Genomic DNA, 138,764 nt, shown 5'->3' on the forward strand with positions numbered 1-138,764 from the left:
TGAATTCGGGAGGTTTGGATTAAGTGCCATCAACGTAGCCATATAGATCCTGACCACGAAGATAAGCAGAGGTCTGGACTTTTCAGAGTAGGTAGTTTTCTGTGGTGAGCTTAGTGGTGACAATGTGAGAGAAAGAGGAGTTGATAGAGGGTGAGGTGAGGGAGGAAGAAGAGGCCATGGATTCAGTGAGACTGTTGAGTCATGAGGCTCTGATACCATGTTATGAGAACAGAATAACAGAATTGCAAAGGGAACTTTCCTCCGTGCTTTTCATTATGCCAACAGTGGTCTATATATAGATTCTTACAAAGGAGAGAAAGAAGAATAAGTTTGTTATGCAACAGTAGAGAAATAACAGAAATTAATACAATTCGTAAAGTGCTATTCTAAGTCTAAGTGCTGTGGTTGCTCTGCTGTTGATGCAGTGTCTCTTTTATTTTTAACTTGATGATCAGTAGAGGCACATAGGTTAATAAACCCCACAACTATAACCAGTTTAACGATCATGTTAACCATTGGTGGAGATGGCCTTTGAAATTTAGATATTGAAACAGAAATTAGGAAAAAAAAAAAATCATTCGATGTCACTGATTTGAATAAGCATTCTCCGATCACACATTGTGATTCCGGTGGCAAAGGAAATACATCTCATTAAATCACAGGTCACAGTGACAATGAGAGAAATTCATCTGCCTTCAACTGGCAATTTCTCAATAAGACTCTACAGTAGCACAGGCTAGGTTACTTACACAGTGAATGGTTAATGGAAGATGAGGTTGTTTTTTTATGCACATGCACGTTTCTGAGATGTCTTCACTATACCCAGTAATCAGTCATGACAGCCATGATCGGGATTGCTTTGTGTATCACTTCGAGAGACAAACCATGCAAAAGCCGATTTTTACTCAATCATGATTGGATCGGCAGCTCCTCTGTACCATCTGGTTTCTGGTTATTTTCGTGTTGTTTACTCCTAACGGGGAGAAAATGACAACACAATGGATGCACCTCAGAGTCTGTTTATGCAGCTCGTATGTGAATAAAAATTAAATGAAGCTGCCAGCAAGAGTATTTTCTCAAAGCCTAAAACAGTTAGTTTTATCTACCTGAGGAGGATCCATGGATAGAGAACTGGAGCTGGCTTCTTCTGGTGCATCAGAGATTCTTGCTTCTGACTTCTCATTTGAATAACTAGCAAAGAGGAAACAAATCAATCAAAAAGATAGAACATAGCAAAACATGACAAAGTCCACGCAAAGAGCTGGTTTAGACAAACAAAATCTAGCCATAGGAAAATATTTGCCAAGTTCAGGCGAGTGGTTGGCACAGGTTTTCTAAATGAACCCGAAACCAGGAAAAATCTGATGGTAGAATTTTTCTTGGGGGAGAAGACAACACAGAATGAGGACTAAATACGGTTTAGATCTGACCAAAGAAAATATCAGAATCAGTCAAATTCTATCCGCATATACTTGCATCGCATACACCTAATATAAGCTAGAAATTTTAAATTCTTGGAAAGTGTTTTTCAGCAGTTTAATTGAATGCTCATTCGATAACTGAGGACATATTTTTTTATAACTGAGGAGATTTTAAGATAGGTTTCGCAAGTGTGATGAGACACAAAATTCTCATCTCATCATTACAACTTTTTCAAATTATCACACAAAAACAATATTTTAAAAAAATGCAAACAACATTATTGAATGCAGTCAAACAACATTTTTTGTTGAATCAAACTCAACTCATCTCAAACCAATCATTGATGGGACCTACTACTTTTTTAACTTCTCATAAAAAAGTTAAACTCGTCTCAACCTACTTCATACATTTCAACTTAAAAAGTTAAATTCATTTCAACCTAAAAAAGTTAAACCCATCTCAATAGGACCCACAAAATATTATTATTCACAACTCAAGTCAACTCAACTCAACTCATCTCAACATCCAAACATAGGAGTTTCTAAAACCTATCTTTTACACATGCATCACATAAAATTCAATTAGTAGAAAGAATGGGCATGTCTAAATTATTCTTAATCAGTCTAATGGTAGATTGAATCACTGTAAGTGATTTGTTGTCTTTGTATCCATTTAGCTTGTTTGCCACTGACCATATATTTTTCAGGATAAGCATAGAGTCAAGAACAAAGCTCTTAACCTTTAGTCCTCGGCACACGAGAATTCAAATTAGTCCACATTAAATACTCACGTTGAGAGTATTGTCACCCAAATAAGCTCTACACAGTCCACCCAAAGAAGCCTTTGTTCTACTGGGATCGCACCATAGGTAACAAGATGAGCAAATGGCCAAAGCTTCCAACCTGCCTGGATAATACAACCAACGGCCAGGTAAGATGAAAGAGAAATCACACACACAAACTTGAGCTGATTTAAACAACAGGAAAATAATTACCAAAGCTCAATAAACTCCTACTAAATAAACCAACCCATAATATATGGGCTTTCAATTATTCTCCAGGCCTTTCCTACTGTATCCTTCAAGAATAAATCAACTCCTATGATAACTACATAATTTATTTTTTTTCAGTTCTGGATTGGAAGATCAACGGGCTAAAAGTTTTTTTGATAAGTAAAGATCGACAGGCTACAAATTAAGGTGAATTGTTGTACACTTAAGCTCAGAATAAATAGAAAAGCACTGCATTTCTTTAATGCTCAACCATGTTTTAGTACAGCTACAGACAGTATTCATTATCTGTCAATTTTTTGTAAGAGAAAACTGAGGTTTCTCCAGAACTGTAAGAACTAGATCAAAAGCTTGCTGGCAATGCATATTTGTGTTGGACTTGGACAAGAAATCTGCACACTAAGTTTGAAATCCTATCTGAAAGTTGGAAACATTGGTGAAGAACAGTATTAAAGTTTAGAAATATAATAATGAAGGACAAAGAATGGTTCACATAGAGCACATATGCCAATGCATACAAAACCCATTTAAGATCAATCTATCACTAATTAAAGAGTTTAAATAAATGGTCCTGACTGCTCCAACCACCATTGGCCGCAAAGAGGACACAAACAGAGAAGAAAGTCATGCCTCAAAGTTTGGCAAAAATAACTTGAGAAGAATGCAAGGATACAGCAGCGGTAGCAGAAGGTTAGCTTACAGTAAGCATGGGCCAGAAAGTTGCCTTCAATTCTTTAAAAATACTAACTGGGGATTCAAGACGTAAAAATCCCAAGACAGTAAAATAAATACTGTTCCAAACTGCCGCCCATGCAGTTTGGTCGAAGATTACTTTGGCAGGAACCACCCACCAATCCTGGAAGGGAAAAAGCTCCTGGAAATAAGAGGAAGCTGTTTCAGACTGAAATGGGAATCCAACTAACAAGAAAATATATAACCATAATAATCACCTCGCAGAACTGGTAATAATAATGAGAAAGGGAACCGTGTAGAGTAAAGCCAACAAGGCCAGATCTGAACATTCGTGCTCGATCAAACTCAAAGAGAGGTTTTCCCTCATAACACTACAGAAAAGGACAAATGTTTAAAAAAAAAAATTATGTAAAAGCAATTTTTTCACAGCAAAAACAAGATTTAGAAGGACTTATTTCACAACATGCACTGACCTGTGCAATCCAATCCCCTAGAGAGTACACCACTCCACTAATAACCATTTTTGCTAAAACTGGATTTCTCTTAAGAGCTTCCTCATAAGCACTCCAGTTGTGTTGAGGTGCATATCTTATTATCTCGAAAAGCGTCCACCCCTATGAAAAACAAGAGATTAAATGATGATGATGGTGATGATGACGACAATGGCAACAAAGTAATAATAAAAATCAAGTCCTGGAAGATAGAGTTGACTTAAACCATGTTTGCAACAAAATCCACAAATAAATCGAAAGTTAACAAAATTCAAGCTCCATTTTGAATCTGAAGTGAGTACCAAAAAGGTTTTGATACGAGTGATTTAAAATTCCGACATAAGCAATCACAACTAATAAAGGAACTTCGCAAGAGAAAGTATTTGGTTAAAGAAACACAATCCAAACTACTATTTTCCCCCAATTAATCATTTTATTACGAGAACGGTTCGAGTTTACTTTCTATCTGCATAGTAAACTCGGCACAACTAGCTAGATTCTCCACGAAAGCCTTGTCTATTACCATTACTCCCGATTGATCATAGAAACAAAAAGTTAAAAATCGATTTGAAGCAGAAGAATAGTTTAAACTTGAACCGCTCCACACTGTAAATAAAAATTTCCGAAAACATAAACAGATTAAGAGCATTCTAAAAAGCTTTTCAAAAAAAAGAAAAGAAGAACTTTTCTTCTGTCGATGGACCTCCGGAGAAAATAGAAACAAATCAGTACTGATAAACAAAACCCACAAACCCGAAACCCGCTTCAAATCATCGACTTACCAGAGATACCAAATCACAAAATTCACCCCAGAAAACCACAGCCGTTCCTCAAATATTCCCAGGAACATATCACAAACTGAACAAAGAAATAAAAGAAACGATCAGATGCAATTGAAGGGTGACTCACATGCCAGTAATCCTGGTCAATGGTGACCAACTTGGTGATGGCAAAAGTACCCGCAGCCAAAACTATCGTTGCGTTGATAGTCCTATCTAGGAGTCTCTCCATATCCTCATTTTCTCTATTCCCAACTCCATCACGAACCGAACTCGAAGAAGAAGAGGAAGAAAAGCCTTGCAACTCACCGGCCCCTTCGAACGATAGCCTTCCCTCATTCGCTCCTAACCCGCTCACCAACTCCGCGTCCAACCCGCCTTCTCTCTCCACCCGGCCCACCACCACGCCCTCTTGATGGTCCGTACTATCCGTACTATGTACAGGGATCACGTCCAGCTCTTCCACCGCGGAGCGTAGTACCCACGACTTCGTTCTCTGTTTTTGCTCTCTCGAGAAAACTGGGGTCTGGGAAGACTTCGAGACGGGTCTGCATTTTGGTTTCATTTTGGAAGGGGGGAGAACGCTCTGGGTGGATATGGAATGTAAGGACGCCATGGCTATGAGACTATGACTGCACTCTGTAGCAGCAGAATGAGTTGGGGAAGCACAGAGCTTAGTCTGACGGATTATTCTTCGAGTTGCGACGATGGAAGGGAGTGGTTTATGTAGGAAGAGGGAAAACTTCGGTGCATCGCGCTGTATAATATCAGGCCACACTAGATTTGACTTCTTTTCTGCTTCCAGATGGGCTGGTTGGCGCGGTAGAAGGTAGACAATTACGGTGCACCGTGACGCAGTTGACTTCTTTAGATGATGAACGTTGTCCACATGAGAAATGGTGGCTACAAAAATTGCTATATATCCTTCGCTCTACTAAAATTGAAAATCCGACAAGACAGAAAACAAAAGTATGAACAAAAAATAAATAAATAATCGAAGTTGACTATGTAAGAAGATGATGTTTCCTTGTAAAAGAATCGATAAGTTCAAGAGAATCACACAAATTAATTTGTAACTGAATATGATAGGCTAGTTGTAAAGATTTCTTTGATAAACAAATCATACCGGATCATTTATTATAATTCTTTTTGTGTGTCCAAAATTTTTCTATATTTCAATTTTTATGTCACTTATACTTCTAAGCTCATATGCGTGAAGATAAATGATGCTTAAGAAAAAAATGAAAAATCTGTAACTTATATAAAAAAATTATTTTTTAATAATAGATTTTATTTTTATTTTTTAAATATACGAGATTTACACATCTTACGATTATATTTAACATTATTCTTAAAAGAATGTATTTATTACAAACTCTAGAAATATGTAAGGTATATGATTTTTCTGCACCCTGTGGTCCAGTTTAAAGGCAAGTGAAGCTTCATATATCTAGTTGGGCATTTGCACGGTTGCACTATTCGTTATGTTTAAAATGCTCAGGTTTTTGTTGGCTTTATTGAAAATGTGGACGAAAAAGAGACTTGTTAATAAAAAATAATAATTTTTACAATCATAAAACGTGTACATTTAAAACTGTATACTCAGCAAATAATTAAAAGGGCCCAACTTATCATGCACCTTAGACCATATAATATCCAGAAATGCAACACGTACGGTTTGTCATAGGCATTTCAAGATACATTGCTCGACAGAACTATGTGATCAATACAAAAAAGAACAACATATTTTTCCCTCGAACTACATATTTTTTGACACAGTTGAAATGCTAGTCATTCGATCACAACATAAAAAGTACCACAACGGTGAAATCCATGCGAATATTATTACTCGAGAATAATACAAAATGGGGCAAAATAAAAACCAAACTGATATGAAAGAATTTTGTTGGACAAGAAAGGAGTTCATGTGGGGCGGCCCAGCCTATCTTTGCTTAAGCATTAGACTGGAGAAAATGGCGAAATGGCCCGAATGCTTGGGGAGAGAAATTCGCTTTGGAAATCTATAGATTTTGGAGCAGACGCTCTACCCGCAACATTTTCTCTTGATTTTGGAACCGACAACAGTACCAGATTATCTACCCTTACCAATTTATAATCTCTGAATTTCATTTTTCTGCTTGGTAAAATGATGAATTGTTTTTGCTTCATTAATCTTTGCCAATTTTTTTTTTTTTTTAATGGAAACTGATTCATTTAATTAATGAACCGAAGTTACAATTGTGATTTATCAATACATGAAGAATTCAGATTATAAGTCAAACTACGCATCAGCTCTGGAACTTCCTCACACAAAAATTCTTTTGTAACAGACATTGTCTTAACTTCTCGAAAAACTTTCTCCTAACAGAGAAATCGCTCATTAAAACAAAACTTAAAGGACCTTTTATGTCCTCCCAATGAAGAAGAGTACGGGATACTGTTATGGACACCAAATTCAATAGCTTATTTATATTTTATTAATAACTAAAATAACAAATAAATTACAAATAAAACACATTAACAACTACAGAGCTACAAGCACCGACGTGAACCCGAACGTCATGCCCACCGCAAGTATCAACATCTCGAGCCACGACGGCACAAGCACCTAGCTCACGCACAGACAAACAGCCTCCACTGTGCAGGTGGCACCTACGCACAAGCACTGGTCGTACGATCACCAACCGTAGCATCACCCGCCTCTCTCAAATAGCCTTTGCCCCAGATTGCGTTCGATCCAAAGGCTCAACACCTCACTCAGGTCAAAATGAAGAAACAGAACAACAAAAAATAGAAAAACAAAAACACTGAAACGAAAAAAAAATTTGAAACGAATAAATAGTGCACAAAGCGTCGGCAGTGGCGCATGCAGGACACTGGTCACTTTGGGAGGGAAATCGACGGTAAATCTTTGAAGTCCCGAAGTCAGGGATTCTGGAGAAGCCAATTGTGGCGTTAGTAGAAAGCTCCTCAATGGCGCAGACAAGATCTGGAACTTCCTCCCACGCGTGCAGGCTATGCTCCACTCCGATGGACACCGAATTCGATGGTCTTGAAGATCGGTAGCTAGGCATCATCCCGATAGGGTGCGTGTTGAAGGGTAAAGGCTATAAAGACCCAAACGACAATCCTCTCTTATTTGACCTGAAAAACACAAAAACAAATGTCTAAAAACGGATTCACAAAACTATGTTGAATTTTCAAGCGAATTTCCTCTTACTAAGAGAAACATTAGAGATGGTACAAATGCATGCAATGTGTCTTGTACTCTATCGTAAAATGCCCACATCGCATGCATCAAATAAATTATTGATTTTTTACCTCTTAAATGCTCATCCTCCAATTGGTTCATCGCACACCACACATCCTGATGTGGCGAATCCGGTTTGGTCGCCACATCACGATTCTCCCTCACCCCAACGAGATCCCCTCACCCGAGATCCCCCTAACCCCAGCCCCTTCAGTCTCTCACCCTTGAAATTCTAGAAGATTTCTCCCTCACCCCTCACCCTAGCCCCTTCAGTCTCTCACCCTAGAAATGAACTAACAAATTTTGCCCCCAACGAAAACCCCAACCCCTTCAGTCTCTCACTCCAGAAACCCTCAAAGATTTCTCCCTCAATGAAGACCCTAGCCTCATTTCCCTCACCCCCTTCAATGAAAATGCCGGTGATGATCCTGGTAACGCTAATGAGATGGAGTTTGCAGTTGGTACGAGCATCCCAACACAGCCCAACACTAGAAGGAATAAAGAGCAAAGGCAAGATTATATTTCCACTGTAATGTGCAGTCATAGTTTCATTATTTCAAGAAAAGATGGTTTATCAAAACATTCTGATAAGGCCTTGCACTTGTAAAAAATTATTTCAAATTTCCCTTTGGTCTTCTTTTCCTTTAAGGTGTGATGGAGCTTAAATATTCCAATTTGAAGTTTTTCAAATGCTATGCAGAAAAGGTTTTGAATGAGTTCATTTACATCTATTGTCCAATGCTCCCTGCTTGCCATGAATTATGTAGATTGCTTTTTTTGGGTAGTCTATTTGTGTTTACGGTTCTTGACTGTTCTTATGTTGCTATAGACAAAAGCCGAGACGTCTAGATGTAGCCTTGATAGAATATCGTGAATCCCTTGAAGAGTGGGGAATCAAAAGTTTGGATGAAATCGAGAAGAAGGTTGCAATCTGTCGACAATAGCTACAATCTGAGTATGGGTTATTAGATTCTAAATACGATTCTTCAGGGAACAATAAGTGCTCTCATTTTGTAAGCAGGCAAGATTTAACATGGTTGAATTTGTGTATCTCTGTCCACTCATATTGTTTTGTTTACCATTCTCTGCTATATATAGGTTTATCTATTGCTTTCCATGCCTTTTAATTCTATGATGATGTAAGAATTGGGATGTTAGAATTGGGACGAGAACTATTTTGACAAGTTGCTAAGAAAAACAAATTGGATTTCGATGAGAACTATTTCATAGTAATTTGACAAGTTGTTAGAATTGTAATTTGCTTTTTTTAAATATTGCACAGCACATATTCGGGCTAAAACTCCTAATGTTTCATTCTTAGGGCTATTTTAATAAGATATTCTTCATTGTACTTTGAAGCTGCAGCAAGAACATCCTTTGAGAGGAGGGACATACATAATTATGTCTGAGACGCTACAAGAAAGTGGCATCGCAGCCAAAGCCAAAGTGAGAGCCCACCATGGAAATCCTTAAACCGAGACAAGGAAAGGGAACATGCAAGACAGGGACAGGGAAAGGGAAAGAATGAAAGAGGGAGGGAGCGGGACCGTGAGAAGAGTAGAAGCAAAGAAAGGGACGACCATGAAAGGGATAGAGGCAGAGAAAGGGACAGAGATAGGGATAGAGGCTTCGCGTCGGTGGACTGAGGGCGGCTTCGCGTCGAAGGGACTGAGGGCGGCTTCGCGTCGAAGGGACTGAGGGCTTCACGTCGAATGACTTTAAGGACCAAGGGGCTTGGGGACTGATCTCCTCGTGAGGGCTGAGGTCTTGGTGGGGAGGGCTCTGATCGGTGGTTGTGCTTGGCTTGATTATGCTGAGATCGAAGAAGACAAAGGAGGTTCGGGCGAAAAATTGGAGGAGGCGATCGAAGAAGGCTGAGAGCCTGAGAGACGTTCAGTGAACCCGGTCCAGTTCGTTTAGTGAATCCAGTCCACGTGTGTTGGCTGCTCCCAACAGTTGGCTGATGGGAAGATTTTTCCTCTTACAAACCCCAAGCCGACAACATCTCTGCCACTATTGGAATTAGAGGTTCAAGACCTTACGAAATATCTACGATGGCAAATGGCTAATGGAATTGAGCGTAGTTTCTAACAGTTTCACGATGGTAGCATAATTTTTGTTCCTACAAGAAAAAAGAGGCACGATGATCTTAGGTAGTGGTAATAGTTAATTATTTTTATAACAACCAGAAATATTTTCGAAACTGTAGGAAAACAATTAATTTTCAACTAAAAATATTTTCATATTTTTCTCATTTGAACCTAATTTAAACTCGACTAAACAGTAAACATCCTACGTGTCTTAAATTTTTAGAATAAAGAGTGACTTAAGATCTCAAATGCTATGATTATATAAACTAAATCTTTCATGTTTTTTTCACTTCCTACGGATAACATTTTTTTAAAATTATTGAGAAAACTCCAAAATAAACGGAATGTAAAGAACCTCAACATGTAAGAGTTTATCTACAAACGTGATGATGTGTTAACTGGGTTTCACACCCTTTATTGACAGGACGACACGTTACCAATTTAAGAAATTTAGAATGCAACTGACCTCATCTAATCCAATTCCCCAGGTAGCTGGAAGTCTGCTTGCTTTTTTATGATTCACGCTGCTATCTTTTAGTCAGATATGTTTGTTTTCTCTGATCTGCCTAAGTTGACTGCTTATTGCTTTTTTTTTTTTTTTTTTTAATATATTTAAATATTTTTAAAAAATAAAGAAAATTTCAATACACTTAAAATTACTTTCTTAATCACTAATTTAAAAAAAAAATTCAAGCTGTCAAATTGGAAGGGAAAATAATTTTTTCCTTATAATAGAGCTGTTGTTTAAAGTTTTAGATTAGCGAAATTCATTGTTTAAGATTTTTTTGTAAGATTTTTTGTTTTTGTTAATATCATGTCCTTTGGTTTTGGAGATATTGTATGTGATCACTTAAAAGCATCCTTATTGGCTTAATCAAATGCATCTTTAAAATTTAGTCAATATCACATTTTTTTATATGTGTCTATTTCATTTAAATTCAATCTCCATGTTGGATTAGCCATTCACTCTCTATGTAATAATAAAATATTATTAAATTAATAATTTTTTATTTAATTTATTTGTATAACATTTTATAATTCTACTAATTTAATATTATTAATAATTATATTCTAATTAAATTAATATTAAAAAAATCATATTTTCAAAAGTCATTTAATGCTAATAACAAAAAATATTTGATTAAACTCATTCAAAATTCTATCTAAATTTCTTAATTACAAACCAAATAATATTTTTGTTTGTTGCGAGAAACTAATATTTTAATGTTTGCTTGAAGTGAGAAATTAGTATTTTAATGTTTGATAAATCATTTGTAGTTCTCCATCTTTGATCAACCACTATAGCAGAAGTTCATCTTATTTTAGATTTGGCTAGTCCAATATAGAGTGTGTCAAATTTTAGCTAACTTTTCTATTTGGTCAAACCAATGTAGATGCTCTAAGAAATAGAGTAGACATTTGAGAGAAAGAGAGAGAGCGACGGGATGGGCTAGGGACTGGATTAGATGAGGCTGGTTACATTCTAAGCTACCTAGATTGTGAAAATTTCTATTTATAAACATCATACACCATATACTATTTTTTTGTATTTTTTTAATTTTTTTAATTTTTTTCTTACCAAATGTATAGTATATGGATAATGAGTAAAATAATTTAATTGTTTTAAGAATAATAAAACCAAAAAACAAATTTTTAAAAAAAAATTATGATATGTAGTGTATGGATCTTATAAATATCAATGCTCTTCTACCATTGGTGGGTGTAAATCATTTCTTAGCATTATAAGCCTCTCTCTTATCAGAAAACATATTAAATAACCCATAAAGCTCACACTTTTAATTATGTAAACTTCTCTTTCTATCCCTCTAATTTATTATTTCAATCCACGCTGAAAATATCAGGGGTAACTTCCATGGTGATTGAGATTCTTTAATTTATGCTAAGAGTAATGCTATGTATAATTGTGGAATGCATAAATATTGTGTAGTCATTTTAAAAAATAGTGAGATATATTATTAAAAAATTAGTTTATTTTTATATAAGTCAAGTATTTATTAATTTTTTTCAAAATAATTATATAGTATTTACGCACTTACGATTTCAAATATTATTTCTCCTAATGGCTGAACCGTGCGGTAGGAGTGGGCAGCAAGGCCTCACCCCCTTTGCCCCACTCCGCTTCCGCCCCGCCCTAATGCGGGGGGCGAATCACCTCGTCCGGCAGAACCGGGGGGCGGGGCCACCCGCCCACATCTGGGCCAACCTCCGAGGGCAGGGGCGGGATGGGGGTGACCCCCGCTCTGCCCCGTCCCGCATGTATTTATATATATATATATATATATATATATTAAACAAAAAAAAAAACCAGGCATGAAACGACGCCTGGGCTTAAAAATATAAAAAACCCTCCCCCTGCCCCTTCTCCTGATTCCCGAACCTTCTTCGTTCTCACTTCTCCCTCGCTGTCGGTCTCTCTCACTCTCTCTCTCTGAGTTCTTGCACCCGGTCACTCTCTCTTCATCTCTGTCACCGAAAGTAAGAAATCCTAAATTCAAATTTTAATTTTTTTGTGATTTATATATTTAATGGAGATTGAAGGAATGATGATGTTTATTGGAGATGGAGGATGAGATTTTGTGAATTGTGTGCTGTGGAGCTTAGATTGTGCATGTGGTTTGAACTTTGAATGACTCACGTCCATTTGTTTTTGTTTTTGTTTTTGTTTGCATTATGTAATGCGTGTGAATCACTAAATCATGATATTATTTATGTCTAATTAATTCGGATTGGAACCCTAAATTAATTTAGGGCTCCAATCCGAAACCCTAAATTAATTTAGGGATTTCAAAGAAAAACTCTAAATTAATTTAGGGTTTCGAAATACCCTAAATTTACAATCTCTTGTAAATATTTACAATATTTTCAATATTCAGTAATGAAATTTACAATATTTACAATATTTCATGCAATACCTTTACATGAACAAAAAGCCAATAAACATAAATTAATGAAAGTCCAACTTATTAGTTATAAATATTGTAACAAAATCATCATCCATTAATTAATCTTTACAAGAGATTAGGTTATAATTAATTAAAATGAAATATATATATACACGAATGTCAAATGATATTTTTTTTTATTCTACTTTTTTTTATGTTCATTATATAGTTGCTATGCTTATATTCTTCAAGTCTAATAAACTATATTGTTAATATACTTTACTATAGGGCTGTGCTCCGACTCCGACTCCGACTAGAGTCGGAGCCAAATTGTCCCTCCGACTCCGACAATTCCGACCTCCGATCGGAACTCCAATTTCCGAGCGAAACTCCGAACGGCGCTCGAGTGGAACCCATACAGATAGGTTTACTCGAAGTGCGCTCGACGTGGCACTCGAGTGGAATCCATACAGAGAGGTTCACTTGTATTGCGCTCAACTCAGCGCTCGAGCGGAACCCATACAGAAAGGTTCGCTCGATGTGCGCTTGACTCAGCGCTCGAGCAAAACCCATGTAGAGAAGTTCGTTCGAAGTGTACTCGACGTGGCGCTCGAGCAGAACTATTCCAGAGAGGTTCGCTCGACTTACGCTCGACATCTCGCTAGAGCTAATGTTCAAAACAACGTCGTTTTACAGCTGGGTTTTTATTTTTTTAAAAAATTGGAGTCGGAGCTCCAACTCTGACTCCGACTCCAATTATCTATTTGGAGTTACTTCGAATTTCGATAACTGGAGTCAGAGTCGGAATCAGAGCGAATGTCAGGCAGAGTCGAAAATTTCAGAATTTTGCACAGCCCTACTTTACAATATATATATAACAAATATTCAAACACTGCCACCAACATATATATACACACACACACACACACACACACTTGAAGGCTGAAGTATTGTAATCGATGAGTAGCTAGAAATCTAGAAATCATGCATAAAATCCATTTTTGTTTTTAAAAAAAAAAAAAACCAAAACAAAATTAAAAAATGTATATAATATATCCATGAAGGAAAAATAAAAATAAACAAAGTACTCAATATTTTTATCGTGTTTTCGTAGTAGTTCTGATACATTCAATCATGATATTTTTTTTTATCATGTCCAAAATTAAAGATCATCAGGATGTTAATTGTTGGTATGTTGCTATATTTTCTATAATTTCAGATTTTTTGTTTGCTTAAGTTCATGGATATACCAGCAGATTCTAGTGCGAACTCTCATTTCCAGGCCGAGGGCACCCCTACCCCTATACCTACACCTACCTCTCCTACTCATACCCCTACCCTTAGCCCCCCGCCCCAAGCTCCACAAGAAACCTGTTTCAATAGTTTGGAGTCATTTTACTAAACTAGAGGGTGGTGACCCAAGTAACCCCCAAGCCAAGTGTAACTATTGTGGAAAAATTTATAAATGTCACTATAGGAAACATGGCACCTCACAATTAAAGGTGCACTTAGAAGAGCAATGCAAAAAAAATCCAATATTAAGATCATTACAAGAAAAAAGCCAATATAGGCTAAAAATTATACTTCAAAAAATGGCGGATGAGACTAGTGGGGGTGCAACTTTGAGAGGGTATACTAGGTATGATCCCGATGAATGTAGAAGACACCTAACTCATATGATCATCATGGACGAGCTACATTTTTAACTTGTTGATGGGAAATGGTTCCAAGTGTATTCTCGCTACTTAGAACCAAGGTTTAATATTCCTTCTCACCACACAGTAGCAAAGGATGTACAAAAATATTTTTACATTGAAAATGAGAAGTTGAGGGGTCAATTAGCAGATCAATTTGTTTGTCTCACCACTGACACTTGGACATTAGTTCAAAATTTTAATTATATGTGTTTGATTGTGCATTTTATTGATTGTCATTAGAAATTACAAAAGAAAATTATAAAATTTTGTAAAATCACCAATCATAAGGGTGAGACAATTGGGAAGGCTTTGGAGGTTGCAATAAAGGAGTGAGGGTTGACCCAAATTGTTACAGTCACAGTCGATAATGTCTTGTCTAATGATGTTGCATTGAAATATCTGAAGACATATCTTAGAGAGACAAATAAGACACTCATGGGTGGTGAGTGTCTGCATGTGAGATGTGCAGCACATATTCTGAATCTAATTGGCAATGATGGTTTGAAGGGTCTTCATGACGCGATTGCTTGGGTTAGGACTGCTTTGAGATAGGTGAGATCTTCTCATTCGAGGTTGGTGAAATTCAAAGTTGCTGTAAGATCTGCGGGCCTAACATCTAATAAGCGCTTTCGTACTGATATGCTTACACGATGAAACTCAACATTTTTTATGTTGGAGGCGGCCCAAGAATAGAAGCTGGCATTTGCATTATTGGATGACGAAGACATCCAATATGTTAAATATTTTGATGACATGTGAGATTGGAAAAATCCGTAAATGATGATTGAGAAATTGTAGCTATTTTTGTAGAGTTTTTGAGATTTTTTTACAATGTCACCACGAGACTATCTGAAACTTTGTACCCTACATCCAATGTTGTATGTCAGCAAATATGTAAGGTAAAAGAAGAATTAGATGACATGGTCGCGGATGGTCACATTAGACTGCAGGAGATGTCATTGATCATGAAAACAAAATACGATAAGTATTGGGAAGATTTAACTAGGGCTAATATTTTGTTATATGTAGCTGTCGTCTTTGACCCGAGTTATAAGTTGGATGGCATGATATTTGGATTGAGCATTGCGTACGGGCAAGTATGGGCGGAGCTTATTGCAGCAAGGGTTTGGGAAAACCTTCGGTAGATTATTTGATGAGTTTTCCACCCTGTGGGGTGGTATTATTGCGGCACCTACACCTACCCCCTCAGCCTCAGGCTCACTGGTTCCTAAAGTCGAGGTTGAGAAAAAACGTAGATTGGAGTGGGGTGAGATGTATGGGTAGACTCCATTCCTTCGGAATTCTGTAGAGACTCAGTCAGAGATAGACAGATACTTAGCAGCAGAAATTCTACCATTTTCACTAGATTTCGATATATTAAGTTAGTGGAAGGTGAATGCCGTGAAGTATCCTATCCTTGGAGATATAACCCGCACACTTTTGGCCATCCATATTAGCACCGTAGCCTCAGAGTCGGCTTTTAGCACCAGAGGGCGTGTATTAGATTCATTTAAGAGTTCATTAGTTCCTACCACTGTGGAGGTTTTGATTTGTACGCAGAACGCAGAATTGGATCAAAGGAACTCCAATTCATGTTCCGGATGTTCTTGAGTATGAAGAGGCCGACGTCGAGGAGGAGGGTGATGATCAGTCTGGATTTAGTATTTATTTTAACTTCATTTTCTAATTTCTTATTTTAATTTATTTATTTTCATTTAATTGATATTCATTAATTTGATTTCAAATTTAATACTTATAGTGATACATGAGACGGCGGCTAAGGCTACCTCCAATACAGTATGACTTTGTATTGGACCCACCATTGTCATAGTTTGCACAATTTTTCCCTTAATTATTTTTTGCATTTAAAATTTTGTTTCATCGTATAACTTTTTAATTCTAATTTGTTTTATTTTTAACTTATTAATATTCTAGGTTTTATAACTTATTAATTTTTATGATCTTGATTTTCAGTCTCATAGCAGTCGACAACTCACCACCACAGCTCCACCCCAAAATCAAATTGATCAAATTGAAAAATTATGATTTTGTTAATTTACAATTAATTGTAATGTTGCTACAATAGTTAATTGTACAATTTGTAATATTTATTTTTTTTAGAGGAGTTTATAATAGTGTAATAGTTTATTAGTTCTCTTAATTTGTATAATTGTAAACTATTTATTTTAACTTAGTGCCTTAGTGATGATTATTACGTAATTAGTTAATAGTTGAAACTTAGTATTTACTTAATAGTTCAATATATATATATATATTAATTTTTAAATCTATATATTTTTTAAGTTAAATTATGGGTTCAAAGTGGTCAAAAAATAAATTATGGACTCAAAGTAACTCAAAAACCGATTCAGGGCCCAAAAAACTATACTAGGCCACGGGGGTGCGGACGGAAAGAGGTCCACCCCCGCACCCCGCCCACTGGACGGGGTAGTAGACGGGGGCAGGGTACAAGGAAAAATTTCCCACCCCCGCGGGGGGCGGATATCACCTCTACCGTGTGGTCATGCCGGAGTGCCCAAAATCTTGATTTCAGCGTGGGATAACTTATCTCGGCAACCAAACACCACCAACTGGAGGGCTTAGTTACAAAAACAGGCGCAGTCAGAACATGTGATCCAACGGTCAGCGGAGATATTCCAACATCAAGCGTGATACCACGCGAAGCACTACATCCCCGGGAGACTGCCCAAGCCCCAATCTTCAGAGTCCAAACTATCCCCTCCCTCCCTACACACTAAAGACAGTGAAGCTCTCTCTCTCTCTCTCTCTCTCTCTCGCGTATGAATATACAAGGATCTATGATTTGCATTCTCTTCGTATAGATCGGGGATGGCGAACTTTCTAGCTCAGTTCCAGACGATCAAGAATTCCTGTGATCACCTCGTTATTGCAGGTTTCAAGAGCCTCTGAGTTTCTTTTTACTTTTCCCCTTCGTACTTTTTAAATTTTCTCTCAGATAATGAATTGAAGCTGAGATTCGTGGTCGAATTCAAATTTTGGCTTAATTTGTAACCTTCTGATCTCGATCGCAAAATAGTCTCTCAAGATTCGTAGTTTTTCCGTTGCATACACTTTTAGATTTGGATTGAAATTATAGATGGAATCGGCTTAACTCCAGAGATGGAAATACTGGGTTTATACCTCTAAGTGATATATATTTGCGAAACCAGATATGCTGTTCTTACAAATTAATCTTACAAACCTTTTGTTGTAAATTATGGGCCGATGTACATTATCATAACATTACTCGCGGAGTCTATTCCACATCACTTTGTCTGAATTTTTGTACTACTTGTTAGTATGCGTAGCGTTGCTCTGTGAAGTCTCTGTTATGAATGATCGTTGCGGGTCATATGAATCAATATTCGATGGGAAAATGCATCCGGTGCTCTGTTTTCAAAGGTGTTCAGCCGATTGAATACTTTTGTAAATGTGCTGTTTCAGGAATTGAGAGTGGGAATTTATGGGAATGGTCGGTTTCTGATGGTTTTTATTTAAACCACCAAATGCAATTGAGAAGAGTTACTGGTGAAGATTCTATAACAAAACATGCAGTTCTGTGTGGGGAGCGCCTGTGGACATGTATTTGTGTGTCCGTGTATGCCTTGGACTATATAATATGCTTTAGTTGGAAGAAGTATCGTGGCAAGAGGCATACTTCATCTGTGTGCCCTTATATATTCACAAGATGAGAATCACTTGTGGTCCTTCTATTATCATAATAACTTTCATTGTGAGTTCTCACTTTTTCTAATATTAATTACTGTATCGCTGTACAAGTTGTTTTTTAAGTTAAATGTGGACATATGATATAGGTGTTATTGCACCCTTCAACTCACCAACATCTCCTTGAGTAAGGAATATATTACTCGTACCTACAATGCTATCAATGTGCTGGAATAGTCCTTGTGTCACACTCTAGACATCATATACATTATTATATATTTATCCAATAGCTGAATAGCATAACGTTTTAGTGTTCTACTTGCTATATGACCATATACTAATTTCTGCTATGCTGCTTTTCAGTGGAAGACGTGAGTGATTTGTGGCCCATTGTCAAGGATGGGTTTGAGGAGCGGTTGCCATTCAAAAGAGCAAGTTTAAACAACAAGACCCGTAATCCCGTGTTTGTGGAGAAATTGGCTGCGGAGTTCATATTAACAACAGATTCAAGACTTCGTAGCCGTTTCCCACAGGAGCAATTGTTATTTTGGTTTCGGGAGCCATATGCAACTGTTGTTCTTGTTACCTGTGAGGTAACTTGCTGTCTAGATAACCTCACCCACTTTTTCTAATATTAATTACTGTATCGCTGTACAAGTTGTTTTTTAAGTTAAATGTGGACATATGATATAGGTGTTATTGCACCCTTCAACTCACCAACATCTCCTTGAGTAAGGAATATATTACTCGTACCTACAATGCTATCAATGTGCTGGAATAGTCCTTGTGTCACACTTTAGACATCATATACATTATTTTAAGGGAGGTACCATTCATGTGAGTCTATGTATGGGGTGACAGTTTATGACCTTTTGCTAGCGTGCTTGGTCATGAACTTGTTTATCACATTTGCATTAGTTGATGATGCTTTCAAGTCAATCCGAACCACAAAATTCCCTACTTTTGTCAATAAATCTTACCTGACATGATTATGACCCAGTTTGGACCTTTTATTGGCACATTGACTGATTGCTATTATTCCATACATGGTACCAGAATTTTTCTTGGGATTGTGTGAGTTGTTCCAAAGGAGATGGGCAAAGCTTATTTTTGCCCTGACCTAGGTTTTGACATGCAGATTTACTCTGCACGTGGAATGTAGTAGATCAACAAAAAAAGAGAAAACACTCTAAATCTTAATTTTGTGGTTTCCACTGGTGTGCTTAAATTTCTATATCATGTGGTGATTTATTTCATTTTTCTTTTTGAACCTCTTATTGCTAACATAATTCTGTTGGTGTAATTCCATTTTTTCCCATAGGATCTTGATGAGTTCAGAACAATTCTTAAACCACGCCTGAAGTTGATTGTCCAGAATGATGAGCGGGAGTGGTTTATTGTATTTGTGTCTAAAGCTCACCCAAATAATGAGAACGCCACCAAATCGGCGAAAAAAGTATATGCCAGACTTGAAGTTGAATTTAGTTCAAAAAAGAGAGAAAGGTATGCTCACATCTCTCTATAATGTGTTTTTTTTTTTTTGATAAATAAAAAGATATATTACTCAAAGAATAGGCCTAGCCCAGTATTTACAATAGCGGACCCTGATTAAGAGGACTCTCTATAATGTGTTTGGAGTATAATAGTTAACCAAAGGTACATTTTGGACTCCTCTTCTGTTTGTTGCAAGAGAGTTACTTCTACATATTTCCACACAAGCTGAATATATGTTTTATGTACCATTACATCAAATTATTATACATTCGCAAGTTAATAGCACGGCATCAGGATATTGGGAGTAGAAAACTGATTTTTTTTTCATTATCATTAACATTTTCTTCTTGAATCATAGGTCCCGCCTTTTTTTCTTTCTCGTAGAAGACAAGGTGGTGAATATATTGCATCAAGTCATTGGTGACATATGACTGATAGAATTTTAATGTAAAAAAAAAAAAATCATATATTAGCTACCTCACCAACATTCTTGCATTTTGTTTTGGGGGAGGGGGCATTTAGAGATCTAGATGCGAATAAAAAATGTGTATGACACGATGCAAAGGGTTGATATTATCAAAGCTCTTCCCTTGTTTTCTATTGTTTCTAAAATATGCTTTGCTCAGGTGCTGCAAATTAGATATACACTGCCCTGAAGCAAGTTTTTGGGAAGACCTGGAGTCCAAGATTATGGAATCCATCAGAAATACTTTGGATAGGCGTGTACAGTTTTATGAGGATGAGATACGTAAACTCAGTGAACAAAGATTCATGCCAGTCTGGAACTTCTGTAATTTTTTTATCTTGAAGGTTGTTCCTTTCTCTGAATCTTTGAATTTAGTAATTGTGATGGAGGTTGCTATGTATGCAAGGAGGAATGTTTTGATTGTAAATTGGGATTGTTGACTTTCGTATTTTTCCTTCTATTAATCTTGTACATTTCATTGTACAAAAGAGCATAACTTCAAGTTTCTTCTTCTACTTTTGTATCGAAGTACATGATAGAAGCCACATCCTTGCCACTAAAAAAAGATGTGGAGACACTAGTCTCAAAAGTTCTGTGTCCTTGGGACCATGCAATCTGCTTACACTAAAGTGTCTGAGGATAGCTTTCTTCCTTCCTCTTTTTTTATTTTAATTTTTTTTAACAGGAAAGCCTGGCTTTTATGTTTGAGATGGCTCATCTTTTTGAAGATGCATTACGAGAGTATGATGAACTAGAACTCTGCTATATGGAAACAGGTAAGGATTCTTACTTCTGCTGTCAAGATACTGACCCTCATCATGTTTTTCAATATATGTAGTAGTTTGATATACACACACACACTCTACGCATCACCTTTATCTGGCTTATAAGGATGTGGGCCCTCATGCACAGGTTTATTCTGCTTATGTTGCTTAATTGATTTATATATTCTAGAATAAGGGTCTGTGCTGACCCTGACACTCAGGTGCATCTACTCAGGTGCTTAATTCGTTTTGTTTTAGTGTTTGTTTCACTTCAAATTTGTCATGTCCTCAATCATACATATCACTTATCCTGTCAATATATTATATTATACAAACTTAATTTGGTGCTAGATGGAGTTCAAGTGGTTTATATAAGGCATAATTATTTATTTATATTGATAATGCTGCTCTGTCCATCAGTCTGTCTCTCTCCCTCTCTCTAACCTTTAATTTGCCATAGGAACTCTATTATATCCTTTACATGATTAGGTAGTCTCTTGTTTCACCCCTACAAAACTATTCTTTTCAATCACATTAGAGTAATAATTCAAGGGGATGTCCTTGGCTACGCCTGTTGGCATTAATAAATTTTTACTTATCAAAATAATAATTCAAGGGGATCATTCTCCTTGGGTGAAGCCAGTCCTATTTAGTAACAATCCTGTTTCATTTATTCTATCAGGTTCTCATAAAATGAGTTATAAGATAGATTTTTATGGGTGATTGTGGACTTGGTAATGTCCTTTTTGTTCTAATTCAGGATTTTGAGGTACCACATCTATACATTTAATGGATATATATTTGGTATTTGTGTTTTATCCTAATTATATATATATCCTAATTTTAATTTTGTGTTTTAATTATAAAAAAAATATATATATAAAAAATTGTTTATCATTCCTGATCAAAAGAAATATGCTTATTAATCTGATCATACTCTTTTATGCTTCTATTTACTGGTGAGTTTTTTCTTTTCTTATTACTTCTCAAAAATAGAGGATCAAAACTTAAATCAATTTTATGCAGTCAATATGATTGGAAAACAGAGAGACTTTGGAGGAGTAGACCGTGGTGATGATCAGGCAGTATTGCTTAATCCTGGAAACAAACCGTTGACACAAATTGTTCAAGATGACTCGTTTCGGGAGTTTGAATTTAGACAGTATCTCTTTGCCTGTCAATCAAAGGTTTGCAAAACTGAGAATCCCTTATGTGATGCTTAAATGGTTGTACATAGAGCAAACTTTTTTTTTATAGGTAAAGTACATAGAGCAAACTTAATTAGATAGTAGTTGTATTTAAGGCTATCACTTTGTTTTGTTTTTCAACAATGCACATATCATTTTGTATAAAGTTGCTTTTGAGCCTTTGTTTTCTCAAAACTTGGTCTACGTAGTAGATTTTGTTTCTTGAAATTACACATTGGTGCTGCATCTCAGTGATATATCAAATTGCAGCTTCTATTTAAGCTGAATCGTGCCTTTGAGGTTGCGTCAAGGGGTTATTCCTTCATAATAAGCTTCTCAAAGGCCCTGGCACTGCATGAGGTATCTGATAATCATTTAGTTATGTGTTTGTTAATATATGTTACTCCTTTTGAGCTTCAATTGAAGAATATTGGTTCTTAGTGCTTCCCTGTCCTGTTTCTTTTCTTCTTATCAGAATATACTACCCTTTTGTATGCGTGAAGTTTGGGTAATAACTGCTTGCTTGGATGTAGTCAATGCAACTGCTTCTCATTATATTGATGGACTTGTGGCACCTGATATAGAAAAGGAGTTCTACCGACTTCAGGGTGACCTTTATTCACTGTGCCGGATTAAGGTTGGTTTTGTGTTAATAAATTTACTGCATATTCTGTTTAATTCGGTATTCTTTTTGGTGATTTACCAGTTTCTCTAAAGTTACTACAAAAATTTTCACTGAATTGGGAATGTGGTTTTTTAATATTCTGAAATTTTTCTGAATGCATTGATTCAGTGTTTGACAACCTTTTTGGTGGTTGTTTACATTTACTACAAAATGTTTTCACTTCTTCTATTTCTAGCCCGACTCAGAGTATTTATGATTTTGGCAGTTCATGAGGCTTTCATATTTAATTGGTTATGGAACAGAGATAGAAAGAAGTCCTGTCAACAGGTACATATTTTAGTTTACATACCCCAGTTTAGCATTCTCTAAATTTGGTTGCCTACAAGATTTTTCTAAGAGCAAAAGTCTATCATATGACTAGACTCTTCTTCCCTTCTGGTATAAGTAATTTCTGGAATCTTAATTTTTCTTTAAGCTTTATCTTTTCTTTGGAGCAGTGCTTCACTCAGCATGCTTCCTTGGCCTAAGCCAGCAATTTGGCCTTCAGTCCCACCTGATGCTTTATCTGAGGTTTTTACTAAGGAAAAGGTAAGTTATCAATATGCCGTATGCTAGGATGTGCAAGCAAACATACAATTGAAATGTTCACTTTCTTCGAAAACCACATGATATTTGTGTTTTCTTTTTGTACTGGTTAATCATAGAGCTTTTGTTCACAAGAAAGATTGTCATTACAGGTGACAGCTCAAGGTAATCAATAGGCGTACATGGTGTCCTCAATTAGGCTAAATTCATATTATATGGTGAAACTTTTGGATCCCAAACAAATGGTAGTTTTTGGTATCATAGTTGGAATTGTTACTTAGAATTATGTTGGTTTGGTTGTCCCTCTAACATATTTTTATCATCATAATCTACTCTTTCGTTAGAAAATTGATTTATCTTGATTATTTCAAACTTAAACTTGGATGACACCGCGGAAAATTTACAATCATAACTTTGAGTAAGCAAATCTTTTTTCATGACTGGTCAATTTCAGGTAAGTTTAAGTCATCTCAATGAGCTTATAGCAGTCCTTGTAGACCTTCTTGTTCTTACTTATCAATAAAAGCAGTCCTTATAACAATATTTTTTTTTCCATGATACTTGATAGGCCAGGTACAGACTGTGTTAATGTGCTAAAAGTGTTGTTATTTTTGCTCAACAGTCCCTTGTTGACTTTCCTCAAAAGAAAAAAAAAAAAAAAACCACCGATCATGTTTTCCTTTGTGTAGATGATTCTCCAAGAAACTCGTAGAGTCAAGCACTTCGGTATTCAAAGGAAACCATTGCCTCTTGAACCTTCTGTTCTTTTGCGTGAGGCTAATAGACGAAGGGCTTCTCTTTCTGCTGGAAATATGTTCGAAATGTTTGAAGGTCGCCCAGTTTTTAATGAAGGGTACTGGAAATGATTCATTAATCTTTTAAATCCATTATCTTTCATGTTTTGGTTCAAGTTCTAATCTTGTTGGTATGTACGTTGGCAGATCAGGTTCAGAAGCATCCACAAAGATGTCCCCATCACAAAAAGTCCGTTCAAGTGCTATGTCGCGCACTAACTCTTCACCAGGGAATTTTGAGAGCTCAATTGACCGACCTATGAGACTTGCTGAGATTTATATTGCTGCCGAGCATGCTCTGCAGCATACAATTTCTAATCCCAGTCTAAGGAAATCTTTATCATCTTTAGAGGAGTTTGAGGTATAAATATCAGGCCAAACAAGTGCATAACTGCACACGTACACACACATGCACCTCTGGTATAGTTTCTTTCCCCCAAGGAGTTTTTCTTCACAAGTTCTTCTATGTAACTTTTTAGCGGTACTACAACCTCTGCTTCATCAATTGATAATCCCTTCCTTTAAATATGATAGATACTTTTAAATGATATTTGATTTACGTTTGATTCTTTTAAATAGGTCTCACTCTGAAAAGCTGGAATCTAAAATAGGCTTTTACGTCAAATTTTCAATTAAATGTTCTAGTTCTCTGGATTAGCTCTCTCTCTCTCTACTCAATTTAAAACTCTGGTACTGGCAGCAAAAATATCTCGAGCTAACTAAAGGTGCTGCTGATAATTACCATCGCTCCTGGTGGAAAAGACATGGAGTTGTCCTTGATGGTGAAATAGCGGCTGTCTGCTTCAAACACAGAAATATTGATCTGGCAGCAAAATCATATGAGAAGGTTTGTGCCCTGTATGCTGGTGAAGGATGGCAGGATTTATTGGCTGAAGTCCTGCCCAATTTAGCAGAGTGTCAGAAGATACTTAATGATGAAGCTGGTTACCTATCATCTTGTGTGAGATTGCTTTCACTAGACAAAGGGTTATTTTCGTCCAAGGAACGCCAAGCTTTTCAGTTGGAAGTTGTTAATCTTGCACACAGCGAAATGAAGAACCCAGTACCCTTGGATGTATCTTCTTTAATTACGTTTTCTGGCAATCCTGGGCCCCCATTGGAGTTGTGTGATGGGGATCCTGGTACCTTATCTGTGACTGTTTGGAGTGGCTTTCCTGATGATATAACTCTTGATTCACTCAGTCTCACGTTGATGGCTACATCTAATGGCGATGAGGGTGTTAAGGTATGATTTTCATGGCATAATGTTATTCATTTTTATTACAGTTGGAGCAATTTATATATTGGACTACAATCATTTCATCTAATATGTCAGGCATTAAGGAGCACTTCTGCTACTGTTCTAGAGCCTGGTCGGAATAATATTACCCTGGATCTACCCCCTCAAAAACCAGGTTCCTATGTCTTGGGAGTTCTCACTGGGCAGATTGGGCACTTGCGGTTTAGATCTCATAGTTTTTCCAAGGGTGCCCCTGTAGACAGCGACGATTTTATGATTTATGAAAAGCCTACTAGACCTATCTTGAAGGTACTGTGTCTTGAAGCTTGAAGATAAAACATGTAGTTAAAGAGTTGATTATAAGTTTGAATGATAATGTATGATGATGAGACAAGGAGAACTGTGTCTACAGCTATGATTTTCTTCTTATATTGTACACCTACCATTGATTCAGATACTGAAGCGGAATGGGACTGTTTTAATCATCTAACAAAACCTTTTCTTCCATAGGTTTTCAAGCCAAGAGCTCTGGTTGATCTTGCGTCAGCTATTTCATCTGCTTTGCTAATAAATGAACCTCAGTGGGTTGGAATCATAGTACGGCCAATGGACTACTCCCTCAAAGATGCGGTATTGCAGATAGATACCGGTCCAGGTCTAGCGATTGAAAAGTCCCATGTCATTGAGATGGAGAGTTATGCTGATGTGTCACAGAGTGCTGCTGACGTGGGAAAGTCTGATGCTGCTCACAAAAATGGTTCTTTGGCCATTGATAAACATTTTGAGCAGTTGAGACTCCATGATGGTAGGATAGTGTTTCCGGGTTGGGCAAACAATGTTACTTCTGTTTTGTGGATTCCAATACGTGCCATTAGTGACAGACTTGCAAGAGGATCGTCTTCAGGTTAGGATTAGGATGTGTAGTTCTGGTGGTTTCCACATTTTTCATGTGTTGCATGTATATTTTTTGTTGCATCCAACTGCTTCCATGTATATGACATTGTTTTCTATGGGCAGTTTCCCCTCAGAGGCAGAGTATTGTGGATGGAATGAGAACAATAGCTCTAAAGCTTGAATTTGGAGTATCTCACAACCAGATATTTGAGAGGCATTGTCATGTTCCATCACTCTTCCAGTTTCAGTGCAAATGCTGCTTTTTTTTTTTAATTTATTCTTTTTTCAACTTTATGATATTTTTATTTGTTATGCATTTGTCTAAATAATCACCTGGCCAATGTGCAGGACCCTAGCTGTCCATTTTACTGACCCTTTCCATGTGAACACACGCATTGCAGATAAATGCAATGATGGAACTTTGCTTCTGCAGGTAATTTGTGCTCAATTTTTTAAAAGCATTCTTTTTGTGTTTGCTTTGATTTTGAAGAACCGGTGTCAAATTTCATGAACAGAATTGCCTTTTTTTTTTATCGGTAAATAAAATTTTATTGATCATAAGAATAGGCAAAGCCTAAGTACACGGGTCATATACAAGAGCAATGCCTAGGAGTGATGTTCTACAGAATTGCCTTTTTTCCAATAAAGTCCACATTGGTTTATGTTACTTCCAGGTGATACTACAGTCAGAAGTGAAGGCCACATTGACCATTTATGATGCTTGGCTTGATCTTCAAGATGGGTTTGCTCATACTAGAAAAGGTGATGGGAGGCCAAATCCAGGCTTCATCCCGCTTGTCATTTCTCCTAATTCTAGAGCAGGAATCCTGTTCAGCATATGCTTTGACATGTCAAATGCAGAAGGTATTTCATTTGATTGTGCAAATAAACTTCGGCACTTGTACACTTTCGAACTGGAGTCAAAAAAGGAGTAGATGCATCTATTGTGGATCAATGTCTCTCACATTAACATTAATATGCAGTATTGTCATATATATCATAGGTCATCAGAAAACCATTAAGGGGCTTGATAACTGGTAATCATATCAGCACCCGAAGTAAAAGAGATATTCCATTAAACTTCCCACCATAGTTGGAGAGTGATTTCTCTGTAATCCTACCTTCCAAACATTTTTTTAACACCGTGCCAGATCAGGGCCATCTACTATTACTATGATATATTAACTTCTTGTTACGTACTTCCCTTTTATTTTTATGGATGAGGTTTGGTTTTAAATGCCACATTACTTCAACATTTAGGTAATCATGTATGTTCAGCAATAGTACACTGCTGATTTTGATATGCCTGCCACATTGATTTCTCGAAGGTCCTCTTAATATCCTAAGAGTGATTTAGGTATTAATTGTGAACTCTATATCACCTAGGATGCGAACATGATTCATGGGGTGAATTTGACATAGCTTGTGTAATGCTCCAATGGAAGGCTTAAATCACATAACCTATACTCCAAAAGGACTAGTCAATGATACAATTGAAGCCTTATTGGAACATTATAAAGAGCAAGAATTTTTCAAGTAATGTGGGATCTCATACACCACCTACCATTATTTTATCAAATTGGGATATCACAATCCCCCCCCTGGGTTATAATTCCGATGCCCTCGTCTGACCAATTCGTTATAGGTGGCATGGGTCAAGTCCCACATTTATGGTTGGAATAAGCTCTGATACCATTTTTAATGCCCCAATGGAAAGCCAAACTATATGACCTATACTCTAAAAGGACTAGTCAATAATATATTGAAGTCTCATTAGAACATTATAAAGAGCAAGAACTTCTAATTCCCAAGTAATGTGAAATCTCAAACACCACCTACTATTATATTATAAAAAAAACTACAATGCCACCCAATTGTTACCATTCCATTTGACCGCTCAGTGAATTTTGTTTGTTTGTTTTTTTTTACTTAATGATTAAGAAATTAATTTTTAATGTATTGATGTATTTTTTATATTTTTTAAAAATATTTAAAAATGATAAAAAAAATGTGAATAAAAAAATTGAATAAAAAAAAACACTACTTTTACACTAGTGGTCACTTGCAGCGGTAAGCTGCAAGCGGCACAGTAGTGCAGCTCTTATATTATAAGAATGGGGTATCACAGCTTGACTTGTTATCTCTGAGATCCTGATTATAAAATTCATAAATTGTGGCCAAGGTCCTCATGCCTATACAATTTGGGTTCAAGACAAATTCATGTTCATATGCTTATGTACATTAAAGCTCTCTAGCTTTGAACTATAGTTAAGCAGTGAAAGGTGAAACGGCTTCAAATTCAGGGTTGAAGTTTGGTACTTGATGTGCGTAAGATTTGTTTGGCATGACTTTTTTGCTTGTAAAACCATGCCTTGGCCTTGCAATGGCTGGATGTTGTCCAGGCATCGTTGCCCCTTGTGATTATGAATGAAATATTTAAATAATTGAAGAATAAAAAGGACTAAGGACTTGTCTTGGACTTGGCATTGTGTTAACTATCTAAATAGACTTATAAAAAATATTTACATAGATACATAATGGGCCTTTTTTAATCCATTATGACTTAGTGTGGTGACCAGTCTATATGAAGTTAAGGTTCGTACTACTTACTTTTTAAGTAGTTAAAAAGTATTTCAGGAAAAAAAAAAAAGTTGATAAATGAAAGAAAGCATTCTATAGAATAACTGAAGCTTTGTTTTGGATATGAAAATTGCCTCAAACCAATGAGCTCTAGCTCAATTAACACTTTCTCCCCTCACAATAAAGTGATGGAGGGTGAAGTTGTGGGTTCAATACCCAATGGGAGCATGTGTTGGCTTACTATTAGAAACAAAAAAAATGCTACAAGACCATTTTAAGAACAAATTACTTATGTTAGATTCACCTATGCATTGTTTAGAAGTTCGTTCTTGAATTTTTTTTCATTGGAAAGATGCTCACGTTCTTACAATTTTGGCAGTTCAAAGAATATTTAATACAACCTATCTAAAAAAAATACAGGTTGTCTATTCAACTGTTTTTTGGTGTAGAATATTGTCTATTTTTATAAACAATGTTTTTGTGAAAACGTCAGATGCATTAGCCTGGAAAATAATCTAATGCACAGAGTAAATGTCACATCCAAACATCTTTGAAGAACTTTTGAGCCACAAGTTATTTCATTTTGTGTTACCATGGAATGAGCTAACATATCAACTTTCTACTTTCTCTGATTTTGCTGGATCTTCAGGAGAAGATGGTTAATTTTGAGAAAGATTATGGATATAATAGCAAATCTTTTCACATTTGTCTTAAATTTAATGAAGCGAATGTTTCTTTTGGTTTGCAGAGGAAGCCAAAGCACCACAACCTGATAGCATATTAAATATCAGATATGGAATTTCTGGTGATAGAACTATTGGAGCACATCCACCTGCCCTAGAATCTCCTGGACCTGAGGTTGTTAGACAGGATTTGATCTTCAGGAGTGCTCTTGTTTTGAAGAGGCCCGTGCTTGACCCGTGCCTGGCTGTTGGTTTTCTTCCTCTTCCTTCTGGTGGCCTCAGAGTTGGTCAACTTGTTAACATGAAATGGAGGGTTGAGAGATTAAAAGACTTGGAGGAGAATGAAGTTTTGAAAGACGATGTAAGTCAAGGAATGGTCCCCCATTATTTCTCAACAATGTCTAACCAAAGTTAAAACTTAGGATTCTAGAATATCACCCTTTCCTTTCAAATTTTAAATTTTGATGTGGCATCAATTGCATTGAAGAACCATTGTCCAAATAATTCTGTTGCTGTCTTAGGTCTTGAACTCAAGGGGTTTTTTTTCTGTTTTTGATAAGCAATCGAAGATTCTATTAAAAGACACACAGGGTGCAGCTCGAATAAATTGTTTCATCTAGCATTGCTTAAATTCCCAATCAACTTTCATAGGACGTGGTTTTTTATTTTTCTGGATGATTCTTTTTCTTTATGTGGTTGCCTGAAAGGTTAGGGAAAGAAAATTATTACTTTCCAATTATAAGTTTTCAATGTTTAATACCTGGAGAGGAGAAAGGGGGAACATACCCTCAACTAAGCTTTAGCTCAATTTTTATACCCTTCAAACGATGTTACCCTTGCCATGTTTTCCAATTTCTTCCCCACTTATTTTTTCTTTTTGTAATGAGGAAATTGTTAGTTTAGGATCTGGATAGTTCTTTGGCGAGCTATTTGTGAGTACATGAATATGAAATTTTCAACTACTCTTCTATTCATGCCTCAAATGCTTTATATTGTCTTTGTTGCTTGTAAAACAGGACGAGGTGTTATATGAAGTCAATGCAAATTCAGATAATTGGATGATTGCTGGTAGGAAAAGAGGGCATGCGTCCCTCTCCATGAAGCAAGGTTCCCAATATCTTTTACAACTTATATGTTTTCATTAGATTATTTCTTTTTTCATGAGTAATAAAATAAAAAATAATCTGGTAGCCTTATATAGTTGATGGATATGACTTTACATGTCTCATTTCAGTGGCATCTTGATCATCTTTTTTATTTTTTTATCTTCCTTTTACTGACAGGTTCAAGAATAGTTATCACAATATTGTGCGTGCCACTGGTGGCGGGTTATGTTCGTCCTCCACAACTCGGACTGCCAGATGTAGATGAGGCAAATATAAGTTGCAATCCTGCTGGGCCCCACCTTGTCTGTGTCTTGCCTCCAGCTCTCAGCTCCTCCTTCTGCATTCCAGCATGATTACTTGGCACCCTAATTTCAAATGTCCAGGTCATTACAATCTACCACTCTATATCGTTCGGCAAGTTTTTCCGTTCAATCAAGAATTACAGTTATACTGATAATTCTAGGCACCCGATTTTGATTACCGAGATGTTTGTGAAGCTGTATTTTGTTGAGTTTAATGGAAAATCCAGAAAAAGTTTGTTCAATTTAGATTGGCTTAGGTTGTTCTTTGATTCTTCTAAACATCTTGCATCCCTGCTCATGTACAGTAGGTTTCGGTACTTTATTTCCATGTAAAATACATTGTAGAGCTTAGCAAGCGCATAAATTTCTTCAATTTCTGATGCATGATTTTATATGATTGAAATTGGTGCAATCATCTCATTGTCCTTTGTTTTTTTCGTTCTTTTAAAAGGTTGAATTCAAGGGGAACGAACATTTTGTCCCATTTCTCGTTAAGAAATTCTTTAAAAAAGTGAGAAAATCTTTATTTTCAGTCACTTATTGTTTTGGAAAATGAAACTACTCCGGAACCATATGTGAATCTGTTTCACTGGAGCACAACAGCATTTGACACATTGTTCCCCCATATATCTTATTCCAAAGGCCTTCATTACACATGCCTGCTTCTCAGCCGTCAGCCTGGAGTTCCTATTTATCTCAGACCTGAGCGCTGCATCTTAAGCTCTAATTCAGAACTCCTTTTGCTAGTCAGTCATTTACTAGGCATTAACAGAGGAACAAAAGTCATTTGATTTAAGGAGAGTATATATGATATTTTAGAGTAACACTAGAGCCACTGCTGGGCGCTCCGCTAGTATATTTTATATGTTTTTTTTTTTTCTCTTTTTTTACATACATTTTTTAAACACTTTTAAATCTTTTTAAAAAAATTGACATCATTAAAAAAATATTTTCTTAATCACTAAATAAAAATAAATAAATAAATTCCAGCAGAAAGACTAGTACTTTTCATAATATTATAAGGAGAAAGGGTTTTGTGCATGATTTTTCAAACGATTCTTAAAAATTTTTCACTCAAAATTTAAAAATAGACAGGTCCCACCGAGACTTGAACTCGGGTTACTGGATTCAGAGTCCAATGTCCTGACCACTAGACCATGGGACCTCTCATGCCATTATACATGAAAAGTAATTATAAATACCCTCTAGAATAAATATCATTTCCACCCGTTCAAACAATTAACTTCAGTACTTCACTACAGAAATAAACATTTATCTTAATTCTTTTCTCTAGTTTTAGCTGTTAGGACACTTTGTGTACGTAACGAAAGTTCGACGACTTCTAATCCTCCTTCAGCCTTAGCTGAAAAACAAGCTACGAATTGAGCACGGATACTACTTCTTAATTATATTGTTCCTGTAATAAATAAAAACAAAATAGTTTCTAACAGATGAAATAAAATTAAAATTGGGACAATTACCTAAATTTTCAATTCACTTTAACGTGCAATTTAGATAGTGAAATGAGATAAGATGATTTTAGTTAAAAATTAAAAGTTGAATAAAATATTGTTAGAATATATTAATTTTTAATATTATTATTATTTTAGAATTTAAAAAAGTTGAATTGTTTATTATATTTTATATGAAAAATTGAAAAATTTATAATAATAAGATAAGACGAAATGATATGAGATAAAATGAAATGAAACACTTTTACTATTTAAACAGAGCCTATTATGAATAATCCACGGCCTATTATGAATCCACGTACGACGGACCTATTACTTAGGGAACACTCTTGAGGAAATTTTATGATACCTTTTTTTATATTTTTTTTAAGCTACCCTCTGTTTATATATATATATAGAATTTCGCTACGATAAACATGAATTCATTGAAATAATATCAAGGTCTGAAGGTGAAATATAATATAATAAAAGTGGGTTCAATTCGGTCCAAATCATAACCATTGAACATTGGAAGTTTCGTTATAAAGTAACAAAGGATATAGGCTTGACAGAAGCCCAACCCTACATGCATCTATGTCTATCAGCTCACAACGACCTCCACACAGTTGCTTCCTGCCAGAATTAGAAATATCGCTGTCCTTTCAAACATTATCTCTTGCTATCTTTTCACATGCCCGGAAACTTTTTTTTGACAAAGTATATAAACCGAGAACAGGAAAAAGAATTAATTACACTAGATCATCACTCGGTATCCAGTATCCAGGATCTACGACAATGACTTAACAACAGCATCCAAACTCTACATCAGCTCACTTGCTCCACAGACTTGAATCCGCATCCCACCAAATTTCATAACCTTTTCAAAACTCATACATCTTTTGCTTTCATGACTTCCTTTTTTCTGGCAACATCATCGACTAAGAAAATTGAAATAATGATAACTCACAACAGTAAGGTTATGTGCCACAACATTATTCTACTACTACTTTTATGTCACTATATTAATCGTGACCCTTTTAGAATATTATATTTTTTAAAGAATAATTTGAAAATTGATAGACAATACCAAGTAATCATTCATAGTTAAAAAAATAAATAAAACTTTTCATATAAACTACTAATATACGGCAATTCCTAAAACTTGAATATATATATATATATATTTATATATTCTTAATACTTATATCCTTGATTTGTACAAAACTGGAAATTAACTAACTAGACATCAATTATTCCCATACCTTTTAAAAAATTAAAAAAAAAAAAAGAAAAAATCCAGGTCAGCTTCGCCTTCCCAGAAATTTGATTAAACCCAAACCCAATATTCTCTCAATATATATTTCTCTCATTTTTTTTCAATTAACATTGGTTACTATTTGCATCAGCATCTCCACTCGAGCCTGACCTCACCGGGGCCCACGACTTGCTGACTGGGCTTACGGAAGGTCACGATGTGGCTGCTGACCATGAACGCCGTTACCGGCTCCGACACCCTGATTTCCTCCATCTTCAGTTCCTGAAGCCTCCTCGCGTACTCCGGGACGTGCACTAGGTCCCACACCACCCCGACCCCACCTGGCTTCAGCACCCTCACCACCTCCCCCACTACCCTCATCCTTTCCGCCGCCGCTTCCACAGTCCGGTGGCCGTGCTCCTTCCCCACAGTGTGTACAAACACCCCAGATACCACGACGTCGAAGCAGTTGTCCCCGAACGGCAACCTCCTCACGTCTCCCTCCTTGCACGTCACGTACTCCCCGACCCCCTCCAGCTTCGCCGTCCGCAAGGTCCGCAACGTCTTCGCCTTCGACCGGTCCAGCCCGACAATCCGACCAGAACTACCTTCCTTCTTCAGCTGGGTCGCCACGGCGTTGAGGAGGATCCCGCGGCCGCAGCCTAGGTCCAGGGCGTGCTTCACCGTCGACCAGTCGTTCACCGCGCTCACCATGCGGAGGGCCATGTCGTGGTGGAGCGGTACAGCGGAGTAGAAGAAGTTGGCCGCGGCGAAGAAGAGGCAGACAGCGGAGAGGGCTGTGACGGAGCCGGTGAACCCCGCAGCAAATCTGGCCGCGCCAGCTGGAACTCCGGAGGCGGTGACAGTGAGGATGGACTCGAAGAAGCCCCGGATCGGGTTGAAGTAGATGAGGTAGAGGATGGAGAGAACGGTGAAGAGAAGCGCGTGGAATAAGAGGAAGAGTAGAGTTTGCCACTGGTCCAAGCCGTAGATCGCATAAATCTGGGTCCAGTCTCTGCTCGTCGTTTTACCCATTTTCTTTTGGTTCGTCCACTAACCTGATTCGAGAAAAATGAAAACCTGCCAGTTGAGAAGAAGGAATCAGGGTGAGAAATCGGGAAACAAGCAATTTCCTTTCTTGTTTGGTTACCGAGAAACATGAGGCAAAGAATGCACGGTAGAAAGTTTAAAAACTTATTGTACGACAGAAAATAATTACGTGGCGACAAATTGGTGGGAAATTAATACGAGTGGATTAGAGTCTAACTAAAATCAGAAAATAGTAGTAACGCATTTCTTTTGGAAATTTCCCTTCGTTTCTGGGCAAGCAAACAGACAAATAGTAGCACAAAGTACGGAGCTTTTCTTATCGTTACATTTATATACTCACAGTGAACGAAATTTCTGAACAAGCTCAGACCCTCTGATCCACGAATTGCAGAGAGTATCTTTTACCGATCCCAACACGGAAAGCAAGATCTCAGATAACTGAGCGCCCAAAAGTCATATGCACGCAGAGAGAGAGGGAGAGAGAGTGTCACAGTTACACATGAGCAAGTGTTAACTGTCGCGCACTGAAGACGATGACGACGACGAATACGATGTTATCATCTCCAGCAAATTCACGCGCTTTCGCTCGTCGGTTAACGATTTTGGTTGAAATTCTCAAAGTGAAGATAGCAAAGCTCCAAATGGGGCGTCGTCGACCTTTTGAGCATCAACAAAGATATCGCCAAACAAACAAAAAAAAAAATGGCACACAAACACACACTCTCTCTTTCAGGCCGTGGATTTGTACGGACTCAGTAATTGGGGAGTGCGATCCTGATTATGTACAGAGAGTGTACGGGGAAGGAGTTAACCGGTTGAACAGGCTCAGCCGGTAGCTTGAATTTTGGGTGGAGATTTTCCCAACTCTATCTAAAAGTGGGTCTATGAAATGCCAATTAGGTGGCACTTTTATCAGTAGTAAGACCGGCCAATCAGGATTTGAATTGGTTATCTTTTGGAAACAATAAAACAAAAAATATACAGAGATTGATTGGTTTGACAAAAGAAAAGGCCTGTGTTTGAAAGACCTGTTCGTCACAAATTCAAAATGCCAAGATTGTTAATGGCCAACTCTAGCTGTTTCGTACAACACCCTATTTATCTTTGTACCCACGTCTATCCGTGGCATTTAATTTTTTGGGTCAATGGCTCAATGGTTGAACAAGTTTGGTGTGTTCTTTTTTCTCTTTTAATATATATTCATATATAAGCAGATTGGAAGAGTTCAACGTATGGCCATGTTTTTTTTTTTTTTTTAGAGAAACTTGAGAATGAGGAGGAATCAAGAAATCTGAGAAATTGAACAGATCAAACAAATTTAGCATACTGTAAATGAAACTTTCAACTTTTGTATGATTTGTTTGGATATAAAAATACTCTTAACTCATCTCATCGATCGATTTCAAAAATTTAGATTTACATAATTCTAATGGTAATTCTTATATTAACATGTAGAATTTTTATTAAAATTTTTATTAATTGATATGGTTTTCTAGTAATAATAAATAGTGTTTGTATTTTTTTTCTAGTTATAAAAATGAGCTTTGCTATTCATAAACGAGTTAAGCTATACAACTGCCTTCAGTTCTCCAACACCACACACCGGGCGACGTGGATTTTATTTTATTTTTTATTTTTTTAAGTAAAACGAACGTTTTACTGTGCTTGTTATCTTCCTACGCAAGCCAATTCAAAAATCCTCTCCCCGCATTCTCTTCAACGCTGGCTCCATCATAGAAGCAACTTGCTCTTGGCAATCTTCTCTTTCTCTCGTGATTTTCCAATTGTGTCACGAAATTCAAGGCAAGTCCTGGTTTCCGTAAGAATCCAGCCACAGATTACATCAAATTTTGCTGCCGCTGCTCTACTTGCTGCAAACGCTCCTTCGATAGCTGGATTTGCAGCTCAAATCCACGCCGTTCCTCATCGTGCCTCCGTAATGCCAAAAGAAGCCGTTCTCTCTCGCGTTTAAGCCTCTCAATCTCGCGTTTTAGAAATTTATATAGTCAGTTCCTTCTGTATTTGCTAGATGTTGGGGTAGATGCAAGACACAAGGAAAAAAAATCGTGGAGAAAACAACGAGAGATAGAGAATCATGAGATGGGCTAGTCATCCCATGAAAAATAGGAAACTTTAATCATCAAGAAAACATCGGATTAAATACCTCCTTTCCCTTAAAAAATGAACTACCGAGTAGACAGTATACCATGAAAACTGTTGGTCGAAAGCCAGTCCTGCAATCGGATTTCTCACTTGCATTGTGGTAAGGAGGGTGTGTCCTCCACACGAGCTTGCAATTAGAAGTGAGGGAGATGGGGAGGAAGGGACTCAACTGGACAGATGCAGATGCAGAGATCTGATTTGCGTGAGGGAGACGGAGACGGAGGTGATGGGATCTGAAGGTGGGTTACGAACAGAGGGAAGTGAGGGAGTCGGGGAGGAAGGGACTCAACTGGTGCGATGCGCTGCGAAGTGCGAATCCCGTCTGAGAGGAAAGTGAGAAACTGTGACGTGGCGATCAAACCGGGTTTGCCACGTCATGGTGTGTGGTGTTGGTAAGGTGAACCGGCTTAAGAATATATTTTTCCTTCATAAACTCCACACACCATGCATTACAATTTATTTTTTCTTTAATTTTTTTGGTTTTATTCTTCTTAAAATAATTAAATAATTCTATTAATTACTAATATATCACATATTTAGTAAGAAAAAAAATAAAAACTAAAAAAATATAATGTATAATGTGGGAGGATTATTAGTATAATTTTTTTAGGTCTTTTCGAATATGAGTTAAAATGAGTTGTGAATAATAATAAAATTTGTGAGTTAAAGTTAATGAATAATAATAAATAGTAATGAGATAAGTTGAAATAGGTTGTGAATCCAAATCGGATAGACCAAATTTGAGGTTCTATACTCTGTTCACTGTTACTGCCGGTGGCCCTTGACTTTTCCTCTTCATGAACCCCTCCCGTTTTTATTTTGTTTTTTTATTAAAAGTGACCCAACAACCCTCTGTCTTTTTCTTTCTGAATCCAGACCAGAGTTCTTTCCACACTAGCATGGCCACCTTTCTCAACGCGGTTCCAAGTCACCTAAAAAGCTTGTGGATCTCTAACCATATAATAATTTTGCCAATTGCCGGAAATTTTCCTTTTGTTCTACGTTTTTTTAATGAAAAAAAAATTATTTACAAATTAGTTTATTAATTAACACACTAAATACGATATTTATATAAAGTCACCAACTTGTAAATATGATCATTCTGACCATTCACATATCAATATAATAATCATGAAGATAAGATTAGAAACTTTGGTCAAAATAATACAGACAACTGTATTTAGTATATGTAGCTTAATTGGTGCCTAACAAGTAAAGGTTTCTATGCAACTTTCATCAACTTTCTATGTGAAGAGTGACGACATGAGATGAAGATGTACTTTGGCCATGTATTTCAAGGACAACGCAGTCATATTGAACTTGCAGTCTAGTTTAGATATTGAGGTCTCGAGAATACTTTACTACTATTCAATATTCTATAATTACTTTTTTATTAATATTTACAAAATCCTTTAGAATACCTCACTACCCAAACATAATTAATATTTCTTTTAAAAAACTTGATCAATATATTTTTTTAAAAGAGCCCTTAAGTTTATATTTAACATGACCAAATGTTGGAGAAGATTAGACCGACTCATTCATGTTTCTTTGAGCACGTCTGTTGCTTTACTTCTTAGCTAGCACTCGTTATAACTTATAAGTGCAATAACAGTACAAAATAGAGCTTTGCTACACAATCTCCACCACACTCCACACTCTACACTTTTTTAAATTTTTTAAATTTTTAATATTTTTTTTAAATTTTTTTTTGAGTTTATTCTTTTTAAATTATTTCAAATTTTTTATTCATTATTCATATAATAAATATTTAATAAAAAAAAAATAAAAATTAAAAATAATGTGGAGTATGGAGGTTGTGTGAATAGTAGGAAGTTGAGTAGATTTTTTACAAAATATATACCAAAGATTGAACTCTTCCAACTCAATGAACAGCGTTACTAGAAAGATGTTGATGATGTGGATCCTAGTAGGCATTCTCAACATTTGTAAATGCCAAATGCCAAAGCCATTGGGGATAACATTCTTTTGTAAGCTACCTAACCCATTTGGCTATTTTTGTACAAGATAATGATCCCACCTAAAACCAGAATTTTGTTTCATAAATATAGTAATAATTTAATTGAGCATGAGAGAAATTGAACTATTACATTAAAGAGACATTTGAACTAAGACCAAGGGGTTGATAAAATTATTTTATTATATATATAAAAAAATTAATACAAATAATATTTGACTAGCAGCTGGCCACGCCCCAATGTGGGTCTGCGTATAATTATTTTATTAGGAGAATGTCCAAAATTCAAAATCAGCTAGAGACGCACCCAGAGTTTGGGATTCCCTTTTTTTTATTTTTATTTTTTACCGATAGTATAAGCTTCTAGAATTCAAGTACAGGCATAGTTCCTGAGGTCCTCTGGTTAACGCCCTTTTTCATTTTCATTTTCTCTTAATTTTATTTTTGCAAAATTATTTCCGTCATTATTCATCACCTCACACCTCACTTTATAAAAAACATCTTCATATTTTATGAAAAATATTTTTAAATTTTATAAAAAAATTATAAATATAAAATATAAGAATAAATAATAACTGATATATAAGAAATCCTTTTATTTTTAATGCCTTTTGAGCACAAGTGGATTTTCACCTTTTACAGCCTTCGTGGTTTCTCATTTGCCAATAATCCAGGCCAGCCTCTGGTGGGGTAAATCTGTGGCTCATATCGGTCAGGCCTACTTTTTTTTTTTTTTTTTTTTTTCCCGTGGGCCTGTATCTAATAATCTTGACTTTCTATTTATCAAACATTTTTCTATCCAGGCGGTAAAGTCATATCAACAGTACATTCTTGAACTAAGAAGATTTTTCTTCAAAAATCAAACATAATTAAAATGAAAGTCAAGATTATTAGATACTAAAATGAGACATCATTGTTTTGTTTAGATCAGGTAAATATGTAAATATATTAGGCAAAGCTGTAAAACTTGTACTTGGTCATGGCTCATTTCCCCGAAGCAACGTGTCAATTTTGCTAGACATGGAGAAACATTATGGAGCATTGTCAAACTCGAGTACATCCGGGCGACCTCCCCTTTTCGGCAATCTGCTAGCCCTGAATTGTTTTAAAGAGCTCAAAATTAATACAAGAAGCAACCCATAAGAGAATTGTTTTAAATCTTTGCAAAAATGATGACCTGATCTCAAACCAACTTGGACAGAGTTCTCAGGCTTGTCAACCTGTCTATCAACTTCTAGGAAAATAGAGCAAAAAATGACTGAACCACATACCAGTTTGGGATAACAAGAAGTGATTACAAAGAAAGATGGAAGATAATTTTGTGAAATTAAATGCAACCATACAGACTCATTCCCATTATTTATTTTAAGGTATGACCAACCAAAATCCCAGATTGATTAGTTTCCTATTATATCACAATACTATAAAAAGCAATAACCTTACCCTGCAAAAGTCCAAATATAATGACTCCACAGTGCACTGGCATGATATGAAAGTCTCATAAATTAGAGGAATCCCAGCTAGCATAAACAGCCCCGATGATTTTCTCATGCAATGTGGCAGAGCAAGCAATTATTCCCCGGTCAAGACCTTCTAAGAACACTCCCCTTGAAAAGTCCAAGGGACGCCCTCCAGCATCAGTTACCACACCACCGGCCTCTTCTACAATGACAACACCAGCAGCATGATCCCATATCTTCTCTTTATACCCAGATCTTGCAAACTTCATAAATATCTCAGCATCTCCCCGAGCAATGGCTGCATATTTCACCATGCTGTAAACACGCAAGGGCTGCTTTCTGCCATTAGAGTGAGAAAAGCATTCCGTTAGCATCAAGACTTGACAAAACGTAAGCTTTCTTTCTATTTTTTTCTTTACCCTTTTTTTTGGACAAATAAAAGCACAAGTAAAAGGAAAAAACTTCATAAAACTCTAATACCAGTGCCATTGGCATCCAATTAGTAAGGGACTCAAAATCTTGTTGTGGGTTTAAAATCGGAAAAGGTGAAATGACAAAGGAGTGACAAAAAATGAGAACAAAACTCAGCTAATCTACAGCAATGCCTCATAGATTTAGCTTGTATCTCTTTTAGATAAATAAAACTCATGGGATTGAATCCACAACCTCATCTCCAACCCTTATGTGGAAGATATATGCTATTTGGTCCAAGATTCCTGAAAACTGAATAGTTTGATGCCTCCATGAAAGCACCACCCAACACACTAACTCATAGCTAAGCAAGGCAGTCTAGCTATTACTGCAAATCAAGGGCAAGCGTTTGTGACAACTAATCCTGTTCCTACAATAGTACACTTCCAATGATGGGCATAGATAAACATTAAAACCAAAACCCCTCTATAGTAACATTAAGTTACCTTCTACTTCTGCAAGTTGTCATTGTGCAGGAAACTAAAAAATAATCAAACTTCTAATTGACAAGGAAATTGCATATATACTACTCTATTATGTCTTACACACACAACAGACCTGAGGCCTACACTATAAGCAACCCCTGCTGTGAAGGAATGGTTTGAATTTGCCTTCTCTACCGACTCACAAAATGTTGCCAATGACGGATCATCAATGGATGAAACACGAATCCGTCTAGCAGAGTTTGGCCATTCAAACTTCTTATCTCCATGGACTAATGGTTGCATCCATGCCTCACCACTGCCTCTTCTTGCATACATAACACATCCTTCTTCCCATGAATCTAAACTGGGTGGAGACAATTGGGACATATTTTGATAGTGTTCATGATGAAAATTTAACCACTCTTTCTTCATAGGATAATTGGGGCATCCAAGAATGCCAAGAACAACTTGTCCATCCTCCATCAAGGCTAAAGCTATGGCATACTGATCCTTCCGTACAAACCCTAGTGTGCCATCAACCGGGTCAAGTATCCAATGTCTTCCCGTGGGGCCCCCAGTTGAGTTGCATCGACTGATGGCTTCTAGAATCTGTAGAGTCCCAAGGACTTTGTCTGGTCTCTGAAGACCATACTTGGGTGCATCTGCCAAGCATTCATTCACAGTGTTCACCACAGCTGCCAACAAATCTGCTGAATCAGCCTTGGAAAGAGTTTTGACATCTTCTTCAGCAACAATAGAGACATTCTGACTGCCAAAAATTCCTGACAGTATCCAGCTAACGGTTGCTTGGACACTCCAATCTGTTTCCACAGAGACATCAAGAGAATTAGCCAACCAAACTCGATAACCATGATACAAATTGCACTCAGATATATGGATCAGATTATACATTGAGAGTAAAAAAGAAACTTCCTATTGCCGGAAATTGAACTGGTTATCACTGCAGCAAAATCTTAGATATAATGGGGAATAGAATTGGTAGAAATGACGCACTTCAGCTTCAGAGTCATTATTATATTCTTTTAAAAGCAGCTCTAACCTATTTCTGGTTGAATATAACAAAATCTTGGACATATACACTAACCATAGCATAAACAGAGTAAAGACCATTTTTATATGCTTTACTTTTTCAACCAGGACTTTGTATGGTGACCATCGGAATCTCACAAGGACAAATTTGAACTTTTAGGCCATATGACCCAGGAGAAACCTTTACAGGCATTCATCATACTTGCTCCCTCTTCTGAAATAAAAAAAAAAAGACTCGACTACTTGCTGCTAAGATGTACATTGGACTTGGTTTTCTGTCGGACAGGATATGAAGACAGTAACTCCTTCAAGACTTATTTTTACTGGGAGAAGAAGAGAACTTGACACAATGAAAACATAAAGAATACAATGCTGTGGCATCACCAAATTGAAGATAGAATAGCATTACTACCTCACAGAATGCATTTTGCACGATGTGGCAGCCCTCCAACCAAACTCATATAAAAATGTAACAAAACGTTACATGATCGTTAAGCACTATTTAATACTGATTTCACGCGGTCACTGCTGCATTATAAAACCAGCCATTTGCACAATTGCTCAAGAAGGCAAAGCAGCTCTGGAACAATAATGCATTTTTGCAATCCCAGACACCAGCACTTTCATTGTTTTATTGGCCATATAAGTACATAATTTCATAATTCATGCAAAGAATCCACCGAGACATCTGCATAAAGCAGAATTAAGCAAACTTTATTCGCCAATCAAGTACAATAAATATTTTTATGTAGCGGTAAGCTTGTCTCCGTTTGCCAAAACCACTAGCTCCATTGAATCCTCTTTCTTTTGTTCTTTTAACAGAAAATAAGTCACCTTCGTAGGAAGAGCCACTAAACAACTAGGGGTTGGCTCAAGTGGTAAAGGCCTTGGGCTTGGCTGAGGCTTCTCTCAACCGGGCTCGTGAACTCGAAATTCTTAATTTTCGTATACAAAGTTTTCCCAACAACCATACAGGCACAAGAGCAACATAAATGCTAATCACAGATGAGACATTCCGAAATGCAATACATTCAGAGCACAGCCACCAAAAAACAATACCCCAAATTCAAGAAAACAGAGTTCAAAGCAGAGAATGCAATGTAAATGCATACCTGCGACAGTCACAGGAGAATCGTCGTCCTTGGATTTAACTTGGTCACTGTCAGTAGAAACCAGCCCCTTTTGCACCATCTGACACAGAGAGCACGCCATGTGCACCACTCTAACGGCTATATCCATTTCCTTAGAGTATTTGTCGCTCTCCATTATTGAGATTCAACAACCTTCGAACGAAACCCAGATGAAATGGAGAGAACAATGTTTTCCTGAGACACCCACCTCGAGATCCTTGCAAATTAAATGTTTCTACATGGTTTTCTTTTCTAGGTTGTTCTTGACGCTTGTTGTGGTTCAAGACAGGAGGGAATTTTGGTGCTTATGGTTCTGGCTATATCACTTGCATTCCCTCGAAAATTGGGCCAATTCATTGCATCTTATATGTTGGTGTTGGTGTTGGTGCTAGCTCAGGAGTGTTTGGTTCGAGGAAAAACGAAGGAAAATCGGCGAAAGTTTGATGCAATATGCAAATTTCTTTATTTTTATATATATTTTGATTTCCAGGGCAACAGGGCACAGCCCACTGGGGTCTCTGCGGAGAAATATGACCTTTTCTTTAGCCAATAATAGGTTGCCACGTCATATTTTTAGAGTGCCAAACTGCCAATTGGGTGTGTCCTTTGACTACCTACCGAAAGCATCACCTTTAATACGAGTTGCAGGGCTGGCTTAAGGATTTTGGGCCACAGCCTCATGTGGGCTTAAATGTATATAATAAGCATGAATGAAGAATTATGACACGTTCTTTAAGGAGTTCGCTTTTTAGGTAATTTTGTACTATTTGTAATAGACCAAGGACCACACATTTTTACAAGGAAAATGATGAGGTTCCGTTGATGTCCCGTTTCTTTTTCTTTTTCTAGTTTTTATTTATTTATTTAATAATATTATAAATTTTTTATTTTTTAAAAAAATATTTAAAAATATTACAAAAATGATGTAAAAAAATTAAATATTTCTTAAAAAAATAAAAAATTTACGATATTATTAAATAATATTTTCTTATTCACTATGTAAAAAAAACTAATAAAAAAAAAATTGAGCGGAACATCAACAGGGGATCCTCCGGCAGGATCCCTAGCATTACCCTTTTTAAATCGAACTAATGTCTCACCATTTTGTTTATAAAAGTAGTCCTACTTCTTTGAGTTGGGTCTATAAAGGGGGAAGATTAAAGAAGGATCTAAAATTGTAGCGGGAGATAAAAGAGAGTTTGTGTTAGTGAAGTTGATGTTGTATAATATCATTTTAAATCACTTCAATTGATCATATTTTAAATAATTTTATAGGTCAGTGATTTAAATGAAAAAAAATATTGTTATTCATCCTTAATTTTGTCATTCTTAATCATATCAACTGACGTATCATATTTTTAGCGAATTTCTATTTAAGTGATATCGAACTATAAAATTACTTCAAATGTACCATATCAATTAATGTAATTAAAGATAATTAAACTTGAACCAAAGGTTAGGCCAGTTGGGCAATCATTTTCACGGATCGCATCATTCAAGACAACAAAGTCAAAAAGTCATAAAAGTACGTAGCTACTACGGTCTTGTCATTTTGCTATGAGAATGAAAGATTCAAGTCGCCAAAAAAGAATAGCGAAAGAAACAAACACCACTACTTTCATTTTTGATCTTTTGGTCCGGTGAGAACCATCTTAAATTCATTTTTCTTGACTGAATGTTTATTCATTTATTGATGTGTTTGAAAAATAGTAGGAGGTAACCCTTATTGGGCCAAGTTCCAACCATTATATAATATATATATATATATATATTTATATAATAGCATAACCCAATCAAAACCTGATGGCTGCTAGCTGCAATTTTCTTTTTTGTGGAATGCTATTCATCTTCTTAATTTTTATAATTTTATTATTATTTTATAATATAATATTAAATGATTAAAAATTATTTATTATATTTTACTTGTCAATCTATCATCTAATATCATGTCATGAGATGATAAGAGGATGATGAAAAAAAGAAAATACTATTCTTCCCTCTTGTTTCTATCGCTGTGAATTTTTTTATTATTATGATTTTTTACTTAATAATTAAGTAAGTATTTTTTAATAATATTATGAATTTTTTTATTTTTTAAAATATATTTAAATGTGTTAAAAAAATACATATAAAAAAAATAAAAAAATAAAAACTCATCTCAAAACTACTAGCGGGAGCCCCAGCAGAAACTCCTAGCGGTGGGAGTAGCACCTTTCATAAAAAAAATAGATGATTTTTTTCTTCTTTTTCTTTGTTCTAAATTAAAAAAGGGTTTGATTGGAAATTTGGAGCATAGCCAATGCCCAAAAACCCCACCTCCTTATCTTTATTTAGGTGCGAGTTAGCTTGGCCTTGCCCAAAATGCGTTCGTACTGTCTAGTCTTCATTTTATTAAACAATGGTTTATCAATTGAGAAAACTCTGCCCAATTCAAGATGATGATACGGATTTCTGGAACAAACTCATTAAAAAGCCAGATCTACCACCACCTTTTGGGTCCCAGTCGGGAAACATTATTTGTTACAAATATCAAGTAAACTAATCATTTGTTTGCAAGACTATACGTCTATGACAAATTAATGAAAACAAATCTAGTTTTGTTTTTCCTAATCAAGCATGCATTATATTATAAAAATCAGAATACAAAGTGTTCTAGATGGATCATTTTCACTATTAATAAAAAAAAACATCTATTAAGAATATTTAAAAGTATGCATTCAAAAACTATATTGGTTGCTGCCTATTGCACTACCGAGTGCGTACATTAATTTGAGATTGATGAATTTTGACTACTTTTCATTCCTTATGATGATGAAAGATTTGTTAAATGTCTTCAATGATAGGGAAGATTTGCCAATGCAGGATTGAGTCTGTGCTTTCAATGACACGTTGTAATGACGGATTGGGTGTCGCCTTCGATTATTGTCAGGATTTGCTGATGTTGGGATGCCATTTTGGAAGTTAGGAGTGCTGCAAGTTTCGGCTATTAAGGGATTTATGGTATGAATTTTTTCTGCTCTAATCTCCAAAATTTTTCTATTATGGTCTTTGCATATTGTTGTTATTATTGAGAATGAATTTTAATTGCGGCGTGAAAGGAGAAGCTTTTCAAATTTTATGGTGAAGGTTTCCAAGTTCAATCCAGAAACTCTGTCTGCTGCCATTCTTGAATGGAAAGGACATTATGTTCGGCTTTGTCGCTGTTTTTTCCAACTGTCAAGAGCCAACTGCCAACACCAACACCACCACCAACATGTCAAAGAGCCACCTGTGGCAGAGGCACCATCCTGAGGCTCACGAAACTGTACAAGCCTTAGATGCATTTCTAGAGCCACCTGCTTATTATGAACGGCATTCAGCACGTTCGCTTGGGTTGGACATGTCCTACCATGTGAGTTTCAAATCAGCTTGTTCATGCTTACTGTTTTATGTGGAATAAATGGACTTGCACGATTATAATTTATAATATGTACAAGCTTTTTTATAATAGTTGGATAGCCGGTCCCACTGAATTTTGCTGTCAAAACAATATGTGGTTATAAGTTTTGATGAGCATTAAAGAGGGTAAGGTAAATATTCATGATGTTATGGCTTGTTTTGGTAAGGTAAAAGCTTTCCAAGCTTTTAAAACAAATCTAGTTACAAGTTCATTCCTTAACATATAGGAGCATATATATTAATTATTAATGTGAAAGTTTAGCACGTGATAAAGATATTTATAGTAATATTATAATTTATTCATGTGTAATCAATCTCGTAACATGTGGCCGCAGCTTATAATGTCATGCAAATTGATAAAGAAAAATGTTATTTATTATCAATTATGTCAACTTCAATTACAATGATCAATGTGTCATGTTAATTTAACTTATTTTTTATTTTAATAATTAACTTGTAAAATTATTTAAAATATGTGATCATACTAATTATTTAATAATAATAATAAAATAGCATTATTAATTAGTTGAAAAATGAATTAAAATACTAGTAATTGATAGTTCTCTTTTTCTTACATTTACACTTTGGACACCAATATAATCGATATTTGTTCGGTGGAGAGGGAGAAAAAAGATAATTACTTTTGAAAAAATGGTTTTTTCTTTCTAAATAATTTTGGAGAGTTTATGTCAATCACGCTACATGACTTGACATTTAGAAAACGTTTTGAAAGTGAAAATCCACATTTACTTCATGAAATTTATGCGTGTACTGCTCGATGCTTTAAAGCTGCACAGATTTGAAGTTTGATCTTTGAACCCAATAACAATAAGTTCGACTCAACCAACGGTACTACTTATACATGCATGATCAAACAAACACATACAAATACGAATGCAGGGTTAATGTTATATTTTATTATATTTTATTTTCATTTAATTATGTAAATGCTCATATTTAAAAAATAAAAATAAAAAAATAAATAAAAATGATGAACAATACAACATTATTATAATAAAATAAAAATAAAATCTTTATATATAAGCGAATAATAGATCAACAACTGAAGTGAGATAGAAATATTCGTGTCGACTGGACAGCCGAGGAAAAGTGTATCTTGACCAAAGACTACGGACTTTGTTTTTAGAGATGTGATAAAATTAAAGTTAAAAAATTATTAGAATATATATTTTAATATTATTTTTATTTTAAAATTTAAAATATTTATTTTATTTTATATAATAATTTTAAAAAATTTTAATAATAAAATAAAAAATTTTAAAATTTTATCCTTAAAAACGAACCAGTTATAATCGAACGGCCTCTCATTAATTGCCCGGCCAGATCGAAGAACCATTCCTGAAGGACAATGGCCCAATAGCACAGTAATAAATTAATAATATCTGCGTCGGCACATCGATCGATGTGAAGAAATCATTATATACTTTTTTTTTTTTTTTAATTTTATTCATTCATGACACGTATTTGTCAGGTCAGTAATATCGCCTGAATATTATACCTCTTGAGTAATGGCACCAACGCCTTTAATCCTATTTGAATGGGACGACAGTTGAGACTTGAGACCACATTGGTTCACGAAAGTGTCGTAACGATGGCTATGCTTCTCGCTTTTTAACTCATACGGCTCGTGTCTCAATCATGGTAAGAAGTATTATTGTACTAAATCTTATTACCTAGCTAGCATCCTTAAAAAAAAAAACATCCTTACGATTTTTTTTATAATTTTATTTAAATTGAAGATTATTATTTAAAATTAAAATATTTACGTGACTAAAGAGTGGAGTAGGTTTGCTGTGGAGTAACATCTCACGCAATAATTACTCTTTACTATTTACCCAGCGACCCACATCTACCACATTTGCACGCACAACACGTGGCGGTTAACCACACTCTCGTCATGAGCCCCCTACCCAGGTTTACGGTTAACGGTGTGCTGGGGCTTCTTCACACAGTAAAAGATTTATTCTAACGGCTAATATAGCATGAGCAAAAAAATATCGAGCTACTCGTTCTACACCGATGATGATCTAATGACACCTCACGTGTCGCCCATCCAGCGATAGCTCCAACGCTGTGGTAATCAGACTATTTTAAACATCTTTACATAAATGCATATCCATCTCATGCGTACGTACTTCGTTGTCTTGTATACCATACTTTGGAGCTCCGTGCATGTGTAATTAGCTAGCTAGCTGATTGGCTTGATATTTTTTCCCAGAGTTCGATGGTTTGCTTCTGTTTCATGGTGGATCAGAAGAGGAAGGTGAGGAGCACGAAGCCGGTGGCCGGAACTTGCTCCCGGTGCGGTGGAGGAGCCAGCGTCGGCGACATGATAACGGCGACACGGTTTTGTTATGTACCGGTTTATTGGAAGTCTTGGAAAGCTATCATGTGTACTTTCTGTGGAGCTATCCTTAAATCTTACAGATGATTCAAGCTGTACGGTGAGCTTTGTGGCTTTCTGACTTCATATTCTAGTTCGCTTTCTGCGTGGAAGATAATTAATTAATCAAGGTGGAATATTACCCTAACTGGGTGATTGATTATTAGGTTTTTTGTGCTTTGCATTTTCTGTTTTTGTTCTTTCAGAGTGAGTGTCATGGCGTTTTTGTGGAGCAGCTAGGTGCTTTCCAGCATACAAAATGTCATCAACTCCAGGTTGTTCTGGAAGAACTACAAGTACCCTGGCCGCCTCTTCTTCTCTCCAGCTTTCGTTTGTTTGGCTCTGTGATTTTATAGATTTCGAGTGATCAAATGCATTGCCCGGTTTGGATGCTAGATGAGATACAAACTATCTCACATGAGCTTTACTTTATCTTTCATCTGTCTATAGATATATCCAAACGGTAGAAAACAAAATTTTATCTCATCTTGATTTTTCCACCATCTGTACAGTAAAATATCGCTATAATTGATCTGCTCTGCTTTATAATAACGCTAATTACCACATTTTTAATATTTTTTTATTTTTTATTTTTTTATTGTAATATATAATTAGAAAATTATATGTCAAATTTTATACAATATAATATAATAAATGTCATAATATAATAATATAAAAACATATTTTAAAAAAGTTAAAATATTTATGAGTTTTTAAATTAATAATAGATATTACTTATTTTTAACATGTTTATAATATTTTTTACTTAATAATTAAAAATATTTTTTAATAATTATTGGAATCTACCACTTTATCAAATTTCTAAAAATTTAAAATTCTTTTATTTCACTATTCAAACACATATTTTTATAAATTATCTCATTTCATCTTAATTTAAAAATTTTATTATTATTTAAAATATTTCATCTTATTTTATCCAAACTGTATAACCAACGAAATCTTAATTTTACTTCATTCTCGCTCCAATCTAGTTTTCTCTCTAGAGAAGATCGAGTAACAGCATTAATTATCCATTCTGCCTCCCAAATCAAAAGGAAGCTGCACACCACAAGACAAGATCAAGTACCTCCTTTTAACTTCTTTTTTTTCTGTTTTTTTAAATATTGAACATGAGGCTTAATTGGTCACGACAAGATTGCATCCTTCAATCTGAAATGGTTGAAACCGCAAAGATCTTGAAGAAGTAAATGTGCCTTAAGAATTTTGGCACAAGACGACCATGATGAACAGCCTCAAAATTAAGCAAAAAGAAAAAAAAGTTAAAAATGAGAACAACCTTCGTAGAATCCCAAAAAAGCTGTCTTAATCCAAAACTTTCTACTTAATAGATCATATTATACACAGAACTTTCACGAAAATATTATACACAGAACTTTCAAAAATTCTTCTTGAGATTTTTACTGTCATGTGACTCTTCTCCCTTTTATTTGAGTACTTTAAATTCGGATAAGATTATAAAAAGAAACTCTTTCCAATTACATAGTTAGAAGGATTCCATACTGCATTTTACAAATCATGGGGAACTAATTATCAAACAATCTTGAAATGCACAGACATATCATACTAACATTTTACAAATACAAATACATTACATTCTCTTCATATCAGACGATACATATATGTTGGATTTGTAGAGTTTGATTTGTTATTGTGTCGATCCGATTTAATGAGCCGGCCTGACAAGGATGCATTATGATTTTTTAACGGATTTTCAAAGGGGCATTGACCATGTTTGCTTCGGCTTGGGCCAATATTGGAAGCAAATTCTTGGCACTGTTTACGACTCGAAAAGCACTAGATAAAAAGTTTACTTGATGTTTGCGCGACAGCTAGCTTGAGCGAAGTTCAGACAGAGAGTTCGCTCGAGCAAATGTCAGGATAGAGAGTTCGCTTGAAACACACTTGACATTCCGCTCAAGCGAATAATGCAGAAAAATGAAAATTAGGTTTTTCGTCGTGTGATATTATAAATATGTACTTAATGAATAGTATAATAGTTTTAAGGGTTATGAACAACGAGATTTCACCCCAAAGTGTATTTTGTGATTCTTAGGTACAATTACATCCTCTGCGCAGCTTTGTAAACATAGTTACATTAATTTATGTGTCGTATGTGTGCGCTGAATTCTTATATTTTTATTATTATTTCAATGCCTGTCTCATTATCGATGTTGGTGGATGTGGTTTGTTTCACAACAATATCATTAAACATCGGTAGTCATGTTAAGTAATTTTAATTCTGTCTTGTGATAAATCATAGGGGGTGCAAATTAATAATATCAGTTCACCATAGAGTGCAATTGTTGATCACTAGCTAGCTTGATATAGCTTGGCTCATCAATTACGGGTACTAATCAATTATCGTGTCGAAGGCCAATGATAAGATAGTCTATCACAACAGTATAATTCAATTCAATTACAGTTAAAATTGTGAAAGCGATACTCATCCCCCGACCTTATACCGGCCTAGCAGCTAACTGCAGACGTCTTGTGGGTTTCTGCGTGATTAATGCACTCAGTCCAAAAACACTATATCATTAGCAGTCATGTCTTTTTCATTTTCCTCGATTGCCTAAGATGACGTTTAAAGCTCTATTTATTTTATTCTTTTTTTTTTTTTTTTTTAATTTTCCATTTCTCGTCCGTGAATCTGTCAATCTCCTTCCCACCCTTATCAATAAATTAGCCGAAGGCTTATTATGAAAATAAGTACGGGCTCCAGTGAAGCCTTTTCAGTATTCAGGCCCGATTTCATTGATGGGCCTAATTTCGCAAAGGCCGCCTCTGACTTGCATGATGAAGTTCTCGTTCATAACTTTTTATTTTAATAAAAATAAATGAGAGATATGATTTGGTATCTAACGAGAAGGCCCAAGTTTATTTGGGTTGGTATGGTTCGAGTTGAGCCCATACTATTTAGTGATATTTCCTCTAGTGCTATATCGAAGAGTAATGCTACATACAGTCGTGGAATGCGTAAACGCCGTGCAGTCGCTTTGAAAAAGAGTGGGGTCCACTATTAAAAAATTAATTTCTTTTCATGTGGGTCCCTTATTTATTCATTTTTTTCAAAGCGACTGCACGGCGACTGCACGCTCACGACTGCAAGTATCATTTCCCATATCGAAATATTACAAGTAGTACTATTTTTTTATTTATTTAAAATCCATAAAATCACTTCTCAAAATAAAAGAAAAAGGAAAATCCATAGAATCAATTTCAATCAGAGAGTAATTTGGTATATGTTTGCAAATAATTCTCAGAACTTTTTTATTTGATTTTCTTCAACGTTGTTTTTTAACTTAAATTAAATTAGGTCTAGTTGGTTTTAAAAAATAAAATGAGATAAGATAAATTAAATTGAGATTAAATTAAAAAATTAAATAAAATATTATTAAAATATATTTTTAATATTATTTTTATTTTATAATTTGAAAAAGTTTGATTGTTTATTTTATTTTATATGAAAATTTAAAAAAATTAATAATAAAATAAAAAGTTTTCAAAATTTTTAAAATTTAAAATTTTAATCTTAAAAGCAAACCATACCAAGACTGGGTTTGGATGTTGAGTCGAATTCAGTTGAGTTGAACTTTTTATAAATAGTAATAAATTGAGTAGTAGATAAAATTATATAAAATTTATCTAAATTGAAATGAAAGTATATTTGGATGTTAAAATAAATTTAATATTTTTTATTGAAAATTAAAAAAAAAATCGTAAGTCTCAGGTATATAAATATTTTAAATTAAAAAAAATTAATTTTATATATAAAAAAATTATAAATTAAAATAAATTTAATAAATTAATATTTATATAATAAATTTAATTTAAAATTAAACTGAGCCAAACTAAACTTGCTCTTCGTTACGTTCGTGGAAGTACCCGAAATAAATTCCACTCGGAAGTCAGAAATCAGAAGGTAGGAGAAGAGCGGGCCCACAATCGAAAGGCAATAGATGACGTGCCATCTATAGGCATGACGTCACCCACGTGGCATTACCTGCCTGACAGTTGTGGGAGGTCGTGTCCCCTTCGTTACCCTTTATGTTTTCGGTCCAATCAGAGCATTGGCGAAGTGTCGTGAGGTTTTAACTGAAGTTAAAACTTTTGAAGAGCCCGTTAGATTTGTTATTTTAAAGTTAAAATAATAATAAAATAAAATATTTATAATTATAAATTATATAACAATCATATAATCGATTTTAAAAAATAATAAAATATAAGACATATATAAAAATAATAATAAATCTCAATATTTTTTAAAATAATTATATAATATTTACATACTTCACAATTACATATAGAATTACTCAATAAAAATATAATATTATCTATTTTAATAGAATTTTTTAAACTTTTTTATATTTTACAAACACACTTTATATATCAATTAATAATTTAATTTTTACTATCTAAACAAATTATTTAACATGAAGATGAAATGAAGAGAAAGATAATATTTTTTAATAAAATATTCTTTTAGTTGGTGAATAATAACTCACTAAATATGACTTTTATTTTCTATTTACTTGAAGTAATTTAACTAGTCAAATACAATTGATTTTAAAAAAATTTAATCAAAATTTAGACTTGACATCTAACTAGTCTAATATCAGTGCTCTCACTCGCTACCCCATCAGATAAAAAAATAAAACTAGGAAAGAAATACAAAAGTTGTTCTTTTTCCTCGATCCAAAAAATAATTCTTAATTTTTGTAGCCCATGTGTTTTAAACAAAATAAAAAACTACAATCATCCATAGATTCGTGTTTACTTTTCAGTTTTCCTCTAGAGTTCTATATAGACACATAAAATATTGAAAAATACTATATACAATTGGGAGGAGGAACCACAGGGGAACCATTGCCCTCGTGAAAAATGAAACGCAGGGTTTTGGCCCTTGACCTCATCACACTCCATTCGTCTTCAACCCTTTCACTCCAACCTCCATTCCTCTTCTACCCCTCAGCACTCTATTTCTCTACTGTCGTCTTCAAGCCAAGATGTCTTAGCCACGCATTCAAAAGTTGCTTGCAAAAGCTTCCAGCTTCATCGAGTATGTCTTCTCCATCTACACTTAGTTGTGAGGCTTCAAACAAACTCATCAATCCGTTAATATGTAGACCCAATTCTTACCAAAATTTCCCTCCCTGTCATTGAGAATTAAATCTCATCATCGTTTTTATTTTGATCTGAGAAAGAAACACAATCTCAGCCCCCCACGTTCCTTAGCTATTCATTTTGAGCTTTCCCGGCCACCAGACTCCGGTTAGGGTCAAATTTCAGGCACCTTGATGATTTCTTTATGACTTGGTTTTTGAGTTTTTCTCAAAACCAAACTTCAGATTAGGAATAAAACCCTCAAGACTAAAAATTTGTGAAGAAGAGGTGATGTTTCCATTCTATCTCAAATAAATTTACATTTCCCGAAGAGAAAATGAGTACAAAAAGGAAGTACATGTCCAATAATAACCCACAACGATCTAACATGCAAGCTCTTACATAGACAGTACTCCGACAATGACCCCGAACAAAAACTTGCAACATCGTGAGCTCCCACAAGTACTAAACACATATATTATCCAAACCCAGTACAAGATGCAAAAATAAAGAAATCAATGGGCCTGGACAGACGAAGACGCCTTCCACAAAATTTGCCTCTGTTTTTTTTCCGTGGATTTCTTTCACTTTTTTAGTTTTTTAAATATATCGATTGACGTGCGATTTCCTGGTGCTTCTCACCCCCGGTTGTCTGTAGCAAAACTGTAAAATATTTAGGTGTTATATACAAGAAATTTTGAGTTCCAAGCTAAGTTTATAGAAAAAATAAATTATTAGTTTTTATAATTCAATCTTATTCTATTAAGGAAACCTAAAATATTTAAAATATAGATTGATGGTACGGCTTAATTCGATTTGAGATTCTTTTACACTTGCCAAGAAGATTTCCTACATGATTTCAACACTATCAATTTACTCAATGGATTTGTAAGATTTGTCAATTACATTGTTTTATTCAATAAACTAGCGAAAGCCTTACCAAGTAAAAAGAAATAGTAATATTAGATACAGTTATAATGTATGCAAGGCTCCGTCCATTTATTTTGAAAAAATATGGCTGTTATTAAAAAATAAATTTTATTAAATTTATTACTTTTTTAAATAGAATGGTTATTGGTTGCATATAGTACTCCTGAATTTCAAATATTATTCTTCAAAAAGAAATTTAATGGCAAGTGACAACATAGAATGTAAAACAAAAACAAAATATTTGAGTATTCCATAGAGTCAAAACCATGAGTTTCTTCAGGCTCCCTAGTTCCATGAAAAGATAAAAAAGAAAACATTTACATGCACCCCTTCCCGGGTAACTCGCAAACCACTTGCGAGATTGACTGTAAGCCACTAGCAAAGAGGTCGCTTATTGTGCATGACAGCATGAGAAAATATGAATTCTACTCATGCATTTCATACTTATATATATATATATATATTTGATAGAATATGAGGATATTTTTTATTAGGTGTGGAGTTTGCCATAATGAATAATGGCTAATTAAAAAAAAATTCGACAACATATTAGTACGTACTATATAACAGCTCTTGACTTTCTTTCAAAAAAAGCAAAAAAGAACTGATCAACGTGAATGACGGTGCCCATCTCTCTTTTTAGAGAATGCTTGCGTTAATTAACAGCTAATTACGACTCATATATCCTTATCTTAATCAATCAATGTTTATTTATTATTTAAAAAAAAAAAATATATATATATATATATATATATATATATATAATCTCAAAACATCGATGCGTCGAACGCGGCCAATAAAAATCTATATTAAGTACTTTAAAAACAATATTTGCTGACTTTTTTTTTTTTTTTTTCAATTTTTTACGTATGCATGGTTGAATTCGCTTGTAAATTGCGATTGAGACTCTTGGTCCACCTTAATGCATGCTGGCGTACGTGAATGTCCTGCATCGGCCTGTCTTTCGCATGTTCGATGTTCCGAATCTTATGTCGTGATGTGATTGCGAATTACAAATATTTGATGTGACTTGATGTAATTATATATGAGTTTGTAAAATTATTTTATGTATAAAGTAGATATAGTTAATTGATTACATAAAATCAAATTAATTTACATATAAATTTATTTTTATAAATCTTTTTATAGCTGTAATGTTTTGTCACTAATAATGATAGCATTCCAACTAAATAACAACTTGTATACAATTATGTAATAGAAAAATATTTTTTAAATTTTACTTTAACTTTTACTTTTAATTTGATGTGGTTAAATCTAATAAATATATATTTTTATTTAAAGTTGTAAATTGTGAATAGGTTGTTAGAGCATTAGTAAGTTATTTTTTAGCTAAAATTTGACTAGAAAATTTATTTTTTATAATTTAGCTAGACATTTTTTAACATACCTAATAACAAAATCTTTAAAATCTATAACTATTCCATTAAAATATCTATTTTGATTTTTTCATTTATTTTAATTATTCCAAAGGATATAATTTTCTAACAGTCGCCTTCTTCCAACGAATATATTTTTTAACGAATATATTTTTCCAACGGTTATATTATTTCATTATAAAACAAAATATTTCCTCAATAATTTTAGTCACCTCAACTAAAGTTTCTTTATAAAATCATTTTTTTCATTTTCTTCCAATGGAGCGTTCACGCTCTTGGAAAATGGTACTTCTTGATTCAGATTATGAGAAAAAATATTTGAGATAGCAAAATAACTTGTTAAAAAAGAAGAATGATCAAACTCACGTGGTTGTTCTAAAAATTGTATTGTAGAAAAAATCGAAATATAGGCCTTTTCTATTTTCTCGTTAAGCTCCAGAAGAGATGAAGTTATGCAAAATATGAAAGAAAAAATCTAGGCTTTGTTCAATGGTAGGTGCGCCAAAATGAGAGAGCCACATATTAAGAGAGTGAAAAAAATAAAATAATGATAGAAAAGTAAATAGCTAGCCACTTTCAGTGACTATAGTTTTTTTCTTTTTTGAAGGAAAATATCATCATTCGTTTATCAAGAGAAATTTATATCTATGATTGGATACATTCGAGGATATCTCTATATCAACAATTTGAAGTTCCATCAGTACACTACTGGACTAGTCTAGACTTCACTGCTGCTGATACTCTCTACGGATAAACATCTAAGAGACAGCATTCTGCCTAAACAAAAACTCAACCTCACTCTTTATAAAAATTGAGAACTCAACCTCTACGAACAAACCATCCAATAGACAAACTCTATTTTTTATTTTAACTATACAATAAAGAAAACAATAATGAAAAATGACGGATTACAGTTTGAACCAACTCTAGTAGACTTCAAAATCTATGACGGGCATGAAGGCCACAAGCTTTTATCTTTTTAACCACAAAAGTCAGATCTGAGAGATCAGGTGGTGAAAATTGTGGTGATTCGACATGTGTGGGGGGTGCCTCGTGAGGACCACGTGCAGTTGTAAGCAGTGCATGAGGACCACGCATGATGATTTTTGTAAAACTACCACTAACCTCCAAATGATTTGCAGCTTGTGAGTTTTCTTATGCTGACGTGTCTCTCGAGAGTTGTCGAAAAATGATAGATCTGACTTGTTGATAAGGAAGAAAAATAAACTAAGATATGAGTGAAGGAAAGGGATGGTAGAATAAATGAGAGAAAGAGAGGGAGAAGGAGGTCCTCCTCCAAAAATCAGATTTGGAGGCTTGTTTTTTGGCGAGATAGAGAAAGGGAGCGAGAGGAAGATGAGAATGAGTTCTGCTAATAATACAACGTATAAAGTCCTTGATAATATAAGATTGAATGAGATAAATTGATACCATCTCAACTTCACTGACTGGAGTTGGCCAGCATAAATAACAATGGATAGATTTACTGTTTATTTACCTAGTTTGTTATAAAATATGTTTTGAGCTAGCTAACCAAATTTTAACTCAGTTTTATTTATAACTAAGAGCACTCACAACAGATTTTTTATCTTTTCTTTTAAAATGCATCATCAAAACTTAATTTTTTTATTTTACATACTGAGTTTTACAATAAATCATCCATTAGCTTATCTATTTTTTTCTCTTTATCATTTAAATATTCTTTTTTATTATTTTTAAGTATTTCATTTCTACCAATAGATTTACAATATCCATATATATTTTTATATTTGCAATTTGTTTTTATATACAATGTAAAATAATTCAATCCTATACACGTAAGACAAAAATATATAAGTCAAATAAAAATTAAAAATAAAATCAAAATATGAAAAAGTTGGTTTAAAAATATTTCCAATATATTTTTTAGAAGTAAATGAAATATGTGTTTTAAATAATGAACAATAAAAAGAATTTGCATACATGATAAAAATCAAAGTAAAAGAAAATGAGAGAGTAAATGAAATATCAATAATAAAAATTTTTTACATGATAAACAGTGCCCGCTACATGTAGCAGGTTACTATAACTAATTGTATTTTACAATTCATTTTACATAATCGAATGAAAACTCCTATTTAGAACAATTATTTAAATAATTTACATTTTTTGTATAATATAAAAGTGATTGAGAGTGCTCTAACTCATTGCAAATGCTCGAGTTTTGCTACACAACCTACAATCCACATTTTTTTAAAATTTAAAATTTTTTAAATTTTTTTTTGAGTTTATTCTTTTTAAATTATTTCAAATTTTCTATTAATTATTCATATAATAAATATTTGATAAAATAAAAAAATAAAAAAATAAAAAAATATGGAGTGCAGAGTGTGAGAAAGTTGTGAAAATTTATTCCAAATGCTCTAAAGCTCTAACTATCATTACTCATCCCCAAAGGTAGGGCTGCTACCTCCATGGTGCGAGGAGGGGGGACCCTTCCCCGCAAGCAGCCCTGCACCATGCAAGGGGTGGAGTTTTTTTCCTGTCCCCCGAGGTGGGGGGCGGGGGAAAAAACCCCATCCGCCCCGCCTTTTCCCCCACCCCCACCTAGGCCAATACATTGGGTTTTAAAATAATTTTTTTAGTCCAAAAATATTTGTTTGACCAAAAATATAATATAATTTAAATTATAAATTTAAATTTATAAATACAAAATGAATTTAAATTCATTAGAGTTAGATTTTGAATTGTCTTGGCCTCGTAGGTCAATCTTTATATAGAAGACTAAGGCAATACAATAATCATATTTAAGCAATGTGAGATTTACTACTAAATTTAATAACTTGAATACAATTTTAAGTCTTTAATAAATTGTATATATTTATATACATAAAAATATTTTTTTAAATATGTGGAGCGGAGTGGAGGGCGGGACAAAGCCCCGTCAGAATCATCTTGCCTCCCACTTCCGCATGGGTGGAACAGGATAGCCCGCCTGTCCATGCAGTGGCCAGGGTAGTGGGTAGCGGGGTACGGCCGCCGCCCACCCCTACCCAAAAGCCGCCCACCCCTGCCCAAAAGCCATGATCCTAAGCAAAACCTCGCGCGACTAGCGCCATCGAACGAGGGCGCCACCAAGCGGTCGCCAAACGCATTCCATTCTGTTACGACACGCCGTCAAATTTGCCTCCTATGTCTCTCAATGCCGCGTAGAAGGGGGTCCCAGTGGTAGTTGGACCCAGCATAGCAAAGTAATCCTAGCTAGACAATGCATTAAATCTTTTACGTATTAGGCTCGAAAATCATATAAAAAAATCTCTTTACCTTATTTATAAGCACAGTAACAGAACTTTCATGGCGTTTTCTGTTATAATTTTGCAATATTTCCAGAGATTCTGACAATCAAAATCAACTACAATATCCTTCATAGAACAGCTGGTTTTATGGGAGTGGGATGAGCTTTGAATATTCATATCCTTAGTTCTCCCTCTTCTTGTGGGTCCTGTTCTTTCCGTATATGACAGCCTAATCTACAGCCTGGAAAAGGTGGAGGTAGCTGCACTAAAAAGCTATGGTTGATGGGTTTTCATGGGTGGGTTCAAGCAACCACAGCTGGTTTTTTTTTTTTTTCCCGCTTCGGTATAGACCCATTTCATTGTTCGTCAGACTCTGTGCATTCTGCGCTCTGAAAGAGGTAAGGCTCTAACTTTATCTGTCTATATCAGAGAGATTCTAGCATCTTAAGAGTATGGTCAATGTTTGAGCAGAGTTTGTGCTTTTGTATCGTTTTGTGCTGTTAAGATTGCAGTGCTTCGTATGTTCCTTAAAATGCAGGTTATCTTGGTTATACATTCAGTTAGATAGATCTGTGCTTGGTGAAGTTGAGGGGCTGTGGCGATAAGGAACCGGGGAACCGAGTTTGTAGCATTTGGGACCGAAAGCGTTTGCTGCGGTCTATTTGGGGTCTTTCGGAATTGGGCTCTCTCAGATCGCAGTGGAGTGGGAGCTAGGTTGTCTATTAGTTTTGAACTTGATCGTGCCATTCATTGCTTGCTAATTTAGCTAGGAATCAGGCGTCCGTTTGGTTTATGAGGTTTCTTGGATCTGAGATCTTAGATAGGGCGAAGATGAAAGCAGTGAAGTTGGTACCCCTGGTTCTGGCTATGATTCTCTTTATGGGTCATGGATCATGTGCCTCATTCACTCCTGTCGATAACTACTTAATTGCTTGTGGTTCCTCAAAAAATGTAACATTCCAAGATCGAACTTTTGTTTCTGATTCAGAGCATTCTTCACTTGTCCTAAGAAGTGGCAATTCCAGTGTTGCCAGTTCCAATTCAACTATTCCGCCTCCAATCTACCAATCTTCCCGAGTTTTCTCAGGCATGGCTTCTTATAAATTTGAAATTGAGCAGAAAGGTCGGCATTGGGTCCGCCTCTATTTTTACCCTCTTCCAAAGTCAGGCGAGAACTTGACCTCTGCCTCCATGTCTGTAGTCACTGATAATTTTGTGCTCTTGAACAACTTCACGTTCAATAAGTACAATGGCTCTTATATGTTTAAGGAGTACGCAATCAATGTGACTTCAGATACCTTGACTCTCACTTTCGTTCCTTCTAACAATTCGGTTGCGTTTATCAATGCAATTGAAGTTGTCTCTATCCCAGATGAGGTGCTCCCAGACCAGGCGTTGGCTCTAAATCCCTCTACTCCTTTTAATGGCCTCTCTGAACTTGCCCTGGAAACTGTTTTCCGGCTAAATATGGGGGGTCCTTTACTGACCGCTCAAAATGATACCCTTGGAAGGGTTTGGGAGAATGATGTTAGGTACCTCCATGTGAACAGTTCTGCAGAGAGTGTGTCAGTCAGCCCTGCAAACATAATGTATCCAGCTGCGGTCACCCCTGAAACAGCACCTAATTTGGTTTATGCCACTGCTGAAACGATGGGAGACGCAAATGTACCCAATGATAACTTCAACATAACTTGGGTCTTCTCTGTCGACCCAAACTTCATGTATTTTGTTCGGGTACATTTCTGTGATATTGTGAGCAAGTCTCTAAACAATCTAGTTTTCAATCTCTTCATAAATGACGATATTGCTCTTCGTAGTCTTGATCTATCATCTCTTACTGGTAAGTTGGGTGTGCCTTATTATAAAGACTTTGTTTCCAACTCAGCAAATTCACATACTTTGACTGTGAGTGTTGGTCCGGACACTGTGGCAGACACCACTGATGCCATCATGAATGGGCTAGAGATCATGAGGATCAGCAATGAAGTTGGGAGCTTGAATGGGCTTTTATCTGTTGAGAGTCTCCTTCCTAGTTCACCCTCAAAGAAGAGCAATATAGGAATAATAGTTGGTTCTATCGTAGGAGCTGCAGCTGCAGTTGTACTTGGACTAATTGGTTTGTGTTATTGCTGCTTGGTAGCCCGCAAGTCAAAGACTACTCAGCAAGAGCACCCATGGCTGCCTTTGCCCTTGTATGGAAACTCTCAGACCATGACAAAAATGTCAACAACTTCCCAAAAGAGTGGAACAGCTAGCTGCATTTCACTGGCTTCCTCCAGTCTTGGCCGGTTCTTCATGTTCCAAGAAATTTTGGATGCAACGAACAAGTTTGATGAAAATCTACTTCTTGGTGTAGGTGGTTTTGGCAGGGTTTACAAGGGAACTCTAGAGGATGGCACAAAAGTGGCTGTTAAAAGAGGGAACCCCAGATCTGAACAGGGTATTGCTGAATTTCGAACTGAGATCGAAATGTTATCCAAGCTCCGCCATCGTCACCTCGTGTCTCTCATTGGCTATTGTGATGAAAGGTCAGAAATGATTCTTGTGTATGAATACATGGCTAATGGACCCCTCAGGAGCCATTTGTATGGAACAGAGCTACCACCTTTATCATGGAAGCAACGACTTGAAATTTGCATTGGTGCTGCAAGGGGGCTCCATTATCTACACACCGGTGCAGCTCAAAGCATAATTCACCGAGACGTGAAGACTACCAACATTCTCTTGGATGAGACTTTTGTAGCCAAAGTTGCTGATTTTGGCCTTTCAAAGACCGGTCCGGCTCTGGATCAGACCCATGTCAGTACAGCTGTTAAAGGTAGTTTTGGTTACCTTGACCCTGAATACTTTAGAAGGCAACAGCTTACCGAGAAATCAGATGTGTATTCGTTTGGAGTAGTCCTGATGGAAGTCCTCTGCACTCGACCGGCTTTAAACCCTGTTCTCCCCAGGGAGCAAGTCAATATAGCAGAATGGGCGATGAGCTGGCAAAAGAAGGGCATGTTGGATCAAATCATGGACCCGAATCTGGTGGGGAAGGTGAATCCGGCTTCTCTTAAGAAGTTTGGTGAGACAGCTGAGAAGTGCCTGGCTGAGTATGGGGTTGACAGGCCATCAATGGGAGATGTCTTGTGGAATCTCGAATACGCACTTCAGCTTGAGGAGACTTCATCTGCTCTAATGGAACCAGAAGATAACAGCACAAACCACATTCCTGGAATCCCATTAACCCCGCTCGAACCATTTGATAACAGCATAAGTATGGTTGATGGAGGGAACTCTGGCACAGAAAATGACGAAACAGAAGATGCTGCCACAAGTGCTGTATTCTCTCAGTTAGTAAATCCTCGTGGAAGATGAGAAGATATGGCTTTCATATTGTTCTGATCCTTGCCAAGGGATGTCCTGCGAAAGAAATTGGCCATTGGTCATCTCGGCGAGGAGAGTAACACCAAAGACCACAAGGAATGATTGAAGTTGAAGGGTACTTCTAATTTTCATGATTCTGTACTTTTTACCTTAATTTTTCGTCCATTTACCTAGTTTGTAATATAGTTGAGTGGTGGGTGCCAATTGATCCATCAGAAATTGCACGGTAAGTACCATAAAAAATTGGATTGTTGTCTTGGTTTGTCTTCTCATCTCTGTTCCGGCTACCTTTGCGGGTTCCACGGTTACAAGATATGTGTTGTATCTGCACTTTATATTATAGTTTTTCCATAAAAAGGAATATAGAAAATAATTCACGGGTTATGATCTCTTTCCATTTTTATTTAAGAAGTGTTACAACTGCAAAGAGATTATACAAAAGTAATTTTACAAACTGACGTTATTTAATGTGATTTATTAGATCTACTTTATAATAAAAGTAATTTTATAATCTGACAAATAACATCAAGCCACGTCAGTTTGTAGAATTATTTTTGTGTAATTCCTTTGTGATGTTTTTATCTTTTTATTATGTTGGTTACTTTGCTGATCCCTTCATGTTTTTCATTTAACGTTTCTAATAACGATCTACCACTTTCCTTAAATTACCAGGAACTCATTGCAGGTAGGAAATATGAGTTTGATGTTTACTTTTTAATTCCATAGGTCCTTCCCATTTTTGACATAAGATCCATAGATCAGAAATCCAGATGCCCTGAAGTTTTCCGAGTATTTTTCCAAGGGTATTTCATTCATACTGAAATGCATCCATTTTACTTCAATCATTGCATGCTTTTAGATCCAAGGATCCGACTGAAACAAAAGGCTGACATGTGACCACTTAGTTTAGACTTGTCCAATCCAAAGAATAGGATCCTTAGTTCTTCTAAAGTGGGTTTTGCTCATTTTTAACCACATTATTAATTCCCACTATCTATGTTACAAATATTGATACTTTTTTGAAGACTTCATTTATTATGTAATGACTCAAAACATACTAACTTGGTTAAAAATGACTTGCATCTTTTATATTAGACATTTAGCTATTCCGTCGCTCAAGTTTACAAACGGGATGTTTGGAAAATGAGATGTTATGAGATAAAAAATCTGTGGATAATAGTGGTATATTTTGTGAATAATAGTGAAATAGTTTGAGTTAAGATGTTTTATTAGAAAATAAAATTTTAATATTATTTTTGTTTAAAAATTTGAAAATTTGTATTATTTTTTATATATTGTTTAGAAATTTAAAAAAATTATAATGATTAAGTAATGATTAGATAATAAAATTGAAAATTTGAAATAAAAAAAAATTATATTTAAATGATGTTTGAAAAAAAAATTATGAAAAATCTTGAAATGAGATGATTTGTGTAACTGTGTTATCAAACAAGCCCTCAAACCTCCACACGCGAAGGAAGAAACATTACTTTTTATTTATTATTTGATATGCCATATTTCGTAATCATTTCCTACAAACAATCCCATTACCACCGGTGGCTCCACTGGTGCAGTCTAGCATACTATATTCCATCACCACCGAGTCGTTCTGATCCAAAGCTTCAGCCGGAGAGAACATGCAAGAACTGCAATCTGCTGAGAGGAGTGATGTGGTTCTGTACTTGTCCTCACCTCCCACGATTGGCATAGCCACCCCTGGCTTTGCCGGATTGACAAAATCCGGCTGGTAGGTCCGGCCAAGAACCCCTTCGACTTTCGAGGATAGGCCGTAGAATCTGAACTGTGCCTCCAAGTGAGCAAAACAGTCATCTGAAGGTATCCGATAGTTGTGGATTCTGTCATCTTCCTTTGTTACGGGCACAACATTGATTGATATCTCTGCAACCTCAGGGAGTATGACTATGACGCTGTTCTTGTTGGATGTTCTCTCCACTCTAAGGCCGTTTTCAGGGCTTCTCCATACAGAGAGATGGCCTTCTGGTATCATTAACTCCTTCCCATTGTAAGTGAATCTCAAACGGTCAATTTCGTCTTCCCAGGTCGCCGCTCGGGTGGCCTCAAGAGAGAATGTGTTGGAGTCAAACTGGAGACCTAGAGCTTGAATCCAAGTAAAGTCTCTGGTTCGGCCCGCTGGCCGGAGCCCGATGAAGCGGGCATTGATTTGGAGGTTGAGATCAGAAACTAGGCTGAAATGCTCATTGCTCTTGCCGTGGAAGTAGAAAACGATGCCATCTCCACCAATGAAACGGGGATCATAGCATCCTGAACCGGGGGCGTTGCAGTTTGCTTTGCGATCTGTGATAATTGGAAAAAAAACTTGCAATTAGTAAAACTTTTGTGGTATATTTGGTTCTAGGACAATATATATGATGGAAAAAGAAGAACAATGACTACTCATAATATATAAAGCTGATAACTAAATGTGTAGATAAATACGAGGATAGTCTTACGTTTGCACTCAGCTTGGCATACGGGTGAATTACAGTTGACATAGCAAACTTTAGCTTTCGGGTTTGTTGGTGATGATGTAGGACATTGGGATGGACAGGGCATCTTTATAAATCGGCATGGGCTACCTTTACTGGTGCATGTCTTAGTTTCTGCATCGATATGCACTGCGCCGGATATGAAGAGCAGAAGAATGATCAGTAACCCATTCCTGCTAAAAATCTCCATGACTTTCGTCTTCAATGGTAGAAGAATACTACGGATGGTGTGGCACAAAGTGACTGGCTCTCTCGTGATCTATGCTCTTCTTATAGATCAATTTTAACAAGTGGGACTTTTTCTAATTCTGTTATCTATCTTAACACCAAGTATTCTTTCTTAAGATTCTCAAATTTTTTTTTTTTTAGCTCAAGTTGGAGAGGGGGAACATGGCCCTCGTTGGATACTTCAAATGCTTTGCGGGATTTAAAATCTTGGTCAATGCTTTGGGGGTTTAATCTAATTCCGATTTAAGAGTCGTTTGACAACTAACACTGCCTTTCAGTGGTCAAAAGTCTTTTTCCTTTGGTTGCTTGGGTGGCATATGATCATTTGGGTTTGGGTTAAAGCGCGTATGTATGACAAAGGCATTGTCATCTCCCAGACTCGTTTGCTTTTATACGTTATAGGGGCTGAAAACAAGCTATACTTGCGCGCACGAAAACACCGCAACACCGGTGTCAGCGGCAGACTAAGGGCTCCTTTCACTTCCTAGCCTCCACGTGAAAGGGACATGGCTCTAAACTTATTGACCGGGAAAATGGGTATAAAACCTATATTTATTATGTCCCTTCCCATGTCCTTTGTTATGTTTCTTGCACCATAATATGAGTGGTACTTACACTAGTCAATGGGAATAATACAATGATCAGAGTAGACTTACAACGAGAATGCATATTCTATGGAAAATCACTTGAATTGTGGATGAGATCGATCAAAATCTCTACCTTTGTGGCGATTTGAGCGTTCGGAAAATTTATCAATCACGAAAACGACGTGTGCGCTCAGTGGCACAAATAGGCAGCAACCAATTTTTCTTTTGATCGTATACTCCTAGATATTCTACCCAAGTGCATTTTGTATATTGACGATGGAAATGATCCACCTTGAAATATTATGTATTTATTTTTATTTTCTATTAATACTAAGCGTGCTTTATTAGGGAAAAAAAAAAAAGAAACAAAAAGACTTGCAGCGAGAATGCTTTCGTTGATGTTCCAAGCCATTAATTGACGCAACAATTTAAACAGACAGATTATATTTTGTAAACAATTTAAACAGACAGATTATATTTTGTAAACCACAATAATTATTTCTTCAAGACAAAAACAAAACTGATTAAGGACTTTTGAGAACTAAAACATCCGTTCTTTTGAACTTGATAAAACAAACAGGGCCAAGAAGGATCGATGACTCTGGGGACCAAACCTAATTAAGGTTCTGCATTCTGTATGAAGTCAACACAAGTACGGCATTCGCAGTCAGGAAAGCGGCACTTGAGGCAGCCGAAACAGACACAAGAGGGGCAGCCCGGGCATGTCGCAGAACGAGGACAGCCCCTGCAGATTTTACGGCATACCCTCTCTTCTTCATCAGCGCAGGTTATCCTGAACAAACAAGAATAAAAAATGCAGTTATATCAACAGGTCTGACAGTCTATCTAGAACTTCTTAAATGAGATATGTGCATGATGACAACTTTAATAAACAATATTCATGTAACTAAAACGAGATTGTATATTGCCAAAATGGAGAAAAACATATACTTATCATAAGGCCGATCAGCACATCTCCACCTCTCATTGGCCAAGGCATCATGGTATATCCGACGTTCCTCACGATTTCGTAGACGAAATCTGCGCTCCTTATTACATGTTGAACATTTTATGAATTCATCGCGATGAAATTTTCGTTCACGTTTGGAGTTTTTTGAGTCGGTACTGATATTTGAAGCATTTCTGTAGTAATTGAGCAGAACGGTCTTCTGGAGAGAAACCTTCTCGTCGTTAACAATGATCCAAATGTTACGTTTCCAGTTTCTCGTCCCTAATTTCCCGCAATGTTTCAGGAAATTATCAGGAGTTAAAGTCGCTGTTTATCACAATAAATTACATCACATGAGAAGATGCTGACAAGGTTAAATGAATGGAAATAGATAAATTTAAGAGAAATTCTATTTGCAGTCTCCAAGTGGGGACTGTATGTGCAGGCCCCTTATTAAATGAAAAAAAACATCATTTTAGGATGAGCAATGCTAGGTACAGTCCCAACTTGGAGACTGCATGTGCAGGCCTAGGCTATTTTAACTTTAAAATTTTGTAAAATTATAAAATTATCCCTCCTAAAATAATGTTTTCTCTCATTTAAGCATGTGCCTGCACATGCAGTCTCCACTTCAGGACTGCAAATAGAATTTCTCTTTTAGGATGGATAGTTTTTTGTAATTTTAAAAAAATTTAAAAATAAAATTACCTAGGCTTGCATTACAGTCCCCAAATGGGGACTGTATCTAGCATTGCTCTAAATTTAATTATTTAATTTCATAAGTACACACAACATATGTAGAGCCTTGCAAATATATATACTTCACATTATATAGAGATCAAGTGCATCTTACCATTTATCATATAGTTAAATATTATAACAAAAACTCTGCAGTCATTTTGCATACTTGAGTATTTTATTAATGTGATTGGCTGTATTATTATTTTTTTTTTATATATAAAATAACTGTTTTGATTAATGTAAAATGAGTAAAAAATATGCAAAAGTGATTATATGTATAACAGATCTCATATTATAATAATGATCCCAGTCAAAAAAAAGAAAAAAATAGCTGCATTAAGGCGGCCATTATTATATGGCATTCAGGAAATGTGAACAAACAAAAAAATATAAAAAATGACAAAGTTGGAGAAAGTGTCTTGCCTTCTGAGCATTCGGGGTAGCACTTGCAATCGATCATAAAATGACCAGAGACAGAAATCCTAAGCTTTCCGACGAAATCACCGTACTTTTTATTAGTGTATCCGCATTTGACCTCAATAAAATCTGGCCCTCTCTCGAGCTCACTCATGTTGTTCAGCTCTTCATTATCGAACACGATTGCATTCACATCCTCGTCATGCCTATGATCTCCTGTGACTCTCAGTAAGTGTAAGATATATATCAATCTTATAATTAATTTAAATTAATATAAGAAATAGTACTCTAACTATAAAATGATTACACAAAATAAACTCATAAATTGATGTGACTTGATGTGGGTTGTCAGATTGTAAAGTTATTTTTATTATAAAGTAGATCTGACGAATCACATGAAATCATATCAATTTATAAGATTATTTTTGTGTAATTCTTTTGTGACTGTAACACTTATCAATTAATATATATCATGCATGTTACGATTTGTATTATTAAGACATATATGCATGCAACGTACACACACATGGTCAATTAGTGATATATATATATATATATAGTCGGATGCCCTAAAATACTTAAAAAATTAGAACTCTGTTACTCTAGATAAAAAAACTTTATTCAACAATGTGAATTAAAATATCCAACAGTTTTTCAAATGGTTCCAAATTAAAGGATCAACTGTTGAATATATTCATGATTCATTGATTTGCATGGATTGTTGAATCGAACTCTAAATCTTAGTGTTCTTTCAAAGGTTTAGGGGATCTTAATCTATATATATATATATATAAATATATAATATCAATAAATCTATTCATCATCTATTTTATCATCATCCTCTCATCATCACATGATGTGCTATTAGATGATATGTTTATAAATGAATATCAATATGTTTATGTATTCCTAATTCACCATGCGCGCGTTTGTTGCATATCTTAATAATGCAATATTATAGTCAGTATTTTTAATTAATGGTTGATTTTCAACATTATTAATATATACTGTGAACACAAATTGTGGACAACAGTACTTATTTTCATGACTTACAACTCCAAATTGACTTGCAGTAGTTAATGTTCAATGTAGGTACTTAATTTCTGTTTGTAAATTCCCTTCATGCATGCGGCTCATGATTAACTTCCAGCAAGCTGAAAGGAAGATCAGCATGATCAAGGGAACTTACAAAGAGAAATTAGCTAGCTATATTGAACAATATTATAAAGCACTATAAGTCAATTTGGAGCAGTATATGTGATACTCATATTTTAATCTTCCTTGCTAGCTGTTTAACAACAAATTACTGGATTAGATTACTAATTAATCAAGTGACTGGCGGGAATGTTATAGGGAAAAAGGAACAAAAACATTGATAAAAGCTCATAAAATACATCGGCACTTGATCCAGCAAAAAGTGAAAACGTTTTGAAACATGATATTGAGATAAAGAATTTGTGAAATTATTCACATATAATTTCAACATTCATGCGTTAGATCTTGATGATGAACAGCTGATGACAAAAAAAATAAGAATCAATAGAACTATACAAGAATGGAGACTAATTATTACGTACCTTCGGCCATTTTCAGCAAACTTGAGATTCTTCAAAAGAACTGATTGATCCTTCTAGTGTTTTGAAGTTTAGCTTTCAATCGACGTATCGTCCCTCTTCTTAAAAAGAAAATTTTGATCCTTAAATGGTCTAATCTTTCGATTTCTCCTTCTTCTTAATGCTTAAATGAAGAGAGCTAGCTAGATCCTTTTAAATAAGACTAGAAATAAATTCTCACGAACATATCTAGTAAGTACACAAAGGTTTGAACAATTTTCTCGTCTTAATTAGCCAGATTAGACACATTTATTTGGTTTCTTTAGCATGAAATCCAAGTGTTAGAAGAGAATTAAAGGCAATGCAGTTATGCTGCCTCGACTGCATTACACGGGGAGATGAATCGCGCTACGTGGCTGATTTGTATTCATCAAATTAATAATTGCTTGTATAAATATAAATAATGATAAATCAACAAAAAACGAGACAACTTATCATCAACCATTCATTTAAGATGTTGTCTTTCTTTAATGTGTGATGAAATACTTCCAATCACAACCCAAAATAAATGTCATATAAAAATGAGTAAATAAGATTCAAAACTGTCAACAACGCCAGCTTAGGAATTTAAACAAACTTGTTTTTATTGACATAAATAGAAGATGAAATAAATTTGTGTATATCTAGGCCTAATTATTAAGCAATCTGTGAGTTTACATAAAGGTGTTATATCATTAATATTATTTAAGTAACTGATCATTTTTAATGATTTAGTATCCTCATGTGAATCTGTGATAGATTGCGAATACTATATATATAATAATCAAATAATAATTAAATATTATATAATAATAATTTATTTATAGATCAAATAGTGGAGATCATATATATATATAGAACAGAAAAAAAAAAAAAACAAATTTGATTTTAATTATGCAATCTTTGTCTGCCTTTTTAAGGCCTGGTGAGGATGGTACTGGACTTGACTGAGACCATAACATGCTCGCGATCGTGGTCTCCGCCAATCCAGAAGTCATGTCGTTATTCATCGCGTCGGAGTTTAAGTGCCAATGATCAGGTAGAGAGGGTAATTAACATGATTAAAATGGTAGTTTCACTTGGCAAAAAATGGTAGAAACTTGACTGGATATGCATGGCTACTACTGAAATCGTTTTTAAGGAGTTTAATTTTGGGCATACGTTGATATTTTGCATCATAAGTACAGAAAATTTTGAGCTCTCAAACTTCCTTTATCTTGCACTTATGCTTCATTAAAAAAAAAAAAACAGAGAAGGATGACTAGTATACTAGGCAAAATTCTTCGTGAAATACATGTTCTTAAGAATATAATGTAAAATAATTAAATCTATATTTTCCCATCAGCTTAAACTTTTGAAACAATTAATTTTACATGATATCATAAATGAGTTCCTAAGTTGGGCATTTAATTAAATATTTGAAGTGTTGTGTTGCGCCCCATTTGTTGAGGTAAGCCTTTCTTGATTTCACAGGCACATGTGCGGCAGTCAGAGTCCATAGGGGCACTTGAGGCAGCCGAAACAGACACAATATCGGACGTTGCTCACGATTTCGAAGACGAAACGTCATGCGCTCCTTATTACATGTTGAACATTTTATGAATTCATCGCGATGAAATTTTCGTTCACGTTCGGAGCTTTTTGAGTCAGTACTACAGATATTCATATATATTTGATGCATTTTTGTAGTACTGGGGTAGACCGATCTTGATCTGGAGAGCAACCTTTTCGTCGTTTACGATGACCCAAATGTTGCGTTTCCAACTTCTCGTCCCTTCATTCCCGCAATGTTTTAGGAAATTATCAGGAGTCAAAGTCGCTGGTCATCACAATAAGCTAATGAATATATATACATTTATAAATACACACACACACACATATATATATAGCGCAAAGCCTTACAAAGGCTTCAAATTATGTAGAGAACTGCATGCATCTTACCGTTCATGATCATGATATTATAATCAATATTAACCCACTCAAAAAAAAAGCATTGAGACCATTGCCATTCTGGAAAATATAAACAAATAAATATAAAATTAAGTGACAAATTTGGAGAAAGAAACTTGCCTTCCGGACAGTTGGGGTTGGACTCGATCCCAAGCTGCGATCACAACATGGCCACAGGTAGAAATCCTAAGCCTTCCGGTGAAATCACCGTACTTTCTGTTGGTGCAGTCGCATTTGACCTCAAGAAATCTTGGTCCTCTATCAAGCTCACTCATGTCGTTTAGTTCTTCCTCGTTTAACATGATCGCATTCGTCTCCTCATCATGATCCCTAACTCCTGTGACTGTGTTGATGAGTTATATTCACACAGAAGACGATTTAAACCTTTCACCAATAATATGTGCATGTGTGTGTAAGGCTAAAAAGAACAAAAGCCAAAAAAAAAAAAAAAAAACAAGGCGAATAAGTAAGAAATGGTGATATATTTTGATTATTAGATCCATATTACACAGACACAGACACACACACACACACATATATACTATACTCATGTGAGTCGTCTAGCTCAGAGTAGTTAGGGATGCGAATGCGAATGCAAGCATGTTCACTTGGAAAAAACTGAACGACATGAGTGAGCTTGAGAGAGGGCTAGGCTTTCTCGAGGTCAAATGCTTGTGCACTAACAAAAAGTACTACGGGGAACTCACCTGAAGGATTAGGATTTCTGTAATCTAAACCCTAGAGCTAGCAGCTGGCTCTTTCAAAAGCTTATAAGATCAGGGATCCTAATCTTTTATTTCAGTACTGCTAATGTGTGTTGCAGGCATTGCTAACGCAATACCATGGTATTTATAAGAGTCTCAACATAATTGTAGACTACACTTACGGTAAGTTACAGCTTCAAATTGACAGCTTGCATGCATGCACTACTTAATTAATTTATCTCTGTAATGTCCATATGTGAATGGGGCTCATGATCATGATTAGCTTTCCTTCGTATCTCTTCTTTATTGCTGGATTACAACTCATTAATTATGAAACCTTTTGAGTAAAGAAATTAATGAGAAAGAAGAAGACAATGAATATTTGCTCTGTATGAGCTCAATCTTTAATCTTCCCCGATGTTCAACATCCAACAGAATCAAACTAATTATTATGTTCAGACTATAACCTACATCACTTTTAATTGATTACCATGCATGAATGCATATGACCAAATGACCGTGTTATAGAAAAAAAGAAAAATGATAGTTGCAGTCGTGAGTGTGCAAGTATCGCGTAATCACTTTGAAAAAAATGAATAAATACGGGACTCAAATGAAAAAAAAAATTAATTTTTTAAAAGTAGACTTTACTATTTTTTAAAGTGACTGCACGGCGTTTGCACATTCCACGACTGTATATAGCATTACTCAAGAAAAAAATAGCAAATAACTTGAGATTTGAACAATAAAAACTAGAGTCCTAAATTCCGTTTAGTGATTGTTTCAGTTTAACTAACTAGCCACTAAAACGAAATATTTTGGTATCAATATGAACTAATATTGTACTCATTTTTTTTATATAATCGGTATATATGACTATCTACATGTATGTTGGCATAAAGTTCATTATATTAAAAGTGAAAAATTAAAAGATTATCTTCACATGCCGATTGACGAGAATTGACGAATGCTTTCTTGTTGCTTCCCTAATATAAAATTGTGATCTTGATCAACCATGTTGCTTCGATTTTTGACGCCTAGGTTTGGATTTATGTACCCACCAGGTGTTAGATTGTAACTACGGTTTTCCTCATTTGCAAGTGAGGGAAATTAATAAACTTGGGGTACCGTCCTCTTCTTAGAAACCATGCTACTTTAAAATACCTGAATTACAGGCGCATTTTCCTTTTTAGCAAAGATTGACAAAATCTCATAAACTACATTGAGCACTTGATCTAGCAAAAAGTAAATACAATTTGAAACATGATATAATTGAGATAGTGATCTTGAACTAGTGATGAGAAAAAGGAACAAAACAAAACGATTGGAGACATACCTTTGGCCACTTTAAGCAAAATTGGTCTGCTTCCAAATAACTCCTTGTGTTGTTTTTGAAGTTCAATGGCCTAATTACCTACCAATTTCTCCTTCTAAATGCGAGTGAAGAGAGTTAAGTCCTTGCAAATATATTTGATAAATCTTCAAAGTTTTGAACAACTTTCTCCTCTCAATTAGCCATAACTAAGAAGCATTTATTTATATTTTAAAGCATAAAATGCAAGTGTTAGAAGTAAACCATGGATGGTAATATAATTACGCTTCTTCGACTGCATTACTTGGGGAGATGAGTCGCACTATAGGGGTGCTATCCATACTCATGGATGAAGGTGCCCTTGTCCCGCCCCTTGCCTCCACATGGGCAGGGAGACAATTTGAGCCCTCGAACCTTGGCACCGCTCCCTGTAGGAGGGTGCCCCCATTTAGATGCTCGGGGCGGATTGGTTCCCATGATTGTTTATCCCATCTCGCCCACCGCCCACCTAGGGCAAAAAACAAAAACAAAAAATCCAAAACCAATAGAAAACAACAACAAATCCATAGAATCATAAATCCATCCCTAAAATCCATCATTCAACAGTTAAAAACACAAATTGAAAAAAATAGACTCAAAAAAGATTGCAAGCTCTTACAAGACCATGGCCACAAATGGTTGTGGGTCTCTTCACAAACACACGACTATTCGTTGTCTCAGACCCACTGCCACCCTATGGCCCGTGGGTGTCTTGCAGTCACAGACTCACAAACTTTAGCCTTCAGGCTTCAAGAAGAAAAAGTGGAGGAGAATAAGAACAGGACATGAGACTCAGAGAGAACGACATATGGAGAGAGAGAAGAGAGGAGAGGAGAGAACGACAAAAGGAGAGAGAGAGCGAGAGAGAGAGAGAGGAGAGCATTCTAGAATTAGGGTTTCGTTTTCTTTATATAGTACTTAACTAAATTTCAAAACTATGTCAACATCATTTTATTAATGAAAATAGTTTTTCTTTTTTTAATATATATATATATATATATATATGTGTGGGTAGGCCTAGGCCTTGTCCTCGCATGGGTGTTCTGGTTAGGGCGGAGGCTTGCACCCCGCCCTGGCCACCCAAACCGAGGCCAGCCAATGGAGATGGTGGACGTGTGGTAGGGCACCGCCGCACACCCCTATGACTCTATGTGACTGATTTGTATTTATCAAAATGGTCGTTTATGTAAATATAAAAATGATAAATCAATGAAAACGAAGACAACTTATCTTCAATTTCATTTACGGAAGATGTCCTATATTGTGATCAAATATTAATTCAATAACTACCTAAAATAAATGTTAAGCAGAAATGAGCAATTAATATTCAAAACTGTCAAAAACTGAAACCTTGGAAATTATTATTATTTTGTTGACATTGATTAGAAGGACGAAATAATTGTATGTATATATGGAATAGTTATAAAGTAAATCTGGAGTATTTGATAAAGATGATAGAAGGTGGCATAGCATAACTATTGATTTTTAATTATATAATATTCTGTGATATTAGATTGAGAATACTTTATATATACTGCAGAATTGCTTAATAATTACCAGTTCCTCAAAAGAGTGGATATAAATACAAAATTTAAAATAATAGAAAAACAAGATTGAATTTAATTAATGGGCTAGCTATGCTCTTAGAACTTAGCACAGACCTCAGTTGGATTCACATTTGAGCGTGAGCCCATATTTTCTGGGTCGATTTTAAGGGGATCTTATTTTGGTGACAAAATCAGTGCTTGCTCAAGTTGAGAGGCCTAAAGACTGGAGACGTCCCTTTCAATTGCTCGAAAATGCGGGTCTTATCCTGCGCCTCTCCTGCGTATCCGACGCACTCTCTTCGAGCTTCCAGACCCATAACTACAGTTCGTTCAAGCTCTCGAGTCCTAGTCTCCGTCAGCAGCCGTAATAATCATAAAGATCTTCATCTTCAGGACCATCCCTTTGTACCGGAGGTGAAATTGCTTCAGCTCGTGTTGCTTTCAGAAACCCATAATTTTAAAGTTGCTTAATGCTGCGTTGGGTGCTAATACCTAGATTTTTTTCATTCTTCTGCAATGCAGGTCGTAAAAGCAGTGGACTCCTTGTACTCGGAGTTCAGAGCCGTTGATAATTTGGTGGCCCGCAATACTGCCCGTGTTCTGAAAGCTTTCCAGAATGCTCGAGTTGGGTCTCATGTAAGTTTGTGCTTCATTTAGGTATCGATATTACATGGATACTTGGATGCCAATTTGGTGCCAGGTACTTCCCTCGTTCTTAAGGTTTCTTATACGTTCCCTGCTGTGGGAAAACACTTGGATTATCCGTATTTTGATATCTCTAGTGAGGGAACATTTTCTGGTCGAGGATCTGTTTTTCAAGCCTGGGGAAATTAGAAAGATAACATGTTTCCAGTTTGAACGTATATTAACTGCATGCAATCAGATTTCAATAAGTTACCACTTCAATTTAATGGATATCAATCGTCATGCTCATAAATTTTTCTTTTTTCAATTTTCTGCCTCTAATAATTGTTGGCACTCCTGCATTCATTTTCTAACTTTGAGAGTTAAAAACAAACAGGGAAAAGGCTACATTTCTATTCTCTAACGCCTATAAACACTAAAGTCAGGCAGTTATGATCTTCAGTACTAATTTCCAGGAAATATACTTGTTCACTATTTAATCAGCACTTCGGCGGATGCACTGGCTATGGCCATGAAGAAGCTGGGGGACGGGAAGCACTTGACCAAGCTTTTGCAGAAATTGTTGGTGCCGAATCCGCAATAGTCCGCTCACAGGTTTGTGACATATTGTCGTTCTGAGCTTTAATTACAAGTAGTTCGGTTCATTTTTTAAGTCCCCATTCCTCTATTATCAGTTTTTTTCAGGTACTCATGCGATCACTTGTGCTTTGTTTGCTCTTTTAAGGCCAGGAGATGAGGTGAGCCATTATTTTGACTTTATCCACACTTTCACTCTATTGAAAACTTGTTTCTGGTTTGAACTAACATCATCGTCAGCTTTTGGCAGTTGCCGGTGCTCCCTATGACACATTGGAAGAAGTTATTGGAAAGAGAGACTCCCAGGGACTAGGTTCCCTGAAAGATTTTGGAGTGAACTACCGAGAAGTTCCGGTATGTTTCTATTATAAAAGCAAAATTAGTAGAATATTTCCTTGTGATTGTCAACTGTCTTATAATATTTCAGCTTGCCGATGATGGTGGGCTTGACTGGGATGCACTTGTGTGTGCTGTGAAACCTCAAACAAGATGTGCACTCATCCAGAGGTCATGCGGTTATTCATGGCGTCAGAGTTTAAGTGTAAATCAAATAGAGAGGGCAATCAAGATGATTAAGGTGAGCCTTCAGATGTGCAAAACGAATCATTTGAGCCATATTATATTGGGAGTCTGTCTGTAAAAGTGGGGTCAATGCAACAATGAAACCCATCAGGGTTTGAGATATGGTGGATGCATTATCTTCTTGCTTTAATAATGTCCCTTGGCAGAAATGGTAGAAACTTGATTGGATATGGCTACTACTGAAACCTTGAATTAAGCTGGTATTACTCCAAATTAAATGTCTCAATGGGTTTTGACCAAATATTATGCTCAATTTAATGGTTTTGTGCTTGGGAATTTAAAGTTTAGGAGGAAATGCTGCCCGCCCCAACATCCTCACCCCCAAAGATGAGAGTTACTAGGACATCATCTGTAGTTGTTTTGAGATGGTGAAATTCACTGCTTGTAGTAGGCGTTAAATGTTAACAATTTCTTCGATCTGGCATATAACTTCTATACTATTGATATTTTCACCCTGTTCTTGCCCCCCCGGCATTTCTACAAATACAGATGCAGAATCCTAATTGCTTGGTGATGGTGGATAATTGCTATGGTGAATTTGTGGAAAGCATTGAACCTCCAATGGTGGTATGTGAGATATCTTTCACACTTGGTTCTTTATAAGGGTAATGTAATATTTTCAATGTCTGGCCAGGGTGCAGATTTGATTGCAGGCAGTTTAATAAAAAATCCTGGCGGAACCATTGCACCATGTGGTGGATATGTTGCAGGAAGAGAAAGATGGGTGAAAGCAGCTGCTGCTCGCCTCTCTGCACCAGGGCTTGGGGTTGATTGTGGTTCAACTCCTGGTGATATTATGCGAGCTTTTTTCCAGGGGTTGTTCCTTTCACCTCAAATGGTTGGTGAAGCAATCAAGGTACTGGCTACTTCTTTATTTGATTTCACGTTTTTTTCGTTTCCTCTATGCAGCAGTGAATTATTTGTCTTCTGTAATTAAGGGGACTTTCCTGCTCGCTGAAGTTATGGCATCTAAAGGGTACAAGGTGCAGCCGCTTCCTCATGTCCAACGCCATGATGTAGTGCAGGTTTGTCTTACTACATGCATTTTATGTTCTTTGCAAACAACCTTCAGAATAAGATATGTTGAGATGATAAGGTAAGGTCCCCCAGTGCCTTGAATAATGATCGTGGGTTGGCTTGGGTGAAAGTTGTTCCACATGCACCCAGCAATGAGTTCTATAAAACAATTGGTACTCATAATGAATCTAAGTGGATAATTTAATTGACTCCATAGTTCTGATTAGCCCATAAAATAATAACACTTGTGAAAATATTTGAAGTTGTTCATTCACTCTGTAATGGCAGGCTGTACAGCTAGGGAGCCGTGAGCGTCTCCTTGCTTTCTGTGAGGCTGTTCAGAGAAGCTCCCCAGTTGCCTCGTTTACAAGACCAGTTGCAGGCACAACTCCTGGATATGCATCTGAGGTCTGGCGATATTAAGTTTTGCATTCAATTGTGTTAATGTCTCATGTGTTCATTTTGTCAAATTCCCTCTTGCAAGATCTCAGTTGCAGCTTCAGTGAGTGCAAGAGCTGCCTCTAAAATATATTGTGGAAAGTGCACTGGAGTATTATAATTTATGTCACACGTCTTAAGCTCCTTTTAAGCTTTTATTGGCATCAAGTGCTTTCAATGCAATTCGCATAAAGGAGGCACCTTAGAGTTATTCATGTACAATTACATAGTTGGCCCAGCCACATAAATGTAGGAATATGATGGTGTAAATGGTAATTTGGACCTGCAGTTCTATGCAGACATTAGTCAAGAAATTGCAAGTCCCAACTTTTGACTTATTACATCACGTTACGACTTCTAAGAAAATATGGTGAATGATTCATAAATTGAATGAAGATTCACATATCTTAGCAGCTCAACCATGTTAATTTCTTAAACAAAATATCTGTGAAAAGTGGTGCCAATTCTCCAATCAACAGGTTATCGTTTGAGATGATTTATTTATTTTTATTTTTATTGGGTGCATGTGATTTAGGTTTTAAGACTTATCAACCGATAATTCTGACCAAAAAGAGAAAAAAAAAGGGTTTCTAGAGTTCCTCAAATCTACAAAGATGTTTATTAAACCTTGTTGAGGTAACTTGACACGAAGTCTTTATTATTTTTCAGGTGATCTTTGCTGATGGAACCTTCATTGATGGGAGTACCAGTGAGCTCTCATGCGATGGACCATTAAGAGAGCCTTTTGCTGTATACTGCCAGGCGAGTGCTTGTTTCTTGTTGATTCTTTTTCCAGCCAATGTTTCTTGCATGCTTGCTTATGCTGGTATTTTTATGAGAGGGGAGATGACTTTGTGTCATCCGATAGTGGCCGTGGAAAACTCTCCATGCATGTAGCATTATTCTTTACTGAATTGTTCTTGTATACTAAACTTTTTGCGTGATTTCCAATGCAGGGTGGCACACATTGGACCCAGTGGGGACTAGTTCTTGAAGAGGTTTTAAAATACATATAAGCTAAAATCCATTTTGGGTTATGAGGATACACAAGGTGTTGCGATAACAATCTTCCAGCGACTCTTTTTTCACCTGTTAGCAAGCAGTTGAGTTGAACTGTCAGTTGTGCCACTCCCAACATTGGCAGAACTGTTGAATTTTCAGGAGGAGGGAGCATCTACTTCAAGGCAAACCTTACGACCAAAGCGATAATAGAATTCATTATATTTTTTCCTCCGTGCACAGAATGCAGTTTCTCGTGCCACATGCTGACTAAAGCCGTGAAGAAGGCCTTTGTTTTGGGGCAAGCTGTGAAGGGAGCCGTTATTTCACTTATATATAAAGAGTTAAGAGCCCTGCTTGAGGAGGCATGCATTTTTTCCCCCATAACAATCTCTCTTTATTTATCAGTTTTGATTCAAGTCAACTCCGGTCGCCTTTAAACTTGAGAACGGTGGTATACTTACAGAGAATATAGAACTGAAATTCTCACAAGTTATCCCTGAATTATCTTCATACGTTCGTTATTGCTAGTTTGGTGTGCATTCATTCCGATCGTAACATTTGCCTTCGACTGAGTTATATCTTATCTGAGCTTGAAGCCATGCATGCAAATTAAGGACTGTGAGCTAGCAGTTTTCTCTCGCCTTCTCTCTAGAAAGAGAAGCTCTTCTTTCTCTCTAGAAAGTCCAAGTCCAAATCACTCTGAGTGCCCCTACCCGAGAGGAGGGTGAGAGCTGTGATATGTTTTTCACCCTCCTCTCCATTTTCATTTCCTTTCCACTATCACTGTGTGAATATGCTTCTATGGCAGTGTTTTTTTCTCTCCTCCCCTCCACCGGTTCGGTTTTCGTCAGATCTATTGCACTACAGCCATCATTAGTCAACACATACCTCATCACGCAACCCTATTGCAGCTGATCTCCTAGGACGATGCGGAACTGCGCCAAAAATATCGGCGTGTGACCCTCACGCGCGACTTGCTTTAGCGCGTGGTTTTCACACACCGTCACGCCCCGATAACTCCACTGGCTACATGCGCAGTACTAACAGATTCTCCACCTCACTATCTTTCAGATTTGCCCCACTTCACCTCCCAACCATCGGCACGTGACCACCACGCGCCACCACAGAGGCGCAGTAAGACAGATGATTTGTCGCAGATCAATTCATCCAGTGTCAATCTTTCTACTATGTTATCTTTTTCCCAATCGATGATCTTGAGAAAGAGACTGCAGATCTCTCCAAAAAATATCTCAAGACAACAAATTGCAGTACACCCACAGCTTACACTGTCTCTAGCGATGGTTTACTTAAAAATTATTTTTTAAGATGACGCCCTCTTTGTAGGGCATGGGTGGAGACCAAAAAATTGTATTGGGGTGTTTCTTGGAAAATCCTACCCTCCTTATGTATCATCTTTTTATTTTTTAATAAAATATGCTTGCTTTAAAAAAAAAAAAAAAGTTATATCTTATCTTAACTGTACCATAAACTACGACGAGCTATGCTACGGACAACTGCCACTGCATAAACGGGGTGTAACATGGCCTACCACGTCAGCGTTTGCATGCTGGTTGTCCCATTGCCGATTGCATCCAGTGTTTTTCTGTAGAAAAATTCTATTCTTAAGCTTCATACATCAAACACCATCATTTTTATGATTTTTTTAATTTTATTCTCTTATTAAATATGTGGTATATGAATTATAAATAAAATAATTCAATTATTTTAAGAATAATAAAACAAAAAAAAACTTTAAAAAAATAAAAAAAATAAAAAAAATTATGGTGTGTGGTGTATGAGCTTATGAATAGCAATGCTCTTTTCTGTAAGAGCGCATGTAGGAATAGAAAGACGCGACGAGGAAAAAAGAGAAAAAAAATTGAAAACAATGAAATAAATAAAATCTAAAATGCGGTGAGCGTGGATCGAACACGCGACCTTCAGATCTTCAGTCTGACGCTCTCCCAACTGAGCTATCCCCGCTTGTCTTATTACCTCTCCTCTCAGTAATGTGAACCACGAAAGTAAATTCAAACCTAAAGCTTTCCAACCGAATGGCGGACAGAAAGCGAAAGCGACCGCATTCTCTTACTATAGGGCCACCCACAGTCCCACTGCCAATGCCTGTCTCCACCCGATCATTAATTATTCATTCAGAATCGTTGTCTAGCTGAAGTAATCTCTCATTTCGATTCCCAGCTTCTTTTTACTAAGAAATCGCAGGAAAAACTGACTCTTTTACAAGAAGTCGTTCCATTTCCAATCTGGTCTGGTTGGCTCTGCGTTTTTCTTAGCAACCAAACATACCGTTAGTCCAGCCTCTGTAAAGATTTCCTGAAGAGTATGTATTTAGCTTGAGTTTCTTTTGATGATAAGTACATTTTTTTAATCTTTCTTTCATTTGCCACTGTGAGTGCTGCTTTAGAATCTTGATTTTCTATAAAGCTATTGTTTCGTACTATATCGTAATTCATTCAGTACATTGATTCTTCTTCTTCTTCTTCTTCTTCTTCTTCTTTTTGTGTGAATTTTGTTTTCTAATTTTCTCTTTCGTTGCTGAGGATTCGGAGAAAGAAATAAAACTGAAACGTATACACATAGCCAGCCCTTATGGAGCTCAATTGTTGACTAATGACCTTAAATTGTTGCCTTAGAAAAGCAATGAGACTTTATATGAACTACCTCCTGGATAAGAGTGATTGTGAGTTACAAGTTATGCGTTGTTAATCCCTGCAGTTCGTAATTTAATGGCTAGCTGTTGCTTCAGTTGGTTGATAATGTAAGATATAAAGTATCCCATACATCTAGTGAATATATGAGAGAGAGAGAGAGAGATGAAATTAGTTTCCGGGTACCAACATATTCGGGTGGTAATTTTCATAGCATGCTTTGTCGTCATGAAGTTTCATATATTCTATTGAATCATGTTTTAATAGGCTTCTACATGGTACTAGGCTCGTAGACCTTACTTTGTAAGAGTATTGGGTTCAATGTGTCATAGATAACCTAATAAATAACAATAGACCTTTTGTTTTACTTATCAAAAAAAAAAACAATCGATATAATTACTATGAATCCTGGCCAAGGTACCCTGCTGGGATCCACCATCTGTGTGATGTTTACTATGCATTTTGCAGCACAGCTTATCTCAGAACATCTTTTCTATTGGAAGAAGCCAAAGGAGCAGAAAGCTATTATAATTATCACACTTATGGCCCCCATATATGCTATTGACTCCTATGTTGATTTGTTAGATCTTCAGGGGACCAAGGCCTTTTTTATGTTCTTGGACTCTATTAAGGAATGTTACAAGGCCTTGGGGTGAAACAACACCCCTCTCTCTCTAGGTGAAGTTCCTAATGAAGATTTGTTGGGTATTACTTATTTAATAAATTTCTGTCTTGCTGCTAAGTTTTTCAGTTTCTTGAATGCAGGTTATAGCTAAATTCTTGGCTTTGATGTACAGCTACTTGAACATATCCATTAGCAAAAACTTAGTGCCTGATGAAATCAAAGGAAGAGAGATTCACCATTCATTTCCAATGACTCTTTTTCAGGTGAATCACTTGTATAATTTTTTGGGGCATCTCTCTCTCTCTCTCTCACACACACACACACAAACACATGTTCAGACATGTGATGCATCTGTGGACTACTGAAAGTCTAAAACCCATAATTTTTACATCTTTGCATTGTCAGGTTCTATTAGTCTAGATATTTTGTGATATCCTTTTTCTTCTAGAAAAATAAGATCTAAGCACTAGACCTATCTCAATCTGTGACATGAGGGTGATGATTCATGAGACAAGCTAATGGATCATGCGTTGTCCGGTAAGCCAGTTGCCTTTGCATGTTTCTCACTTTCTTTCTTTTCTGATAATTTGTTTTATAAGATAAAGCAACATGATAACGCCTTAGAATTTGGACTTTTTTTTCCCAAACACACTCTTTAGCGGAGAGGCTTTCTTGTTCCAGCCCTTTTACTAATGAAGGGCCATAGCATACATACAGAGTTGTAATTGGGGCCATTAAAGAAGGATTAAAGGCATGTCTGTAAATTAGAATGTTTAAGTTGCATCCATGATGGCATCAACAGTACGCTAATCAGAGCGACCAATGAATATACTTCATTTTTAACTCTAATTCTACTATGCCCTTATGATATCGACACTACTTGGATATGTTGCCCATTTTCTAGATAGAGTTGCTGCTAGCTCGGCTAATGACTTTTTCAGTTTAACCAGTGGAGTGGAAGTATTTGCACCTCTGTCTTTATAAAGCATTTATTTCATAATTAAGAACTCAAGTTTAATTGCGTATCACTCAAATAATTTGTGTTATGACTGAGACCACCAGCCAGTAACATAGATACAGGTGTAGGGCGTGCATGGCAGCAAGCCTCATGCAGTCCCTTTGGAAAAGATTAGGACCTACAATAAAAAATTGTAATTTTTTCCCAGGTGGATCCCACTTTTTTTTAAAGGGGCACGGGGCTTGCATACCCTAGATCTGCACAAATTATTTTCCGCTATTTTTTTTTTTGATAAGTAATAAGTTATTTTATTGATATAAAGGTAGGAATAGTCCAGGTACACTGAAAGTATACATGTGAATACACCTATTTAAGAACTAGAAACAGTTGTAAGGAAATCATGGAAGCTGAGGCCATTCACAAATTATTTTCCGATATTCAAATGCTTACTTTCTTTTTCCAAATGGCGGAGTAAATTAGTCAATGTGTGACAAGCATCTGGTTAGCCTGCATATCATACGGTTAGATTCTGGGTTCTGACTCGTAGTAACCTACCAAATGCAGCCCCGCACTGCTCATCTGAACCACAATAGATAGAAGCTTCTCGAGTACTGGACATGGCAGTTTGTTGTGATTTGCCTTGTGTTCAATCTTGATGATAACTCTTCAACTTCTTGGAGCCTATCCCAGTTGGGTCAGCTGGACATGCAGCATCATTCTTAACATTTCAGTGTCACTGGCTTTATACTCTCTTGTCATTTTCTACCATGTGTTTGCAAAGGAGTTGGCACCAAATAAACCGCTTGCTAAGTTTTTATGCATCAAAGGGATTGTCTTCTTCTGCTTTTGGCAGGTAATTTGTTCTGCAAACAATTTGATCACTCGGAATATATGTGGGATGTCTGCATGAATAGTGAACATTGTTGAGTTAAAATATGCATCCACCTAGAATTTCAGAAAGCAATACTGATTACATATAATATGTTTTTTCCTGAGTCAGTATGGATTACATATCTTTTTACCTCATGTTTAGCCATAAGGAAGATACGGCACATTTATTTGCGTTAATATCTTTGATCTGATCTGTTCCTATGTGTTTTTCATTGAGCCAAGAGCTATCTAATGATGTGCATAGTGCCTTTTCGGTACATGTTGGAAACCTCATGCTGGCTCTTATCACCAGCAGCATGTGTCAACCATGTAGCATTCTTGGTTCTTGAGGTTTTTAGCACCATGTAACCTTGTCTTCGAACCAAACATCAAGAATAAAGTTTCCCCCTTTGCTGTTCTATTAAAATTTAATGCACCACTGGCATTTCCAATGAGGGGACATGAATTTGTTTGAATGGGAACGAGGTTGCTGACATGCTGTACAAGTGTGATGTGAGAAAACTTATTTTATCCGTTTGACAAAGCAGCTTCTTGGTCGATTTTGCAGGGTGTTGTACTTGATATTCTTGTAGCATTGGGCAAAATCCGATCTCATCATGTCTGGCTAGATGTTGAGCACATTGAGGAAGCCCCACAAAATGTATTGGTGTGTGTGGAGATGGTTTTCTTTTCTGCTTTTCAGCAATATGCATACAACGTTGCGCCATACAGAGATGATGTTGCATCAAGCGCAAAATTAGATAAGAAGAAAGAGTGATTTGGAATTTACATAAATATGGGTGAGAACTTGAATGTACCGATAAATATCATTGACTGAACTAAGTTAGATTTATATGACCCATGCTATACCTATATCTAAATTATTTCGACTTTTATACTTTTAGCTAGAGGATATGAAAAAAAGAAAGAAACCCAATGCATTTGAGAAATATTAGGCGCTAGTGTGTTTCTGCTCTTGTTATCTGTATGCTGTCTCTTTAGGTGATCAATTGGAAATTGCTTTTGTTGCACTAAGGCATGAAAAAAAAAAAAAAACACTAGAAATCCAGATTCGAAAGTACATCGGATATTAAATACATTGTGGCAAACGAAATATGTCGGACGAGAGAGGTGCTATTGCAGAAGTTGATTTGCTAATTTGTCATGAGTTTTTTGCATTCCTAAATGTTCTTAATTGTGTAAAGAAAAACATAAAGCAATCCACTCGGTATATAAATTATCACTGCATTGTGGTTCGGTCGAAACGTTTTTGTGGTCTGCTGGAAACACTCATCGTTCGTCAAGAAATGGGTAATTGCTTAAAACAAAAGACTGCCGATTTAAATGTTATAAATAAGAGGAATTTGCAAATAGTTTTTACAAACATGACATCTATCTAATTTTGCCTCTTAAGCCAAAAAAATAAAATTTATATTGACATTCTCATGTTATTTTCAAATTGTTTTTTAGTTTACAAGTAGTCTCATTTGATTATACGGATAAAATGTTATTAGAATATAATTTTTTAATATAATTTTTATTTTAAAATTAAAAAAAAATAGAATTATTTATTATATTTTATTTAAAAAATTATAATAATTAAATAAGATAATACGAAAACAAAACAGGGCAAATCGCACGGATTACATCCAACTTTGAAAGGGGAAGCGAACAAATGGTCCAAATTAAAAACAGAACGAAACTGTTCACTTCAAGCACACGTGGTATCCATCCCTGAGGATAATACTAATGCATATGTCCAGAGAGAGCGTGACTAACCAAAGGCCGACCAGAAAAATCTATTCCGTTTTATTAAGCCACCATGAAATCCCCAGTAACTATCCAAAACCATTGCTATAGACTTTTGTAGTCAGCATATTTGCGATGACGCCACTGTTGCAAATCTCCGTTAATATCTCGGCCTTCAGGTTGGAAACCTTACAAAATTATAGGACATACAAGAAACCCGCTAACTGTTGCTCCTTATCGAGAGCAAAGATTGCTTCTTTGCATCACAACAGGTTCAAATTGAGGCCCTATAGAGAGAGGTGGTCTTTCTTAGCTGGAAGTAGGGGTCAGGATGGGATTTTAGTGCGAGAGGCGGGATGGAAGATGAAGAAAAGAGTGGTTTTGGTAAGGTTTAATCAGGGTTTCGGGTTTAATGGCGGCGGTGGTGGTGGGAGAGATGATGGTGCCACTGCTAGGATTCTGGGAAATCTTGCTTTGGCCATTGGGTTGACTTATCTTTCCATGACTGGGCAGCTTGGTTGGGTTCTTGATGCCATTGTTTCCGTTTGGGTACCTCTCTCTCTCTCATAATTCCCTGTGTTTATTCAACTAAAATACGAATCTCTAGTACTATTCTGCTTGTTTTATTTCGCTTGTATTCGTGTAGTTATGGGATTTGACAAAGCTAATCTGCCTATGCAATAGATAATCTGTTTTTGCTTGTTTTTTGTTATTATATAATCGTATGTGGCTTTACTGGTGATTCTTTTTAAGGTCCGGGGTTCTTGAATCTCATTTTTTTCTAGGGAAAATAAATATGTATGCTCTTCTGATATACGTCTGATAGCATAATTTTGTTTGGACTCTTGAGACATTTTATAACTTGTTGGCTCTGACATGCGACATCAATATATATGGTTGAATCTGATTGCTTCATGTTTTATCATATACAGCTCTTTGCAGTGCTGTTACCCATCGTTGGCTTGGGTGCTTTCCTCTGGTGGGCTGGACGGGATATGGTTCAAGGCACTGTGAGGCTTCTTCAATTTTCTGCTCTTGCCTTTCTCTCTCAAAATTTCTTCTTAGTCTAGACTTCCAATTACGTAATATTGCACTTTATAAAACTGTGGGTCCTAAGATTGTTCAATTACTGAGGATAGCAAAAGAATTTCTTGCACCTGTTGGTTGAGCTGCGTTCAAATGAATTGTGGACATCAGAACGTTATGCAATATGTAGTATTTTTGTATGTGTGGATGATTAAAAACTGTGAGCTAATTTGTTACCTGGAAATTCATCACCATGAGTGATAGACCTTATCAAGTTTACATTGCATTGGCAGGTTCCTACACATCATAGACACTAAACATATAGAGCATCAATAATTTATTGAGGGCTCATCGGATTGCTTTTTTTCTTGGAAATGAATAAGATATTCATGAGTTCTAATACGTCTGTAATGCATGCTTTATTGGGTGAATGGTCATGCTGATTAGACAGTTCGATCTTTTCATATGAACTAGTTTTATATATGCAAAGAGTGAAATTCGATCTTTTTATTTATTTGTAATGACATAATTTGTGTAAATTTTCTAGTGATAGAACTTAAACCATGTTAATTTCAAATGGGTTTTGGACGTATCTGCAAAGAGTTTTGGCCATATTTATTTGTAATGACATAATTTGTATAAATTTTCTATTGATAGAACTTCATGTTAATTTCAAATGAGTAGTGGCCATATATGCAAAGAGTGAACTTAAACCATGTTAACAGATATTGTGTTTGAACAATGATCCATTGCAAAATACATGAAAAGCTTAAATTTGTCTGTTAAGTATAAACTATTTTCTGTGGTACTTTTAGAATGTGAAGGAGTGATCATTTAACCATTTCTGTTTTGTGCCTCTATTGATTGTTTTTTCTTTTTTCCTTTTCATATATGGTGTATGTGCAGTGCCCAAACTGTGGAAATGATTTTCAAGTTTTCAAGTAAGAGATATCGATACCTTCTACGACATAAAACTCAAATGCAGAGACTTGGCTTTGTATTATTGTGGATCAGGATGCATAATGAGTTTTCTGACCTGGACAATAATGTTATCTTTTGCAGATCTTCTCTAAATGATGATTTGCAGTTGTGCCCCTTTTGCAGTCAACCTTTCTCTGGTAGTGTTAAATATTCAGTTTTATACTTGATGAAATCCCTGAAATTCCTCTAATCAATTTGCTCCATTTGTTGACAATGGGTGTTTAACTTGCAGAAATGCTTATTTTTGCTATGTTAGTCCTTTAGTTGTATATAGCCATTGGACTCTTAACTTCAGCAAAGCTGTAGAGCTATCAAGTGGAGTAATTTTTGTTTTTAGAATTTTCTCTCGAAGCTACAGTTGGCTTCTTTTTCTGCCAAATGTTGCAATTTTTATAATGCATAATGATATTTTGCTTTAATTACATGTGTTTGCAGTTTTATGTTCTCCCTATCTCATTATGTGTAATATAAGATTGCATAATGATGTCATCAATTATGGTTGGTGAGTTAACTCTTTTTTGTTGTGCTCCCTTGGGCTCACATGCCCCAAATTCCAGTGCCATTTGAAAATGATTCAAGCTAATTCCACTTACTTGATTCTCACCATCAATAATCACTCTTCAAGCTTGAACTAGAGTTGGTACTTCAAGCATTGATAGAAGTCAAGTCTTCATTACAATCTTTAATATCTTTGCTATTTGTGGAGTGAGCTCTCGATGCCTTTTTACCCCTCATGGAAGTTTTTCAATCATCATTGTTATGTTTAAAATTTTGAGATGGCCCTGACTGGAACAAACTAGTGAAACTCTAAAGTCACATCAAACATGGAACCTAAAATATGACGCTAGACAAGGAATATGCTTGATTGATCTATAAAGATGGACAGCATGGACTTTTCCAACCAATGTCCTTGTTGGTGCAATTCATCTGTCTCTCCTACATTTGAATTAATATATCTTAGTTTACATGTAGAATACATATGTCTGCATTTCTGTCATGTTTTGAGACATCCCAATTAAATTTCAGTGGTCGGTGATGAGTTTGTAAGGGACTCTGTGAAGTTCTCCAACCAATCAACGACATTTGGGCAGGCTTTCAAGGATTTTTCCCGTTCCATGAAAGGTACTTTCCACAATGCTAGTTGTTTTTTTTTTTCTTTGAGAGGATTAAATGTGATGTTTATACGATCAATATATGTAAAGTTTCATGTGTTCATGTGTTGAAATGGTTTACTAAATCTACTGCCTCTTTTCCAGGGAAAGGTTCTTCTATGGCAGTTGTCGATGTTGAAGCAGAAGTAAAAGATGCAGACTAAGGCCATTAAAGCCATTAAAGCCTGAACCTCTGATGGAGGTATATTGTCATACGAACTGTAGACACCCTCAGTGAACAGGGCCGTTATTGCTTGAGAGGATTGGTTAGCAAACTGACATCGCAGCTGTAATATAAGTTTTGACAGTGATGTTTCTTATGTTGTTTTCTTGCATATCATTCGTGGGCCTAAAGTTCCTTCTTGTCTTAATTCCAATGGTCTTCTTGTTCCAGTGTACTACTTTCTGATATTTTAGTGAGCATATAGAAAAAAATTGAATGATAATATCCCGTTAACAAGTTTTACCAAACCAGATTAGGTAAAACTTGTTTGAGAACGTGCATTGAAAGTGATATCCATATTTGCTATGAAAATCTACACTAGAGGTCGTTTAGTTAATAAATGGTGCTGCTAGTCGTTAAGGCAAAATCTGTGCTAGTAGTCTCCTGAAACAAAAAACAGGTGCTACAATTAATTTGTTGTCATTTTCTTCGTTGTGGTTGTTCAAGCATAATTCGATGATCCAAGTGTCGATGAATTGATACAAAGGTTGTGACCCTTAATTCATGACGATGCTTGAGTTGCCTAGTGGCTCAATCTAAAGTAGGCCGAAGGAGACAAATCTGAATTAGATCTTTTATTCTAATGTCAATAGCGTAATATTTTTGTATTGCATCTTTAATAATTAATATGTTACTATTTTTTTTAAAAAAAAAAAATCGTTATAGAGAGAGAATGGAAAGAAAATAACTTTTTTGGGTTGTTTTTTGCTTATTCTAAGCAAGGATGTGAATTCTCTCAAACTTCTAGTTGGAGACAATAGAATGACAAAAAGCAGGCCAAAACTAGCCGGTCTCTCATTACACTTACTTTTGTGTAATCTATACGTGGCTAAAGTATTTCTCTTTATTTTTACATGGCCAAAGTTTTAAGGACTGTTTGCGCATTGAACTTCCCCTAAAACAGCCCCAGAAAAAAGCTAGTGTGATTTTTCTCCAACTTTCTGCAAATAAACACGGCAAGTCAGCTAAAATATAGTGTCGAAAATTTATGAACCAAACATAAAGTTGTCCAGTGAAAATAACAGACAAACAAGTGCTTCTGGACCTCTGGTCCCTGAAGAACAGCATTAAAATGCATCATTGGACAATGATTGAGACGTGCAGCATATGCTAAATGCCCCCAAATAATGAAATTAATATGGGATGGGATGAATAAGCAATCATGACAACTCTGAAAAATAACAATCTATTTCCAGGACCAGGTTTTCAGCTCCAGATAGACCTCACATCCCTACGCTACTTATGCATTGAAGTTCAGGCAGAGAACTATATATATGTATACAAAAGATTAACATATACAATAAAAATGAAAATTAAGAACGCTTGATCCCAAAATTAGGAAATAGTTCCTCCCATTGTGACAGAGTCTAAAGTCTGATGAGAATAGATAATGTGATGAGCAAGATTATACCATAAATAAGCAACAAACAACCAAAAAGGTAGAGAACAGAACCTGATCTTCTCTTCTTGTTCTTTTTGCCTTTAGTGAAGAACTTGTAACCTCCATAGAAAAGTAGCCCCCATCCAGCTAAAGAGACAATCACAAACTGCAAAAGATAAAAGCATTTCTTCAGCCAACTTTACAAACAACAAAAAGGTTGAACACACACACACACACACACACATATAGAACCTCTAATTAGACTAACTAGCATCACTAGTTTGTTCCCAGAAACTCATTCGAACAAGAGCTCGTTGGGATGATATTTTAAATACTAATAAAACAAGTTCACTGCAAGGGATTACGTACGTGTTCTTCTTTCCATCTAGATGGGTGCAATGGGTCCTGCCAAAAGTTCACCTTTGGAGGTCCCTGATGATCTGCAATATGCTCCAAGTAATCAAATGTTTACACGAGTACTATAACCACAAAAATAAATTCAATGCACTCTAGGTCTCATATATTAGCAGAGAAATCTGACAACTGAATTCCATATGTGTCAAATTCAAATAGCCCTCAAGAGCAGCGAAAAAAATAACGGAGGATTCAACTGAGATCCATGAGTTAATTGTCGATTTTTTTATTGAAAAAAATAATCTCTTTTATTCTCTTTCCTTTATTTGTTTTCCTCGACAAGCAAACATGGCCTAAAGAAAGAAAAAGGAATGACAGGTTACCGCCTCCTCGGGCGAGACCGCGCCTATGTAGAAGGAAAGCAGCTTGAGCAGAGGAAGCCGTTTTAGAGGAGGAATGCCGAACAAGATAAGCGGCGCCTGTCCACACCGCCATCGGTGTTCGGTTCACTGAGAAGTGTCTCTGAGAGAACGTCTGTCTGTGTGTGGAAGTCCAAAGAAAGTTCGAGTGCAATAGTTAAGGAACAGAGGAACAAAGGATATGCAAACATATATATATATATATATATATATATATATATGTACACACACATGCACACCCACGTGTATATTTGTGACATTTTATGGTCAAGTTCTTTATAACATTGATATAAATATATCTTTTATTTTAAATCAAATTATGAAAATCTAGATGGTGTGTGAGGTAAAGATTTTTAAATAAAATTATTCATAAATATAAATAGATTTTATATTTTTTTTGTAAATTTAATATTATTTGAAATATTTAGATAGATATCAATAAATATTATTGAAGTTTCCAATTGAAACTTCTAAAAGTTTAAGCAAAATTTTTGCAGACAACTGACATCTTTAACAAAACCGTTGGCTTTTGTTACAGGTAAAAAATAAAGCCTTGATTGCAGGACCGACGGTTATGAAGGTGACCGGGCCGATGCGGCCGGTGACCGGGAACCGCAAAGTTACAAGGTTCGTGGAAAACGGGATTTGATATGATATGAGTGCTCGGATTTATATATGAATGTATCCCATATTTCAGATTTAAAGCAACGGAGGATATTGTTGCTCCTAAATTTGCTAAACAGTGGAATTAGTTGTAGGCTGCTACCAAAAGAAAATAGAACATGAAGGTTATCACACACTTATCCAAGCAGGAAATGTAGTCCAAAATCGCCATCTCTCTGACTCTCGATCGCTAGAGGAAAAGTAAGATGGCAGAAGTCAAGTGGAAAGTACATGAGGAAAACTGAAAAGAATGATTCGCGTCATCTTACAAGTCGAAAAACCCCACTTACCCAACACCAGAGAGGAGGGGGGAGGGGGGAGATTGAAGTAGAAGACCCTTCAAGCCCCTCAGTTCGGTAGCCATTGGGAAGGAGGCTGCACATTTATGTCACATCTCGCTAAGAAGATTTGACGGAGGAAAAGAGTTGAAGTAGCTCTTTGTTTTCTTGCAAGATTAAGCAGTTGAGAGGAAGAAATCTGAGAAAGTGGGGAAGGGAAACAATAAAGTGAAAGAAACAGATAGTAAAGGAATGGAAATAAACACATACACATGTTATTTTCTCACGTATCCTGACACCAATACACCCAAATCCTAAACAATCCTGTATGATGTCCATTACATGTTAGCATTACAATTTGCGATACTTTAGGCATATCGTTATCAAGGTCATTTTATAGCCGAGACCGAATAAAAACTCTTTTCTTATCCGTTTCTAAAAGATCAGACCCCTTTTTGCCGTCATTCGGTTTCTTCTTCAGAACAGCAGAGGATCCATTGACTGATTTGGCTGATACTCTAGTTCCTTGCTTTGGTTTATTCGTGTCTTCCTGCACTCCATCCTCCTTTGCCTGCAGCTCCTGCATCACTACTTTAAGATCCTTTGGTTTCTTCGTGTCATCTAAAGCAGGTGAAGCAGGTTGATGCCTGAATCCTTCCTGCACAATCTTATGCATCTGCTTCCCACCTGTGCTATACATTATTGTGAGAAGAGAGAATTTAAAGATTGGGAAACAGAATTCATGGTGTATGCCAGTAAACATCCTTATCTTTTTTTATAAGTAAAAATCTATCTACAAAAGAAAGTATTGCAAAAAGAAGTTGTGGCAACTTGGAACAAACATAGCCTGAAGGTAGAGTCAAAACTCAATCATACAACAAAAGAGGAAAACCAGAATAATTATACCCTTCAACTTGATTTGGATCATATAAAATGCGATGCTAAGCCAATAAAGAGAATTGCAAAAATGAAACTTACAAGCGGATTTAATTTAATTGTATTATCACAACTTCTAACATACCACGTCAAGTTCGGTAACCTTATAATTTTTGTAATTTTCTTCATAAACATGCATCTTTCTACTAAAATGTTCAAGCTGGGTACCCGCTCTCTAATTTGGATCTCACATCTAAAGGTGATGCCTTAAAACCCCGAGGAATAACAATGATCCCCTAGGTCCGCATGCGTGTCCATCGGACAGAGTTTGCGGGATTTAGTTTGCTGGCGGGGGGCAATCAAAAAGCTTCGGAGAGACAAGTCAGAAACATGCTCCCGAAAACCCATGCTAAAGAGATGGATTAGAACATGAAAGTATAACATCTATGTACCTCAATAAAAACACAAGCCCGCTGATTATCCATCGAAAGAATAGTATCCATGAAAGGAAAAAAAAAAAAGTATGGGTTTTCACCACATCAACCACGGCTCTGTGAAAAAAACTTGGAATTTCTGGAAACAGGTATCCAATTTCCTCCAGCCTCATCCCATAGGACTAATACAGAGAATTCACAGAATTACCATCGAGTATATTATAAATTGGATACATTTGAAGGCATTAAAATCAAGAAGATTTATTACTAACAAAATTATAGCTCATATCACCACTTGATTATATTGAATCGAACGAGAATCAGTAACAACGTCTAACAAACCATTCTTAGTTAACAAAATCGAGGGGACCAAACACATCGAAACTCACAAAACTCGCACATATACATCATGAGAAAGATAGAAGGGGCGGGAAGGAACTAACCGGTGACGGCTTTAAGAGAGTCATTGACGGCCGAATCAACGGCGAACTTGCCGATGCTGGTTAGGATCCGGCTGATCTGGTCAAGGCGCTCAGGGATGGTCACGTGTTCCTTCAGCTTACGATTTCCGTCGTCGGCCATTTCGTTAGCGGCAATAAGGTCGGGATCGTACGGATTCCCCTCACGCTATAAATCGAGAGCTCTTCGTTTATTTGCGTGCGTCTTACGAGTTTAAGATTCGCTTTTTAATATAAACTAATGTTAGATACAGTATGTATTATTTATGTAATATATATTTTTTTTAAAAATTAAAATTTAATATTAAAAAATTAATTTTTTTTATATATTACATATTCATTTCCTTTTAAAAAATAATACAAGCTACTTATATATTTTATAATTATAAATATTATTTATCTTCGATTTATATCTTTTTATCATATTTTCATTAAAATAATATGATGGAATAAATATTTTAATTACAAACTGGTAGAAGTCAAGATTATAAATTTGGAGAGAGAGGATATTTTTAGGTCTAGAATAAATAATCAAGTTAAAAACATTTAATAAATTGATAAAAAAAAACTGAGTAAAAATTAAGAAAGAAAAATAAATAAATTTCAAACTTGCATTCTGTCATGATTATGGGTAATTTTATATTTAAAATTTTCATATATTGCAATTATGAGAATGGTTGAAGTATAGAAACGATGAATATAAGAATTATAAAAAAGAGATAATATATGTAAATTATAAACTAAATTCTATATTTTATTGAATAATGTATAGCAATAATATCATATATTTTTAAGTTTTTAAGTAACGCAATTGCATACTAAATAGCCAGTTATTTAGTAAACGTGAGATTTTTTGTTAAATATGTTTCATCTAAATAATTATAAATTTTAAAAAATAATAATCTAATATGAATATTATATAATAATTTAATTTATTGAAATAAAATAGGAAAAAAATGCGGTTATAAATGAGACCAAATTCTATTAAAAAACTGTTGACAATTTGCAATCTACCTTAAGATGGGCCATTTAAAAGGATTGGCTATTGCCAGTTATGAATTGCAGACAAGAATAAGATCAAAAATATAAAAAAGAGATAGAGAAATTAGATACAAGATTATATATATATATATAAATATATATAATATTAAATTTAAATTTTAAAAGTTTTTTTTAGATTAATTTACATACTGTGAAATATGTGTTTTCCAACTTATTTATAAAAAGGAAATATCTTATTGTAAGTAAGTTTGTGCACCAATTTATACACCAATATTGATATATAATATATATGTTTAACGAAATGATGTGAATTAAAGATAAAAATAATTTTTATGATATATGAGATTTTTTTATTCTCTTAAAATAAAAATTTCATTTTTTTTAAATAAAAAAAATTATCAATACGCGATATAGTACACGAACTCGCTTGTATCTAACAAAACCCTGGATGCAGGATACTTGGCACACATTGCACACGAACAAATGGCAGGAGTCTATGTGAGAAATAATACTATGTGTTTAAGAGTTTTTTCAAATCGGTGCATTTCATCATCTGATCGTTTCACATTATGAGAAGCCTACGCGTTTTATTTTTACTGCTATGTTGAGAGTTACTCTGCATATTACTTGACGTAAAACAGATAGCAGATTCGTTTATCTTTTTTTAAATTTTTTTCATAGCTCGATAGATAATTTGATAAATCAATAATTTTTTTCTGTATTTCAAAATACGGTTAAGCTATGTAATATTGCCTAGGATGTCCATGGCCATCTCAACAAGCAACCTAAAGAGATTGGTTTTGGTGACCAGGGTCACATGTTTAGATGAGTAATTTTACATACAACTGTAAAGTGCGTAACCGCCGCGTAATCGTTTTGAAAAAGAGTGGGGTCTATTATTAAAAAATTAATTTTTTTCATGTGGGTCTCATATTTTATTCATTTTTTTTCAAAGCGATTACGCGGTGGTTACACAATTTACGATTGTAAGTATATTTTCTCTGTTTAGATATACCAGAGATAATGCCGACGCAGATGACTAGTGAGGAAATATTAGGAAAATGCTAGATGTGATGGATTACAGTGTCGCGATGGAGAAGTGTAGTTTTTCTCCTTTTTTTTCTTTTTCATCTTTTATTTATTTATTTTTTTATTATTATTCATGCTGACGTAGCATCCATGCGCAGCTCTCCCGCACAAAGTCTCCTGCCCGTTGCGGAATTGGTTAAGAGAGAAGCCACACATATATGTCGGGCATGCATGGATATTAATCTACAAACCACAACAATCCAATTTTGGGTGAAGGTTATTCCCAGCTCTTCTCAACCAAAACTCTAAGCATACAACAGAACCATAAAAAGTGCTAGAATATACAGTTTAAATTCATAAAAACTAAATGATTTCAATTTATATAATACAATAATTTTATTTAAAAGTTTTTACACTACACACCATTCAAATAACACTATTCTTTATTAATTTTAAAATTTTACTACTTATCATCCTCATACACCATACTTATTACGTATATGCTATTTGAATTTTGAAGACCCTTTACAATGGACAATTATCTACGTGACTGAGGATTTCAACCAAAAAATTTACGATACAATTAATAAAAGAAGCAAAATATATATAGCAGAGATCAATTGAAATTCTAAACAGATTATGCATTTGGGCCGCAATGGCCGTTGGTTTCTTTATCAGCCAGGAAAAAAATAGTTTATTCTTCAGCCTGGGGAAAAAATAGCTTTCCAATCAAAAAAGACAACCTTCATAAATATATATATATATATATATATATATAAATATTTCTACACTGCGACCTGCATCATCGCAACTAAAAATTTTCGTTGAACTGACCTCTATTTTTCATCCCTACCAAACACAAGACAAGAAACAGCTAGCTCAAAACGTTTTCCTCTGTCAAAACAAAGCCAATCTAAAACCAAACAAAAAAAGAACAAAAAGAAGAGAAAATATTTGAGACACATCAGAAGTTAAGGGCCCAGCGCCCAAGCATTCTCCTTTCTGACTTCTTCCTCTTCTTCGGGGGTGAAATCATTCTTGATGTTGAAGGTTCTGCGTATCTCATCCGGGCTTTTTCCTCTAATCATGTCGGCAAGCCTCATGCATGCCAGTTTCAACAACTCCTCGATATTAAGGTAGTTTGCTGCCATGAGAAGGTCATAGAGAACAGCCTGATCAACGTCGATAAAACCAGCGTCGTACTTATCGAGTTCATCCTCGGTGATGGTAGGATCGGCATGCTTCTGGCACCACTGAAGCACCCTGGCCAGGGTCTTGCCGTTGACATTTGGCAACGGGATCGTGCCATTAGAAACGCCGTCCTCGACCATGTACTTAATGATTTGGGACTTCACGGCCACGGCCTCTTCCACCTCGAAAGTTTCATCTTCCTTGCTCTTCAACTTCAGCATCCGGCCAGTACTCTGCATCGGCGATGACGACGACGAAGACATGATCGCTGGATGTTATCGAGAAATAGGAACTTGTTAGAGGTTGAAATTGAATAGGGGGGGAATGATGAACTCACTGCTTTCGTGGAGAAGTCGGGTTTATATAGACGTGACTTTACCAATCCTTCCCGAACAAGAAGTTGCATCGCATTTGGAATAGGATATATATGATTTTGTGTATGATTGGGATTGCCATCAGAAATATAACTTTTAGGGTTTATAACTTATAATTGAAGTAATAAGTTTTATTACTAAAAAATTATTTATTATTTAATAATCATATGTTTAAAATACTTTTAAACACATTAATTTTTTTTATAAATAAATTAAAAAAGTATTTTCTAAGTTATAAATGACGATTATTTGAATTATAAACATATTTTTAAAAGTTTAAAAATTATAATTATTAGAGAATTATATGAGTATTTTTGTCTATTAAAAATATTTTTAAAATTTGAATTGCGTTCTGCATTATTTGAAAAAACACGTTTAAGAAAAAACGTTCGGCATCATTTTTTATATTTTTTCTCAAACGTACTTTTCCAGATAATACGAAATTTAATTAGAATTTTAAAAAAATTGTTAATGGACGAAAATATCCATACAACTATCATATAATTACAACTTTCAAACTTTCAGGAATATGGTCATAATTTTTAAAAATTTAAATAATCTTCATTTCTATCTTAGAAAATACTTTTAATTTGTTTCCAAATAAACGTAACGTATTTAAAAGTATTTTAGAGTAGGTTTGGATTAGGAGATGAGTTGAGATCAAATTCTCTCACTACTATTTACAAATTTTAACTTATAAATTTTACTACTATTTACAAATCATCTCAATTTATATTATCTCATTTTATCTCAAAATCCAAAAGGAACTTAAACATATAATTATCAAATAAAATAATTTTTTAATAATAAAACTAATTACTTGAATTATAAATTATAAGCCTATAACTATAAATTATATTATCTCAAATCCAAATATGCACTAATTCTCATGTAACTTACTTACGTGGAGCTGTATTTTAACCCGTGAAGACGAAGCGAGCCACGTGATGGGTCTCCGCATCAAAGTTCAAACAATTATGTGATAGATTAGGGTACGTTTGGGTAGTGAGAAGTGTTGAGAAGTGTTGAAAATGTTTGTAAATAGTAATAAAAAATTAATAATAAAATATTAAATAATAGTAAAAAGTAGGTGAAAAATAATGAATAAAAAAAAATAGATAAAAAATAATAATAAAATAAAAAATAATAGTGAGAGTAATTCACTTGCCAAACATAGCATTAAAGGAAGTACTGAATCTGATGATGCTTGACTTTATCACGTGGTGGCTTTTTAACTCTTATAAATGAAGTGTGAATTGTTTGGAAGTCTAGTACTACCGAGAAATTTGATAATACAAGATATCTTTGAATCTATAATACAAGCTGATATCTAAAGTTCGAAAATGTTAGCTGTATTTAAAAAAGTCTTACAAAAAATAGATTTTTTGTATATTGATTATTCATAAGTTAAAAATTATAAAATTTAAAATTTAAATTAAAAAAATTGATAAAATAAAAATTTTACATAAAATTATAAGTAAGCATGTGCTCCAAAAATTTAGGATTACTTTTGCAGCGTAGTGGCGACCCACGTTACCAACTTATCATAGTTCCTCCCCCCCTCCCCCAAAAAAAATGTCTCCTAAATTTTGTACATAACTCTACAAATATAGAAAATGGTCCTCCAAAAAATTTATAATTTTCACATGCTCTATAAAAAATTTTAAAATTTCAATATATCTAGAAATGCCTCTATTTTTTTTATAGTTCCAAAATTTTGTTTAATTTTTATTTTTAAGGATGTGGCCTCTCCAAAATTAAAATTAAAACTAATAGTTTATGAGAAATAATAAACTTATTAATATGGATCCCAAAATTTTTTGTTACGCAACAGTAGGCTTTTTAATATGAAATCCAAAGTGAAAATATAAGAAAAATTATTTGAGGTCAATGATCTATATGAAAACTAGTTTATAGTTATGTTTTTATGATTTTTTAATCTTTTTTCAATTTACATAAGAGAAATGATGTTAGTGCAAGTGTTGTCTACTTCCTTTGAAAAAAATAGATAAATCTAGAATTCATATAAAAATAATAATTTTTTAATGATAGATCTCATTTTTTTTAAAAAAAAAAAAAAAAAAAAAAGAGTGCATAGAATTTATACAACCTAAAATCGTATCTAATTATAATATTACTCTTTACATAAATGTGTTATATAATAGAAAACTTGCCTCTCCTTAACACAATTGATGGTTCCGCCACTATAGTCTATAATATGCAGCCTGTGTATGATCCCGCTGCGGCTAGTTTTTCGAAAAGAAACTTTTGTAAGATGAACTATCGTGAGAGGAGGATTTATCGGGATTGCCTATAATAATAAAACATGCCCATCATAGGTTGAAATAGAGTATAATTCTTCTGAGGTTAGAATATTTTCATGTATTAAAATATCAAAGCACGTCCTTGAAATATCATAGAACAAAACAATATTCATAGTAAAATATAATATGATCTGTGTACTTACAGATAAATCTTATTTACCGATAAAAAAATAATTAAAAGAACAATCAAAATCTAACTAATTAGAAAATGATATGTAAACTTGTTTGTATATAACAAAACTCTTACGTAAAAATAGCAAACGGTGCTGACACACTTCACTTATCACAAGGAAAATCCGTAACTAACAATAAGGATTTCGTCACAGCATAATCGAATGTACATAAGCATAAAACTATCATTTAATCCAAATATTTAGAAGTTGAAAAAGTAGCTTCACTATGCTCCTATACCAGGCCAACTCAATAATCAAGGTGGCAATCAGTGTAAAACATTACCCCACCCCCATTGGAACATGAGATAATTTGAGAAAAAACATCACCAACAAGTGTGCAAAAGCATGCTCCTTAACCATATATATAAGCACAGTATAATAATGTACTAAACTTTTTTTGCAAAGGCCTTAATATATTCTAATGTGCCATTCGATTACAATAAGTAGCAGGAAACAGTGCTGTCACACTTCACTTAGCACAAGGAGTATTCGTGACTAATAGCAAGGATTTCGTCAATCCACCTATATTTTACCAGATGCTGCCTTCGGAATTCGGATACGGATCCGGATCCTTCCTGGTTCTTCCAACCTCAGGAACCATCATACTCCATCCTGAAGGCTCCGATCCCATCTTCTGAATTGAAGGGGAATGCTTTCTGTGACGTCATTGCTGCACGAGCTGGCTTATGTATCGCTGCTTGCTCTATTAGTTTCCTACATATGCTGATCTCTCCCTCCAGTTTGCCTACCTTGGTTTGCAATGCCTTCAGTTCCCGTACTTCATGACTCTCAGACTTCTTTTCAAAGTGCTTGAATAAGTTAGAAACAGGAGCTCCACCTGCAAATACAGCAGAAACCCAAAAGGAGTATAATACAAGAAGTGAAACCCATTAAAAGATTTTGAAGACTCGAACAAAAACCCAGGGTTAAGACTAAACAGGAATTGCCATGTACTACGTTTTGTTTCGCCTTCAACATTTGAGTTTTAACATGCCCACAAACATGTATGAGCACTTTCAAATTTTAAAAATTCTAGAGGGGAAATTTACCGGTCTCTACAAGGTGCATCAACCAATTCTGATCAGAAAAAAACTCTAAAGAAAACTAAACCTCCTGAATGATTAAGCATTTTCATAACACGTGCAGGCATGCTTCACTACACGCTGGTGCACTGAACCGTGAAGTTAACAGCAATGTTGAACTTAAGAGATAACTAAGGACGTATGATATTCACTGAAGACTGATTATATTATAATGCAATAAAACCTGCAGCTCAAGAAACTAAACAAGCTGCAGAAGAGAAGGAAGAATAGCAATCTGATTGTGGGGAGCAAAAATCACCATGTAAAGCACATAAAGGAAGAACTTAAAAGTAATTAAGTACCCTTCTTTCTTTTCTCACTCGCCCTTTCTATGATCTTTTATCAACGATTCTTTATTTTTTATTTTTCTAAAAAAGAGTTCATCTTAAAACCAAAAAGATAAGATCCGACCATCTTTGAAATATAGTCAGGAAAATGGTAATAAAACCTTTTTTTTTTTTTTTAACAAGTACGATTCAAACACGCAGGGTGCTCTGACACGGATGTTGATGAAGGCCACCTAAGTTTTGAGGATTAATTTTGGAATGGAAGAAATCTATTTTCAAGCTTGTTTTATAACTTTCTAGTAATTATAATGCATCCCACAAACAAGTGGTTTGTTAATAGTAATACACCTAATTTGCAAGTAGCAAAACTCTTTTAATCTTAAAATGTTTTTTACTTTTCAAAAAAATAAAATTTTTTATCTAATCATCAGCTTAATTTTCATAAGAAATAAAAACACAAAAACCAAATAAGTTTTACAAAAATCCAAAAAAAACAATAATCAAAAGAATTAAATTCAAACAACTTTGCAAATCTACCTACTCATTTTCACAAACCCCAATACAAAACACACCTCAAATTGCTACCCAGACAACTTCTCATATTTGTATGAACTTTCACAAAAGTCCATAGCTTTTTGAAAAAATTCTACAGCCTCTCGAATTTTTTTTTTTTTTTTAATCCAAGCACACATCATAGCTTTTTTGAAGAAGGGTTTTCCTTTTGTCATTGTCTATATCTTTAGGCTATTTTTCTTGAATAGTGAGCGTAGTTATTTGCTCTATCTCTGAGGAATTACCCTAAAATTACTCCCTATCCTATAGGAATTACCCTTGAATAGATTAATGGTATCAAGTTATAATATAAGAAGATTTAAAAAAAAAAAAAATCCAAGGACTTATTTTACAGTTAATCCTTTTAAATAAAAACACCCTACTTTTTTCCTTAAAGAAAAACTGCTAGAGGTAATGTACATTAGTCACTAAATTAATGTGGGTAGTCCAAAAGTCCATTAATATATGATATCATGCAAAATTAAAAATATACTTCGACAAAAAAAAAACTGAAAACGGGGTGGCCAACCCTCCAAAGTTCTAACATAAGGGTTGGTAGGTGGCTGCGCGGCCAATCCTCCAAACAGGCCAAATTGATCATCAAAGATACAGATCATCGATCCACATCATACAGAGCAAGTTTATAGGCATAGCCGCATAGATATAAAACATATTGACAACCACTAAACATCAGCGTACGGCTGTGCACCACTCTTGTACATTGCGCACACGGCCTGACCACTTTTTTAACAGGAATAGAGGAATCCAAGATCTGACATCCTGCGATAAAAATCACAAAATAGATCATAGTTGGGATTATGATCTATGCGAAAACAATGTTTTTTCTTTCCTACCAATATCCAGAGAAGATCAGGTATTCTAACCAGACGTAGCATCAAAAGATTAAATATGAAGGAAATATATACAGCATAACCTATTTAGTACATGAAACTAGCATTTAATTCAAATATTTAGAAGTGTTTAGAATGCAGCTTCATCAGTGCTCCTGCATACCCACTTCATCAAGGGGCCGGCCGGCACAAACCTTTATTCATACCATGCCCAATGTGCAGACAGAATGAGCAATGACAATTAACCACATAAACACCAACTGCAGTGACTAAAAGGAAATATTCTCACACTCGGACAAGAGGAATGAAGATGAGAGTCCAACAGTTGTTTCTCACTGGCAAAGTTAACACCTTATGGAGAGTGTGGCAAAAGTATCTAGTCCAAGAGAGGAATTTGTGAAGCAAATTAGAATTTCAGGATGCTGGATGTTCAAGTATGTTGATTAAGGAAATCTTTTTAAAAAAATTCTCAAACTGACGCAGCAAACAAAAATGCAAAATGAAAAGAGTAAAATGCTGAAGGCAAGAAAGTTAGTACAAGGAAAAGATGACAAAAAAACTTAAGGCAAGGAATATTAGCATCTTCTTTATGATGCATAATATCTGAATAAAAATCATGTCAATCATTCTTGGTTTGGGAGAAGAAATTACGATAATAATATACAGAAATATTGGGGAAACAAGATGACAGGACAAAAATATTCACCCGTGGAGGTTTGGAAGTATCAATAATCATAGTGAAAATGAAGATTAAGGTAAACGATGGCTATTAATCTTTTTTTTTTTTATATATAAGTTGTGGCTGTTAATCTATTTACACAAGCATATGAACTCACCAGTACACATGCTCACAAAATATGCATGTTCAAAATTGATCCAATAAGCCACAAAACAATAAAAACTGGAACGCTATATTCATTTGCAGCAAGCACTACAAATACATTAGCAGGGAGCTATGTGGTCATAAGGAGCTACAAGGCGCTCTGTGCACCTCATTGTGGATTTCCTTTAGAGTCATGCTATGCGCACAAATGTCTGTGTGTTTATCATTTTTTTCTTAAAAGGATGATACATTATTTACAATAACAGAGAAAATTTGAAATCTGACAAGTTTGAACAGTTAGGGGAAAAAAGAAGAATATAAATTAATGACTGGAAACTAGATAAAAGCTCGTCCCAAAGAGAAAGGAATGATAAAACATGGTTAGTTTGTAGCTGACCCCAAGATGCTGGGGTAAGGCTTTACTTGACAGACTCAAACAAAAGATGTTATAACTTTAATAAACAGGGAACAATACTCCAAGCCAAATGGCAATATAGAAGTAGACCTGATAGATGATAGATATCATAAATGCAAGGTAAATGCAAACTTAATCTATTCCACAATATCAATGCAACTGAAACTAACCACTGCCTAGACAGGCTGGTTCACAGAGACAGCCCAGAAAAAAGCAACTCCAACTCCTCATCCTGTGATGCAGTTCTCTGGCATAAAAGGCAGGAATAAATATCTCATCGAGATTTCAAGTCAAAGTATACTTTTTTAAATAAGGAAAAAAAACAATTAGACACAAAGATACTCGTACTGTATACTAAGCAAACCTGTATTTTCTCCTAACTTGTCAGATTATTAAATTCATTGTGATTCTCTAATTAACTTCAAAAGAATTGTACATTGTATTACATACTGAGAGACATGCAGGGCTCAAAACAGCGGCCATTAAGAAATATAACAAATGGCTGTTTAGCATTAAAATTATATATTAGAAACCTGAACTATCATTTTCTTTGATAAGTAGTAGAAATTCAAACTAATTGATAAGTCTCTTCCTCTTCAAAGACCTAAAAAGTATATCCACCCTCTTTCCACGATTCTACCATCATCCTATCCCCTCATTTCAAACTCTACACTTATTCATGCATCTGAAAGATTGTAGGGGCTCGTTAGCACTTTACTAATATGATCAAAGTAAAGGCTCATCTTACTGAGCCAATTGATGGGCAAAATAGATACTATTTCGTGTAAAATAGTTCCTTAAGTTGTTGGTGTTGACCTATAAACTGTTTACAACCCAAAAAAAGGTGGGACTCCTATAAAGGAATTGAAATACAAGCCAAAAATAGTAACGGATCACTTCGTCCAGCTTTTCATTTTTATAAAGGACTTCTTTCCTCCTTACACTCCTAATTACCTTTTTCTGTAAGTGACTCCAGTTACCATTTGAGCAATAACATAACATCGGTCAGACGACACTTGCTTTCCCGAAAGACATCCTTTTGTCTTATATACTTAATTCCATATCCGTACAACAAGTCAAAGCAATTTTACAAGTAAACATAAAATGGTTAATACCCAGCACCTGTGACAATAATAATATTCTATGACTTAGATCAACAATGCAGGTCAAATGTCACGAACCTGAATGGACAAAAGTTGCAGTATTTTATTGAGGACCCGTATGCGATGAACAGCATAAGAGCTGTTCGCAGGAAGTCGGTTCATTCTGTTCATCTCTCCCTCGACTGCTGCTTTCTTCTCTTGATACCCCATTTGCTTCAGTTGATATTTAGGTTGGGTGCTAACTCTACTGTCCATGGTCTGGTCAACAGCACAGCTACCCCAAAAATGATCGAGTGAATTCACTTCTGGACTAGACCTACTAATAAGATGATTCATCACAGTTGAGAATGCACCCAACTAAGAAATAAACAAGCAAGACATAAGAAGTGCAAAATTGACAAGGCATAACAACAACAATAATAAAAATTGGTAAAGCACATCATCCATATAGTTAAAGGACTTTTTTCTTTTGCACACCTCCTGTGCACATATTTTGTGCAAACTTCTCGCATGTACTGTAATTTTAAATTAAACTTAATAGATGTATGTGATCTTTACAATGTACGTGAGATGTGTACACAGAAAAACAAACAGAAAAGGTGTGCAAAGAGCATAACATATTGGTAAAGTAATGGTCATTGCAACATAAGGTTCCCTTCTCTCTTTCTATTGTCTATATCACAATCACTCCATTAAATTATGAAGGGAAGCCCGGCTCAAGCATCAGCCCCTTGACACAATCCACCAACACTTTCCACCAGCCAAAGGGGTCAATGAGCAAATAAGAAGGCGAAGTCGATTTCATCAGCATCAATATTCTCACAATGGAGGAGGGTGGGGAGTCTGGTATGCAGATATTGCCTCTACAATTAAATTTGTTTCATCTAAACGGCTAAAAACAAAGCATAACTAGACTTCAGAGATAAATATGCCCTTCAAAGTTATTCCCAATCATCTAGAAAGACCAATAATAGAAACAAGTTAATCCAGCTCTAAGCACGTCTAAACCCTAATTAATTCTTTGCTTGGTTCAACTTCCTACAAATTCTTGGACACTAAACAGCCTCTTTAAATGCCATTAAACCTGGATAAAAGCGTTAATCCTATATAAAGCGATCAGGAGATAGAACTTACAGGTCGTGCGATCGAAATCCCTGATGTTGTCGTCCAGACCAAGAAAATTCGGAGGAGACGAATAGAGAAAGTTATCAAACAGAAGCTCGGATTTTTAAGGGGACCGTTTTGTTTTCTCCCAAGAAAAAAAAAACTCTACTTATCCATGTGATTGGTCATATTAATAATTTAATATACCGTACGAGAGATAATAAGAATTTTTCATTTCAAGATTACCATTTTCATTCTTTTATAAAAGTCAATATTAGTAAATTTATAAAAAAAAAAATTCAACATTTTTTCTAAATACATTAAAGTACTGTTACTCCCACGAAAAATTCATACCGAATGGAAATCCGATATTGAATAGTGTAAATTATTATTTTTTTAATATTTTATTTTTTAAGTCATTTTAAATATTTTTAAAAATAAAAAATAATATTATTATTATTTAAAAAATACTTTCTTATTCATTTGATTAAAAAATAAAAAAAATAAATGGTACAAAATATGTATATAATTTTTGAGTGACTATTATCTTTTTTTCACTCGCCTGCTGTGGGCGGCCAGAGCCGCGGCCTAGCAGCTGGCTGCTTTGCTTTACTACTATGTCAGACAGAAAAGGAAGTTGAAATTTGAAAACGGCTAGAAACTGTCGTGCTCTTCGTTTTTTTTTAATAATAGTAGATATAAGTACGCGATGTACAAGTTTTTTATAAGACTTTTATTAAAATATGAGATATTTTTATTTTTTTTTTTTATACGTGAAAATGGAAGATTAGATCCTTAATTCTGTTAATGAAAAATTAAAGTGTTGTCAATTGATTTAAATAATCTTAATTTTTATTAAAAAAAATTAATACACCAACAAAAGTGTGATTTTTCAAATCTATACTTTTTAAAAAAAAACATATATTATAGATTTACACGTCTTAAATTTGTATAAATATCTTTTACTTACTTTTTTTTAATTATTATCTGAATTTTCATTTGCTTCGGACTTAAATATAGGCTAAATGAGCTGTTAAAAACTTAAAATCCTCTTTATCCGTTGTAAGATGATCTAAAATAATATTTACATCACACTATTTGGATGATCTCCTCAAATCAATAATTTTTAGTCAAAATAGATTATTAGAGATGTAATCGATCCGGTTTGATTCGATTTTGGACGTATCTTAAAATCAAACCGATATATACTGACTTTGAGATTTGAAGAACCGATAGGCGATATCATATCGGTTACACTCTTAAATCGGTACTTTTAATTTTACTTATATGGTCCAGTATTTCAAGTATATTATATATATAGTATATATCATATATTATAGTATATAATGATATATTATAGTATATTATAATATAGTGATATAGTATTTACTAATACTATAGTAATTTATATAGTTATTTATATATAGTGAATTACTACTAATATTAGTATTAGTATATATATAATAGTATTATATAGTGATATAGTATTTGATTATGTATGTTAATGATAATACGTTAGTGATAATATGTTAGTATCTAACTTATTTATATATTTGATTATATATGTTAGTGACAATATGCTTAGTTACATATACGTTAGCAATAATATGATAGTTATATATATTTTTTTATATGAGTGTATATGATCGAATGTCTAAAAATGTATTTATAAAAAATAATATATATTATAATTTATTATGCTATAAAATGTATTTATCATTAATATATAGTTACATTAATAAAATATGATCAAATGTTCACGTTTAAAATTAAAATTTTATGTTATAAAGTTAAAATTTGTAATGAAAATATTATATCAAATGTTATATTAATTTAATGTTGTTAGATTATTATTATACATGAATAATAGGATTTGAAAATTTAAATTATATTAATTAGCAATTTAACATATAATATAAAATTATTTTATAAAAATGTATATATAATATAAAAATCATATAAAAATATATGATGTTTTTATTAAAAATTAATATATATGAGCCGATCCGGCTCATTACTATTAAAAAAAAAACTAAAATCAAACCGTTTTCAACCAATTTTTAAAAAATAAAATCGATATCAAATGTAATCGATTTTCAACTTACTGAACCCACCAGTTTTTATTTATTGAAAAATTTTATTTGCAGTCTTCATTTAGAGACTGTATGTGCAAACTCTTTGTTAAATGAGAAAAATCATCATTTTAAGAGGGATATTTTTATAATTTTAAAAAATTTTAAAAATAAAATTACATAGACTTGCATTGCAGTCTCTAAATAGGGACTGTATGTAATATTACTCTTATTTATTTATTTATTATTATTATTATTATTATTTAATATATCCCTATAAGCCTACAGCACTCCGTTTGCTTTTTTTTTTTTTGAAAGCTTATACGTCTCCTCTGTTTAATACTCGTGCGTCCATGATGCCACCAAAATTGTCTCTCACCAATCCGTTCCCATATTAATATATATTGCTTGTAGAACAATTTATACCATTAATTGCGTGTGATTTGGGAAGGAATATCAACTTGTAGAGCACTGCTTGCACACGAATAATTGGAGAGTTGGAGGATATCGTTGAGCGACAATAACTTCCCTCCCATGTCTCGCAAGAATTCATTGCAAAAGTCAGTCAAGGAAAAAATTTCCTCCTTTAAAAGTAAATAGGTTTTTATAGTCATAAAAATATATTACAAAATCAAACTCACAACTGACGTGAGTTCATGTGATACATTAGATATAATTTATAATAAAAATAATTTTATAACATAACGTACTATATTAAACAACATCAGTTTATAATTTTATATTTGTGGGATCTCTTTGAAATTAAAATATTTATTTTTTAAGAATTCAATCATGTATTATTTTTATTTATATAATTTAAGGTATGAAAATTCAATTTCGAAACATAACTATGTGAGAGGAGGAAATCTTGTATCAGGCCAGGAGATCATTGACATTGGATTAAAAAAATCGATTTATTGGAATAATGCTATGAAACAATGATGTAACCTGATAACAAACGTTTGACATTTTATATTTGTCTCTGTGTATTATAAAAGCAAGCGGTAAAGAGAAAACATAATTGCATGATGAAGACATGTCAGCAGCATTGGTGTAGCAGTGGGGCTCTATTGCTGGGCTGTTCTGCTTTTCTCTTCCGTTTTTCTTTGTTAATCTTACTCTTGGGACATGGGAATTAAACAAAAAAATTCTTTTTCCTCTGAGGCTTTCTTTGATTTGCTAGGCAGGCCAAAAAGAAACGAACAACGTGATCCGGCCACGTGGATCTCTTTCACATGGGCAGCCCCACATGACTTTTTTTCCATCCCACTTTGTTGTTAAGTGGGTGGATAGATTCCCACTAATTTTTCAATCTGTTTTTTATTAAAGGGAAAATATATTTATAATCATAAATTTTATAATTATTACATAATCACTTTAAAATATATATATAATTTATATAAAAATTAATTATTTTTTTAATAATAGACTCCACTATTTTATAAAATGATTACGCGACGATTACACACTTCACAATTATATGTAAAATTATTCTAAATTAACAAAGCCGTGACCTATTTTTAGTTCCCTCATCATAACTCAAATATTAATGTTACATGTAATCGTGGAACACACAAGTATGATGTAGTCGTTTTAAAAAAGAATATAATTTATTATTAAAAAATTATTATTCTTTTATGTAAATTTCATATTTATTTATTTTTTTCAAAATAATTACATGACGCTTGCATACTTACGATTTTAATTATCATTTATTTAACTCAAAAGGTTGCTGTGTTTCCTGCAAATAGTTCTTACATTTTTTTATGCTCCCAAACCCGGAGATAAGAGTCCGTGGTCGTGTTTAGGATTGGGATGCAGTTTTTTGTGTGATAATTAGCTCTGGTGGTTGATACATATTTAGAATTTCTACATCCTTTCTGCCATTAGTTTTTGATTATGTATCTATAGAGTCTTACCAGCTATTCTTCATGTTTTTATGAATCACCAAACAAAAATGTTTTCAGCATTAACAGTAACAATATTTGGAGATTTTCATAACTACCTCGACCTACATAATAAAATTTTAAATCATCATGTATAGAAAGAGGGTATAAAATAACATGATTTAATTAATAAAAAATTATTTATTAGCTTACTTATTGACACGTTAAACATATTATTGAATATTGATGTCAAGTTTTATCATATTACTATGCGTGAGATCAAATGATTAAGTCTCGTTTAGATACAATAAGTGTTTAATTTTATATCATCTCATTATTATAATTTTTTTAAATTTTTATATAAAATATAATAAATAATTTTAAATTTTTTTGAAGCTTAAAATAATAATAATAATATTTAAAAAATAATATTTTATTCAACTTTTAATTTTTATTTCAAATCATTTCATCTTAATTTATTATCCAAATTTTAAATTTAAAGGCAGACATAGATGAAGATCGACATCCTCATTTTCAACAAAATATACGTCGGTAGAGTGAAAAATGACTAATATTGACTCCCCCAAGAATATCATAGAAACCTTAAAAAGTTCCTATTACGGCGGCTCCGACTTGTCACTATTATCTTCGAGTGAAAATCACAACAATTATATGATTAATCTCAACGCTAAAATTAGGTTTGGATGGTAAATTAAGATGAGATGATTTGAAATGAAAGTTAAAAATTAAATAAAATATTATTAAAATATTATGTTTATAATATTATTATTTTTTTAGAATTTAAAAAAATTTGAATTATTTTTTATATTTTATATAAAAATTTAAAAAATTATAATAATGAGATGAGATGAGATGAGATTTCTCAATTTAAATCGAGCCTAAACAGTAGCACCATAGATTACAAAAATGAGAGAGGATGTATATTAACGCCAAAAAACTCCATTAATTGGATGAGCTAACATATAGACGCCTTTGAAAAGTTACTATGTCAAAAACAAAAGTGTACATTTTGTGGATTAATAAAATATAAACTATTAAGTAGCAAAGATAATTAAATAACACTTGTTCTCTTGGGATTGGACAATCCCACCCATCCACACGTGCCAGATATCACAGGACAGACTCCAGCTCCACATGTGCGGTGAAGCCAGATAAAACACGCAGAGAGAGGGGGAGAGAGGGAAAAAAAAAAAAAAAAAGGGGTATCATAAAAGCCTGTCAAAGAGCAGCCTCTGCCTTCCGCCGTGGATCTCCTTCTCCCTTTCTCTCCATTTTTCGTATCGCATAATTATTATTAGAGAGGGCGAGTTAAGAGAGAGAGAGGGGGGGAAGGGATAGAGGGTGAAAGTGCGCGGAAAGACCAATTTGACCTTCGGTCTTCGTCTTCGTGACTTCGTCCTCTCTCTCACGCTGCTGATTTGTTATCTCGTTAATTCGTTTCTTTGTTTGTAAGGACACCATGAACGAGAAGGCCAATGTTTCCAAAGAGCTCAACGTCAAGCACAGAAAGGTCCTGATTCTTCTTCCTTAATTGTTTTATCAATCTAGAATCCTTTAATTTATGAAATGTTAAGAGTTGCCACGCCTTTTTTCAATAAAAAATTGCCTCCGATTAGTCATCTTCATTATGCGATTTGATTGGTTTCTGAGAAATCGAAGAGAGATAAAGGATAAGTTGGGATCTTTGTAGTTTTTTTGGGGTTTGATTAGGCGTTATAAGATTCGGGAACATTTCGATCTGTATGATCTGAAGCAAAAATGTCTTTGGTGAAATTGGTCCGTTGATCAGTGCTAAGTGTTCCTATAATTGATTATGCACTGCGATGATCTCTCTCTCTCACTCTCTCTTTTTGTAATTTTGTTTATTGGAGTTCGCGTGGAATTTGATCAGGGTTATTTATGTTGTTGATGTTGGACCTTTGTTTTTTTGGACAAGTAATGTTGGACACATATAATCTGGTTTAATTAGTTTTTAATCTCCTCCAACAGATACATCTGCCTCTATCTTACTCGTTGTGATGAGATGTATTTATGACTCATTTTTCCCATATATGCAAACCTTTTCAGTAGAACGCTATGCACCATAAAGTTGAGTGTTTTTTCAGGTCGGGTATTTCCTGTGATTGTTGTGCACTTAAAAACATATTTGCAACTATTGAGTTTTCCACTATATATTTTAAAATTTGTGGGAAGGAGATCCTATATAGAGGGTAGACATAGGTTTTGTGTTTCAAACTTGTCTATCATACCGTAAATATGACCTGTCACCACATCAAATATGGTTCTTTTGGTTGGCGGAGCCCTCCTGTACCATACAGAGTAGAGGAGAAAAGAATGCATTTCGCATGACAATGGGATAATATATCAAATGCGGTTGCTTCAAACCATCTCTTCTTATATGAGATGCGTATATGTTAATATTGAAACTAAAATGAGATCATTGTCTTGAGTTTTGGAATTATGAATTATTTAAGAGGTATTATTCAATTTGCTTTGATGCTCTTTTTTGTGCCATTTTTAGCTTGGTCTATCGAATGCTGTTGCTTCAAACCCTCTCTTCTTATATGATATGCGTGTATATGTTAATATTGAAACTAAAACTTAGATCACTGTCTTGAGTTTTGGAATATGAACCATTACCATTTTTAGCTTGGTCTTTGACTTAATGCAATGGGTTACACTGGACTTAATATGCCAACACTTTGTGTTGTTGGTCTTTCTCATTGTTTATGATTTTGTGTATATGCTAATCTTTGCTTCATTATCTCCCACCTAAAATGTATACAAATCTTATCTCCCACTTTAAATAACGCAGATACTGGAAGGACTTCTTAAATTGCCAGAGAATAGGGAATGTGCTGACTGCAAGTCTAAGTATGTTCTCTGAGATGATCTGGATATTATAGTAGTTTCATTATTATGTAGATATTGTTCAGTGATAGAGTTTCAAGTTCATTTGATAGATTTTATCCAGCAATAGGGAATTTTCCTTGGTTATTTCATACATAAGCATGTTAATTCCGTATATTTCACTTTTACAAGCTTCTTATAACGACTTTATTGCTATGCAGAGGTCCAAGATGGGCTAGCGTGAATTTAGGCATCTTTATATGCATGCAATGTTCTGGGATCCATAGAAGCCTTGGGGTACACATATCAAAGGTTATACTTTTCATCTTACATGTCATTTAATATGTATCCGCATTCAAATTTACAGAAGATATGAAGTGGCTGATTTTGACTTTTGAAGATGACTTTGGTTGCAGGTACGGTCTGCTACCTTGGACACTTGGCTTCCGGAGCAGGTTGCCTATATTCAATGTAAGCTTGTCTATTACCTCACGGCCTTGAATTTCTCCCGACCAATGCTTTTTTTATAAATAATTTCTCCTGACTCATGTAACGTTGAACTTAACATTTATAAACCGCCTAAGAATTTACGCCTAAGAATTTATTTGGTTTTTTTGGTTTATGTAGCAATGGGAAATGAGAAGGCAAATAGTTACTGGGAAGCAGATCTACCCCCAAATTATGATAGAGTTGGAATTGAGAACTTTATTCGTGCAAAGTATGTGTAAGAGTTGTCAATCTAGGAACCAGTATCTTTCTTTATATCAATTTAGTTCATTGCTATACTTTATTATGTGCATCTGGTTACAGTCATAAGATTTATTTGTCCATTCTAATCATAATTATATTCTTCTAGGTATGAAGAGAAGAGATGGATTTCTAGGGATGGAAAGCCAAAATCACCGACTAGAGGGCAGGAAGACAAGGCTTCCATGCATTGGCAGAGACCTGGGGAAAGAAGTGGGAAGGACCATATTTCTAGTTCTGAAAATACATTTGAGGAAAGGAAGAATACACGGCCACCTAGTGCTAGTCCTGCTACAAGGATTACCGTTCCTGTTCCACCTAAAGGACCCGAGAAGGTACTTTTATTTGTTTTACCTAGTTGATAACCATTCATATATTGTGTCCTTGATTGCAAAGTATAAAGCTGTTACGAAAAGGTGGAGAATAGAACATGGTGACTTCTAAGGTATTTCTGCTGGAACTGACAATCTATTTGCAAAGCCAGGAGAATGTCTTTAATTATTGCCAGGAAACAACTCAGTGGTCAAAGGGTGGGTTTGGGATGAACTGTACACCAAGAGGATACCCCTTTTTTTAAAGCTACTAGGCCCTAGGAAACGGGTCAAAAAACTAAGCGGCATTCTCTTGGTATTGCTACAGAGACTTACTTGAAAATAAAAAGCTAATAGGCCCAAAGAAACACCTCAGTAGTCAAAGGACAGGTTTGGGATGAACTGCAAACTGAGATATCCTGGATTCTGTTTTGCCTTAGGAGTTCCTCTTGATGACCTGAGACAATGGTTTTGGGAAGTAGGGTCGTGCATTCGGGGTTTGCTCCTCGAGTGGGTATGAAGGGCATTACCTTGGTGAGGTTCCATGTTGTTAAATAATAATAAAAGTAAAAATACTGACCACAGAAGTAAATGGCCTTTGTTGGGAGCTCTCAGAACCAAGCCATCTATTTCTTTCTGTAGCATAGCAGTGGGCTAGGATAAGATGGGGGAATGTGTTAATCACTGTGGTTATCTCTATAAAGCATAGATATGAAGGTGTGCCTGAAAGTGTTCAAGTTCATCCCTGGAAATTGTGGTTTCTATATATATTATGAGCCTATGGTGTTTTGAGCTCTAGTGGGTTCCATCTTTGGTCTGAGGACCGGGTATGGGTTGGCTGTCATTTGTGGATGACAAATTTAATCAGCGCCATAATATTCATGACATGGAAAAGAAAATTAAGGAATCAAATACCAATGCAGTGTTAGCAATGAAGTGCAGTGATCATGGTCAAGTCTAGGCAGTCTCAATTGATGCATTGTGTAATCTCCTAGGTTATAAACTTATAATGGTTAGGACTGATTGACCTACATCGTTCTAGATTTGCCTCAATCTTTTCCAAATGATAATCCTTTTCCTTTTTCTTTTTGAGCATTCTGTGTATTTTCAAAATGTATATTAGATTCTCTATGCATGAAATTAGATTCTTTATCCATGAAATATATACATCTGAGCAGGTTACTCCGATGCCAAAGCCCCAGCATGCTGAGAAAATAGAACCAGCACCAGCAGTGCCCCAAGATGAAGCAACAAAACAACCTTTGGATGCCGCTTCTGCTGTCTCTCCCCCAAAAGTTGACTATGCAACTGACCTTTTCAACATGTTATCCTTGGATGCTCCAAGTGAAAATGGCTCAGGGGCAGCTTTGCCTGATGATAATGCTTGGGCAGGTTTCCAGTGTATGTGTCTAGTGACCATCTCTTTTCACTTATTGGATCATCAAAGCCTTACATCTAATTTTGTATTCTTTATGATGACATGTTTTGTGCAATTGCTTTGAGGTTAAGAGTTATAGTTGTAATGTTGTATTATTGTTACAGCTGCTGGAGAAGCTTCAACAGCTGAGAAAACTGGTCCGACAAAACCTCTTGAAAGTAGTCCCCAGTCAACTTCTGGAATTGAGGATCTTTTTAAAGATTCACCTTCAGTAATGCCTGCTCCAGTTTCAAAGAAACCCCAGAAAGATGTAAAAAATGATATTATGAGCCTTTTTGAGAAGGTATATATGCTTTACCATCATTTATAAGATTGTTAAGAATTGTTTATAACAAAACTTTGCTAGCCTGATTATAAAAGACTTTTCTATTTGCCTTTTGGAGTTCCAATATAAAAGTTTTCTCATTCAGTTCCAATATAAAATCGACTGACCTTGATAAATTTTGAAAAACCAACTTTTGCATATGATTTGGTTGGAGAACTATATTTTCGCTATTAACACGTATTGCTTGAAAATAAACAATTTATGTTTTCCTGGTTTGAATTGCAGTCAAGCATGGTGTCTCCATTTTCTGCACATCAACAACAACTTATGATGCTAGCTCAGCAACAGTCCCTTCTCATGGCTGCTGCAGTTAAGTCTGCCGGTGGGGACTTAAAAGTTCTTTCGGCTATACAACAACCTGCATCCAATGGCAGTATCAATTTGTCCACTCAAAGTTGGGGAAATACTGGCCACCAGATGCCTGGAATGGTAATGCCACATGAACTGAAAACATTCATGCAGGGACAGTCCGTATTATGGCTTACCTAAATGCATACTTTTTTTATTTTTTTTAACTTTTATCTACGAAGTTTGTCATTTGGTCATCTTTCTGCCTGAGTTTAGACAAGGAACATGTGGCCAGCATATCAAGTGGGGAGCTCTGTTCCATATCCAACACCTAGGTAAGTCATGAATTTTTCTTTAGGTCAAATTTTCATATCTAAAAGGGTTTTGGGAACTCGAAAATAGAAAATAATACCTGCTTGATAGAATTATAATCCATTTTAAGTTATAGCTGTCGACTGAATATTGAGCTATAATTTTGTGTGCGTAATTGTGTTGAATGGTAGATGCCCAGTTTGTGTTTGTTTAGCTGCCATGTCTTAGGCATTTTCGATGTCATGGTTACTTGCACAATGGGTTCTTAACCCTGCAAATGGCTAGCAGGAAGTTCTCAAGTTGAGAGGTTTGCTCTACTTGGTACCCTTTTTGTTGACAAGTTTCAGGAAGTATATAGTTTTAGTGTTCTTTTACCTCCTTTTGAGGCTTGCCTATGAGTAAGCTTATCCAACCATAATTGAACTCAAAACTCCTAGGGTATCTTTTTATTGCCACACATGCTACCTAAGAATACCGAAAATACTTATTTTTTCTTGCAAAGACTGCATATAAATTATAGTAACGATTTCAATTGAAGTACAGTTGAATTTCATGCAGGAAAACATGTTGAGAATTGCTTTTTCTTTCAAAAGGTGTTTGTTATAAAAGCTATTTTGAACTTCTAAAGAGAGTGTTGTTACTTTTAAGTTTTAGTTGTTACACTTTATTCATTAATTTATTACTATTTTAGTTGCTATCTTTTCACCTATGGGGTTTCTTTACTCTTTCAATATTTGATATCTGTTTCTCCGTTTGTTTTGTTCATTTTGTGGTTTGCACTAGTCATCTGTCAGGAGGTGAAAGTGAATGTGCACTTTGCCTGTAGGTTACACTGTTGCCATTGTTTTGATTACAAATCTCTCGCACGCACAATAAGGTCCCCCATTATTTTGCTAAACTTTATGATTTCGTATTGATAACTGCTGCCCTTTATTGCTTGCAGCTTGTATCATATGGGGCAAGCCACCCCAGTTAATGGTGTTTCCGCCGCTCCAGTGAGTAAGCCTCAATCCACATCAACAGTATCATCTGTGCCTCCAACTCAATCAGGGAAGGAGTATGATTTCTCCTCCTTAACGCAAGGGATGTTTTCAAAACCGTGAGTTGTCTTTCGGATGACAATGCTTGCTTTGCCATACCATACAAAAATAGATGAATTACAGGAAAAATAGCCCTTGGACTTTTTCTTACCTGTACTCTGAAGGTTGTAAGCCATTTGTAGAGGGAGTTCAGTTTTTTTCCTTCATATTTGAGTGATTGCTTCATTTGTATCAGTAGGTGTATCTGAAGTAATAAAAATGAGTTTAGATTGATTATGAATTATCCATTTTTTTTTTCCTTTAATCTACATCTACTGATGGACTTCCGGAGTAACTTTTTAACAAGTCCTGGAATGATTGGCAGCCCAAGGAAAATGATTATTCGAAATTCATAAATTTATAGCAATTTTGATATTTGATCTTTGTCATAGTGTCGATTTCTGCTGGATTTTGTGCATCTGGGTGAGTGGCCTTTGTGCCAAGTCATGAGTTCGTCATTGGTTTCTGTTGCTTTGTATCTTTGACTTGTGAGAAGTTAATTCATGTGTTCGAGTTTTGTTATATATAAGTAAGTTTGTGCATAAATTTACATATTAATATTGTTATCTTCGTATTTTAAATTCAAATTAACACTGTTTTAATAAAATTTACTTCATGACCAATCATATTAAATGAGTGCACATTTTTATACGTAAAATTGCTTACAATTAAATTTTTTCTTTGTTAAATGTAGGACAATCAACCCATTAAACCCCATACCTAACACTTATCCAAGCTGTAAATGAAGTGTAATATTTTTCTTAATATTGATTGCATTCCGCATTTTTTTTCCTTGGCGCGTATTTATTTGGCCTAACGCGTTTTAACCATATTCATAATAACTAATGTATCTTCAAGCCTTAAAGAAGAATTTTCCTTCCGGTAGGCGGCCACCATAGTCCACGTGTCCAGGTTCCCTGCCAATTGAATCTGAGCTTCGGCTTGTTCGTTGGTTTACTCTGGATTGAAGTTGGGCACAAAATATTGGAGCTGGACTTTGGAAGAGAACAAAAAACAAATCGAGGTGTCGTTTTGGAGAAGTAAAGAGTCAAGTGAATGACCCAGGCTTTGACTAGCAATTGGTAGGAAGATGAAACTGCTTATGTGTCACTAATCCCTCCATTAGGCGGTTCTATCTGATCGTACGCTAAAACTGTGTTTGGACTGTCTAATGATTAATTGTACCTAACGCTTACCTAAATAACATTGCTGTCATTGTAAAATAAATAAAACCAATGAAAAACCACCACGACTCTACCTTCAACATATACTTGCGGCTTGCCTAGGGGAGTGGGCGGGTTCTAACTTCTAAAGTCAAATTTGGTGAGTAAAGTGGACCCAATAAACCCTCTATCTATTTTTTAGACAATTTCTGAATATATTTATAATCTAAATATAAAGCATCACATTAAATCATATTTAGTTATAGATTTTTTATAATTTTTTTTTATGTAAATCTAGTACTTCTTATTATTGAAGCCTTAATTTGTTAGCTCTTGGAGGAATAAAAATGACCTCTAAGCAGGAAAGTATAGTTATGATTATGAGTTTTGTTACACATTATTTTTATATATTATTTAAAATAAATAAATAAATAAATAAAATTATTTTATTTTTCTTAAACTAATTGAATTTTCCTACTCATTATCTATATATCACATATTTGATAAAAAAAAATATATAATGTATAATGTGTAAAGATAATGAATAAATTTTTTCTGCGATTATAAGATTATGACTGATCTTTCCATGAGCAACTCATTTAAATTTATTTTAATCTTCATATAATATTTGCAAATGGTGTGAAGCAATCTCCTTGCGTCGAGGATGTCATCGCTGCGCATTTAGAAAGGGACTACTGAAACATGGCACCTCTAGTGCTTTCTATTAATTTTCTAAAAACTTGGAAAATTTATTTTAAATTATGGATTTATCATAGTTTTCCTAATTTTTTAGGAATTAAACTGTCAACTTATATTATTATAAGCTAATAAATAAGGATAATTTAGACTCTATATTAAGATTTGATTGTTCAAATTGATGAAAGTACAGATACAAGTTTTCCTAATTTTGAAAGTTCCCAGAAAATGGTTGGTGGAAAAGGTCTCAGTAACATAGTTGAAAGGGTCATTTCGTGTGGTAATCATAAGTCGGCTTTCTCAAATTTCACGGCCCACAATAATTGTGCCGAAATTATAATGAAAGCAAACGAAATCGGAAACAATCTATGAAATGGAATTTTGGTCTATTCCGTCGTCTATTTGATATTTGTTAATGGCCTCTCGTTTCCATCTCCCACTCTCAATTCATCTTCAACTCAATTAATTCGGCTAACAAATATAACAACCTATGACTTTCAACCTTGCACAATCTCTCAACCTTCCATATGTATGACTTGGGAGAAGCAGGATTCACTTTGACGTATTGAAAAAAATAAAAATAAAAAAAAAAGGGATAAAAATGAAAAATAAAAACAAATTTAAAAGGAGGGGAAGTAGCAGTGTACGATCTTATCCAAAACCTGAGAGTAAAACCTTTTGTTGAGATGAATTCTTGCTGTTAAGACAACTCGTGATTAGAAGCCGCCACATGTGCATTATATATATAGAGAAATTTTATTTGCAGTCTTCAAGTGAAGACTGTATGTGCAAACACATTATTAAATGAGAGAAAACATCATTTTAGGAAGGATAATTTTATAATTTTAAAAAATTTTAAAATTAAAATAGTCTAAACTTACATTACAGTCTCTAAATGAAAACTGTATCTAACATTGCTCTTTTATATGCACGTAGATCCGTGGCCTACAAGCAAAAATCAGCCCACCATCCATGTATCTATTATACGCAATTTGCAAACGTACTTGTGTGGCTCGTGTTTTCTGGCAAATAGCTCTCCAAAGTCGAAAGTAAACGCAAACTCGGTGGTTTTAGGGTGGTCGGTGTTTTTAGGATTAAGACAATGACGGCTATAAAAAAGGGAACCTTTCTTTTTACTAATTTGTTTTCGTTAAACATAGTTAGATCAGTGTATCGACAACTCACTTTTTGGAGTCATCCTTTCACAAATACATATGGAAGGTTAATGGTAAGAAATTTATTATTATTATTATTATTAAAGAAAGCTTCATTCCAAATCGGATTAAAATTATTTCCTCAAAATCCAATCTTCTACTAAAATGTTGTACTTCTCATAAATGTCTTTTTTCAGAAGTATATGAATGAAAAAAACACAGTTCTTTCACAAAACACAATTCTTAATTGGTTCACGTTTTGGTCGGTTTTTTCTTTTCTTGTTTAGAATTTTGTCGCGAGTGACGTCGGCTAGGTTTGCAGCATCTACGGTGAAGGGCACGTGGGGAGCCTGAAAGAAGACAACCCCCCCCCCCCAAGCCATTGGCCATGGGAATCGAGGACCTCTGATACAGCTCCGGAGTTGACGGTCAAATAATATAGCCGTTTGAGAAATAAGGTTTGTTTTAAAATTAAATAATTCAAAATAGCTTTCGAGTTCTGACAACATCCCGCTGCACTTTGCTCCAGGTCGACTATTCATCCACGTGGAAACCCTCGCGGGCCCCACCTGCACCTCCCTCACCCTACTGGTCCACGATCTCATTATAAAATGCCTTCACCCCAAGTAATCGAATCCGTCCATACCTTCTATTAAATGTCTTTTCTCCTTGATCGGATGGCCCAAATTTCACCACGTCCTCTCTAGCCGCTCCTCTATAAATATCCCCTCATGTCCTTCGCACTGTCAATCTCTCGCACTCTTTGATTTCCAAAGAAAAAAAAAAAAAAAGGAACTTTCTCACTGGTGCAAAATGGCATACGTCCCAGCGAATTCCAGCAACAACTGGATCCTCTCTCTGAAGCTTGTTTTGATCTCGACCGGTGTGTTATCCCTGGCTGTGATGTTGAAGCTCTCGCTTCCAATGGTATCTGATTTCATTGCCTATGAAATCCCTTCCATCTGGAGCTTCTTGCTGTCGTGGTTGAGGCCTCCGTACCTCTACATCGTAATTAACTTCATCATTATCAGCATCGTTGCCTCCTCCAAGATGCAACAGAAAACGGATTATCCGGAGCCTGAGATGCCGGTGGTTCAACCGCCGCAGGAGAAGGTCTCCAGGGACGTGCAGGAGGACTCTGTTGTCTACGGAGACGGCGTCATTTTCGGGGGATCAGATTACGACATGGCAAAGGTTTCGGTGTCTGATGTGCAGGTGGTGGATTCGGAGGGAGCGTGCGAAGGAGTGGAGAAGAAGGCCGTGAGCGACGTGATGTTGATGAACGCTAGTGAGGAGGCCGTGTTAACGAGGTCAGCGTGGACTGGGAGTCTGCAGAGGAAAGATTCATTGGAGGTCTTTATTTCGAATAACGAGAATGAGAAACCACCGGTTTCTGTGAGATTCGCTCATCGAAGACCTTTGAAAGCCAGCCCTGAAGGTACTCTCTCTCTCTCTCTCTCTCTCTCACGCGTTTTCAAAGAGTCTCTTCTGCTTCGGCGCATGTTCTCAAATGTGAATATGACCGTTGTAGTCACTGGGGTAACTGCGGCGATTCAATCGAACTTTTACTGGGAAATAATTAAACTAGCTGTTGAATTGTTTCAATTTAAATCTGCGAAGACAAAATTCGAAAAGTTGAACTCGACGTCGCCAAATGTCGAGATTACCCTCATCTTTTCAGCTAGTTTTAGGATGTCAATGCATTGTCGAAATTGCCCCCAACTTTTTCTGAAAGGAAGTGGCAGAAGGGTGGTTAAATTCAATTGAATTTGGTTTTTACGTTTGGTTCATAATGCAGCCGGGAAGGCCTTGAGAGTGTCGAAGCCAAAGCGGCAGGAGACGCTGGAGAACACGTGGAAGACGATAACCGAGGGCCGTTCAATGCCGTTAACAAGGCACCTGAAGAAGTCCGACACGTGGGAATCGCACATGCGGCACAACCAGCCGACGGACGAGAACACCCCTCCCAGGGTGAAGAAATCCGAGACATTCAGCGACCGCAGCGCCAACTCGTCGCTGAGTCCGTCGCCTGTCTCGGGGCGACTGAGGAAGGAACCGTCACTGGGTCAGGACGAGTTGAACCGGCGAGTGGAGGCGTTCATCAAGAAGTTTAACGAGGAAATGAGGTTACAGAGACAGGAATCCTTGAATCAGTACCATGAGATGATCCGCCGTGGCGCCCACTAGAAACTTCGAGAGGCCAGTTTGTTGTTTTTTTTCCTGGGCAATTCGGTAGAAGGTGTGTTTGCCCGCATTATCTCTCCTTTGGGGTGTAGTATGTGATGATAATTTGGAGTAAGAGGTCTGTAAAGGTGGAAATTTTTAGAAATTCTTATCGTCCCAAATTTTCTTTGGGTGGAAAAATTAAAGGGCTTTGGAATGGCAAGAAACCAGTGAGGGTTTATTTTTGAAGTTGGTCGGTTGCATTTGTTGGAATTGGCTAACGGTGGTTTAGCCTTGATAAATGACTTGTGATGTAATGAATCTGAGCATCTCGTCGTCAATACCAAGAATGATTACAAGACGACAATATTTTTGAGTTGTGTAATAAGAAAGGAACAACCACTTGTGAGTAATTGAATTTTTATTTCATCTGTTCTAAGATAAACATCTATCCCATTGCAAGGGTAGTTACTCTTTTCAAGCTGAAGACTTGGAGGAGTGTCATTGTTTTCAAAGACCAACTTTTCCTATGGCTCTTATGATCATCCTCTCTCCATTTTATAAATCATCACGTTTTTTAGTGTTCCTACCCTATATTATATACTAGTGCGTTAGATTCCACTTCTAATTATTTCCTGACAAAAACCAATAATAATGTCACTGTAAGAATTATTATTATTTATTAACGTGACGATGTCCTCACATTACTTCTACTTTACTTAATTTCCTTTATTTTTTCCCATACATATCAACAAGCAACTCTCTACATTGCCATCGTCGTTACTGGAAAAAGCCTATCCAAGAAAGTATAAACACCCCCTCCTAACAGAAGGGCGCCACTGCAAAAACAACCAATACGAAGCTGTATTAGAAGGCTGTATTAGAAGCATGGAATCGGCAAGAAATCTGAGCAACGTATGAGAAGACAGCCAATGGAATAAGCAGCATGTGATGGTCATGCATAATCGTAATGTGCTGATAGAAGCATGCTGATAGTGATCAATACGAGTCACAGATCAAGTCTAACCACTCCCGTGATCAACTGACTAATGACAAGGGTGAAGAGAAGTTCTACAGTTACAAAGAAATCCCACAAACATGACTTCATACGATACATTAGATCTACTTTACAATAAAAATAACTTTTGTGAGATTTTTTCGTGACTAGAGCATTTCTCAATGTTGAATGACGAGTATTACTAGGAGAATGCATACACACATTAGAAATTAACTACCTGATTGGGTTGATCCATGCTGAGAACTTGCGAAATGAAAGCAGGCTCTGCAAATATCTAAGCATTAATATTCGTTGAGAAAATTTTTGAGCAGAATGCAATATTATTTGTTGAGTTTAATAATCCAAAAAATGAAGTAGAGAGCAGCAATCTGTTATAACCAGACTGTTCATCCGGATTCCAGCCCAGGTATACCCGGACTGGAATTTGGGTTTTAAACCTGGGCAGGGTTCATTAGCCCGGTTACAGACTTGGGTTGGAACCCAGATGAATCTGGATTTTTGGGTTTCAAAAATCTGGATTCCTTTTTCTTTTTTTTTTTGTGGAGGGATCTGTTTGGTTGGAGGGAAAAGGGAGGAAAAGTTCAAGGAAACATCAAAAGGAAATTAATGAAACACAAAGACTTCTTATAATATGTAGGAATGTAGAAAACAAGTACTAGACTTGAAGCTTTTCGTGCATGTCGTGTGCAACTTAACATCAATTTCAATACTTTGTTCTCCTATGTATCTGACGACTCAGTTTTATCGGAAGTAAAACAGAGGCTAAGAGAACTGCATTTTAAAGCAAATAAGAAAGAAATGGAATTTAGCCAGACTTAGAAAGAAAATCATTCTAATGAAAATGAAGATGAAAATAAACCCTTTCTGTTCTGATCCGGGCATTAGCCAGACTTGGAAGAAAGAGAACAATCAACTGGGAAAAGAAAAACGAAGAAAAAAAGATTGTGAGAAACTTCACAAGTGGAGTCCAGTGAAAGAAATTTGGCTAAACCCCACCTAGGACCCATAGATCTAATTTCTAGGAACAAAAAAAACCCACCTTTCAGAACAAGTAGAAACGAAAATTAAAAAAAAAAAAAAAAACATCCCGTCCAGTTTCATGAGAAAATGAAGGGAAGGTGAAAGAAGGAATACCAGATCAATGGTCTCGTTCTTGATCTGCTCGAGATCGATAGCCTTGCCACTCGCCATCTTGGGCTTAAACCCAGAAAAGCAAACACCCACACGACAACAACAAAGCGAAGTGGCAGGAGGCTAGGGTTTTGGAGGGGGAGAGAGAGAGAGAGAGAGAGAGATCCTGAAAGGTGAAGGCTGAAGGAGTGAAGGCAAGGGTTTCACGTTTTGGGTTTTAACTATTAGCATAAAAATGGCTCCGTTTTGAGGCGTCGTTTCGACACTAGGGAGTTTTTTTTTTTTTTTTAACCGGTACCCGGATAGGGTGTACCTGGGTTTCCCTATGCGGTTACCGGCCAGGGAATAACTCGGCCCGGATAAACAGTCTTAATAACTATGGTTTGAGCCAGTTGCCAGAATTTCCAGAGTGTACACTTCATAAATTTGCAAACCGTGACACAAATGCGAGTCACCATGATTTGGGGCCAGACCATGTCATGTGCAGTTGGGCATGATATCTATCCAAGAAAGATGATGGAAGCTTTTGTTTGTTCTCCCACCCTTGCACTAACAGAAATAATACAACCTGTACTATAAAAGAACCATATATACCTGCAATGCTCCAGCGAAAGAAGCAGCAAGAAGTAGAGGAGCAACATAGCCAGTTGTGTATGTCAACAGTAGGCTGCCCCCTATAACTGGATCCTGTTATATATAGTGAAGGAGTCCTGTTATTCTGTTAGACTAAAGTGTAAAAACTGCAAAGGAGTCCTGTTATTCGTTAGTTAATCTTGACACGTTGAGCATGCCTAAAGACGGATGATTAATAATCCAAATCATCAATGTGCATATAGTCCCCTATTGAGTAAGGTCTTTGTTCTTTTCTTTTCTTTCTTTTTTTCTCGGACATATTTGTATGTTCGTATGATATTATATTCAAGAGATGTTTCCCAAAAGCTCTTTTTTGAACTCTGAGAAATGATTATAAATGTCGGTAAGAATCAGTCTAAAATAGTAATGTTTATATTCCATAATTTCTGTGATATATAAAGTCTATCCAGAGAGAGGGAGAGCGTAAAAAAACGAAACTTAATAACCTCCACCAAATAAAGATGTTCACCCAAAGAACAAAAAGACCTATAATAATCCACTCATTAGCATAATTTGGTTTCCCCAAGCAATAGTGAAGCACTTGGATTAAGTCCCAATTTTGCAATATCTGGGAGCTAGTGAGTCCTAATCCAGTTCTAAATGCATGGTGATATAATATGTAAACAAAACGAACGCTTAGGGACTAACCACTAGCTTCTTCTGTGTCTGGAAAATACCAACCAAAATAAATTATAGAACAATAAGCATTTGAAAGTACCTTGGATGCAGCTACATATCCTAGCAGAGTGGCTAATACCGGTGTGCTGCAAGGTGAGGCAGCTAAAGCAAATGTAAGCCCGGCTAGATATGCTTGCACGCCTAAGATGTCACATTTATTCAATTTGAAAACTTGTAAGAGCATATAGACAATCAGTTTAATGAGTACTCAAAAAACTAGGATAAAAGTAAAGAGCCAATTACTTGAAGGGAAGTTAGCAGCTGCAGCACGGGGATCAAAATTGTCAAAAAATGAAGGGAGTTGTAATTCAATTATCTGAAAAAAGGCCATCAGATTATCAATGTAGTACTAGGAAAGAGAAAAATCAGACGAAGTCTTCAAAGTGGTTAAACTATCAAATTCTGTCAAGTGCTTTTCAAAAATATTGAAGCCTTTGTTCAGGCTTATTTCCAAAACCTGGTCACCATTTGTACTTGAAAATACATAACAATCTAAACTGACCATTACATACGTCTTTTAAAGACTAAAGCAGTTAAACAAACAACCCAGTTAAGCCAGTAGATCTTATGAAGAAGGCAAAAAGACGTTACATGAACCCATACCTCAAGGAGATTTAGACCCATAAGAACAGCTAATCCAGAAGCAGCCACAGGTAATCCCTGCCCTATCTGTCCATATGCCTTTCCAGCAAATGAGGCAGCTATGCCTAGGACCGCTAGTGTAGTTGCCAATCCCAATGCGAATGCAATTGAATCCCCAATGATCTGACCAGGAAAAAAATGTCTAGTAATGAGAGAAGGGGGGCGGGGCTGCAATCACATAAGTAGGCGACTAATACATATAGCAAGAAAACATACACTATGGAGAAACATAAAGTGTCAAAGGACAAGCACATAATGCTTAAAAAGCTCCAACAACTCAAAGATTCAGCAATGAACAAAATTTTCTACAATGTAAAACTAGAACGGAGTAATAAGAGGAAATATACGAATCAAGTTGGAAATATGTATCAAGTTGACTCGTTTTGCAAGTCATTACCTCTGCTCTACTTTTCCCAGAACCAAATGCTCCTGCACGATTCCAATCAATCAGGAAACAAGCATATGAAGAGATGCAAAACTATGACAATGGACTTATCAAAAAAACAATTGCCACTATATCTCCTATATAAAATGCTCACCAATGTAACCTAGAGTCAGTGGCAAGACGCTTAGTGTACAAGGAGAAAGGCTGGTCACAAGCCCAGCCCCAAAGATAACTGCCAAACTGCAACAAGGAATGAGTAGCAAATTCAGATCAGATACAGAATGGGGAGTGAAATCTCCCGAAACTCCAACACAAATTTGTAATATGTAGGACTGAACCTAGTAAAACTGAGAGCCGATAACTGGTCTTGGACAGCTTCATTAGCCTGCTGTCCAGCTGAATATAGGAAACCTCCAAACAAATCTCCAAGACCTCCATCAGCCAAATTATAAACAGAAGCGACTCCTTCCTGAGATTAAGGAAAAATTCAAGTACCTGAGAATGAGAGCATAACTAGCATGCAAACCTTGAAAGATAGCATGACCTATAACATTCAGAGCAATATTTAAAACCCTGAGAAATTATCGTAAGCATTTATATCAAAATGAGATAGATTACTACCAAAAAAAGAAAGAAAAGAAAAGGCAAAGCAACCAGGATACCAAGTGTGACTAATATGAATACAGGCTAATTAAGTAATCTGAGGTAAATCTCAGCGTGTAGCAATTTGAAGCACAAATCCTCCCCTAAAGTAAAGTAGCAGAGGACACTAGGGAGTATCTCTTGCACTTAACCTATGCTTCGTATATGTTATACACCATATATTTCCAAGGGACATCAAAGTATATAAATATGCATTGAGAAATTAATTAATTAATTTATTTTTATATCGGGGAACCTCTCCAAGGTAGGGCCCTTCGGACCCACTCCTGCAGAGTAAACCCTGGCCCTGTTCAACATTGAGAAATTTATTTGGGCAAATAAAATTGTAACGGTTTTTCTCCCCACAAGTATAGTTGGCTAAGAAAAATGCATTGAAATTTCCTTTTAACTTCTTTCAGTTCAACTTATATGGAATATCCAGAACACCTACAATGTAAAAATAAATGGAGCATCCATAAATAAATGTGTTCAAGAAAGAGAGGGCGGGAACTCATAAGGTTAGAGGACACTATTGAATATATAGACAGCATATTCTCACCGTTATATTCTTTGCACTTACAGCCCCCGCCATGTTGGTTCCAACCAAATTCATAGCTGGAAACATCAGAAATAGAAAGCAACGTTCACTGATGCTACCAAGTAGACCAAACAACTATTTGTGAAGGCCATAATTAATCAGAAGTGTGAAAGGAAAAGAGCAAAGAAAACTAAACTATGCAAATCCAATATACATAACCTAATTAATTTTTTCATCCAATATTATAGACACTTTTATGGGTAAAAGAAATTTGGCAATCTACTCTGCTTAATCTCATCATACTATGCATCATGCTAATATAATAACTCGCCCTCACTGGTTCAATTGTTGAGGTTATATTATATTCTCAATTACATAGACAGTTTTTTCTCATTTTGTTTTCAGCTTTTTTGGGCAGAGTATGTTACATAGGCACTTGGTGGGTCATAAACGACACTCTCCACCTCTTACTTATAAGGGAAGAAGGTGGGAGATTCTGAATTACTTGGACGATTGAGTCACACAAAAACATAGACAAAAAGAAAATAAAAAATTAGCGAAACTCTCCTCATAATACATCAATCTTTCAGTTGATGCAATGGTGACAGAAAAGAAAATACATCTCTATGAAAAAAGTGCAAAGCAAAAAGTGTAAAAACCTAATTATAAAAAGAAAAAAAAAAAGAAAAAGAAAAAAAAAGCAATGTATTTGACATCAAGCCAAGCGTAGAGGCCATTACCTGCTATGGCACTTATAAATGTCTTAGCTTGAAAGCTACTACTTCCAACATTCTTCGACAACAACACACCATCTTTGTGACCGTCCTCGCTCTCAACCCCAGGAGCTCTCTTAAGCATCTTGATTGGCACCATATATCTGCTTTTACCTTGAAATACATGATTAAGTGGTTCGTATGTTAAATTGTATATTTGTATTAATATTAAAATAAAACAAACATTTTATTGGCAAATACAGATAATGTTCTTAGCATCTATGTTCTGCCAAAAAGGAAATTAAGTCTCCTCTCGAGCAACATTTCATTAATTCATTCTTCTTCTTTTTTTCTTTTTTTAGATTGAGTTTATATTTTTTTTCTGAATTCTTTATTCAACTATAAATTATGACATAAAATTTTAAAAAAAAATGAAATGTAAAATTTTTGTACCATTAGTAATGAAAAAAGGGGTTGAGGGATCCATATATGTTGTTCAGGTCGATCAGAAGGCGCAGAAATTGCTAGAACTGAATGCGGAAAGTATGGAAAAACATCTCGTAATATATTTAACCAGAAAATAGCCGAAAAGGAAATTAAGTCTCCTCTCCTACACTGTATTCAAAAGCAATCATAAAACGTTGGCAATCTATCATGACTCCAAAATCCATACATAGTATAAACACACATTAAACAACTATATAAAAATATACTTCAGATATTACTTTTTTTTTTATAATTAATAAGAGATTTATTACCAAGAATAGATATAGTCCAAGTACACAGGAGGTATACAAGAGGGGGGTGGTGGAGGGGAGGCACTGTTCCCACTTTACTACTTCAGATATTAAGTTCGGTGAATTTTGGCATTGTAATGGTTAACAAGGCCACAAAAATACGAAAGGGATCCTTGTCTCACTGTGGTACCAAAAACTTTTTATGTGTCCATATTGAATGTCTTAAAGCGCTCTTTAGTTGATTTCAAGTATTCTGCTGCTTCAAGAAGACTCAAGAGTCTTTTATGCCCTCTTTTAGGTGTCTAGATGCCTTTCCCCTAAGAATCCCTAACTTTGCACTGTAAAAGGTTCTTCGAAGTCCCAAAACAGCAGCTATAGTTCCGTCCCGGATTTGATATGCGTTTGAAGAAATATTAGCAATATAAACCCTTTGTTCAAGCCACAAACACAGAGGAAAAGGAGAAAGGGACGAAATTGGCTCACCATGAATGCTGCTTTTGCTGGCAAGCTTGCAGCTTGAAACTCCGCAAGAGTTGGTACCATAGCTACCGGAGTGGTTTATAACAAAGCTCATCTGCACAGTTTTGAAGGTTAGTCCGCAATTTAGGAGCAAGAAGCGAAAACAAAAAAGGGAGAAGGAACTAAAAGGTAAGCTATGTTTGCCACCGGTTTGACATAGCCGGGGTGAGGTCTTTACAGATGATAACATAACTAACAAACAAAGACGGGACCGAAAATCTTCTTGACATTTTACACAGTTTTCTCGGCAACCAAACAGGGACAAAAGAATTTGTTAAGTTGAGAGAGCGAGAGAGAGCTCTACTTTAAAAAACGAGCGATGAAGCGAATGGGATAACGTCTAAACGGTCCTCACAACGAATTTTTAGCGCTCTCTCTCTCTCTCTCTTTTTTTTTTTTACTGAATAAAAAAAAAAAAAAACTTCCCACCGGTCAGTCTCTTCATACACAAAAAACAACCCTCCAATAAAATTTTGCCACCTAGATCCTTCATTTAACATTTTGTGCACCTTACTACAGCTGACCAAAAATTCACAAAACTCCTCCTGTGCCCTCCTCTCCTCTTCATTTTACACCCAAGCCATCAACGTATTTGCTGATGCTACTGCACTGCCAAAGCCCACGACCAAGGACCACCCTCACCTGCAACATTCCCGCCTCACTCTGGATTTTTGTGAAAAGTGATTAAAGAAAAAGGACACCAACTAAATAAAAGACCCAATGCAATCTCTCTTGATAGTGTTCACGTGGAACGTCTGCTACATGACTGGATTGTAGAAGCAGAAAAAACAAGCCTCGCCAGAAGATGAGGTATTCGAGCTCACATTTTTTTCACGGTTAAGAAGCTGTGTGAGCTGGGTTAAACATGTTGGGTTGATTTTGGTACATAGCATTTGTATACATTATAAATAACCCCAAATCAGTACACAAATCAGAGCAAATTGGATATAAGACCTCGGTGGGGGGCGACGGAGAAAAATATCTCAGTGGGAGGCGACGGAGCTTGGTGGGACGATGGAGGTTGGTGGCGGCGACGGGTCTGGTTCTGCTATGCTTTCGTTAGAGGCAGTGAGGTCCTTCTTAAATGGGTGTATTCAGATGAAAAATGATCTACTTTCCATTTGATAAAATTCTCTACGTGTCTTATTCTAATTGGAGGCTGTTAAACTCATAAGACCAGTCGACGGAAGAACTGTTTTTGGAGTTCTTTTTTCGTAGATCAGATATTTTTCTTTGTTCTTTTTTTTTTTTTTTTGGGATTAAGACAGAGATACGTAAGAGAAAGATCTCGACGTCTATTTTGAATTTTAAGATGTATAAAATGGATAACTATGTATTATCTATCTTCGACTTTAGGTTTATTCAAATAAAAATTGAGCCTTTACATCGTAGTGTAGACAGCTATTTGTAAGGATTAGATCCTCTACAATCTACATCCTCGGCCGACAAATCTCGAGAGAAGTCAAATGTTTTTTTTCATTACCTTTTTTTTTTATATCTTTAAATATTTTTAAAAAATCACAATATCATTAAAAAAATATTTACTTAATCATCAAATCAAAAAAATCAAAAAAATATCTCAGGACCATATCTCATTTATCTAGATCTTAATATAAAAAATAAATAAATATAGATAGAAGTTACTATTGAGAGCATCTATTTTACACACATAATGTGACATCATCTAGACCACACATCTCCTCAAGTCAGTGTTGGAAACAATCAATTAGAAGCAGTCACGCAGTGAGTGTAAAGTGTGCATTGCTATAGTAACTTCTCTCTAACATTACTCATAAAAAATACAGCTGGTTTGAAGGGTGTGATGAAAATTTTTAATTTTAAATGAAAGTTTAAAATATTATTTTTTTATATTATTATTGTTTTGAGATTTTAAAAAGTTGAATTATTTATTATATTTTATATGAGAATTTAAAAAAAGTGTAATAATGAAATAAAGTGAGATAAAAATTTTGTATTTTGTCTCACCTCCAAACCAGCCAGTGAGCACGTGTCAGACAAGGATTAAAAATAACCAAATTGCAAAAAACAAAATACAAAACATAACCAAAACTATAAAAATAAATCATTCATACAAGTTAATGCATAACTAAAATTACAAAATTAAATCATTCACTTGAATCACTAGAAGTTAAAAAAATTACAAAATTACAAAACTAAATCATTCACTAAAATCACTGCAAGTTAAAAAAATATAATCAAAATTATAAAACTAAATCATTCAATTACAAGTTAAAAAAACATATGGTGCCAATCAAGTTAAGAGAGGCTAGAGCTCTGGGGTTGAGAGCGAGGACAGTTTCAAAGATGGTGTGTTGTTGTCGAAGAATGTTGGAAGCATAGCTTTCAAGCTAAAGACATTTATAGGTGCCATAGCAGGTAATGGCCTCTCCGCTTGGCTCGATGTCAAATACATTGCCTTTTTTTCTTTTTACAATTAATTTTTTACTCTTTTTGCTTCGTACACTTTTTTCATAGAGATGTATTTTCGTTTCTGTCACCATTGCATCAACTGAAAGATTGATGTATTATGAGAGTTTCGCTAATTTTTTATTTTCTTTTTGTCTATGTTTTTGTGTGACTCAGTCGTCCAAGTAAAAGAGCTGGAGAGTGTCGTTTATGACCCACCAAGTGCCTATGTAACATCCTCTGCCCAAAAAAGCTGAAAAAAAGGAGAGAAGGCTGTCTATGTAATTGAGAATATAATATGAAAAACGTTGGATGCAAACGCAGGATGCAAGCGAGACGCAAACGCCTCTGATGTGAAAAAAAGAAACGACGCCGTTTATTACTTATATCTACACGGCAAGCTACGGCGATAGTTCCTATTCGATAGGTTCTTTGAGTCAAGACTTGCTTACCTTAGCTCCATCTCAGACACTAATCCTTTTTGTTTATGGTCGAGCACGGCCTCCTCTCTTCAACAGGTGAGTTTCGAATCTGCAACTTCTGTTTTCAAGAAATCAGTTTTGCTTCAGATCATGATTTGCTCAAAGATTTAGCTTTATATCTGACCTGACCAAACAACAGATCAAAGACACGAAACCGATCTTGAGCCTGAAGTGATTTTCAGCTCCTTTGAAAGAGAATCAACAGAACATCAAATAACAAAAATGTGAGATCTTGAGGAAGAAAAATAGCTAAAATCTGTTTCTAGTTCTTACTTAGCAGAAGATTTGAAAACTGTCTAGATTCGCACTATCTCTTCCTCTGTAAATTTATCAACATTGCTTGCCCAGATTTGAACAGTTTTCTTCAAAAAAATTCCTCTGTATTTTGGTTTCAGTCTAAGTGCGGCTCTCTGTTGGCTAATTCTCCCTGCTCCTCTTTTTGCCCAGTCAGTCTTTTATTTTTTCTCCTATCATTGGGTTGGGTGTCTTCTTTTATCTTTCTCGCATTTCTTCTTCTTCGTTGTTTTTTTTTTTTTCAATTGACATGACTATTAAAAATTATTATTCTAAGCGCCGACTGTGCGCCGTTTGCAAGTATAAACTGCCCCTAGCAGAATTGAATATAATATAACCTCAACTCTATTTCCAGTGATTAAAAACCCAACAACAATGATTCAAAAAAAAATCTAAAAATCTGATCCAGGTGCATTAATTTCTAAAAATAAATTTTCATTTTTCATTTGCACTTTGAAATCGAATCAATAAAAATAGGGCATAAGAACAAAAAATTGAGAGATTGAGATGACAGGGACAGTCGGTCCGTCACCTTGTAGCTTGGTTAGCTTCGAAATCCTATAACATTTCAAATAAAATAAAACATCAAAACGAGAGAGAGAGAGAGAGAGAGAGAGAGAGAGAGAGAGAGAGAGAGAGAGAGAGAGAGAGAGAGGTGACAGGACTCGCAAGAAGAAAAAGGGGCTTACTAGGGTGAATGCCGAACATGGGCTGAGGCGGAGGTTGAGGTTCTTGCTACTAGGGTTTGTGGCTTCGTGCGGCTAGGATTAGAGAGTGAGTGAAGATTGAAGTGATGAAACTTAAGCCTTAAGGTCTGCGGGGGATATCTTAAGCCCAAACACAACTCCATTTTACGTTGAGTGTGGCGTTTTGTAACCAAAACCGAGTCAAAACAGCACCGTTTTGACTCGATTTTGTCCCTTTTGGGCAAGATGTGTTGTACCGCTGCAGTGTATTGGGCCCTTTCTTTTTTCCTTAAACTCTAAATCAAACCCTAAACTAAACTCTAAACCAATTTTAAATTTTTGATCTTTGTTTTAGTTATAAATTTTTTATTTATGATTTTTATAATCTTTTTATCACTAAATTTAATTGTTAGTATTGATTATTAACAATTACTATTTAACTAATGTCTAGTTACATATTATTGCACTATAGTATTACATGTTATTGTATAATGATTATTATACATTACTATTACATATTATTATATTTTATTTATTATACATTAATATTACATGTTATTATAAATTCATACATTAATGTTTATGCATAATACATTAGGTTGGAAAATAAGGAGCATAAATGGGATCTAAATCATATTATTATAACAATTTTTGTTTTTCTTTTGTCTTAAGCCTTCACCTTGGTTTTGTTCTTGACCATGCTTGATAAGGGATTCGCGTTTGAGTTTTTTTTTTTTTCTTTTATTCTCTCTCTCACAAAAATGGGCAAGGGTCTAAAGTTTCGAAATTGGTTTCATTTTTTTTAAAGAATGGCTGTGCACTCATAGTTTAGCATATGGATAAGCCCCTATCTACACACGAACGGGGATTATGCAATAAACCTCGATTACATGTTGAAGTTAAACAAGCAGGTACTACTACTTTCTCAAATTTTAATGTGTCCATTACTGTATCAATTAATTTTTGAAATGCCATTGCCACGAGTCACGACAATGGTAATAGACACAATTTACTGAAAATCTCTCCATACTTGAGTTAACTCAAAGGTAAATAATTTAGACAGAAAAATTACATAAAAGTAAATCCACAAACTGATATGATTTGATGTAGTACGTTAGATTGTAAAGTTACTTTTATTATAAAGTAGATCTAACATATCCCATGAAACCAGATCAATTTATAAATTTCTTTTAATATAATATTTTTGTGTATGTAGCAATGATCTAATTCAAAAGCGAGGACTGTCTACAGAAAGCATGCCTGCTACAACTGTCGGGAATGAGGCAGCTGGTCCTAGAAGCCAAAAGGAATCCCACAGCTCTTTTTTTGCATTGTATAAATGACAATAAATTCAAGAAGAAATAGAGGCACCGGCTTCAGGATTGCAAACGATTTTCGGGTGAAAAAAAGGGAACAATTTGTATTATTCCATAACACAAAATACCTAGCAGTGTAGTTATGACAAGCTATACAGACCGTAATCTTCAATACCACGTACCATTGACATATTGACTATAATGAAAATGAAATTCTCATAAGCTGAACTAGCTAAAACATACTACCAGTAACCACTCCCAAAAAAACCACTCTAAAGCTAAGACAATAATGTAATATTAACTACACTGTTGTAAACGAAAATAACCAAAACTGATGAAAAGATCACAGGAAGGATTTGATGATTCTAAGCCACTTCTATAATGAATAGCCCAGTAGATTGGGATCCTCAATTCTTCAGTCATACAGAGTTTTGGCAGATTGCGTTCTTGACTTTTTGTTTTCATGCTTCAAGTTTTTCTCAATGTACATCTCATTTTTAGATATGGCTTTTTCTATGGATTTGGTCTTTCGGACATTTTTCGATCTCTTCATTGGTCTCCCCTTCTTCACCTTTCTGTTAAGAAAATATGTTTATGAATACAGGAGGCAGAAAGTGAAGAAATTGAAGATTCAAATAGCAACTACATTTGAAACCAAACAAAAGGAAACTTAAAAGTACATTTTAATCAGGAAAAAGAACAGTCAATGGATAGAATAAAACTTATAAAAGTGAATGGAATTGTTGTTGAAAGATTTTAAATTTAGCTGTACTTCTAATTAATCAAAGAAAAGTTATGGAATACAAACACCCGTTAAAAGGCAGGAAAAAATAATCAGATAGAGGTAGAAACACACAAATAATTCAAACCTAGCGGTTCAAAAGAAATATACCCATATCTGCCCATAGACTACATAAGGCCAGAATAAAGGTATAGCAGCCCACGCATCTAGAATTTAATTCATCACCTAAGGTCTTTTACAAAAGAATGTGAAAATTCCATAATAGTCAGGACTCCTACTACCCTACTTCAAGGTGCCAAAAAACTAAGCCCAAAGAAACCTTTTCAACACCAGAAGTACATTTAGTGTGGATCTTTAATTCATGGCTCCCCCCATATGCAACTTGAATTATGTTTATGATCTCTGTCGTGTACACTACCACATATAGCAGTTACATACACAAACATAACCGAATAAATAAATAAATAAATAATCATCAAAATTTTAGTGTGGGCGCGTTAGGCGGCCCCCAAAGGTAAATTCATGAGCCTGATACTGTTACTAGCACTGTGATGTAAACAGCCTAAATTGTCAGAAATAAGAACGGAACTCCATGCATACAAGCACAATGTACACACGCATATTATAAGAAAAAACACAAGGAATCCTTCACAAATTTTCACCATGATTGGGTTGGATGGTGAATACTTACTTAATTGGGGCACCAGAAGCTGGATTCTGAGCTCCAGACTCTGACGTGTCCATTGCTGCACAAAACAATGAAAAAGACATATACTTACTTCCAAAACGATCAAGAAAATTCGCAATCAAAACAAAAAGAAATATAGCAATGATAGTACAAGTACAACTTGTATAACACAGACTTAAAAGGAGTACCTTGAGGTAGATCTGTAACAGTCTCTTCGGATATATCCATTGAAAAGTCAGCTTTTCGTTTGTTCTTGTTCCTGTTCTTCGCCATCGCCGAGTTTGAGAGACAGACGGACTCTCTCTCTCTCTCTCTCTCTCTCTCTCGCCCGCTCGCTCGCTCTGCGTCGAGGTTTATTGAAGGCAAGAACCCTAGCTCAAATGAAAGCGATACTCTCTAGGGACGGAATGGGCCGAGGCCCGCGTTTATTCAGTTGTATTTTAGTAACTCGGGCCGGGCTTATGGTTTCGTAATTTGCAAAAGACCGATACAACAACAAAAATGATTGCACGTGAAAAAAATCAAATAAAAATAAAATCACATTCGGCCTAAAATGAACAAGAAATACAGCTTGATTTTCCATGTACACAACAAACATTCCCAACACGCCACTAAATAC

At 35.3% G+C, this 138,764-nt stretch overlaps 19 protein-coding genes, 1 long non-coding RNA gene and 2 other non-coding genes across 30 annotated transcripts; 8 read left to right on the forward strand and 14 right to left on the reverse strand.

Annotated features, from left to right (window-relative positions):
• Window positions 1–562: 562 nt before the first annotated feature.
• On the reverse strand, window positions 563–5,108 carry LOC109013732. 2 transcript variants are annotated; one of them, XM_018995928.2, is made up of 7 exons: window positions 4,525–5,106; window positions 3,598–3,738; window positions 3,382–3,495; window positions 3,132–3,305; window positions 2,213–2,328; window positions 1,107–1,191; window positions 563–973 (listed from the first exon to the last, which is right to left on the reverse strand). In XM_018995928.2, exons 1-7 carry the CDS (start codon window positions 5,008–5,010, stop codon window positions 968–970), a joined length of 1,122 nt encoding a protein of 373 aa, XP_018851473.1. In that variant the 5' UTR covers window positions 5,011–5,106; the 3' UTR covers window positions 563–967. The 2 variants fall into 2 exon arrangements, with proteins under 2 accessions (XP_018851473.1, XP_035541782.1); XM_035685889.1 differs by lacking the exon at window positions 563–973 and having other exon boundaries at window positions 2,162–2,328; window positions 4,525–5,108.
• Window positions 5,109–16,987: 11,879 nt separating this feature from the next.
• LOC109013740 (trafficking protein particle complex II-specific subunit 130 homolog) lies at window positions 16,988–31,156 on the forward strand. Its single transcript, XM_018995940.2, has 21 exons — window positions 16,988–17,248; window positions 18,385–18,614; window positions 19,343–19,524; window positions 20,142–20,325; window positions 20,667–20,757; window positions 21,772–21,932; window positions 22,203–22,292; window positions 22,408–22,569; window positions 22,823–22,884; window positions 23,055–23,145; window positions 23,832–23,995; window positions 24,084–24,297; window positions 24,637–25,182; window positions 25,273–25,485; window positions 25,687–26,080; window positions 26,194–26,284; window positions 26,419–26,503; window positions 26,745–26,934; window positions 29,399–29,694; window positions 30,350–30,440; window positions 30,617–31,156. Exons 1-21 carry the CDS (start codon window positions 17,185–17,187, stop codon window positions 30,790–30,792), a joined length of 3,777 nt encoding a protein of 1,258 aa, XP_018851485.1. The 5' UTR covers window positions 16,988–17,184; the 3' UTR covers window positions 30,793–31,156.
• A 678-nt stretch (window positions 31,157–31,834) lies between these two features.
• Window positions 31,835–31,906, reverse strand: TRNAQ-CUG. Its single transcript has one exon. It is a non-coding gene; the product is annotated as a tRNA-Gln (tRNA).
• Window positions 31,907–33,423: 1,517 nt separating this feature from the next.
• LOC109013748 (aclacinomycin 10-hydroxylase RdmB-like) lies at window positions 33,424–35,359 on the reverse strand. Its single transcript, XM_018995952.2, has 2 exons — window positions 34,838–35,359; window positions 33,424–34,527 (listed from the first exon to the last, which is right to left on the reverse strand). Exon 2 carries the CDS (start codon window positions 34,480–34,482, stop codon window positions 33,595–33,597), a length of 888 nt encoding a protein of 295 aa, XP_018851497.1. The 5' UTR covers window positions 34,483–34,527; window positions 34,838–35,359; the 3' UTR covers window positions 33,424–33,594.
• Window positions 35,360–39,507: 4,148 nt separating this feature from the next.
• On the reverse strand, window positions 39,508–43,619 carry LOC109013757 (PAP-specific phosphatase HAL2-like). The gene is made up of 4 exons (XM_018995963.2): window positions 43,157–43,619; window positions 41,128–41,815; window positions 40,082–40,437; window positions 39,508–39,733 (listed from the first exon to the last, which is right to left on the reverse strand). The coding sequence occupies exons 1-3, from the start codon at window positions 43,308–43,310 to the stop codon at window positions 40,137–40,139; spliced, it is 1,143 nt and encodes a 380-aa protein (XP_018851508.1). The 5' UTR covers window positions 43,311–43,619; the 3' UTR covers window positions 39,508–39,733; window positions 40,082–40,136.
• Window positions 43,620–48,777: 5,158 nt separating this feature from the next.
• LOC109013768 lies at window positions 48,778–49,528 on the forward strand. Of its 2 annotated transcripts, none has more exons than XM_018995971.1 (2): window positions 48,778–49,077; window positions 49,223–49,528. In XM_018995971.1, exon 1 carries the CDS (start codon window positions 48,858–48,860, stop codon window positions 49,062–49,064), a length of 207 nt encoding a protein of 68 aa, XP_018851516.1. In that variant the 5' UTR covers window positions 48,778–48,857; the 3' UTR covers window positions 49,065–49,077; window positions 49,223–49,528. The 2 variants fall into 2 exon arrangements, with proteins under 2 accessions (XP_018851516.1, XP_018851526.1); XM_018995981.1 differs by having other exon boundaries at window positions 48,778–49,072.
• A 10,281-nt stretch (window positions 49,529–59,809) lies between these two features.
• LOC109013786 (receptor-like protein kinase THESEUS 1) lies at window positions 59,810–63,380 on the forward strand. Its single transcript, XM_018995992.2, has 2 exons — window positions 59,810–60,140; window positions 60,281–63,380. Exon 2 carries the CDS (start codon window positions 60,535–60,537, stop codon window positions 63,100–63,102), a length of 2,568 nt encoding a protein of 855 aa, XP_018851537.1. The 5' UTR covers window positions 59,810–60,140; window positions 60,281–60,534; the 3' UTR covers window positions 63,103–63,380.
• A 1,195-nt stretch (window positions 63,381–64,575) lies between these two features.
• LOC109013604 lies at window positions 64,576–65,853 on the reverse strand. Its single transcript, XM_018995751.2, has 2 exons — window positions 65,583–65,853; window positions 64,576–65,427 (listed from the first exon to the last, which is right to left on the reverse strand). The coding sequence occupies exons 1-2, from the start codon at window positions 65,806–65,808 to the stop codon at window positions 64,637–64,639; spliced, it is 1,017 nt and encodes a 338-aa protein (XP_018851296.1). The 5' UTR covers window positions 65,809–65,853; the 3' UTR covers window positions 64,576–64,636.
• Window positions 65,854–67,030: 1,177 nt separating this feature from the next.
• LOC109013521 (protein ULTRAPETALA 2-like) lies at window positions 67,031–70,127 on the reverse strand. Its single transcript, XM_018995645.2, has 4 exons — window positions 70,118–70,127; window positions 68,547–68,756; window positions 67,385–67,709; window positions 67,031–67,226 (listed from the first exon to the last, which is right to left on the reverse strand). The coding sequence occupies exons 1-4, from the start codon at window positions 70,125–70,127 to the stop codon at window positions 67,052–67,054; spliced, it is 720 nt and encodes a 239-aa protein (XP_018851190.1). The 3' UTR covers window positions 67,031–67,051.
• Window positions 70,128–71,484: 1,357 nt separating this feature from the next.
• Window positions 71,485–74,207, reverse strand: LOC109013526 (protein ULTRAPETALA 1-like). Its single transcript, XM_018995659.1, has 3 exons — window positions 74,123–74,207; window positions 72,203–72,425; window positions 71,485–71,868 (listed from the first exon to the last, which is right to left on the reverse strand). Exons 2-3 carry the CDS (start codon window positions 72,382–72,384, stop codon window positions 71,526–71,528), a joined length of 525 nt encoding a protein of 174 aa, XP_018851204.1. The 5' UTR covers window positions 72,385–72,425; window positions 74,123–74,207; the 3' UTR covers window positions 71,485–71,525.
• A 1,656-nt stretch (window positions 74,208–75,863) lies between these two features.
• LOC109013793 (uncharacterized protein YnbB-like) lies at window positions 75,864–80,433 on the forward strand. 2 transcript variants are annotated; one of them, XM_018996005.2, is made up of 12 exons: window positions 75,864–76,098; window positions 76,207–76,320; window positions 76,813–76,923; window positions 77,004–77,066; window positions 77,146–77,259; window positions 77,333–77,482; window positions 77,977–78,054; window positions 78,122–78,343; window positions 78,426–78,512; window positions 78,793–78,912; window positions 79,612–79,704; window positions 79,899–80,433. In XM_018996005.2, the coding sequence occupies exons 1-12, from the start codon at window positions 75,937–75,939 to the stop codon at window positions 79,956–79,958; spliced, it is 1,374 nt and encodes a 457-aa protein (XP_018851550.1). In that variant the 5' UTR covers window positions 75,864–75,936; the 3' UTR covers window positions 79,959–80,433. The 2 variants fall into 2 exon arrangements, with proteins under 2 accessions (XP_018851550.1, XP_018851558.1); XM_018996013.2 differs by having other exon boundaries at window positions 75,984–76,098; window positions 76,785–76,923.
• A 1,421-nt stretch (window positions 80,434–81,854) lies between these two features.
• TRNAF-GAA lies at window positions 81,855–81,927 on the reverse strand. Its single transcript has one exon. It is a non-coding gene; the product is annotated as a tRNA-Phe (tRNA).
• A 37-nt stretch (window positions 81,928–81,964) lies between these two features.
• Window positions 81,965–86,043, forward strand: LOC109013805. Of its 2 annotated transcripts, XR_004800851.1 has the most exons (5): window positions 81,992–82,285; window positions 83,379–83,501; window positions 83,644–83,775; window positions 84,761–85,049; window positions 85,635–86,043. It is a non-coding gene; the product is annotated as an uncharacterized LOC109013805 (long non-coding RNA). The 2 variants fall into 2 exon arrangements; XR_004800850.1 differs by lacking the exon at window positions 83,644–83,775 and having other exon boundaries at window positions 81,965–82,285.
• Window positions 84,758–92,493, reverse strand: LOC109013823. Of its 2 annotated transcripts, none has more exons than XM_035687470.1 (4): window positions 92,315–92,493; window positions 91,947–92,017; window positions 91,650–91,743; window positions 84,758–85,098 (listed from the first exon to the last, which is right to left on the reverse strand). In XM_035687470.1, the coding sequence occupies exons 1-4, from the start codon at window positions 92,424–92,426 to the stop codon at window positions 84,959–84,961; spliced, it is 417 nt and encodes a 138-aa protein (XP_035543363.1). In that variant the 5' UTR covers window positions 92,427–92,493; the 3' UTR covers window positions 84,758–84,958. The 2 variants fall into 2 exon arrangements, with proteins under 2 accessions (XP_035543363.1, XP_018851586.1); XM_018996041.2 differs by lacking the exon at window positions 84,758–85,098 and adding an exon at window positions 90,955–91,137.
• On the forward strand, window positions 86,789–90,419 carry LOC109013815. The gene is made up of 6 exons (XM_018996029.2): window positions 86,789–87,364; window positions 87,748–87,825; window positions 88,748–88,782; window positions 88,904–88,959; window positions 89,849–89,944; window positions 90,079–90,419. Exons 1-6 carry the CDS (start codon window positions 86,951–86,953, stop codon window positions 90,135–90,137), a joined length of 738 nt encoding a protein of 245 aa, XP_018851574.1. The 5' UTR covers window positions 86,789–86,950; the 3' UTR covers window positions 90,138–90,419.
• A 1,027-nt stretch (window positions 92,494–93,520) lies between the features above and the next one.
• Window positions 93,521–95,278, reverse strand: LOC109013844. Its single transcript, XM_018996062.2, has 2 exons — window positions 95,045–95,278; window positions 93,521–93,978 (listed from the first exon to the last, which is right to left on the reverse strand). The coding sequence occupies exons 1-2, from the start codon at window positions 95,181–95,183 to the stop codon at window positions 93,686–93,688; spliced, it is 432 nt and encodes a 143-aa protein (XP_018851607.1). The 5' UTR covers window positions 95,184–95,278; the 3' UTR covers window positions 93,521–93,685.
• A 2,637-nt stretch (window positions 95,279–97,915) lies between these two features.
• On the reverse strand, window positions 97,916–98,645 carry LOC109013834 (SKP1-like protein 1). Its single transcript, XM_018996051.2, has one exon. The coding sequence runs from the start codon at window positions 98,542–98,544 to the stop codon at window positions 98,062–98,064; it is 483 nt and encodes a 160-aa protein (XP_018851596.1). The 5' UTR covers window positions 98,545–98,645; the 3' UTR covers window positions 97,916–98,061.
• A 4,857-nt stretch (window positions 98,646–103,502) lies between these two features.
• On the reverse strand, window positions 103,503–107,532 carry LOC109013851. The gene is made up of 4 exons (XM_018996074.2): window positions 107,400–107,532; window positions 106,344–106,622; window positions 105,333–105,409; window positions 103,503–103,853 (listed from the first exon to the last, which is right to left on the reverse strand). Exons 2-3 carry the CDS (start codon window positions 106,599–106,601, stop codon window positions 105,353–105,355), a joined length of 315 nt encoding a protein of 104 aa, XP_018851619.1. The 5' UTR covers window positions 106,602–106,622; window positions 107,400–107,532; the 3' UTR covers window positions 103,503–103,853; window positions 105,333–105,352.
• Window positions 107,533–112,497: 4,965 nt separating this feature from the next.
• LOC109013857 (ADP-ribosylation factor GTPase-activating protein AGD5) lies at window positions 112,498–118,942 on the forward strand. Its single transcript, XM_018996087.2, has 11 exons — window positions 112,498–112,858; window positions 114,164–114,222; window positions 114,420–114,510; window positions 114,615–114,669; window positions 114,826–114,916; window positions 115,055–115,280; window positions 116,435–116,657; window positions 116,799–116,977; window positions 117,245–117,448; window positions 117,584–117,642; window positions 118,563–118,942. Exons 1-11 carry the CDS (start codon window positions 112,808–112,810, stop codon window positions 118,720–118,722), a joined length of 1,398 nt encoding a protein of 465 aa, XP_018851632.1. The 5' UTR covers window positions 112,498–112,807; the 3' UTR covers window positions 118,723–118,942.
• A 3,403-nt stretch (window positions 118,943–122,345) lies between these two features.
• On the forward strand, window positions 122,346–124,287 carry LOC109013898. Its single transcript, XM_018996151.2, has 2 exons — window positions 122,346–123,149; window positions 123,510–124,287. Exons 1-2 carry the CDS (start codon window positions 122,525–122,527, stop codon window positions 123,896–123,898), a joined length of 1,014 nt encoding a protein of 337 aa, XP_018851696.1. The 5' UTR covers window positions 122,346–122,524; the 3' UTR covers window positions 123,899–124,287.
• Window positions 124,288–124,517: 230 nt separating this feature from the next.
• Window positions 124,518–132,564, reverse strand: LOC109013881 (cytochrome c-type biogenesis ccda-like chloroplastic protein). Of its 4 annotated transcripts, none has more exons than XM_018996138.2 (13): window positions 132,465–132,564; window positions 131,475–131,565; window positions 130,282–130,428; window positions 129,563–129,618; window positions 128,700–128,830; window positions 128,516–128,601; window positions 128,374–128,405; window positions 127,938–128,099; window positions 127,578–127,650; window positions 127,375–127,475; window positions 126,618–126,710; window positions 125,110–125,156; window positions 124,518–124,713 (listed from the first exon to the last, which is right to left on the reverse strand). In XM_018996138.2, exons 2-13 carry the CDS (start codon window positions 131,563–131,565, stop codon window positions 124,638–124,640), a joined length of 1,095 nt encoding a protein of 364 aa, XP_018851683.1. In that variant the 5' UTR covers window positions 132,465–132,564; the 3' UTR covers window positions 124,518–124,637. The 4 variants fall into 4 exon arrangements, with proteins under 4 accessions (XP_018851683.1, XP_018851675.1, XP_035543360.1 ...); XM_018996130.2 differs by lacking the exon at window positions 132,465–132,564 and adding an exon at window positions 131,815–131,883; XM_035687467.1 differs by lacking the exon at window positions 132,465–132,564 and adding an exon at window positions 131,703–131,799.
• A 4,213-nt stretch (window positions 132,565–136,777) lies between these two features.
• On the reverse strand, window positions 136,778–138,537 carry LOC109013905. The gene is made up of 3 exons (XM_018996173.2): window positions 138,334–138,537; window positions 138,149–138,203; window positions 136,778–137,290 (listed from the first exon to the last, which is right to left on the reverse strand). The coding sequence occupies exons 1-3, from the start codon at window positions 138,416–138,418 to the stop codon at window positions 137,131–137,133; spliced, it is 300 nt and encodes a 99-aa protein (XP_018851718.1). The 5' UTR covers window positions 138,419–138,537; the 3' UTR covers window positions 136,778–137,130.
• Between the last annotated feature and the right edge of the window lie 227 nt (window positions 138,538–138,764).

The sequence above is a fragment of the Juglans regia genome, chromosome 2, assembly GCF_001411555.2.
Source record: "Juglans regia cultivar Chandler chromosome 2, Walnut 2.0, whole genome shotgun sequence".
NCBI classification, from domain to species: domain Eukaryota; kingdom Viridiplantae; phylum Streptophyta; class Magnoliopsida; order Fagales; family Juglandaceae; genus Juglans; species Juglans regia.

What these genes read in the sequence shown, in the direction of transcription:
- LOC109013521 (XM_018995645.2), bottom strand. An exon ending in CTACCCCGAATGCTCAGAAG is followed by an intron (nt 67,710 to 68,546) that starts GCAAGACACTTT and finishes TGTGATAAACAG; the next exon opens with CGACTTTAACTCCTGATAAT. An exon ending in GCTGATCGGCCTTATGATAA is followed by an intron (nt 67,227 to 67,384) that starts GTATATGTTTTT and finishes TTGTTTGTTCAG; the next exon opens with GATAACCTGCGCTGATGAAG.
- LOC109013748 (XM_018995952.2), bottom strand. Translation starts at nt 34,482, where the DNA reads ATGGGTAAAACGACGAGCAGAGACTGGACCCAGATTTATGCGATCTAC.
- LOC109013526 (XM_018995659.1), bottom strand. Translation starts at nt 72,384, where the DNA reads ATGTTAAACGAGGAAGAACTAAACGACATGAGTGAGCTTGATAGAGGA. An exon ending in CAACCCCAACTGTCCGGAAG is followed by an intron (nt 71,869 to 72,202) that starts GCAAGTTTCTTT and finishes TGGGTCATCGTA; the next exon opens with AACGACGAAAAGGTTGCTCT.
- LOC109013786 (XM_018995992.2), top strand. Translation starts at nt 60,535, where the DNA reads ATGAGGTTTCTTGGATCTGAGATCTTAGATAGGGCGAAGATGAAAGCA.
- LOC109013851 (XM_018996074.2), bottom strand. Translation starts at nt 106,601, where the DNA reads ATGAATCATCTTATTAGTAGGTCTAGTCCAGAAGTGAATTCACTCGAT. An exon ending in TGCAACTTTTGTCCATTCAG is followed by an intron (nt 105,410 to 106,343) that starts GTTCGTGACATT and finishes CTTTTATGCCAG; the next exon opens with AGAACTGCATCACAGGATGA.
- LOC109013768 (XM_018995971.1), top strand. Translation starts at nt 48,858, where the DNA reads ATGGTTTGCTTCTGTTTCATGGTGGATCAGAAGAGGAAGGTGAGGAGC.
- LOC109013815 (XM_018996029.2), top strand. Translation starts at nt 86,951, where the DNA reads ATGACGCCACTGTTGCAAATCTCCGTTAATATCTCGGCCTTCAGGTTG. An exon ending in ATGCCATTGTTTCCGTTTGG is followed by an intron (nt 87,365 to 87,747) that starts GTACCTCTCTCT and finishes TATCATATACAG; the next exon opens with CTCTTTGCAGTGCTGTTACC. An exon ending in TTTTTCCCGTTCCATGAAAG is followed by an intron (nt 89,945 to 90,078) that starts GTACTTTCCACA and finishes CCTCTTTTCCAG; the next exon opens with GGAAAGGTTCTTCTATGGCA.
- LOC109013757 (XM_018995963.2), bottom strand. Translation starts at nt 43,310, where the DNA reads ATGGAGAGCGACAAATACTCTAAGGAAATGGATATAGCCGTTAGAGTG. An exon ending in TTCTCCTGTGACTGTCGCAG is followed by an intron (nt 41,816 to 43,156) that starts GTATGCATTTAC and finishes CTGTGGAAACAG; the next exon opens with ATTGGAGTGTCCAAGCAACC. An exon ending in GCTTATAGTGTAGGCCTCAG is followed by an intron (nt 40,438 to 41,127) that starts GTCTGTTGTGTG and finishes CTCTAATGGCAG; the next exon opens with AAAGCAGCCCTTGCGTGTTT.
- LOC109013793 (XM_018996005.2), top strand. Translation starts at nt 75,937, where the DNA reads ATGCGGGTCTTATCCTGCGCCTCTCCTGCGTATCCGACGCACTCTCTT. An exon ending in TGAACTACCGAGAAGTTCCG is followed by an intron (nt 77,260 to 77,332) that starts GTATGTTTCTAT and finishes ATAATATTTCAG; the next exon opens with CTTGCCGATGATGGTGGGCT. An exon ending in CTCCTGGATATGCATCTGAG is followed by an intron (nt 78,913 to 79,611) that starts GTCTGGCGATAT and finishes ATTATTTTTCAG; the next exon opens with GTGATCTTTGCTGATGGAAC.
- LOC109013834 (XM_018996051.2), bottom strand. Translation starts at nt 98,544, where the DNA reads ATGTCTTCGTCGTCGTCATCGCCGATGCAGAGTACTGGCCGGATGCTG.
- LOC109013844 (XM_018996062.2), bottom strand. Translation starts at nt 95,183, where the DNA reads ATGGCCGACGACGGAAATCGTAAGCTGAAGGAACACGTGACCATCCCT. An exon ending in CTCTCTTAAAGCCGTCACCG is followed by an intron (nt 93,979 to 95,044) that starts GTTAGTTCCTTC and finishes TGTATAGCACAG; the next exon opens with GTGGGAAGCAGATGCATAAG.
- LOC109013857 (XM_018996087.2), top strand. Translation starts at nt 112,808, where the DNA reads ATGAACGAGAAGGCCAATGTTTCCAAAGAGCTCAACGTCAAGCACAGA. An exon ending in TGTGCTGACTGCAAGTCTAA is followed by an intron (nt 114,223 to 114,419) that starts GTATGTTCTCTG and finishes ATTGCTATGCAG; the next exon opens with AGGTCCAAGATGGGCTAGCG. An exon ending in CACCTAAAGGACCCGAGAAG is followed by an intron (nt 115,281 to 116,434) that starts GTACTTTTATTT and finishes ACATCTGAGCAG; the next exon opens with GTTACTCCGATGCCAAAGCC.
- LOC109013823 (XM_035687470.1), bottom strand. Translation starts at nt 92,426, where the DNA reads ATGGCGGTGTGGACAGGCGCCGCTTATCTTGTTCGGCATTCCTCCTCT. An exon ending in CGGTCTCGCCCGAGGAGGCG is followed by an intron (nt 92,018 to 92,314) that starts GTAACCTGTCAT and finishes AGCATATTGCAG; the next exon opens with ATCATCAGGGACCTCCAAAG. An exon ending in GAACAAGAAGAGAAGATCAG is followed by an intron (nt 85,099 to 91,649) that starts GTTCTGTTCTCT and finishes CTATTCATGCAG; the next exon opens with ACATCCCACATATATTCCGA.
- LOC109013740 (XM_018995940.2), top strand. Translation starts at nt 17,185, where the DNA reads ATGGCGAACTTTCTAGCTCAGTTCCAGACGATCAAGAATTCCTGTGAT. An exon ending in TGATCACCTCGTTATTGCAG is followed by an intron (nt 17,249 to 18,384) that starts GTTTCAAGAGCC and finishes GCTGCTTTTCAG; the next exon opens with TGGAAGACGTGAGTGATTTG. An exon ending in CGCCCAGTTTTTAATGAAGG is followed by an intron (nt 23,996 to 24,083) that starts GTACTGGAAATG and finishes GTACGTTGGCAG; the next exon opens with ATCAGGTTCAGAAGCATCCA.
- LOC109013905 (XM_018996173.2), bottom strand. Translation starts at nt 138,418, where the DNA reads ATGGCGAAGAACAGGAACAAGAACAAACGAAAAGCTGACTTTTCAATG. An exon ending in TGTTACAGATCTACCTCAAG is followed by an intron (nt 138,204 to 138,333) that starts GTACTCCTTTTA and finishes TGTTTTGTGCAG; the next exon opens with CAATGGACACGTCAGAGTCT. An exon ending in GCTTCTGGTGCCCCAATTAA is followed by an intron (nt 137,291 to 138,148) that starts GTAAGTATTCAC and finishes TTTTCTTAACAG; the next exon opens with AAAGGTGAAGAAGGGGAGAC.
- LOC109013604 (XM_018995751.2), bottom strand. Translation starts at nt 65,808, where the DNA reads ATGGAGATTTTTAGCAGGAATGGGTTACTGATCATTCTTCTGCTCTTC. An exon ending in ATGCCAAGCTGAGTGCAAAC is followed by an intron (nt 65,428 to 65,582) that starts GTAAGACTATCC and finishes CAATTATCACAG; the next exon opens with ATCGCAAAGCAAACTGCAAC.
- LOC109013881 (XM_035687466.1), bottom strand. Translation starts at nt 131,700, where the DNA reads ATGTTATCATCTGTAAAGACCTCACCCCGGCTATGTCAAACCGGTGGC. An exon ending in ACTGACTCTAGGTTACATTG is followed by an intron (nt 128,406 to 128,515) that starts GTGAGCATTTTA and finishes GGAATCGTGCAG; the next exon opens with GAGCATTTGGTTCTGGGAAA. An exon ending in CTTTCGCTGGAGCATTGCAG is followed by an intron (nt 125,157 to 126,617) that starts GTATATATGGTT and finishes AGATATTTGCAG; the next exon opens with AGCCTGCTTTCATTTCGCAA.
- LOC109013732 (XM_018995928.2), bottom strand. Translation starts at nt 5,010, where the DNA reads ATGGCGTCCTTACATTCCATATCCACCCAGAGCGTTCTCCCCCCTTCC. An exon ending in TAGGGGATTGGATTGCACAG is followed by an intron (nt 3,496 to 3,597) that starts GTCAGTGCATGT and finishes CCTTTTCTGTAG; the next exon opens with TGTTATGAGGGAAAACCTCT. An exon ending in TGGGTGACAATACTCTCAAC is followed by an intron (nt 1,192 to 2,212) that starts GTGAGTATTTAA and finishes CCTCTTTGCTAG; the next exon opens with TTATTCAAATGAGAAGTCAG.
- LOC109013898 (XM_018996151.2), top strand. Translation starts at nt 122,525, where the DNA reads ATGGCATACGTCCCAGCGAATTCCAGCAACAACTGGATCCTCTCTCTG. An exon ending in TTTGAAAGCCAGCCCTGAAG is followed by an intron (nt 123,150 to 123,509) that starts GTACTCTCTCTC and finishes TTCATAATGCAG; the next exon opens with CCGGGAAGGCCTTGAGAGTG.